Below are 144,179 nucleotides of genomic sequence, written 5' to 3' on the forward strand. Positions count from 1 at the left end.
GGTGATATAAACCAACCATTCATATTAGTAGCTTGACTATTATTACAAAATGACTAGAGAATCAAACCAGGTGTACATTTGACTAATGTTGAAAGTTATAGAATTTTATACAAAAGGATCCACATTTAGGAAAAATGGGATACATGATAATAAAACACATCGATTAAATGGACTTGATACATGAAAAGATAGGGATAATTTGCTCTTGTTAATCCCTGGACAAACTGAACCTGAATGGCTTCGTGTGAAAAAAAATTGAAACCTTAGCAAAAGCACTGGCCATAGGTGGAGACCATCAAGAGGAGAGTCTCCAAGCTCCAAGGCAAGGAAGAAGTCATCCTCCAAGGCCTCAACCATAAGATTTGGTGGGGTATTAACAGCCATAATCTAGGAGGCAGTAGGAGAGGTGCAAAGCAAAGAACAAGTTGGGGAGACACTCGACAAATCACCTTTCTGTGAGCAAGAACAATCCAATGAGAGGACGGTAAGTGAGGAAGGAGAGCACGCGGAATAGTTTAGCCAAGGAAGGGCTAAGAAGTAGAAGGAGAAGACTCCCCAAAAGAAGGCGGAAGAAGAGAGAAGTAAGAAAGAAAAAGTTAACTTCCTCAAGGCACAAAAGGAGTCCAAGAAGGCCAATGAGGAGAGAAAGAGAAAGGAAAATGAAAAGGCTGAGGAGCTTAGAAGGAGAGAAGATGAGGACATGGCTAGGGCCATCCACATGTCAGCAGAGTAGGCCTCTAGGGAGGAGGAGTTAGCTGCCATGAGCCCTTTTAGAGAAAAAGGCCTAGGAACTAGTGCCCAAGTGCCGAACATCATGCCACCCCCAGTTGTAGAAGGCAAGGACAAGGGCTTGCTTCACCTAGTCTCCCTCGCTTTCCTGCCAACTACCCCAGTTACCATAACCACCCAAAGCACTATGCCCAAGGTAGATGCTAACAATCTCATGGCATGGGTACCGTTCTGTTGAGATGACAAGCTCAACACATACGGACATTGATGATGGACCGCCTGGTTAGATGGGTCCACACGTCTACACTTAGCACGTCGGTGGTCATTATGACTCTCACATGGCCACTGACTCATTACTTATTATATTCAGGTTGTTACACCTATTTACAGCTGGCATAGTTATAGCGCCAGTCGACTAGTGTAGTCGGTTATGCATTGTTTGACTTAGTAGGCCACTTTCCTTTTATGTTGTATCTTATCTATACTTTGTATACATTGTAAAGTGTGTGGAAGAAGAAGAAGAAATTAGCAAGAAAACGTTTTGGCCTCCATCTCTCTTCTTGTCTCTTGAGTGAGCTTCTCCTTGTGCATTCTGTGTGTGTTCGGCGCAACATCTTGAGCAATCCCCTCCACCACGCGATTCTTGACACGTTCTTGGTGGACAAGGCACAAGAGACACCCCTGGATGTAAGCATAGGAACCCCAATGACTAGAACCAGGAAATCAGTGGCTGTGGACGTCGGAGTCGAGACAAGACCCCAAGAGGAAAAAGATAGAGGCCTCCACCACTTTCATCCCCACTGATGTGTTGCCTTCTATAGGCTACGACGAACACATAAAAGAGCTTCTCTCACAACTAGAGAAAGGAAAGGAGGATAAGAAGATAGTAGTAGTCGAGTTGGAGGCTAAGAAGGAGACACTAGCAGCCTACCGACTCAAGAAAACATGCCAAGTAGCAGGCTACTAAAAAGAGATAAGTGAGCTATTTGTAGAACTCAAGGTGAAAGGAGGAGAACAAGATAAATTGCAAAAAGGACTTGAAGAAGAGCATCAAGAGCAGATCGGCCTACACAACAATAGTACAAACTCCTCATAGTGCAGAATGAAGAACTAATAAGGAAAATGGACAAAATCTAAGAAGCCATGGATTGGCTTGTAGCAAAAGAAGCAATGAAATCTCTAGAAGGAGAGGAGCATAAAAAACAAATGGATGAAATCACAGGTAATTTGATGATGGAAATGGAAGAGCAAGGGAGATTGGAGAGAGAGATTGAATACTTGAAGAAGGAGAAGCAAACAATAATAGAAAAGTGGAAAGAGCAGGAACTAACCATAGTGGCCCTAGTGTAAAGACAAAATGAAAGCTTAAAATAGATGAAACAAAAAGCTAACGAATGGGTGAGGAAGAGTGAGAGAAGAGTGAAAGACCTGGCAAGCCGCCTAGCCCTTGCGAAGGGAAATGAGTGTTAGAAGAGAGCAGGGCAAAGGCTGCACAGACAAGACTAGAATCCCAACAAGTGCCTTTCTCAACACTATATTGGATATCACAAAGTCAAAAGAGTAGGTGGCTGTTGAGTCACTCAAGAAAAAGCTGGAGATCATCTGCAGAGCCATAAGGCATGGGGTGTGTGCTCAACCACAAGGAGAAGGGACCATCACAAGCCGACAATATCAAAGTGATTATTTGCTAAGGGCAAGGCTAACGGTCGAAGATGTGGACCTACTAGGCTTCAATGAAGGAGAACCACAAGAGCCCAGAAGCAAAGCTAAAATGCAAAGGCCACTTCCAGAAGTAGGACTAGAATTTGAAATGGGACAGCTAGATGAGGAACTAGTACTGCAATCTCCCTCTTTACGAGACTAGAAACGTAGCAAGAGGTGGACACACACAACCGAGAGAAAAGTAGAACTCAGGAAGAAAAGGGTGAGGATGTTGGAGAAGGCAAGGAGAAGATTAAAAGCCCAACCAATAATAGCCTCGAAAGCACCCATCCCACCATGAGAAAATTGGTTCCGAGTGGGTTGGAATGTGGAGGTCATAGTGTGGGAGCAAAAAGAAAACAGGCGCCAACCCTTCGACTTCACTTTTGAATTCCCCTCCACCCTATGGAGAGTGCTATTGACCATAGTGGTGGAGGAGGTGATAAGCATGGGAGAAAGGCATGACAATAGGTCGAACCAAGAGAGGGAGAAGAATCAAACACAATGGGGAATGGAAGCACCCGATTACTAGGAAAACAAAGTCATGGAGGTGCCTAGGATAGTCAAAGGCTACAAGTCCCAACCAAAGTGGAGAAGGAGAATCTGGGACAGCAACATGGACACATGGATGTTGTTTTGCAACACACTATCCTTCGAGAGAAATAACCCCACATATAAGCCATATCTGAGAAGGGTAGGGATGGACTTCAACCTTGACATCCACGACATATATGATTCATCAAAGATATACAATGTAAATGCCACCAAGCCGGAGGACGCCCTAACCTTATCCAAGAATTACCTATGGGACTCAATTTCCCATTTTCTCAATGAGTTCACTTTTGTTCCATATCCCGACTTTATCACTACTTCTAATTATCTTAGATAACTTAGGGTACTACTTAGATAGGATCCTACACCACACAAGTACCACCTCCCCCCTATTTTTTGATCTCAATGCTGGCATAGATAGTTGTGCCATGGCCAGGTTGATGATGAGAGCTACTCTCTTACCATCTTTTTGCATGGCCCTCTTAGAAGACATGAATGATAGCCACTTCACTAGGTGCAACCACCCATTTTTGTCCACAACTCCTCTCCAAGTTAGAATGAACCTAATGGGATATATGCAAGGAAAGGCCTTCCTTAATAAGTCCCTTAGACCCCCAACTTATTCTGATAACCATGATGACTAAGATTAGTTCTTTGTTTCTCCAAAGAAAAAAAAGGAGAAAATAAAAGAAAAGAGTAAGGAAAAAGAGAAAAAAAATCACAAGAGAAAGTAGGAAACTCACTACATGAGCATCACAGCCACTGCACCTAGGGGTCCTCAAGTTAGGTGCGCCTGGTGGCATCGATCGAATGGCTCCATCCCTAATCCCCTAGCCCTTTTTTGATTCCCCACTTCATGCTTAGGGCACATCAAGGGGAGGACATACCTAGGGAGGTCACACTTGCTAATAGACCTGTCCCCCTAAGCTTCACTCAAAGCACCACCCTTATGCATGAATAGGTCCTCAAGTCTGGTACAACCTAGGCTTTTGCCTATGGTTCTCGATCAAGCTCCCAATCCCACTAGCACAAGAACATTACACCGCACGGTAAGGTAGACACACCCCCTACGTAGTAGCGTCCTTTTCTTTTCCTTTTAGGTAAAGACAAAGGTGACCAACCACCAACCTTGGAGGCCCCCTCATCCACTCGGCATACCCTTGGCCTCCACCACCTCAATCATTCGATAAGCTTCTTTTTCATGGCCAATCCCCACAAAGGCCCCATCATCGACCCAAGAGACCACCCTTCAACTCATCGAGCCCTTATCAACAAAGAACTGCAAGTTCCATGGGACTGGCACTCGACTAAGAGGGGGGTAATGTTAACCCCAATACATGACGAGAAAAAAGAAAAGAAAAAATAAATCCAACAAAATTTCGAAATGCAGACCCAATGAAGTCAACAAGAAAAGAAAATGCAAAAGGTGAAAAAGCAATCTTAGAAAAATGCAAAAGACGGAAGGCACAAGTTTAAATGAAATACACCCCTAAAATTTTGTAAAAGAGTACCATGCTCCCTTCTGTGCAAATTGTAAAATCTAGACGGGCATAAGTGAAGGGATAAGGTAAATAAAAGGGAATAGGAAAAGAGGACCTTAGCAAGACACTCAGTCATGTAAAAAAGGGGATGGGTTTCCAAAGGATTTAGGGCTTGTATATAAACTCAAAAGGTGAATGAGAAGATCGTTCTTGGTGTGTGGCAAAAGTAGCTCTATTCTTCTTCTCTTCTCCTCCTCTTGCTTGTGCTTGTGCTTGAGAGAGGGAGTGTGAGAGTGTGAGGGAGTGAGAGTGTGAGAGTGAGGGACTGGGATGGAGAAGCTCTCCATCGTCCCCTCTCTTCTTCTTCTTCTTCTTCTTCTTCTTCTTCTTCTTCTTCTTCTTCTTCTTCTTCTTCTTCTTCTCTTCTCTTCTCTTGTCTCATGCGTGTGCAGCTATGGTGGATGGAGCTTGATCTCTATAGGGTTGAGCTTGCTTGAACTCACATCACAGATTGTGGAGCTACTGGAGTACTTGAGGGAGGAGGCTACTCATTTTGGCATCAAGGTAAGGTCACTACACTCGTAGGTTCGGAGGCACGTCAAATTAGGTGAGAGATAGTCATTCGCACTTGCTTGAAATGCTTAAAACAATAAGCGGTCTGTGAGTCGTGGTGGTTGAGTGTGAGCTTCCACTTCATTTTAGTTCTATTGCCGGGACCAACGGATTCAAGCTTGAGCACTTCTACGCTTCAAATCGAGCATCAAAGTAGGGTTTCATCCCTGAATCAATGCTTGATGTAGGTATGAGATTTAGGAGTTTAATCTTCAAATCATGTAAGTACTTTGAGTTTTTAATGATTAGGCAAGTAGGATAAATAATTTTAATACTTGAGGTTTTATTTTTGTTGCATTTAGAGTAGGATAGGACCAAGAGATTGAAGAGAATGGCTTTAGGGTTGCTACTGTAAACAGGCCCAAAATAGGAAAAAAAGGGGTCAAAATCCATTGACAAGGCAAGAGCACGAATGGGGAAACATTGAGCACTAGAACAAGGGGTTAAAACCCAAGGAAGAGGGTTGAAGGCTTAGTTTCAATCTCAATAGAGAGAGAGAGAGAGAGAGAGAGAGCTTGACAGAGAAGAGAGAGTTCTAGGGCAAAGCATAGATCGATCATTGCGCATGAGTGTTTTCTAGCAGCATCAAGTATATATAAACCTTGCCCCTTGTCTATTCTTGCATTTTGGAAGTTTGTGTGACGTGGCATGCCTAGAGACATTGCCATCAAATCGATTTTCGCCTCATTTGAAACCACTGCGTGCCTGACAAGGTCCAATTCCAAGAATCAGACTCAGACATCTGATTTTTTATAATCTTACGGTCCGATTTTGATCAAAATCGAGACCCAACTCATTTGATCGGACATGTGTGGCTCGTCCAATTCAGACAATCTAACAATCACATAATTCGATCTTTGACAATTGGACAATGGATAATTGAACCTCTCAAAATCAGACATGTTAGAATCACACAATTGGACCAACTAAAATCGGATCATTGACAATTAGATGGATCGAAAGTCGTAGACACTTGAACCTCTCAAAATCAGACATGTTAAAATTGCACAATTGGACCAACCGAAATCGCGGATAGTCCAATTCTGATAATTAGACGGCTGCAAATTAGACATTGCGAATTGGACCAAAAAATCTGATGGAAAAATTTGCTAGAACCAGCACATCCTGGGTTAGTAGAGCACCTATTATAGTAGGAAAATCTTTCGACGGCCTTCTAGACACATCTGATGGCTCATAGAGCCTCTTGACTATGGAAAGTGTAACTTGACGATCTAACACCTAGCAAACCCCTTAGCTGTCCACCCATTTAGAGCCCCAAGTTGACCCACAGACCCCGATTACTCCTTGACCAAGCTAAGAGATGCAATAGAGGCCCTAGAGAATCCATAAGAGCGATCGGCAAATTGCGCTTAGAGCCATATTTGGAAAAAAAAAATGGGGGGAGAGCGAGGGCTACATTCATCATCCTGCATTCACACCCCACATTGTTTGTCACCTAGGAGGTGCACTTGAAAGCTGAAAACCTAATTTTGCATTGTGCATGAAAAGATCACTATGCACACATTGAGTGGATGTAAGTTGCGGGCTGGTTGTAATAAAAAGAAACACACTCAGATATAACAAGTGGAATGAATCCACTAATTGGAGACGACCCTCAGACTTAGACAAACGATTGAGAACCCTAGCCAGACCCTAAGAGATAACCAACACAAAATGCCAGAGGCATCGGCGGACTAACATCATTGGAGGCACAATGCTGACCTTAATTAACCTCATTGATAGCTTGGTGGAGCAAGAAGCCACAACCATCCAGCTCCAACCACGAGAATGAAGAGCTCAACTTGGGAGATTTCCTAGTTGACATCCAACAGGTGGTGAACAAATATGACTTACAAACTAGGATGATGGACCACCATGGTAGGCCATTAGAAGACATCATAGTAGAACTCAAGGAGGAGAGGAGATTAGCACGACAAGTACTATAGAAGATAGTAGCTTATAACCACGAGCAATGAACTAGGAAGTTGCAACAAGACATTGAGATGCGAGAAGTTCATCAAGAGGTTCTCTGAGGCTGGGTATTTTGACAATCTCATAGTTAGGTTGATGAACGTCAAGCAAAAGGACAAGAAGGATGTCAAGGATTATGTTACCCACATGTGGAGTCTCTTTAAGAGAATCTTGAGTAATGAATGACCCACTAAGAGAGTAGTGTCTACAATCTTTGTAACTGGAATTTGTAGCAGCAAGGAACTCTACAAGGCCTTGGTGGGCAGTTGGCGAGAGATACGCTAGCTAGGGTCTTTGAAGAGGCCATAGGAGTGGACAACCAGCTCAAAGAGAGAAGCTCTAGAAACTCAAACCAAGACAATACTAACTCCGGATCCTAAAAGAGAACCATGACATCTAGCAAATGGTCAGTTCTAGGCATCCAAGATAAATAGAAAAGTGCTGACCAAAGCCAAGAGCTAGTAGAGATGAAGATGGATCTAGCAAGGCTGCAAGAGATAGTGAGGAGATCTACATACCCACATGTCCAGTGCATGCATTGCTGCAGAAATCACCTCCTAGTAGAATGTCAAGACCCTAGGTCCCAACCTTGCACCAATTGTGGTAGGTTTGGCCATAATGCTATGCATTCTAGGCTACCAAGGAGGCTTCCATACGCGCAATCATACAACCAACCATACCTAGGGAATAGGCCACCAAACTTTGAAGGGGGAGCCCCATTGGCTCTTCCAACGCCTAATGACATGAAACCAGTCATCCCTAGAATGGAGATTAATCACACATGTATCCCTAGGCCACCTTGAACTTTTATAACCCACCCATCGAGCGATGCTCTAGTCCATTACGTGGAGGAACCAATTGATGAGGAGGCATACGTGAACCATTATGTCTTATATGACAAAGAGGGTAACCCCATCCTCATGGACTATCGGCTAGTGCCCGTGACGGCATTAGGCAGAGGTAGGGGTAGAGGCCTAAGAGAGTAGAACCAAGAGACAATCTAATGTCGATCACCTAGGATACATTTCTTTGAGCTACCTTGAGAGGGAGAAAGCCAATAGAGAGAAGGCTGATCTCAAATGTCTAGAGTGTAGAATCACCCATTTTTTTGCCAATTTCCCTAGAAGGAAACCATCCTCTACTTTAGAAATCATGCCATCAGTGCCATTGGGGCTTTTTGGAGTTGAAACACTCGATGGAGGGGCTATGTCCATCCTGTTGCATGTTATGACCTAAGCACAGCAAGCCGGCATATCACTGTGCCACGGCCTAGTAACCTAGATGCAACCTCAATAGGAAAAAAGAGCCATAGGTGAAGGAAGAAGAGAACTAAGGCAAAGATCACACTTAAGACAAAGAGCGCCATGACACTACCTATAGGAAAAACAGTCACAGATGTAGAGTAGAAACATCTGCCTTGAAGACTACGGTAAAAGGAAGTGCTAAGGTTGGGGAGTGCCCCAACCCAAAGTGCCGGTTTGAAGCCATAGATAAGGTCAAGGAGTAGGTGAGAGAAGCCCAAGAGCACTAAGTGGACATAGAGCCCATATTAGAAGATGAAATCGATGAGCTCTCTAGTGTGAGAACACCAGACTTGCAAACTTTACTAAAGTCAAGAGATGCATATGTACCACGAGTAGCACCACATAGGCAAAGCCTAGGTGCCATGGGCCAACAAACTAGCCAATACCATTGGCCAAGAAGCATGGAATTAGGAGGAAAGTAGGCAATTGGCAACCTTCTTACGATGCTAGTGTCAACTCGTGTGACTTTGTGCTTAGGAGACCTGCTTAGGCAACACCCAATGCTATAGCAAGAGTTGAAGCAGTGGGGAGAACGAGCAAGGGACACTTGACATGCATAATCTCAATGCAGTGAGTCAAATACTGAGCTTGATGTTGCACTTAGTATCCAAGTCCTTACATGTTAATGCCTTCTAGGAAGGCACTGAGATGCTTGTAGTCTTGCTTGTCTTGGCGCTAGGAGACACTATGAGGAAAGGAATAGTAGATATTGGGGCAGGAGTCAGTGTGCTTAGCCACACAATGCTCTAGGCTTGGAGTAACCGGCCTTCTGAGAATGCTAGATTCAATGTCAGACTGGTCAATGGGATGAAAATTAAGCCATTCATGGTATTGAAGAATTGGCCATTGAAAATTAAGCCATTCAGGGCGTTGAAATTTAATTTCATTGTCATGAAGGGGGTAGATTGTGATAACTTGCTAGGTCAACCTTGGAGGCAGAATGCATGAGTCATACCTGGGGCAATGGTTTGTTCTTCTTGAGCAATCAAACGAAAGACATAAGGGTAAAGATGGATACCTAGAAGACCACGCAAGTCAATTTGGATACCATCTCCACCATGTTGAAGGGTGATGCTCAAGTTGGGAAATCTTACGGGCCGCTAACAAAGTATATCCCTTGCTCTGAGGATGAGCAGGATTTGATGCACATGCTAGCCACAATTGATCTACCATTCTCTCAAAAAATGAGGAGGAATATGAGCAAGCCACTAAGGCATCCGATAAGCCCACAAATGAGCCCTTAGTACCTTTATGCATGATGGCTAAAAGCCCTTGCAGCCAGCCCACCCCTATCACGTTTCATGTCCCCCGAACAACAAACGAGAGCTCCACGATATCTTAGAGTACTTAATAGATAAGCTAGGAGGCAACCCAACCACTAATCTTAAACCCCTCAAGGGTCTCATGGACAAACCCAAGTGGCAATGGACCAATGTACAGGATCTAAACCTGATGTACAATTGGGGCTTGGTCACGGATGAGAACAAAGAGGAGTGTAGAAGCCTAGAAGATGACAAGTAGTCGGATTAGGATAGTTCAAATGATGGTACGAGGATTGTTGTTCCTTCAGTTGAAGAGATTGAGGAAGAGATTGACATGATAGAGTATGATACTGATGAATATGAGATTGAGTAGATACAAGTAGAGTCCAAGCCACAGAAAGAGAGCACCTTTATAATTGAGAGAGGAATCATGTGAATGGAGTGTGATCTCACATGGTTGGAGCACACATAAGCGATCGACTACGAACGAGTAGGGCTCACCCAACCTAGTGCCACACCAAAAACTCCCTCTTCAAGTGCCTTAACTATAAGACAGTCAATGTTGAGAGGCACAAATATTCGCTATTGTACACTGAGCACATGCTCAAGAGAGTGGCTAACAAAGAAGCATATAGTTCCTTAGATGGCTTCTTAGTAGCATATAGTTCCTTAGATGGCTTCTTAGGCTACAATCAGGTGCAAGTCCACTCTGATGACAAGAATAAGACCGCATTCGCTACCGAATGGGGCATCTTTGCCTACATAGTCATGCCTTTTGGGCTAACAAATGCACTAGCCATGTTTCGATAGTTCATGTGTAGCATCTTCAAGGACATGCTTAGGAGAGAGTTAGAAGTGTTTATTGACAATCTGTGTGTTCACTCAAGTTGGAGGAAACACTTAGAAAAAATTCATGTAGTCTTTGAACAATGTAGATTATATCGTCTCTCATTGAAACCCCTTAAGTGCCAATTCTGGGTGAAACATGGCTGCATCCTAGGGCACGTGGTGTCCAAGAATGGCATTGTCATATTGACTTCTCAAAAATCAAGGTTTGATCTTCCACTACCAACCAACTACAAGGGAGTTCAATGCTTCCTAGGACATATGATACTATCGGTGATTCATGTTGAATTATGCATTAATTTCTAGACCACTCTACAAAATTCTAATAATATTCAAATGGACCGAGGAATGCCAACACGTGTACAAAGAGTTGAAAAAGGCTCTAACAACTGCACCCATTCTATGAGCCCAAGACTGGACCATTACCTTGCACGTACATATTGATTCCTCAAAGTTTGCCGTGGGAGCTATTTTGTGTTAACTTGGAGAGTACAACTTTGACTATCATGTGAGTTTTGCTAGGAGACAGCTCATGGATACTGAGATGAACTATTCCACAACTGAGAGAGAGGGTTTGTCCATGGTCTTTGCCTTAAAGAAATTCTGACATTATCTTCTGGGCAATGCCTTTCACCTTCTTTGTTGTCACATATCCCGCATACCCACGCGAGAAGCCGCTGGACAGGGTATAGTAGACAACTTACCAGATGTGTCAAGAATCGTGTTGTGGGGGGACTCGCTTGAGCTGCTACACCAAACACACACTGTATACAAAAGAGGAAGCTCACTTAAGAACGTAAGAAGAGAGATGGAGGCCAAAACGTTTTCTTGCTGATTTTTTCTTCTTCATCCACACCTATACAATGTACACAAAGTATAAATAAGATACAACGTAAAGGAAAGTGACCTTCTAAGTCAAACAGTGCATAACCGACTACACTAATCGATTGGCACTATATCTTTGACAACTATAGGTAGGTGTAACAACCTAAATATAATAAGTGATAAGTGAGTGGCCATGTGAGTGTCATAATGACCACCAATGTACTAAGTGTAGATGTGCGGACCCATCTAGCCAAGCGGTCCATCATCAATGTCCGCACGTGTTGAGCTTGCGATCTCAACAAGATGTGCATATTTTTAACATGTCTAGTGAAATGGACCTATTTAGAGCCGACTTGACGCCATACTTGTGAGAAGATGACATAGTCCAAGTACTAGAGCATGGACTATCCAAAAGACCTATCGAGAAGGCCCGGCCAACATAGGCTACTTATCCTCAAGATACAACCCTATCAGTTGATAGCCGGTCAACTCTATAGGTTAGGATAAGATGGATTACTACAATGATGTGTGTGCGAACATGACATGCATGACATAATTATGGAGGCACATGATGGAATCGTGGGAGGAAAATTTAGCAGAGATATGACAACATGCAAGGTGCTACAATCACAACTGCGGTGGCCCAAGTTTTTTCATAATGCAACACAATTTGTGAAGCACTATGATGCATGCCAAGGGACCAAAGTCTTGGTTTGCAAGGAAAAGATGGAGCTCACCCCAATCATCGCAAGATAGCCATTCAAAAAATGGGGGATTGACTTCATTGGGCCCGTTAGTCTTACAGCACAATACTCGCAAGCAAAGTACATAATAGTTGCCACAGACTACCTCACAAAGTTGGTAGAAGCACGAGCCACGAGGAAAAATGATGATCAAAATCTCTTGAAGGAGCAAGTAATATAACAATTCGGCTACCCCATTGAACTAGTCAATGATCAAGGCACGCAGTTCATCAATGAAGTGATTTCCCACCTCTTGTCTACCTTCCCAATAATCCATAGGAAATCTTCACCCTACTACCCTGAAGCTAATGGCTAGGCTGAGTCCTTAAATAAGATCTTAGAGAATGTGGTGACCAAGGTAGTCTCTGCTTCTCGCAACGACTAGGACAATGAGCTGATGGCACCTTTATGGGCCCATCGAACAACCTATAAAATGGATGTGGGGAAAACTCCCTTTAAGCTGACCTATGTAATTGAAGTCGTTCTACCAGTAGAATTCTTTGTCCCTAGCCTAAGAGTGGCTATCCAAGAGAGATGGGATGGAAAGGAGGAATGGACGGAATGCCTGGTCGAGCCAGAATGCCTGTCAAAGACTCAACTTCTAACAACCCATGTGCTGATATGCAAAAATGCATGACGTAAGAGTTGGTTTGACAAGCATGTCAAGAAACAAGACTTCTTTCACAGTCCATGCCATCAGTCGACGAACTGGCAATGTTGTGCTCGAAACCCTAGAAGGAAAGGGCATAGGCTTCTTCAATGATAGCTGCATAAAGAAGTATTACCCTCCGACACATCCATCGCACGAGCCTCTGATGCTAGAGCCCCCTATGAACATATGAGTTGCCATGATCACATAGATTGAGAATGAAGATGAGGAACTAGTAGTGCCTTCTTATCTACACATAATAGTCACTACCCCACAAACACATACCTTTGATGCCTTGATCGATGATGGAGCCAATTTTAATATCTCACTATCATTGGACTTGAATTCATCAACCACAACTACAATCCACAAATGCAAAACTCAGCCCATTTGGGAGTCAATCGTATGCATTTTTGGGAAAGTGCAAAGTCATAGTCTCTATCGAGTTAGAGAGCATATCCATGGTTTTTTATGTGTTGCCAAACACAAACAATGTTGGTAGGGAAACACTGTTAGGACGTGTATTTAAGAAGCAAACACATTGCAATATCGATTATGAATCATAGTGCATTCACCTTTCCATCGGCAATGTACGCATAGTGGCAACTTTCAACAAGGGCAGCGCAACCACACCAGAGTCCACAAAGCCATCGATAAAGAAGCCTACAACCAAATCTAAGGAGGGGGTTTGTGACTTGTCACAACCCTCAATGCTAGCGCGTGATTGAGAGTGCAATCAAAGCCAATGAGCCCAAATTCAAATGGGTACCTAAACAACTAGACCGCTACCTAGAAATTTGCAGACATGCTCCCGCAATGTTTGAAACTCATACTCAAGACCTAGGAAGAAAAAAAGGCACTATAGGCATTGACGCACGGTCAAGCCACGATGGGTTCCCAAAACCCTATTACAAGCACAAGGCTATTATGAGGGCAATAATACATGGATGTGGATGCCTAAAGCCAAGATTGCCAAGGCACTACTCAAGTGCAACCCTCAAACTTGTCTAAGCAGGCCAACACTATGCTTGCAAAGCCTTAAGTTGAAGCCACAAATGACTCAAGTTGTGAAGCCCATAGAGACCAAACCAACTATGCCTGCAAAGCCTCAACAAGTCTATCAACTGAACACGCAGCTTGCTACCTCTAAATTGCCTCAATCTAGCACTGCTAGCATTTCAAGAGCCTCACAAGCATCTAGCAGCACAATGACAAAATTGGAAACCATGCCCATTGCCCAAGAATCGGAACTAACCCTTCCAACTCTATAGAAGCTACAACCATCTACTAAACTCTCGAGCCCATTCAAAACCCAACCTCCTACACCGGCCACCGTAAACCTTCTTACGAGCAGCAATCTATCCTTACCTTGGCTTTAGACGTAGCTGAGAATACGAGGGATGACTTGGTCACTTGCATTCGACGCTTAGATGCCACGTTCACCATGCTTGCTAAAAGCTATGACCGATTAGCCTTAGGTCTTTTAGATGAGCCTTTAGCACTAAAGTGTGCATGCTACCTTGCTCCTGGGAGGAATCTGAATTTGTATTTGTTAAGACTCCCATAGTAGCTGAAGAGTTAATCGACAATAAAATCTCTCGCGAGCAAGCATGCAATTGATGACTCATCACATCTTATGACACGTGCATGATCTCTGCCACCACGACCCAGGAAATTGAAGCGTTAAAGGCTCTAATCAACACCAAGTCTACATTCCTGCATAAATGGTATGCTCTCCGACTCCAATGGGAACAGTAGGGTTGCTGCCTCTCATGACCAACATCGAGCAAAGATGTGCAATTCAAACATCTGACTTATGTGGCTCCTACCTCATTCAGAGTCTTAGCCATCACTCGTTGTGTGACTTTAGATGACCATGAGCTTGTGCCCATCCCTATCTATACCGCATCTTGACCGAGCAGGAATTACATATTACTAACCGAGTCACCTTTGGTGACATTTTAATGGATATCCTAACCTACATAACATGCCTTGACATTTGACCTTTTGACATGGATTGCCACGCCTACTTGGAATACAACCCAAAATTCTACACTTGGCTTATGTAGAAGTAACACACTGTGAATGCACATTGATTCCCCTTAACCCATCACCCTCTAATCTTAGGAAGGATTCTTCTCATTTCCAAGGGGGGAGGGGATAAGGTGGAAAAACATGCTTTAAGAAAAATTTCATGGATTTTTATTGGATTCTACAGATTGCTGAAGAAAAATTCTCTTTTTATACTTAAGCATTTCATGTTCCTATAAGCGCACAATCATTCTCTACTCATCTTCTTGTAAGGAATCATCTTAAGAAAACTAATGGTGAGCTGTGGTGTTATGACAAGAACCCACAATGGCAGGTCCGGAGAAAAGAAACAAACTTCCATTCTTAGAAGAGGAATAAGAAAAGTACAAGTTGTCAATAGAGACAAGGGCCTTCAACTAGTTTAGGTTCATCCATGTCCTGAATTTGGAGGATGTAGCCATGGAAGAACAGGCCATGAAATAGATAGTGAAGCAATGCAATCTACATAAGTATTTGGAGAAAGTCAAGCAAGCTGTGGATTATGAAAAGTGCATTGAATCTCTTCGAATCTTCAATAGGGACCACAACACTATAACTATGCAATAAGAAGAGGAAACCCACTAAAGGTGGAGGTTGAGCTAAGCGTGAGTTGGTGGAGAGAGTGTTGGGCCTAGCCAACAAGGCTGAGAGATTGCCAAGAAGGGATGTGTATAATATGCAAGGAATGGAGAAGATTATATTCCACACCAATGATGTCACCGACCTTGCGGACATCCCAAATCCCAAAGTCCAGCTGCAAGTGAAGATGGTGCATGCCTTGTTCTCCAATCATAGGTACAATGCACTAATGAGCCAGATCAACGTACCTATGATGGAAAGCATTATAGCCAAATCCCTGGATGAAGTGAACATGAATGGCTTAGTGCAAAAAACCATCGAAACCTCAGCATGAGCACTAGCCACCATAGGTGGAAAACTAGCGGAGGAGAGTCTCTGGCCTCCAAGGCAAGGAAGAAGCCATCCTCCAAGGCCTCAACCATAGGATTTGGTGGGGTATTGAGACAACCATAATCCACGAAGCAGTAGGAGAGGTGTGAAGCAAAGAACAAGTTGGGGAGACACCTCTAATCGGTCACCTTTTAGTGAGCAAGAAAAATCGAGTGAGAGGATGGTGGGTGAGGAAGGAGAGCATGAGGTACAATCTAGCCAATGAGGGGCTAAGAAGCAAAAGGAAAAGACTCCTCAAAAGAAGGTGGAAGAAGAGAGAAGGAAGAAGGAAAAATATAACTTCCTCACGGCACAAAAGGAGTCCAACAAGGCCGAAGAGGAGGGAAAGACAAAGGTAGATGAAAAGGCTGAGAAGCTTAGAAGGAGAGAAGATGAGGACATGGATAGGGCCATCCGCATGTCAGTAGAGCAGCTCTCCACGGGGGAGGAGTTAGTTGCCATTAGCCCTTTTAGAGAAGAAGGGCCATAAACTAGTGCCCAAGTGTGCAAACATCATGCCAACCCCGGTGCAAAAGATGCCAGGGTAAGGGCTTGCTTCACCCAATCTCCCCCACTTTGGTGCCGACCACCCCAGCTACCACAACCACCCAAAGCACTATGCCCAAGGTACACGCCAACAATCTCATGGCCTAGGTGCAGTTCCTCTGGTGGATAGGCCATATGAGATAACCCAAGATATAAGCATAGGAACCCCATTGTGACTGGAACCAAGAGATTAGTGGTTGTGGATGTCGAGTCAAGATAAGACCCCAAGAGGCAAGATATAGAGGCCTCCACCACTTCCAACCCCACGAATGTGCTACCTTCTATAGGTTATGGTGGTGAATACATCAAACAACTTCTCTCGCAACTAGATAAAGCAAAGGAGGATAAGAAGATAGCAATAACCGAGTTGGAGGCTACGAAGGAGACACTAGCAGCCTACCAACCCAAGAAAACACGCCAAGTGGTGGGCTACTAGAAAGAGATAAGTGAGCCAAAAGTAGAGCTCAAGGTGAAAGAACGAGAAGAAGATAAGTAGTGAAAAGGACTTGAAGAAGAGCATCAAGAATAGATCGTCCTACACACAATGACAATACAAACTCCTCATAGTGCAGAATGAAGAAATGACATGGCGAATGGACAAAATCCAAGAAGCCATGGATATACTTGCAGCAAAAGAAGCAACAAAAGCTCTAGAAGGAGAGGAGCATAAAAAATAGATCGATGAAATGATAGGTAGACTGATCATGGAAATGGAAGAGCAAGGTAGATTAGAGAGAGAGAGATCAAATACTTGAAGAAGAAGAAGAAGAGAAAATAACAAAAAAGTGGAAAGATCACGAATTGACCATAGTGGTCCTAGTGCAAAGACGAAATGAAATCTTAGAGGAGATGAAACAAAAAGCCGATGAATGGGTGAGGAAGAGTGAGAGAAGAGTGAAAGACATGGCGAGCTGATTGGCCCTTGTTGAGGAAAATGAGTGTTAGAAGAGAGCAGGGCAAAGGCTTCATAGACAAGACTAGAAGCCCAACTAGTGCCTTCCTCAGCACCATATTGGATATCACAAAGTCAAAAGAGTAGGTGGTTGTTGAGTCACTCAAAGCTAGAGATCATGTACAGAGCCATAAGGCATGGGGTGTGTGCTCAACCGCAAGGAGAAGGGACCATCACAAGGCCGACAAGATCAAAGTGATTATTTGCTAAGGGCAAGGCTAATGATCAAAGATGTGGACCTACTAGGCTTCAAGTAAGGAGAACCACAAGAGCCCATGAGGGAAGCTGAAAAAGCAACAAGAGGTGGACACCACTACCGAGAGAAAAGCAGAACTCAAGAAGAAAAGGGTGAGGATGTTGGAGCTGGTAAGGAGAAGATTAAAAGCCCAACAAATATGTGGAACCAAGAGAGGGAGAAGAATCCAACACAATGGGCAATGGCAGCACCCGATTATTGGGAAAACAAAGTCATGGAGGTGCTTAGGATAGTCAAAGGCTACAAGGCCCAACCAAAGTGGAGAAGGAGAATCTGGGACAGCAACATGGACACCTAGATGTTGTTTTGCAACACACTACCCTTCGAGAGAAATAACCCCACATATAAGCCATATCTGAGAAGGGTAGGGGTGGACTTCAACCCTGACATCCACGATAGATATGATTTCTCGAAGGTATACAAGGTAAATGCCACCAAGCTGGAGGACGCCTTGACCTTCTCTGAGAATGACCTATGGGACTCAATCGCCCATTTTCTCAATGAGTTCACTACTTTACCTAGATCCCGCCTTTATCATTACTTGTAATTATCTTAGATTACTTAGGGTACTACTTAGACATGATCCTACACTATAGGAGTACCACCTCCCGCCCCTATTTTTTATCTCAATGCCGACATAGATAGTTGTGCCATGGCTAGGTTGATGATGCGAGCTACTATCTCACCATCTTTTTGCATGGCCTTGTTAGAGGACACGAATGATAGCTACTTCATTAGGTGCAACAATCCATTTTTGTCCACAACTCTCCAAGTTAGAATTGTTAGAATATCAAACTCTCGTTACTCTTTAGTCAATCTAGCTAGATACAGCTATACACATGTGTGACATTCAATAAGTCAATGTACTCAGTGACTTAACCACAGTTAGTCTTGGTTAGTCATACCTATCTATGTAAGTCTCTTTCAGTTAGTATGATGAAAGAATAATGGAATAAGAACAACAATGAGTTGAGGCTCATCTTCCGCTCCTCCACTCTGTCTCTCCCCCTCTCTTCCAACATGGTATTAGAGCATGAGCGCCTGAAGCCTGAAGGCTTGGCAGTGGCCATTTGACATCAAGACATCATATTTGAAGAAAACGTCATCAATGGAGACTATGCTTGCAGCCCATTCTTTTGCAAAAGCTATATCTTGCTACATAAATGGTTTTTGGAGAAACGGCCCATGACTCTTGACCGTTTCAACATGATCTACAACTTTACAAAAGAAATTTTTTTCAAAGTCCTCACAGATTTTGAGATATTCATCATAGACCTGTGCAGACTAGTTGTTTACTACAATAAACAGTAGGTGATTCCAGGGCAGTGGTGGCTTTCATCCTTACAATGTATATACCCTTATTATAATGCATTTGAGCATGATATTGGAGTGTTAAATGCTCAGTTTTGGAGCTTATTTGCATGCTGGAAATAGTGAAATGGTTGTCGTCTTGAATCCGGAAACAATATTCCTATAGGGTTGAAGTATCTATGATGCTTATTTCCTAGTGACAAATGCTTGGATCATACCACTTGAGTGGTGGATGCTTTTTGGGATATTGTGAGTGCTGAAAGTCCAAATTTTGGACTGATTTGTTGCTGGCTATACCAGGGTATTGATTGGTTATTGTCTACAGGAAGGATACCTATTATCTTCACTTGACATACATCCAATATATTCTGATAAGTCGGACATGTATCAACTTCTGCATAGAGTGAAAACTAAATGAGATGTTTTGGGACTATTTTGAGGTCTGAATATTCTTGTTTTAACAGAGAAAATACTGCTAGTTATAGCAGTGGGTTGGCTATATTTAGTATACAATACAAACATTGATACTTGTATGGACATAGTTTGTTGCTGAGATGTTTTGCCACTACCATAGAATGTTTTGAACTTATTTGAGCTTGGTTTATGCTCAGTTGACTATGTTTTTTCATTGTTGGAATACAGTTTACAGCAAACAGGTTGTCAAGAAAACTGTCCTAAATTGCAAGAAACTATCTTGAATAGCAAGAAACTGATCTTGAACTGTAGGAAAAGAAGTCATACACTTACAAGTTGTATACATCATTGAATACCTAAGCTGCAACTATGGAAAATGCTCAAGGCACTGACAATATCACTCAAATTGTGGGAGAAAAGCTGGACAATAAAAATTTTGCTTTATGAAAGTTCTGTATGAAGAATTTTTTGGTTGGCAAAGGTTATTGGGACATGTACAGGTGATGAGGCTAAACCTGAAATACATTAAAAGAATCCGACAAATGATTAGAAAAGGGATCATAAGCTATGGACTGAGAGAGCATGCAAGGTGTTACATTGGTTATTCTTATGTATATAATATGCTATGGTTATACAGATTAGTGGATGCAGTTCTTCAAAGGATGCATGGGACATACTCATGAAGAATTATAAAAATGTAACACATGCAAGAAAGATTCAGCTAAAGCAACAGTTCAATAACATGTCTAGAAATGGTAGAAGCATTCATGTCTACACTACAGAGATCAAGAACATAGTGGATCAGCTTGCCTCCATTGGATCTTTAGTGTTTGAGGATGATATGATCGCAGTGACATTGAATGGACTTAGCAAAGAGTATAAAGTATTTGATATGTCTATTTCTGTGAGAGCTAAATCCTCTGATTGGGATGAGCTGATTGCTTTGCGGCTGCACGAAGTTAAGCTTGGGTTGAATAGAGGTTCTAGTATGTCTCAAAGTAGAGACATTGTTCTTTACTCTGGCCAGCCTGGTAGAGGCGGAAGAGGCTGTGGCTCTTTTCAAGGTTGAGGAGACACTCGAAATGCTTATGGATAGCATCAGCAGAATGCCTGGCATGGCACAAATACACAGGACTAGCGTGGATCTGGCAGCTTTAGAGGCAGGGGAAGATCACCCCATGATGGTAGAGGTAGTGGATCTGGTTCATGGCAATCAAATGATCAGTCAAACAGAGATAAGAACTATCATTACTGCGACAGATATGGACACATTGCAAAGGATCGTTACAAGAAGCAAGGACATATAAAGGCAAAAGGCAAATAACATGGGCACTATGCATCTTGTAGCGATGCTCATGATGAGCAGGTTGACAAATTGTTTACCATGTAGCATGTATCTAAGAATGCATCTAAGAAAAATAAACATGAGAGATGGTTCATTGATTCAAGGGCTTCAAATCATATGACACCCCATGGAGAATGGTTTGATGAGATGGTTGTAGGTTCACATGGTTATGTGTGTACTAGGGATGACACCCAACATGACATTCAGCACACAGGAATTGTTCCGTTGTTGATGCATGATGGCAAGGAAAAAACCCTACATGATGTACTACATGTACCTACAATAACTAATAATCTTTTGTCATTTGGACAGATGGTAGAACAGAATTTGCACGTGAGATGGCAGAATGTTTACTCTTGATGCATCAACTCCAAAATTGAAAGCAACCATGTTTGCACATGATGATGGTGCTATACGGGATGTTGAGATATGGCATAAGTGGATTGGCCATGTGAATTGTCAAGAATCGCGTGGTGGGGGGACTTGCTCAAGATGCTGCGCCGAACACACACAGAATGCACAAGGAGAAGCTCACTCAAGAGACAAGAAGAGAGATGGAGGCCAAAACGTTTTCTTGCTGGTTTTTTCTTCTTCTTCCATACACTTTACAATGTACACAAAGTATAGATAAGATACAACATAAAGGAAAGTGGCCTACTAAGTCAAACAATGCATAACTGACTACACTAGTCGACGGGCGCTATAACTATGCCAGCTGCTGTAAATAGGTGTAACAACTTGAATATAATAAGTAATGAGTCAGTGGCCATGTGAGAGTCATCATGACCACCGACATGCTAAGTGTAGAAGTGTGGACCCATCTAACTAGGCGGTCCATCATCAATGTCCGCATGTGTTGAGCTTTTCATCTCAACACTCCCCCTAAAGCTCAACTGCATCTCTGCAACTCCAAGTAAGCTTCGACACGTTTGAAGCTTCTCTGTACCAATGCCTTCGTGAAGATGTCAGCTATCTAATCCTGTGTGCTGACATGCACCGAGTCAATTTCACCTGCTAGTACCTTCTCTCTCACAAAGTGGTAGTGTATCTCAATATGTTTTGTCCTGGCATGGAACACAGGGTTCCTAGCCAATTGTATACTGCTCATGTTGTCACAATAAATGACAACTGGACCTTCCACCTGCACATCCAAATCAACCATTAACTTTTTTAGCCATACTACCTCACATGCTACAACAGCAGCACCTCTATACTCAGCCTTTATACTGGACAAAGCAACTGTAGATTGCTTTTTGCTGCTCCAAGCAACTACTACACTACCAAGAGAGAACATGTATCCGCTGGTAGATCTTCTATCAGACATACCACCAACCCAATCTGCATCTGTGTATCCAAACACATGTACATCTGTACTTACCTCATAGAAAAGTCCATAATGTAATGTAGACTTCACATATCCTTAATATGCGTCTGCATCCAAATGTGGCTTTCTAGGTACTTGCATAAATTGACTCACAAGACCAACAGGGTAGCTCAAGGCTGGCCTTGTAATGGTCATGTAGATCAAGCTCCCCACTATGCTCCTGAACATAGTAGGGTCTTCTATCTCATCCCCAACATCAGCACTCAACTTTACATTCTGCTCCAACGGGATTGAAAGTGGTTTGCATGCTGTCATACCATACTTGGACAACATATCCAAGCCATACTGTCTTTGGGACAGCTATATACCATTATCACATCTAATCACCTCAATGCCAAGGAAGTACCTTAGCTCACCTAAATCCTTCATCTCAAACTTCTTCTTCAAAAAGTCCTTGACTTCAACAATCCCGCTATCATTATCACCTTCAATAATCAGGTCATCCAGATAGATGACTATGATGACCAAACCTGCATCTCCCTTTCTCACATAAAGTGAGTGATCAGCATCAGAAACATAAAAGCCAATATTGACAAGATACTCATTGATCTTGTCAGACCATGCTCTAGGTGCTTGCTTGAGCCCATAGAGCGCCTTCTTCAACCTGCACACATATGTGGGATGCTTTAAATCTTCATAACATGCTGGCTGATCCATATACACTTCTTCCTGCAAATCACCATGCAAGAAGGCATTCTTCACATCCATTTGCTGCAACCTCCAACCTTTCGTTGCTGCCAAAGCAATCACACATCTTACAGTTGCCATCCTAGCAACTGGACTGAAGGTTTCATCATAATCTATGCCATATGTCTGGGCATAGCCTTTTGCAACCACCCTAGCTTTGTACCTACTAATAGAACCATCTGCATTGTGCTTAATCTTATAAACCCACTTACATCCAATAGCTTTCTTGCCCTTCGACAATGATACTAGATCCCAAGTCTTATTGGCCTCTAATGCAGCCATCTCCTCATCCATTGCTGCATCCCAATGAGCATGACCAACAGCCTCCTCAAAACATGTGGGCTCAACATCCTCAACTAGTTTCACCATATAAGCATAATGGTGAGCTGCATAACCTTCGAAACCAAATCTTTTAACAGGGTATCTGACCCTGCTAGATCTGCATACCACCGGATCACTCTATGGAGCCTTTACATTACTATGAGCTCTATGTACACCGGGTGTCCTGAGAGAAGGAATACCAAGCTCATCATCCAAGCTCATCATACCAAGCTCATCATCCAAGCTCTCTGAGCCACTGGAGTCTCCATCAAGAACTGCATCAATGCCATCTGACACTTTATTCTTTCCTTTGTCTTTACCTATAGTGCTACTAGATGCACCTGAAGATGTGGAGATACTCCTTAGTCTCCCAGACCAAGGACTACTAGATGATGTCTTTGGTCCACTAAGAGTCCGTGATTCTTGCTTTTCAACCTGCACATGAGTGTCATGATCATCATCATCGTCCAATGCATCACCACTAGATGCATACCAACTACTCATTTCATCAAAGATGACATCCCTGCTCACTCTGAACTTACATGTGACAGGGTTATAACAGCGATACCCTTTCTGCTCTAAAGAGTATCCAATAAAGACACACTTTTCAGTCTTTGGATCCAGTTTCTTCCGCAACTCATCTGGCACATGAACATACGCAATGCAGCCAAACACTTTCAAGTGTGAGACATCAGGCTTCTTGCCAGTAAAGCATTCTTCAGGAGTCATACCATGAACTATAGGTGTGGGAGTTCTGTTCATAATATAAACAGCAGTATGAACAGCCTCAGACCAAAAATGCTTAGGCAGATTCTTTTCAGCCATCAAGGCACGTGCAACTTCTGCAATATGCCTGTTTTTCATTTCTGCAACCCCATTTTGCTGTGGGGTATACCTGCACATATGAACTATCTCTTTATCCCATGAGACCTCAGAAAATCACTGAACTCATTCGAGAGGTACTCTCCCCCTCCATCTGACCTCAAGCACTTTACTTTCAAGCCTGTTTCTCTTTCAACTGCAGCCTTGAAAGTTCTAAAGTGCTCAAATGCTTCACTCTTTTCCTTCATAAAATATACCCACAGCTTTCTAGAATAATCATCAATGAATGTGACAAAGTATGAACTGCCTACAAGAGATACATTTTGTGTAGGCCCCCAAATGTCTGTATGCACAACATCAAGGATATTTCTGCTTACATCTCTGTCATGTGAAAAGGGTTGTCTTTCCTGCTTACCAAACTGACATGCTTCGCATATCTTATGAAATTTTGCAACTCTAAATGTAGGCAAACCTGTAACCAACCCTTTGGAGTGCATTAATTTCAGCCTTTGTACATTTGCATGTCCAATACGTTTGTGCCAAATTTCAATATCTGCAACAACACCTTTTCCTTTAGCATATATAGTAGCATTCATAGTAGAAATTCGAGCATCCAGAGTAAACATATGTCCAACTCTACTTCCCTTTGCTACCAACCCGCACTTGTCATTGAAGTATTCTACAAAGCAGTCCTTTGTATTAAATTTGACTTGCAGCCCTTACTCTACCATTTGACCGACTGACACCAAGTTCTTTGTAATAGATGGCACATATAATACATCTGAAAGACTCTTTATCTTACCATCATGCAAGGACAAGGTAACTTTTCCAATGTGTGAAATTGGGTGGCATGAATCATCACCCGTCTGCACATAACCTGCATTTTGCAAATCCTGCATCTCTCCAAACCATTCTGCATGGCTGGTCATATGATTGGATGCGCCTAAATCAACATACCAAATATCATCATGTGTTCCCTTTCCTATAACAGCATTCAACATATGCTGCATAACAAACAGACGTTCATTTTTGTCTTTATTCTGTCGTGAAGACAATGCATAGTTTCCTTGCTGCAATTTACCATTGTGAATATCATCTTTCTTAGCATAACATTGGGCTGCAATATGACCTATATAGTGACACACAATACCAGAGTTGTTAGGACCTCTATTCTTCCATCCACTTCTTCCTCTAAATCTCCCCCTGCCTCTAAAGTTACCACGACCTTCTGAAACCTGCATATCGCCAAATTGCTGATTCAATTTGTTTTGCTGGTTGTCACTACCACGTCCTGTACCACGGCCTCTTGAAGAGAACCTGCCACACCCCCTTCTGAACTGAAGTAGAAAGCTTGGACCTGTTCACCACTTCTTTCAGATGTCTCACTCTGCATGTTGATCTCTTCAGTGATCATAAGAGAGACCAACTCATCGAAATCTGGAAATGGCTTTCTGACATATACGGAAGTTACAAAAGACTTCCAAGCCTTTTCATTGTTAAGTCCACCCAAGGTAGATGACACCAAATCATCATCATCGGGCATTGCATCAATCGCTGCCAATGCATCTGCAATGCTCCTTACCTTCAGTGCATACTCATTGATAGACATCTTCCCTTTCTTTAATGTATTCAACTCTTGCTTGAGTTGAATCTTTTGTGCTTTTGTATTTACGAAAAACATACTTTCAAGTATGGTCCAAGTTACATATGAATTCTCTGCATTTCTAATATGTCCCAGCATATTATTGTCAATTACTACAGACAGCCAATACATGACCTTCTTGTCTTTTGCATTCCATTCCTTCCGTGCCTTTGTCTCTTCTGCAGTTGGAGGATTGCTCACCTCCAGCTCCTTTTCTTCACCTGAAACAAACTCGTAGAGGCCTTTTCCAATAAGGAAGTTCATAATACGAAACTTCCATGAAGGGTAGTTGTTCTTGTCGAGCTTCTCAATGATGGGGCTTCCACTGTTCTCTGCCATTATCACAAAACTAATACCAAACAGCAAGCAAATCTTCTACAACCCTCGACCTGTAGTGCACAGCAATATACCAGACAGCCTTTTTCATTGTCTACTCAGCAATACATGCAATCTGCAACCTGTTTGCAAATAAACCTTATGTTTGCTTCCTGCAAACACCTCAAGAATTACAGATTCGCAATCTGTAACCTACGCACCCACTTTCGGTCAAAACATCCGAAATCACAGTGTACCCTGAAACTGCAGTCCGCAACCTTGCAGCTCTAAAACCGGGCCTGAACCGGCCTCAGATGCCCAAAATAATTGCGGGCAAGCCCTAAATGCCTTATCTACAGAATATACAGTGCTCTTCGCGCATACCAAATCTCACTGCAATCTGATATTTTTGCTCTGCCCTACTTCCGGTGCCTCCACAGGCACTATCCAAGAGAAAGAGTGGAAGGATGGGAGAGCTTATTACCCGTGACTTGCTTGCTCGAACCTTGCTTCTTCTCCTTCACTTCAGCCTTCGAAGTCAGCCTCTCTTAGTGGCACGGCTCTGATACCATGTCAAGAATCGCATGGTGGGGGGACTTGCTCAAGATGCTGCGCCGAACACACACAAAATGCACAAGGAGAAGCTCACTCAAGAGACAAGAAGAGAGATGGAGGCCAAAACGTTTTCTTGCTAGTTTTTTCTTCTTCTTCCATATACTTTACAATGTACACAAAGTATAGATAAGATACAACATAAAGGAAAGTGGCCTACTAAGTCAAACAATGCATAACTGACTACACTAGTCGACTGGCGCTATAACTATGCCAGTTGTAAATAGGTGTAACAACCTGAATATAATAAGTAATGAGTCAGTGGCCATGTGAGAGTCATAAAGACCACCGACATGCTAAGTGTAGACGTGTGGACCCATCTAACCAGGCGGTCCATCATCAATGTCCGCATGTGTTGAGCTTGTCATCTCAACATGAATGTACAAAAGCTGAAATCTATGTAGCAATAAGGAGATTGTGCTTGGATTGCCTAAGTTCAAGTATCATGACTTTGGACATGTATGTGATGCATGTTAGTTTGGAAAGCAAGCACGGTTTTCATTTATGAGACATGTCAGAATAACTCACGACCCTTGTAGTTGGTACATTCATATGTATGGGGTCTATCTCATAATGCTTTGTTTGGTGGTCCTCGTTATTATGCATCCTTCATTGATGATTTTAGCAGATATACTTGGTTTTACATACTGAAACATAAGGATGATCTGTTTGATGCATTCAAGGACTTCAAGAAGCATGCTGAAAATGAGCTGAGCTGTAAAATTTCATATCTTAGATCACATGGAGGTGGAGAATATGTCTCTAATTACTTTGACAAGTACCTTGCTAAACATGGGATCAGAAGACAGCTAACTTGCAGCTATACCCCACAACAAAATGGTGTAGCAGAAAGGAAAAATAGGGTACTGATGGAATCAGTAATAGCTATGTTGAATGAGAAGAGTTTGTCAAATGGTTATTGGGCTGAAGCAATAGTGAGTACTGTCTATATGCTGAATAGAACCCCTACATCAGGGATTCATGATGTAACTCCATATGAGAGGTTGTATGGTCATAAGCCTGACATTTCACACTTGAAGGTATTTTTTTAAAATACACGGGATCTAGAGCATGACTATGGTGGCTTGTAAGCATAGACTAAACTCATGATGACGTTGATTGAAGACCACAACTATTACACAAGTGAATTAGGTTCCAAGATGGAAGCTTGGACTCATAAACACAAACTTGTGTACGACTGACAAGTACAAGACTCACACTAACTGATAAAGAAAAGCATCATCATGTATTCATTTATCTATCAAAAGTGGTAGTCAAGTACAATGCTTTATGGTTGTTGGATGGGTACAGTTTTCCCTTTCTGTGCATATGGGATTCCTACAGTCTGCATGTCTTCATCCCAAACTGCCTCATACAAAGAGGCTACATTAGGTGTGATTGCTAATATCAACACCCCTCCTCAATCATAACCAGAAAGTACAAAGTGTGTAGAGGCTTTAGTGAAAGTAAAACCTGCAAAGTGTGGGCACACCATAAACATGTCAAAACACCAAAGGCTGTCGCAGAAAAGGCTAAGTGTGGGTATCACAAACATGATGGTCATCTAGAGGCTGTAGCAGGGGCCTTACAAAGGCTGTAGTACAAGGCTACATGAGGAGTTTACAAGCTTATGATAAAGACATTTGGGCTAGGCAATACAAGGCTAAAAACTTCAGTAAAAAATAGGATAAAGGACCGTGAGGCCCTTGCGGTTTTTAGCATTTCTTTTGACATAGATCTTCGATTCATTGCAGTTCTTCTTGTCTAACTTCCTGTACTTGTACTTCACTTTGTTTTCCACTTCAAAGTCTTCATGATTTTTTTGCTTCTTCTTCTTATTCTTTTTCTCTTTGATCTTTTGGTCCTCTTGATCTGCTTCTTCATTGACTTTTCTTGCACCAATTGTATGAGTCTTTATGTCCATATCCCCCTCAAGCAAAGGTATCATCATCTTTAAGGCAGCGGAAATGACTTCAAAATCTTCAAATAAATTCATCGATTGCTCTTCAAAACAAGTAAATCCATCCATCCTACAAGCAGAATAAACAAGTCTTCCATGCAGTTGAATTGAGCAACAAGAGTAATGTTACTTTCATGAGAAGCATCTTCATAAAAGACTTGATTTTGGTCATTCCCATGATGGAAATCAACTTCAAATGACTGAGAATAACCAGCAATGAGTTGATCTGAGATATGTGTCAAAAGACATAAGCAATGACAGTGAAGTATGAAAAGATACTAGTTTGAAATTTGATGTTTGTTGCTTGAGTTTGGTGTTGTCCACAGACACAGTTATGGCAACAACTCTAAAAAGAGGCAATGATGAAGCTCTAATTGCCCAATCTCAATGATTGAGGTGCCAAGGAGGAGCTGTGGAAGTACAGAAACACTTCTCCAGAAGGAAGTTTAGAGAGATTTGGCCTGTGGAGAGAGATATGAAAGCTTCAAGCTGACAAGGTGTTGTTGGCTATGGCTGCCATGGAAGCTTCATTGAAGGCAAGAATGTAAATGAAGTTGGAGATAGGGTCGAGTACTCAAACTAAGCTAAGCAGAGATGGAAAGGAGTGAAAGGAGAGTTGGTCCATGCTCAGCTAAGCTCTGATACCATGTTAAAATACGCGGGATCTAGAGCATGGCTATGGCGACTTGTAAGCATAGACTAAACTTATGATTACATTGACTGAAGACCACAATTGTTACACAAGTGAATTAGGTCCCAAGACGGAAGCTTGGACTCATAAACACAATCTTGTGTACGACTGACAAGTACAAGACTGACACTTACTGATAAAGAAAAACATCATCATGTATTCATTCATCTATCAAAAGTGGTAGTCAAGTACAATGATTTATAGTTGTTGGATGGATACAGTTTTCCCTTTCTATGCATATGGGATTCCTGCAGCCTGCATGTCTTCATCATCCCAAATTGCCTCATACAAAGAGGCTACATTAGGTGTGATTGCTAGTATATCAACATATTTGGCAGCATTGCATATGTGCATGTTCCTGATGAAAAGAGGAAGAAATTTGATCCTAAAGCTGTCAAGAGTATGTTCCTTGGTTATGCACAAGACCGGAAAGCTTACAAGTGTTTTGTACCGTCTACACGAGACATTGATTAGCAAAGATGTTTTTGATGAGCTGGCATCATGGTATGGTAATCTTGTTGCAGTGGCTACTAATGGATCAGCCAGCACTAGCAATGCTGAAAATACATCTATAGTGAGTACATCTATGAGTGGTCCTACAGGTGATGGGTCATCTACAGTAAGTCCTTGGTCAGGATGCTTGCGAAGTCGTACTCCTACATCCACTGACACGGATATGTCAGTGAGGGGGAGATTGGATAAGGGAAAAGAAAAGATTCTTGAGGATGTGACAGGTCCACTTACAGCAGCAGGTTATGAGTCATCTAACAGCGATAGTTTGGATAGTGAGTTGGGCATTGCGTCCATTATGACGCCTGGAGTAAGGCAGAGTCATTATGTACCACCTCATGAGAGGCAAGCTCAATGTGAGCCACAGTTACGGAGATCTAAGAGAGTCAGGAAACTAGTTGATAGGTTTACATACACTGGTTATTCAGCCCGCCATTATGCATATATGGCTAGTGTGACAGGTTACAAAGAACTTACAAAGTTTGATGATGTAGTTACAATGATAACTGGTGTGCTGCCATGGATGAGGAGTATGCAACCTTGGCTGAAAATGAGACATGGGAATTGGTTGAGTTTCCTGAAGGCAAAGTCCCCATTGTCTGCAAATGGGTGTACAAGGTTAAGTGCAAGTCAGATGGTTTGTTAGAACACTATAAGGCTAGGCTGGTTGCAGAAGGGCATGCGCAGCAGTATGGCCTTGACTATGAGGAGACTTTCAGTCTGGTGGCTAAAATGGCAACAGTCAGAACTGTCATTGCTTTGGCAGCATGCAAAGGCTGGAAATTATGGCAACTGGACGTCAAGAATGCTTTCTTGAATGGTGATTTGGTTGAGGAAGTATATATGGAGCAGCCTGAAGGCTATGTTCACCCGAACTTTCCTACATATGTATGTGAGCTGAAAAAGGCTTTATATGGACTGAAATAGGCACCTAGAGCATGGAATGCTCGGATCAGTAGTTATTTACAGCAACATGGATTGAGATTGGGTGATGCAGATCACAGTCTGTTTACAAAGAAGACAGATCATGGATATGTGTTTCTAGTGGTTTATGTAGATGATCTTATCATCATTGGAGATGATGAAGAGGGCATTGCTGGAATTAAATCATGTTTACAGGCTGAATTCAGAGTCAAAGACCTTGGTGAACTAAATTATTTTCTTGGGATTGAGGTAGTCTCTATGCCTCAAGGTATATGGCTGCTATAGAAGCAGTATGCTCATGACATATTACAAAAGTATGGTATGGCTGAATGCAAGCTTATGGAGACACCTCTTGATCAGAATGTCAAACTGCAAATTGATGTTGGAAATGACATAGAGAATGTGACCATGTATCGACAGATGGTGGGCTGCTTGATATACTTGACTATCCGTCCTGACTTACGTTATGCAGTGGTGCTGATTAGTCAGTTCATGCAGAAGCCTCACAAACCACATTTAGATGCAATCAGGAGGATCATGAGATATGTAAAGGGTACTACATGTTATGGTTGTTTTATGCATATGGAAAATCTCTTGACTTGACAGGGTTTACTGATGCTGATTGGGCTAGTTGTGCCTATGACAAGAGGTCAACCAATGGTTATGCATTTGGATTGGGCAACAGTATGATTAGTTGGTAGAGTAAGAAACAGCCTACTGTTGCATTGTCTAATATAGAAGTTGAGTACAGAGGAGCTACCTTAGCGGCTTGCGAAGCAGTTTGTTTGATGAAACTGCTGAAAGACTTGGGAATACAGCTGGAAAACAGAATGAGATTGCATTGTGATAACCTCGGTACTGTTATGTTGGCTAGCAATCTTTTCTACCATGCTAGGTCCAAACACATTGAGGTTCACTACCATTTCATCAGAGAAATGGTTCTTACAAGGCAGATTGACTTGATTTATGTGAAGACTGAAGACCAAGTAGCAGATATATTTACCAAGTCTCTTGGTAAAGAAAAGTTTATATACTTCAGACAACTACTTGGAGTTTATCATATGGTTTGAGCTTGAGGGGAGTGTTAGAATATCAAGCTCCTGTTACTCTTCAGTCAATCTATCTTTATGTGTGTGACTGACATTAGCTGGATACACCTGTACACATGTGCGACATTCAATAAGTCGGTGTAGCCAGTGACTTAACCACAGTTAGTCTTGGTTAGTTATACCTATTTGTGTAAGTCTCTTTCAGTTAGTATGATGGAAGAATAATGAAAGAAGAACAACGATGAGGTGAGGCTTACCTTCCGCTCCACTCTATCTCTCTCCCTCTCTTCCAACAAGAATGAACCTAAAGGGATATATGAAGGGAAAGCCTTCCTTAACAAGTCCCTTAGGCCCCCAGTTTCTTTTCACGACCATGATGATGAAGATTAGTTCTTCGTTCCCTCCAAAAAAAATTATAAAATAAAAATAATAAAAGAAAGAGTAAGATAACATAGAAAAAAAATCACAATAGAAAGTAGAAAAATCACTACATGAGCACCAGAGTTACTGCACCTAGGGGTCCTCAAGTTAGGTGCACTAGGTGGCCTTGATTAGCTGGCTCTGTCCCTGACCCCCTAGCCCCTTTTTGATTCCCCACTTCACGCTTAGGGCACATGAAGGGCAAGACATACCTAGGTTGGTCACACTTGCCTATGGTTAGACATGTCTCCCGTAAGCTTCACCCATAGCACCACCCTTATCCACCAATTGGGTCCTCAAGAGTGGTAAAACACCTAGGCTTGCTTGTGGTTCTTCACCTGTGGTTCATGACCCAGCTCCCAGTTTCACTAGCACCATCACATTACACCGCACAGTAAGGTAGACACACCCCCTAGGAGGTGCACTTTTCTTTTCCTTTCAGATAAAGATGAAGGTGATTAACCACCGACCTCGAAGCCCCCTTATCCACTCGGCATACCCTCAGCCTCTACCACCCCAATCATTCGATAAGATTCTCTTTCATGGCAATCCCGAGAAGGCCCTATCATTGACCCAAGCGATCACCCTTCAACTTATTGAGCCCTTATCAAACAAATAATCACAAGTGCTATGGGACTGGCACTTGACTAAGAGGGGGGTGATGTTAACTCTAGTATAGGACAAGAAAAAAGAAAAGAAAAGATAAATCCAACAAACTTTCGAAATACAGACCCAATGAAGTCAACAAGAAGGAGAAAAGGAAAAAGGCACAAAAGCAATCTTAGAAAAAATGCAAAAGACGTAAGGCTCAAGTTTAAATAAAAGACAACCCTAAAATTTTGTAAAAGAGCACTATGCTCCCTCCTATGCAAATAATAAAATCTAGACGGACATAGGTGAAGGGATAAGGTAAATAGAAGGGAATAGGAATAGATAACCTTAGCAAGATGCCTAGTCATGTAAAAAAGGGGATGGGTATCCAAAGGATTTAGGGCTTGTATACAAACTCAAAAAGTGAATGAGAAACTCATTCTTGGTGTGTAGCAAAAGTAGCTCTCTTCTTCTCTTCTCCTCGTCTTGCTTATGTTTGTGTTTGAGAGGGGGAGTGTGAGAGTGTGAGGAAATGAGTGTGTAAGAGTGAGGGACTGGAGTGGAGAAGCTCTCCATCGTCTCCTCTCTTCTTCTTCTTCTCTTCTCTTCTCTTGTCTCACACACACATGGCTATGGTAGATGGAGCTTGATGGTAGAGGGTTGAGTTTGCTTGAGCTCGCATCATGGATCGTGGAGCTACCAGAGTGCTTGAGGGAGAAGGCTACTCATTCGGGCATCAAGGTAAGCTCACTACACTCGTAGGTTCGAAGGCATGTTGGCTAGGTGAGAGATAGCCATTAGAGCTTGCTTGAAACAATAAGTGGTTCGTGGATCTTGGCGGTCGAGTGCGATCTTCCACTTCACATGTACAAATGTTTTTATGTATGGTTTCTTAGCTTCCAATCCAACTAACAAGCACAAATTATATAAGCCCATATAAGTAATACCTCCTATTCAAGCACTCAATTTTAAGTAATACCTCAAGCATTGAAATCAAGTAGCTCCAACAAACAACATAGGCACCAATTCAAGTACATATAGCATACAGTTGATTTCAATAACCACCACTAAAAGACACATCTTAATCATAATTTGTCCCAAATATTTTCTTATGGAGAATGCATATGTGTAGATAAGAATAAGTGGAGAATGATGTAGCTCTTGGGAATAAATCATATGTTCTCAACTGTATGGTGAAAGCTCTATGATCACCATCATCATTGTTTGTGATCATTGACAATCCTGTTGGGTAGCAACTCTTGACTAGTTTTCTCGTACACCATCTCTATACAATCATTTGTGATCATTTTTAGTCCCTTTGGGTGGTGACTCTTGACCAACCTCTCATCCATCCATCCATCATCTCTAGTATAGTCAGTCCTACTTGGAAGGTTAGTGTTACATTCTTGCAACTGTTGCTTTTTAGTCCTATTGCATTTCACATGGTTAATCTAACATGTGAGCTCCCATTATTGTTTCATTTTGGCCAACCCCATTCACCTCTTTTATTATCATCTTCATAGTTTCGGTATAGTAGCTATTTTATTAGTTATAAAAAATTTCATAGCTCTTAATATAATAATGGTAGCTTTTGTCAATTCCTAGTGCTTCTTATATTGATGCATTACCATGTGCCTTGGAATGGCATTAACTTTAAAGAGTGGTATATAAAATGACGCTCCATTCACTAGTGAGCGAAACTACCATTTATGGCTCATGGATTACCCGATGTGATCTAGAACTTCTTTTTGCATCCCCCCACCTTTGTTTGGGTAGCTTGTTTACATGCTCATTGCTCTCCTTCTCCAAGGTATACATGAGTCATTGTTGATAGTAAAAGGATGTTGCTTACCATCTCCATTGTTCTTTGTCTTGCAATTGGTGGATGCTTATACATACTAGAGCATTTTGATTGTCAATTGTCCACCATGCCGAAAGTAAAGGATGACTTCATCAAAGCTCTTCTATAGCAACTCAAGAATGTAATTAGATGGTCTACATTCCCTGCTGAGATTTTTTACAGTGAATCAAAGATGGAAAGTTTCCATGGCTTTTGAATTGCATGGGTGTAACTAATTGTATGCATATCAGAATGGAAAGCTGGCTAGCAAATAAATTGGCAACTAACTAGTATGACAAAAAACATAGCGACTCCATGACACAATCTAGGGTATAGTTGATGCAAGGGTATGATTTCTATGTGTTTGTAGCTTTTCCGTGTCTATTAGATTACAAAAGAGTTCTTTAAAATAGCTAATCAATTGCTTAAACAACTAATTGATTACTTAATGGTCCCTCCTCTTGCAATAGAGATTACAACATTTGGAGATGGTGGCTTCTACCATCTAAAATGGTTTTCAATTCCTTTTTCAAGAACCATGCACTACATCACTATCACAATACAACTTTTAACTATCTTTCCTTCGCATGGTGATGGAGCAAGCTTTTGCTTAGTTGAAGAATGCATGGCAAACTATGGATGGAGTGATAAAGAACCATGACGTTTGTAAGCTCTTAAAAATTATAGTTGTGTGTTGCATGCTTCACAACATCCTTATGGATCATGAAATGCAAGTTAAAAATGAGGTGAACCAAACTAGCTACTTATCATGATAAGCTTCTACAAAAGGCAAACCCACTAAATGCAATGAACATTGAAACAACGACCATGTGCCTTGCTAAGATAAACAAAACCCACACATTTTTCTTTGAATAACATGTAGTTTTATTGTTTAATTGTGCAACCTTTGAATGTAATCATTCTATATGCTCGGTTTGGTACATTAATCCATATGTATTCTTACTAAATGGAACCACCGTATCCTGGTCTCTAATCTTATTGTACTTCTTAGAAAGGTTTTGTCCCACTTTGTCCCGCCGACATTGTAGGGGACTTATTCACCATCTCAACTTTGCATAAGATGAGGCCCTTTGCCATCTCTCACCCAATGATAGGAAGTGATTTTTGCCCCTAGCCTCAATAATCTCCTTGTCAATTTGAAGCTTCACATTTGCAAGGACACAAAAATTCCAAATAGACCAATGACTTCTCGATGTACTAGACTCACTATCTACGAACTTTTGCATTTGTGATTTTAAGTTACTTTACTTCGTTGACTTTCTTCAAGTATTGGCATTCCCTTTTGTGGAACCTCTAGCATGTTGTTTCAAGGGAGGCTTTGGTGGAGCTACATCCATAGTAGGCTCAGCAATGTCTTCATCAAGCACATCATGCAATGGGCTATCATCATTGCTATCCTTGGATTAAAACACATCCTCTAGTATGTATATCTCAATAAGAGAAGATAGTATGGGTACTTGAGATGCATCAAACAACTCGAATGGGTTATTGAATGGAGTTATGGATGAACCACATGGCATTGGTACATTGATATTATGGGCAATGGTTGGCAAGATGGTTGATTGGTAGGTAGACACAAAAGTGGACACTAGTCTATGGAGACTATAAAGCGGAGGCCCAAGGGGAAAGTGGATGCTGGAGGCACAATGATGAAAAGAAAGTAGTTGCAACATTGTGCAAATGGACACTTGCAAAATAAATGGTCATCAAAAGGGATAAGGATGGTCCAAAATTAGAGCAAAAGCTAATGTTAGTGTGTGGGAGAAGGCATGAGATAAAGACGATGATGAAAAAGGTAGGGGAATTTGCAGCAAGTGTGCTTTTTTTTAATAAAACTCAACACATTTGTGTGTTTGGGTAGGTTGCTATAAGGGTTATTTCGTTCTTATCATGTGTGAATGTTAATCAAACAAATAATAAAGATATAAACAACATAGATGCTATAGAGTGTAATTATTCATTGCATAGCCACAAATTTTGGATCACACAGCTTGATAATTGTATCAATGTCACGTACTCGACATCATAAGCATGCATCTGCACCACAATTGCTTGTAGCAATAACTAGTACGAGAAACCATAAAACCAAGTTTTCTCGTACATAAATGCAACTTGAAAGATGTGAATGCATCATGAACACAAACACTCACTAAAAAAATGCTAGGAATTGCTAATATTATTAGCTTAGGTCAACAAATGTAAAATGTAATGTAACATAAGCTATCATTGAAACAATTTAAATATTGGAATAAACATAAACTAGATTTGAAAGAATTCACAGCTTTGAAAATCTACATTAACACATGGTCTATAAATAAAAGCGTTAGTCAAAATAATGTATCAAAACATCAAACAAAATGAAATGAATTTAGTACATTTCAATGTTATTGTTAACACTATCTAACACCAATATTTACATTTACACTTAACATTAACATTAGATTCTAGCAAAACATTCACATTATCATTATAAAATCAACTAGAATTCAAAACATTTTCTTTAATTGAAATTGAAAAATAAACAATACATAATAAACATAATCATATACCTTGTGAGGGTGGCTATCGAGGAATTATTAGAAAGGTCGGTGAAGGCTTTTGACCTCTCTATGAGGTGGCAGTGGCTAGAACCGTTTGGCAACCAAGCAAAGGATGGCAATGGTTAGGGCAAAGGGGCCAATAAAGTGATGGCAATGGCTAGGATAAAGGGACCAATAAAGTGATGGCCTCCCAAAAGCAATTGAATGACAATTTTTGCAAACAAAATCCAACATTTTTAGCTACTCAACATTATGATACAAATTTTTTCATGATATATACAAGCTTATTGTGAGTCAAAGAATTGGGCCATGTAAAATTTTTTATATATTTTTTTTTAACTCTCATTTGGCCTCTTGTTGTCACTCTTTTGTGAACCCCTCATTTTATAACTAGGGATACGTGACATCCAAATGCCCTATATATATATATATATATATATATATACATATATATATATATATATATATATATATATGGTTGGACTATTATAAAACATACGTAGCTCATTTGGAAAAACAAGTTATAATGGAGGATTGTTAGATGACACTCTATTAGCCCCTTTACCCTACACTATGGAGTAGTGGGAGGAGGCTGGAGTAATCATCGTAGCTACTATCATTATCAATCTAATTATTCCAAAGAAAACAGCCTCAAATCACCATGTTCAGATCATTACTAGGTTTGGAACTCTCACACCCATGGAAGTTAACCCACCATTGAGCTACAACCCCATTGGTATATCTCAAAAGAGAACAAAAATCACATTACAAGAAAAAGATCATTACTAGAGGTGGCGACAGAAGCTGACAACGGATGGTGGCACTGATGTTGGAGCCTTGGTGCTGCAATGAAGCTGGGGGACATGTATATACTGGCATGATTTAAGAATCCTGCCATCAGATAAATTCCAGGCCTGGTGAAACTGAAATTGCTGTACATAAATGTCTGCAGGTCAGAACCTTGCCACTATCTGATAATCTCATCCGACACATGCACAGCCTCAATGGATCCATCCATCTCAAGATCACCATCATGAACCTTGCACTGGTTCCCGTCAATATACAAGGCCCCTGGATCATGGGCTACAGGTAATTCTAATAATTTCATCCAAAACATGTCAAAACTTAAATGGACCCATCCCTCTCAAAAAAATGCAACCATTATGCATCTTGCACTGCTGATAGTCAATATACAAGGCCATTTGGAACGTCTCTACTTCTATTCTTGCACTGCTGATAGTCACTGTTCAAGACCCCTCAGAAAATGCTCTAGTAGCATCCGATAACTTCATCTGAGACATGCAAAGCTCAAATGGATTCGTCCCATCTCAAAATGTGAACCATCAGGGACCTTGCACTGCTGATAGTCAATATCGATCATGTTTTCTGCCTGGCCTGCTCTAACAAAGGCATAAGCTGCTTTTTCTCTGCTAATAGTCTGAGAAAGTTAAACAGGAAAGGACCATAATTATGTTTACGCCGAATGTTCTCAGTTTTCCATTTCTTAAACTTCTCCTCCTCGAGTGAAATTTTTTGTGTGACATCCGCAATCTCTGACTCCACCTCATTCAGAAAATTCCTCAACTGCCCAACTGATGCAGGACCATAATCAACCTCCATCCTATCTTCATTTTTAGAATGAGCAATTCCCAAACGCTCCATAAGTTGAGCCCTTTGTGTCTTCAGCGTGTCCAAATCCTCATTGTAGATCTCCTTCCTGTTCTTTATGATAGCCATCAGATTGAACCTAATTTCACTTTTTGAGTACTTTTCTATCCTTTCCTGAATAACTGGCTGCACCATCTTCAACCAGCCTTTACTGTCAGCACTGCAGTCTCCACACTCTCCAAGTCTTATAGGGCCTTCCTTCAATCCATCCAGTTCATATAATGCGCCATTCACAGGTAAATAGCTAATAAAATGATACACATGATCATCCTTGCCTGTTATTTTCTGCTCATCTGGAACTAAAAGTTCAGGCCTAGCAAAGCTGTTATGAGCTGTACGTATCACTTCATTGTTGTGGATTGCAAGACCTTTAAGCTCAGGTGGAAAATCCCTTGTAAACTCTCTGAGCATGGAAAGTTCTGGGCCAATATCGAGTTCTGGTCTGTTCATGAGAATGGAAAGTATGGCTTGTGTTGCACAAGCATTGTTGATAACCTGCATTCCAATGAGCCATGCAGCATCCAGTTTAGTACAACAAAAACAAGATCACTCCACAGTTTATGTGCCCAACAATAAATAGAAATGTGTCTGTCTTTTTCTTTTCAAAAACCTTCATGAATCAATAGAGTGGAAGTTAAGGTGGTGGATGGCATCAACCTGACTGGCAAAAAACAAATTTGGATCATACTCCTTGAGTACAGGGCGATCATCTTTCTCCCCAGGTCGCCATTTGAACAAGAAGATGAACCCATATACAGGCCTGCATACATAGCCATAGTACTAGAGCTACTCCCAGATAAGGCACCATTCAGAGAACATCAGAGACAACTCCATACTTACCTTAATAAATTTAGGGATTCCAAATCCAGACTGTATAGCTCTTCAACCTGTAGAAAACGTTTACACAAACTGATACAACTGAAGAGATACAAAATGACCTGTCGCCTGAAACATACCTATAGCATTATTAAATAGCAAATTCTTTCATTTCAATGTGAGTTTTTTCCTGTTAGCAAACATTCCAAAGGAACATCCAACAAATAATTATGCAATGTAAGGTTATGTTAGACCAGTTTTCAAGTGTGGGCTAATCCTTAAAGACAGGCCTAAGCATATCATGCTTGTTGTCAGTTAAACAAGCCCAACTAACCAGCCACAAGCCACAGCATCATGAGATGTTGTAACGTGTGTTGGGAATAAAGGCCTCATGCCTTTTAAATGTGAACACACCCTTAGCACTTGTACTTACACATATATATCTATCTAAAAACCTAAAGGTACTCTCTCGTCATTGTACCTAAAAACGTGCTCACTCTCTACTCTGCTCTCTCTCTCTCTCTATCTCACACTACGCGTAGGACATTGTCTCGATCTCCGTGCCTAACCGGTCCCTACAAACTGGTATCAGAGCATAAGGTGCTGCAGATGATCAGCAGGCTAAGGCAGAAGACCAGCGTGGTGACAAGATAGCTCAAAGGCGAGCAGGAGAGTCACAGGCGTGAGCTGCAGGCATCGTGTTGCCAGCCATAGGTAACAGGGCCAGCCTCCAGCGAGGAGAGTGTGGCGGACTGGCAACCAGCTGACAGGCGTCTCCAGCAGACGTGACGTGTGGGTAGCGGGAGCAGCAATCGACTGGAGCAGGTGTGGACCAAGCCCACGACAGGCAGCAGTTGACGAACACCAGCTGACGCGCAGCAAACCGGCATCTCCAATGGGGCGGGACCAGCAGGCGGCAACTTGGCACGCACGAAAGGTCACAGACCTGAACAGCCCCTTGACCCGCAATTTTCCTCCTCTTGTTTTTTCCAAAAACATTTACTTTTGCCTCCTCTCCTCCGGGTGTTTGCGCGCGCAAGCACAGTGTGCAGATCTGTGCAAAATTGAGCTAGAAATTTGGGGCTTCTCCCGAATTTGGGGATCTCAACACAGAATTAGACTATCTGACTCAAAAATTGCAAAGTCTGTGCACATTTGCTTGGGAATTTTGAGGCTTTTCACATTTTAGTGAAATTCTTTCAATTTCACTAAAATTAGCGCACGCAAGACTTGGAAAATTTGGGGATTTGTCCAGATTTGGTGCAAGCAAGATGCAACAGTGATATCTATCTCAGAAATTGCAGGAATTTGTGACATTTTGTCCCCGACATTTGGGGCTTTTAATGTACATGCGCAAATTGGGCTGAAATTTACCCAATTTCTCGACATTGATGCACATTGGACCCCGTGCAATTTGGGGCTTTTGCAGTTTGGGCAAAATTTGTGCAGCATTTGGTCATTTTATGTACATGTAGGTTGAATTCCACACAATTTGGACATCAACACTTGGTAAAATTTGGGGATTTTGCTGAAATTTCTCTATTTTGGCACACCTGGCCTGTCCTATGCATGACAGAGGAAATGCATATGTGTGCTTGATGCTTTGAGCATAAAATTTTGGAGCTTTTTGACCCTTCGTGTTAAATTTTATGCCCGTGGGTACATGTACAACAGAAATTGCAGTTGAAATTTTGGGATTCCTCATGTAACGTGATGCATACGCCCTTGCAATAGCTGTAATCAGTTGGATAATGCTGTAGCACTTGGTTTGGTACTTCTGAAAATTAATTACAGATCTGAAATCTGTGCTTCTACGTGGTCATTCATTGCTGATTGGTACTTGTTTGTACCTTGGTCACTTGGGTGACAGTTTTGGACCTACATTTGCTAGTTTTTTTGTCACATTTGGGCTGAAAATCATGGCTGGCAGCAATGACAGCAGTAATCTGATGCACATAAAGAAGCTTGAAGGCACATAATTTTGCAATTTTGGCAAAAGCAGTGCTACAATATCTTGTTACAAAAGAAGCAGGCAAAGCCGATCAAAACCAAAAGGGCAAAGCCCGCAGACATGGATCAGGACGATTGGGATGAGTTAAATGAGCTTGCACGCTCAACCATAGAGCAATTGATTTTTTATGCCTTGCTCTTCAACATTGAAGGTTTGGATTCTGCATATGCTATATGGACTAGACTGGAAGAACTGTATGCAAAAAAGAGTGCTACAAGCAAAGTGTATTGGCTGAAAAAGCTTATGGATTTGCGTATGAAAGAGGGTATAGCAATATCTACTCACTTGAGTGAGTTTAACTCCATTTTCAGGCAGCTGGTTGCCTTGAAGTTCATGATTGATGAGGAATTTAAGGCTACTTTCTTGCTTTGCACTCTACCAGAGAGTTGGGATACATTCAGGACTGCTATGAGCAATTCTAATGTGATCCTTTTGTATGCTGATGTAGAGAGTGCTCTACTTATGGAAGAGATCAATCGGCAGAACAATGCATCCAGTAAGTCTTCCAGTGCTTTGCATACTAGGGGCAGATCACAGCAAAAGGAAAAATATGATGGCAAGGGACACAGTAAATCATGTGGCAAAGATGTAGAATGCCATCATTGTGGCAGGAAGGATCACTTTAAACGTGACTGCTACAAAGAGAAGAAAGAGAAAGAAAAAGGCAAGAAGACAAATGATAGCAAGGAAGAGAAGAAGGACAGTCAACCTAAGAAGAGCAGTATAAAAATTGAAGAGGTGAATGTAGTCACTCATGACAGTGATAGTGGGAGTGATGTACTCTTTGTCTATTCACACTTTGGTGCACATGATTACTTGCAGATACAGATGATGACATGCATACCTGGATTCTTGATTCAGGTGCTTCCTTTCATGTCACTCCTCATCGTGAGTGGTTTTCCGCCTATACAGGGGGTCGACATGGTGTTGTCCATCTTGGGGACAACTATGCATGTGAGATTGCAGGTATTTGCAGTGTGCAGTTACAGTTTCAGTATGGCTCTATCTTTACACTTCAGTATATACGGGATGTACCTCAGCTCAAGAAGAGCTTGATTAGCACAGGGCAGCTAGATGATGATGGTTCATACCACCTTTGGTGATGGAAAATGGAAGATCTGTAAGGGATCTAGGGTTATTGCTAGAGGTTGCAAGAGTAATACTTTGTATCCACTTCATGTATCTAGTGTACGTGACCATGCTGTTGCCGTAACCAAGCAGCCAAGCGTTTCTTTGTGGCATGGCCGGTTGGGACACATGAGTCAAACAGGAATGAAAGTGCTTTCTTGTTTGGGTTACTTGCCTTGTCTTTGTTATGCTAATTTTGAGCATTGTGATCATTGTATTTATGGCAAACATGTACAAATGTCTCACAAAAAGTCTCTTTCTTTGAAATCTTCTCCTCTAGAGTTAGTACATTCAGATGTATGTCAAATGCCAGGATTATCTTTAGGGGGAAAGAAATATTTTGTCACCTTTGTCGATGATGCTACACGAAAGGTATGGATTTATCCCATTCGTAGCAAGGATGAAGTGCTTGATAAGTTTAAAAATTTCTTGGCATTGGCTGAAAATCAAATAGATAAGACACTTAAGTGTCTTCACTCTGACAATGGTGGGGAATATGTGTCCAAGGCCTTTCAGGCATTTTGTGACAGCAAAGGGATAAAGAGGAAGCTCACTGCTCCTCATAATCCGCCCCAAAATGGAAATGCAAAGCATATGAATCAAACCATACAGGATAAGGTCCGTACGATGTTGTCTCATGCTACATTACCCCATGGTTTTTGGGCAGAGGCTGCTATGACAACTGATTAATAGGTCACCAACCATGTCTTTTGGGGGGAGGGGGGGGGGAGTTCCCCAAGAAGCGTGGTCAGGCAAGCCATCTTCATATGCTCATCTAAAAGCGTTTGGCTATGAGGCTTTTGTGCACATTCGTAAAGAAAAACGCAGCAAACTTGAGCCAAAGTCCTGTAATTGCATTTTCCTAGGATATAGTGACGAGGGTGAAATGGGGTATAGATTGTGGGATCCCGAGAAACGGAAAGTAGTACACAACAATGACATTATCTTCCGGGAAGATCACATGCACAAACAGCCCGAAGAGATTGAGGAGTTCCGTAGGGTTGTATTCCGGGAAGAAATACCTTTTGGACAGCAAAATGTGCCCGCTGTACAGCAGCAAATACCTGCTGTAAATAAACCTATAAATCCAGGAAATGATGCTGGAAATGATCAGCCAGCTATTGCCCATGAAAATGAGCCATTACATGTACAGAAACAACCAGGACAACAAGCTGTTAATGCTGATTTGCAGGCTGAAATGCAAGGACAGCATGCTGAAAATGGAAATTTGCAGGAACAGCCAGCAAACAATGACCATTGGGTTAGGAGATCGTCTAGGGCTACTAGACAACCAGACAGATTTGTTCCTAGTGCAATTAATGTGGCTGATTATGTCATGTTGACAGACTGTGGTGAATCATCTTGCTTCAAGAAAGCAATGGACAGACAGGACAGCAAGAAATGGTATAAAGCCATGTTGTCAAAGATGGAATCTCTTGAAAAAAATGGCACTTGGGACTTGATGCACTTGCCTAAAGGGCAAAAAACCCTTCCATGCAAATGGGTTTACAAGATGAAGGTCACTTCTAGTTCCTCACCAAAGTACAAAGCAAGATTGATTGCAAAAGGATACAAGCACGAGCATGGAATTGACTTTGATGAGATTTTATCTCCTGTAGTCAAGATGACTACATTGAGAACCATTTTGGGCCTGGTTACAGTTGAGGATATGGAGCTCATACAGATGGATGTAAAGACTGTGTTTTTACATGGTGATCTACATGAAGACATATATATGCACCAGCCTCAAGGGTTTGTTGAACAAGGGAAGAAAAAAATGGTATGTAAACTCAAAAGGAGTTTGTATGGGCTGAAACAAGCACCAAGAGAATGGTATCATAAGTTTGATTCATTCATGCACTCCCAAGGCTTTTATAGAAGTCAAGTGGATCGCTGCTTGTACACCAAGAAGACAGCAGATGGCAGCCTAATTATCTTGGTTTTGTATATTCATGACATACTGATTGCTGGCAGGGATACTCATGCCTTGGATTCATTGAAGTAAAGTCTTCACGGGAGCTTTGACATGAAGGACCTTGGTGATGCAAATCACATTCTTGGCATGCGAATACTCAGAGATAGATCGAAAGGCTTACTCTATCTATCTCAACAAGAGTATATCTCCAAAGTTTTACAATGTTTCAATATGGAGGGGGGGAAAACAATTGGGGTTCCATTGCCTCCATATGTGAAACTTGGTGCAGAGGACTGTCCTACGTCTGATGATAAGAAGGCTGAAATGGCCAAGATACCATATGCTTCAGCTGTTGGCAATTTGATGTATACTATGGTTGCTACACGTCCTGACGTTTCCTTTGCAGTGGGAGTGGTTAGCAGATACATGGCAACCCCTGGCAAGAAGCATTGGGATGCAGTGAAAAGTATTATGAGATACCTCAAAGGCACAAAGGAGTTGTGCATCTGCTTTGGAAAGCAAAAGGCATCTGTTGTTGGCTTTACGGATGCAGACTATGCTGGTCATGCGGACTGTAGGAAATCCACTTTTGGGTATGTGTTTACTTTCACAGGAAAAGCAGTCTCTTGGATCTCCAGGCTACAAAAGTGTGTTGCACTGTCTACTACAGAGGCAGAGTATGTGGCTGCCACTGAGACATGCAAGGAGGCTTTATGGCTTTCACATCTGGTGGGAAAGCTTGGCATCATGGAGTTACCTGTTCTCCATTGTGATAGTCGGAGTGCTATCATGCTAGCACAGAATCCTATCTTTCATGCAAAGACAAAGCACATATAGGTGAAGTACCACTTCATTAGAGATGTACTTGACAGCAAGAGCATTGAGCTTGTCAAAGTGCATACATATGATAACCCTGCAAACCTTCTCACGAAGGGTCTTCCAACAGAGCGGTTTACTCATTGCCGACAGATGATGGGAGTTGGATATATATATGTATTTCAGCTTTGTACATTCCTAGACTTAGCTGATTCTTTTCTCCTCTTAAGGCACATTGCCTTTAGATGGGAGGTTGTTGGGAATAAAGGCTTCGTGTCTTTACACCCTTAGCACTTGTACTTACACATATATATCTATCTAAAAAACTAAAGGTACACTCTCGTCATTGTACCTAAAAACGTGCTCACTCTCTACTCTACTCTCTCTCACTCTCTCTCTGTGTCTCACACTACGCGTAGAACAATCAATCGCAATCTCTGTGCCTAACCGATCCTTACAACGTGCCTGTCTATCAGCTGTCCAAGCACATTTTTAGCGGTCCATCGAGATACAAATCTTAGCAACGTTGCCTGGCACTCCCATGGAATGTTACGAGGTTTGTCGCCTAGGGTTTCCCAAGTCCGCCTCGCAACGCAACGTTCGCGGCCAAACCCACTGGGATAGACCTGAAATTTGGGTTCCTAGTGGTCAAGGTCTCCTGACAGCATTCTAGCGTCGGGTCTTTGACATTCTACTTTACGCAGAGATACCCAAGCCAAAGCAAACCCATGCCGCACTTGCTTCAAAGAGAATGGGAAATGAGAGGGATGCGCCGCTCAACCTCTCTACCCTAGGGCATAGTCCCATTCCGGTCCCCTAAAACAGCATGAATCGGGGTTCTAACCCAACAATTACCAAGGGTCGGTCGTCGGTAAAACCTTGTGAGAAGCCTCTCAATTCCCTGGGACCGCCCTGCCATAGGACAGACTTGTCAGGGGTTCCATCTACCCGCTTCCTTCAATAGGCGTTCTTTAGTTATTTAATTAGGTCCTACTGCATTTATGTGTGACATTTAAAATCAACTTCCTTAATTTAAGCCTTTTAGGGAAGAGGGTTCATTCGTGTAATTTATAGCACAGACAGGAATACACAACAAGCAGTCCTTTTGACAAACAAATTCAAACAAATTCCTTAACTTATCTTCAAGTTTATCTTTGTCTCCTACCCATACAGGAGAAATTATATGTCCCTTCTGCCCTACAGAAGTAGCTGGTCCAAATCACATGGCACCACATATTCCATCCTTATCTAGAATAGGATCTTCCAATGCCACAGACATTGGGGCCACGAAGGTCTTCAACTCCATTCCGGACTTGGCAAGGGGTGTCCAGAGCTCCACCCGACCCATAAGCTAGCTAGGAGTGAAGCATTATTTCCATGGTCGGCCTTTCCACCACTTGACCTTCGGCCCGTGAATCGAGCAATACCCTTTTCGAGTTAGTCCACAGTGTGATTATGGAGGTGATCCACCCATGCAAAAAACATTTCCTTAATTAAATCATTTAAGAGTCAAGCACAATCAAGGCAATCAGCCTAATATCATCTTCCGGACCAACAAATCCTCAAGTTATGTATCACAATCTTTCACCAGCTGGGCATTCCTTCCAAACAACAACAGGATCAACAGAGATGTCAATAAGAACAAGAACAAGAGTGTTCAAGTTCACGGATCAAGATGCCACCAAGAGTGCTTGCAATTGATCATGCCTGTTTGAGCATATGTCCTGGATTGGGCAGCAAGGTCTCTTCAAGGATTCCGAGCACATGGGAGAGCAGGATTTTGCTCAGGGCTGGAATGCAATGTGGATTCATTGTCAGCAGCTTTTACACTTGCTACACACCCATATTACTCCTGTAATATTTAAAGTTGAGGATAGTTTCCACTTTTGGCCTTTCTCATCTTTCTTTGAGTTGTGCATTTAGGAGACTAGTGTTTTACTAATGTAATGCATTGGTGATATCACATGTGCCACCTTTCAGATCACTTCCTTACGTAAGCTTCTTTTGGCATGGAGATTTAACAGGATGAGCATAGGACCTCTCTCTCCCAGCAAAGGTATTGCCTTGAGATCCTTTCCATTTATGGCATGACCAAGTGCATCCCTGTTTCTACTCTCATGGATCCCAATATCAAGCTCATACTCTGAGATTTGGTACTGATTGATGCTCGCCACAGATACCAGCAATTGGTGAAGTCCCTTCTTTACCTAGCCAACACCAAGCCGAACGTTTCCTTCTCAATCAGCATTTTGAGTCAGTTCTTCACCTCTCCTCAGTCAACTCAATGGCAAGCCAGTAGAACATGCTTTGCTATCTCAGAGGTGCCACAAAGACACTACTTTGAAGGGCTATTCAGACTCAAACTGGGACAGCAACATCAACACCGAGGGATCACAACCACAATGCACATGCAGATTACTGCTTCATCCTAGAAACATGATTTCATTTATTGGTCGAGACTGAAGCAACCCATATTGCAAGATTTTCAGCAAAGTCCTGCTTCAACACTCCTTCGGAGTGTTTGTATCTTCATCCACTTGTCTCACAATTAGGACACGTACAAGAGCAGCCCAGCATCTTTTTCTCTGACAGTCCATTCACAAACCAATAACGTCAGGTTCATAACATCTTGCCAGTAGATCAAGCAAGCAACACTTAGACATCAGGACAATGTACTGGACATTTTTTAGCAACACTTAAGCTCTTGACAGCCTTGGAAAGCTAGCATATATAGCTAGAGTTGGACTACCATGATTTCCCTTCTTCATTTGAGAGAGAAGCATCATTTGTCCCCTCATTCATAGGAGTGGATTCTTGTTCCCCGATATGTCACTAAGAGGGGGTGTTACAAGAATTTCTCTCTAGCTCCATTTCAGGTTTTTAAAGGGTTTTTTCATGGTCATTTCATGGGACACTTTTTGCTCATCTTACCCAGAACTGGTCTGACTAATTTCCAGTTTCCTGGTCAGCCAGATTTATGGCTGCTATTTATTAATGGTAGCCTGCATGTCCAATGAGTTCATTCCCAGTTTCCATTCTGCAGTTGCAGTTTTGTTTCTGCTACCTCCATCTGTTCGTGCATATTTTTGGTGTTCATTTCCCTGGATCTCTATTTTCATCAATCCTCATGAAATCATTCTCTCTTTAATCTGCCGACTAAGTGTTCACAACATATAATTGGGCATATTCAGTTAAGCCATTCTTACAGTACTGGTGGTGGCAAGTTTCTAAGGCCCAATTTCATACTAAAACTGCATTAGTGTGTATGGGGTGTGCACATCATCTGATTGGATTTGGACCTTACATCAGTTTAAAGTGCAATTATGACGTGCATATGCGAATGTCCTTAATGTTGATTACAGTTGTGTACACAAGTGAGCAGCACGTGGATTGTTCATGCCTAATGTGACCAGCCACTCCATTGAAGGGAGAGGATAGGCAATGTTGTATGCCCATTGCCTGCTGTTGCACACCAAGTTTGCAGCCTGTAGGCACTGCACTTTTTCTGTGCCTTCAGCATGTGAAATCAGACCAGCACCATCCTAGTCTTCCCTCATTAACACATATTAGCTCCTGCCCATCACGTCACGAACACTGCCCTGCGTCACGCCTCTGCTGCCATCGCGCACCCACCCAGCGCTTCCATCACTCTCCCCAGGTCCCCCCCTCTCCTTCCTCAGTATTCGCCCCCTCAGCATTCGCCTTCCTCAGCATTCGTCTTCCATCTCTTTACAGCAGGTGCTGTTAGAAATCAAGCTCACCGTCAGTGTGTCTTCATCTATGACCGACATTTATGACAGCTAGTGTGTACAGCTGTCTACATGTGACTACATTAAATAAGTCGGGTTAGTAGTCAGTCAGTGACCTGACTAGAGTTAGTCAGTCTAGTCTACATTTACACTAGGTCACTTTATCTTGTAGTGTGTGTGTGCTTTTCAATTTTGAGTGTGTGGAAATGAAGGAATGAGCTTGAGAGCCTGAAGGCTCATGGATATGGAGTCTTTCCCTTTCTCTCTCTCTACTCTTTGAACATGGTATCAGAGCTTCATCCATGAGGCTGTGGGAGAATGGGCATGACAACTTGCAGCGCAAAGGAGATGGAAGTAAGGAATGAGGAAGAAGCTGGACACTTGCAAATGAAGCCATAGTCAAAGGAAGGAATCAGCGTGGACTGCCTTCTGAAAATCGTGGACTGCCTCCTGAAAATCAGCAACCTGTGTCTGAAAATCGTGGACTGCCTCCTGAAAAACAGCAACCTGTATCTGAAAATCTGCGCCTGCTGATTTGAATGGACAGCAACCTGTATCTGAAAATCTACGCCTGCTGATCTAAGTGGACAGCAACCTGTCAATCTTCAGTGGGGCACCTGGACAAGGTTCATAGAGCATGTATGCTCACTGTTGAAGGTATTTGAAGTGTGCAAGGAGTAAATGCTTGTGTGGGAGCTCTGTTATGAGCTGGAGTGACAGACACAGACCTGTAATCATTTCTGAACTGCTGTAAACATGAATGGACAGCATGCATTCAGTCATTACTGACACACAGGAGCCTTGTACTACACTCAGAAGGCATCTTTGGAGCACAAGAATGTGTCAAAGCATGTATACATTGGATCAAATGTCTTGGAGCTGAGATCTCTTGCTCAGAATACTCAGATCTGAAAATCAATGACAGGCTGAAAACTGTCATACACAGTCAATGACAGAATACTCAGATCTGAAAATCAATGACGGGCTGAAAACTGTCATACACAGTCAATGACAGAATACTCAGATCTGAAAATCAATGACAGGCTGAAAACTGTCATACACAGTCAATGACAAGTACTGTGCATTACTGAAGCAATACAGGTCAACTTGGGGATTCCATCATCTATATGAACTGGCCTATACATGCTGAATGCATGGAGAATTGAAGCAAGTAATGAGCATCATTGAAAACTGAATTTTGAAGCTGAAATAAATGCAGTTACACTGTCCTGGATAATTACAAACAGCTCATGAGGTTTATGCCATTGGTCAATGAAGACAGATTGTCTATGCCTACTCAGATGCTCATGTATTGAACTTGCCACTATAAAGTAAGTGTATGACATGGTCAAAAGACATTTTGGAGCTGCTTGGAGCTTGGTATGCTGAATTCCGGTTGACTGCAACCTGAAACTAAATTTGTTGACACACTCAGTTTTGGACTTGAAATTGCTGCTGGTTACTCACAGTTTACAGTTTTCAGACTGCTTGTATGTACCCTGGCAGTGAGGTTACATAAGCTTAAGCTGAAGCAAACACATAGCTTATGTATTGACAGTTATATCTACAGTTGAGACCACTTGTTTGAGGGTTGTTTTGGGGTGTCAGTGGGCTGAAATACCCTGGTTTTTTTCTGCAATTTAGTATGATTGTTGTTGCTTTGAATGGCTTAGGCAAAGAGTACAAAGCTTTTGACACTTCCATTTTTGTCAGAGAAGAGCCCCCTAGCTGGGAAGAGCTAGTTGCTTTGTTGCTGCATGAGGAAGTCAAACTTGGTTTGAATATAGGTTCTAGTGCATCTTAGAGTAGAGACACTGTGTTGTACTCTAGCCAGCGTGGCAGAGGATCTAGAGGTCGTGGTTCATTTCGAGGTCGTGGTGACACTCGTAATACTTATGGACAGCAGCAGCAGCAGAGTAATTGGCATGGTGCAAATACACAAGGCCAGCGAGGATCTGGTGGTTTTAGAGGCAGGGGGGAGATCATCCCGAGGTACAGGTGGTGGTTCTGGTTCATGGGAGTCGTCTGATCAGTCCAACAGGGACAAGGACTGCCATTATTGTGGCTGGTATGGGCATATTGCAAAGGATTGTTACAAGAAGCAAGGAGATATGAAGACAAAGGGCAGACAGCATGGGCACTATGCATCTTCCAGTGGTGCTCATGATGAGAAAGTTAATAGACTCTTTGCCATGCAGCATGTATCTAAAAATGCATCGAGACATGATAGAGATGACAGATGGTACATTGACTCTGGAGCGTCAAACCACATGACCCCGCATGGAGAGTGGTTTGATGAGATGGTTGCAGGTACACATGGTTATGTATGTACTGGGGATGATACCCAACATGACATAAAGCATAAAGGGATTGTTCCATTGATGATGCCTGATGGCAAGAAGAAAGGCCTGCATGATGTCTTACATGTACCGACAAATGCAAGCATCAAACCGTGGAAAATGAATATCTGGGAGACAAATCTGATCAAGAACTAACACAATCGTCCATGGAAGCCATGTTCAACACCCCTTCTAAGAACACACGATACAAGACGTATGGCCGTAGGGTCCGCGTGATTGGACCGTCTCCCCAACATCTGACAGGCATGGAAAGACCTCACGCACCATGAATGAAAAGAAATACGAAGAAATTCATCTCATGATTCGCTCTGTACTACAAATTATGAGACAAGAATTGGAGAGAGAAATACGAGAGCAGGTCAAAGCCGAACTGATAGTAAATCAGAGGGCAGAAATGCAAGACGTGCAAATAAAGATTAGGAATGACTTACAGGCACAAATGCTGTCCGAAATGCACACGCTGAAAATTGAAATGTTGAAAGTGGTAGATGCCTACAAATCTGAAATCTTAGAACTAGAGAAAGAATTGAATACATTTAAGAAAAAAGAAATGAACGTGCAAGAAGAACTACAAAAAGAGAAAGAGGCTTTGAAGCATGTGAAAGGGAGGTTTGCTCATGGGCAGAAGTGGCAAAGACAACACAGAAGCAGATAGAAGAAGCCAGCCCATGGATTGAGGTAGTAAAAAAGAATGAGGGAACATCCGTGAACAAGATTGAAGTAATGAATGCTACCTTGGAAGAAGAGACTAGGAGACGGGCTAGGGTTTTACACGTACGGGTAGTAGGATGGGAGGAGAAGAGCAGCCCACAGGAAGACGTTAAGACACTTGCTAACAAAATTGGGGCTTCAGACGTACCTATCGTCAGTGCTTGGAGAGTGGGGAAAGAGGACTCTAAGTCCAAGGCTCTAATTCTTCGCTTTGGGGACATAGAGAAAAAAAAGGCCTTCCTCTCCAAGAGGGGAGCCCTCAAGGGTGAGAAGATTTATTTGGATGAGGACCTTACCCTAGCACAAATAGCGCATCATAGAGAACACATACCCAAGGTATTGGAGGCTCGCAAAGAGGGAAAGGGGGCTGTTTATAGGGATGGACGAGTCATCATCACTGACAAAAGGACTTCGTGATAGTACGAGACCTATGAGACACTTCGGATGTCAATATGGAACTGTAATGGAGCCCTACGCTTGGATGCTGGTTACTTTGAAGATAGCTTCCGAAACATAGATATAGCAATGTACACAAATGCTACTTTCCTCCTGCAAATTCTACCTATGCCACACGTGATGGATCTCCCTTTGATGTACTTTATGAGGATATCATGAGATATGCTAGCACTGGGGAATATTATTAATAGGTGATTTCAATGCACGCACTGGAGATAGACATAGTGACTTTTATATGCATGATAATGCCATGTTCAAAGAGATCGACATAGATGAAATAGGCCTATGCAGGAAAGCCCAAGATAAAGAAGTGAGTACCTATGGGACACACCTATTGACTTTGGGAAGCGCACACAGACTAGCCATCTTTAATGGTCTGCCACAATGGCCAAGATCTGACAATTTGACATGCTCGAATCACAAAGGAGGGGCAAGTACTGTGGACTACTTGATGGGCTCACCAGCATTGATACCAGACATCCAAAACTTTAAGGTATCTAAGAGACCAATTGGCATAGCAGCAGATCATGCTATTTTGACATTCATGCTCTCTTATGTACATATGAAACATGAAACACCATGCCTCCCTAGACATCCCAAATACTACTTTACAGAAGACACCTCACACATCTACAGTGGTTCTCTGCAGACCAGTTTACATGATTTGGATTCGAGTAGATCGTTGCAAGAATGTACAAGGGATTTAGCAGAGGCCATACATGGATCAGCCATGTATGCATTCCCACACACCTCGCCCCAAGGTAGACCCACACGATCTACTACTCCCCAAAATAGCTGGTATGATGATGAGTGTAGAGTCATCCGAGCTCGCTTACAAAGAGAAGTGGAGCTAGGCACTCAGACACATCGCCAAGCAAAGGCGTTCTTCAAACGCCTTGTGTGAAAGAAGAAATGAGACTACTTAGTGAAAGTTGAAGCAGAGATATATCAACTACTTTTGGGGCGGAATAGCAAGAGTGCATGGAAGATGTTTCATGAAAGACAGCCCCCCATATTGATTACATCACCAGATGCTTGGCTTGACTATGGGAAACAACTGTATGACCTGCCAGGACAGCCACCTATGCAGCCCCCACAAGCTTGTAGGCCAACACAATGGTCTTTCTTCACATGGAAAATGATTAGAGATGCAATTTATAGATTACAAAATGGGAGGGCACAGGATGAGGATGGACTAGTAGTAGAACATTTCTCACATGCTTGTGACATATTAGTACCCATATTAGCACATATGTTCAATAGAGCAGTATGTGAAGGTTTCCCTATGAGTTGGTCAAACAATACTATAATCCCGCTATTTAAAAGTGGTGATCCCCTGATTCCTAGCAACTACAGGACTATCATGATCGGTCATGCTTTGGCCTAGATATGCAGATCTATATTGGAGCATGAACTCAGTGAATGGGCTGAAATGCAAGGCAAGAGAGCACAAGGACAGGCAGGTTTCAGACGAGGATATACCACGCTGGACCACATTCTCACACTTAGAGCCATTATTGAGGAGGGTCGAGCCCAAGACAAGAGGATCTATTGTTGCTTTGTAGACTTTCGCAAAGCTTTTGATACAGTGCCTCGTACACGCATCATGTAGAGATTGCAGGACATTGGAGCACCAGAGGGTATACGATGGAGTGTCTATGCATTATATGAGGCAATGACAGGTCATGTATGAGCACTTGGGGGGCTATCAGAGAGGATTGACAGTACCATAGGAGTGAAACAAGGATGCCCACTTTCACCCACATTATTTGGTCTATACATAGATGAAGTGTCTGATTACATAGACCGAGGAGGAGGAGCTAGAGCCAGCCTGGCAAGGGTGCTGATACCGATATTACTGTATGCAGATGATATTGTTCTCATTTCAGACTCACCGGAGGGATTACAGTACCATCTAGACGCTTTGCACATCTTCTCTAGAGACAAAGACCTCACAGTGAACCTTGGGAAAACCAAAACCATGGTTTTCAATACTTTAGCAGCATGGGTGACTAGATCTATGTACCAGTTTACATTTGGGAGAGACATACTGGAGCATGTGAGAGAATATGTCTATTTGGAAGTCACCTTCTCTGGCCCACATTTTTCGTTGAGAGGGGCATCAAAGGCACATCTGGCACATGGATACGCAGCACTAGGGGGACTCGAGAGTCAATGTGCTCACATACAGTTCCAGGAGCCCCGCACCAAACTCTGGTTGCTTGACACCCTAGTCATACCTACATTACTATATGGAGCAAAGGTATGGGGTTGCAGCTTGTACCACAGGCGTCTTAGCCCACTCACTGATCAGATTGGAGTAGAGAGAGATTATTATGATGGTTGGGATAGCATGGAAAGGCCATTGATCATGATGATAGCATGCATGATTAGGAGTGAGCCCTCCACCCCACATCCCATTGTCAGAGCAGAGCTAGGGGCAACACCTATAGTTATGGAGGCACTCTTCAAGGCAGTGACCTTTTGCCACAGACTATGGGAACTTCCACGCCATAGATACTCTAGATTGGCATTAACCTCATCTAGACAACTAGCAGCAGAAGGCGAGAAGAACTATTGATTTTCACAGATGGCTATTTGGATGAGCCTACATGGTTTGGATATTGACCGTCTTCCACCTTTGGATTATAGCCTTGACTGCCCTACACTTTCTCTTAGCCGATCAGAGCTGAACCAAGTGATCAAAGCTGATATCTTGAGGATTGAGACAGCAAGGACATGGATCCATCCACCATTCCCTCTAGGATCGAGGATGGAGTTCTACAAGTCATTTATTTTCTCTCTGATGATGGTTTCACTATTCAGCCAGCATATATAGACACCCATCTCTCCCATAGCGTATGGGTTGTTGCTATTGGACAGATTCGCACCTCCTCACATAGGCTTCAGATGGAGACAGGCAAATGGACAAATACCCTAGCAGAGGATAGGACTTGCCAGCTTTGTGGTCGAGAGCCTGAAACGGAGGAGCACTACATATGCAGATGCACAGTATACTATGACATACAAGGACGGTACCATTGCCTCTTCCGTGATGGATTTGGACCTCTTCGTCGTGTCATGGAGTACGAGGACCAAAGATGCCTAGGTCTTTTCCTCCTGGAGCTTGAGAGGCACCGAACTGCACTACTACAAGACAGGAGGCCAGCTCATCCAGAAGGACACACACAGAGAGCAGTGACAGACTTCTACAGATCTGACCCTACTGACACTACCAACCTAGCAGAGACAGAGCCACCCCGCCAGACACCTTACAGGCCACGCCGTGGAGTCGCATTGGATAGAGCCATTTCCCTTCGTCCGAGCACGACGACCCCGTCTACTAGGACCACGTCTGAGAAGGCCACACCATAGTTGGATCAGAGCCATTATCACGAGACACCAAAGACTCACCACCAGGCATATCAGTGAAGCAGCTAGGGACCACATCATAGCTGAGATCATGTGCAGATCTTGAGATCAACTACAGCCCATAGTCTCCACCACACTTTTTGTACATGGCTCTATCAGATCTGGTTCTCCTTTCCTTTCCTTTTCTTTTCTATCGATGGAATAACACTACACATGGTTCAACCCTAGTATAGTCCCACCGTATAGTTATTTTCAGTATTGTTTCATAGGCCACCCACTTATTTGTAATGTTATCTTTACCTTACTAATGAGATGACATTAGACATGGATGTACCTTGGATTTTGTCTCTTAGGCCACATTGGCCTTATGTAGACGTTAATATATCTTTCTTTCTTTCTTTCTTTCTTTATAATCTATGCCCTTCTTCTATATATAGCCTTTTGCTACCAACCGTGCTTTGTGCCTGTCAATGGTACCATCGGCCTTGCGTTTGAGTTTAAGAAAAGAACCCATTTTGTACCAATGGCCTTTTTGCCAAGTGGTAAGTCCACAAGATCCCATGTAGAGTTAGTGGCAATAGAGTCTAACTCATCCTGCATGGCCTACATCCAGTGTACATCTTGCTGAGCTTCGTTCAAGGAAGCAGGCTCATCATCATTCAACAATGAGCTCATAAATACATGCTCATTACAATCATCTACTTCCGTAAAATCAGCCAAATGGGCTCCCTCTACATCATGTGCTGCATGTCTAGCAGCCCTTCTAGTGCATTGAGCTAAAGGAGCATCCATTTTAATCTCTTGGAGAGTTTGTAACAACCATCTCAAGACTATTTTTGCTGCATTTACAGCAGCCCTTTCATGCTGTATTGCATCTTCCACAGCATGTGGCAAACCATCATCAATACCCTGCTAATCAAGCAGATATGGTGCAGCAACAGCTTGTTGTATTAAGTCTGTTCGGCCATTTACACTAGGCACGAACTCCAAAGAAAGTGTTGGGTGTAAAGCCCCTTTCAGTGTAAACTCCCATTCATCCCGTGTGTATAAACTTATGGGTGTGAACACACCCTTTACTTGTACCCTAACATATAAATACATTTTTATTTTTTGTGTACCGTGCAACACACTGGTACACTCACATTCGGTTTTCTCAACTCTGAACTCTATCCTTTCTCATTCCAATCTTGCACTCCATAGCACTCATGCTCAACAAATTGGTATCACAGCATTGATTACAGCATTCGCACTTCCCAAGAGAGTGCAAGGTTGCGGAACAGGTAGTAGTCAACAAGTGTGTCAGGTTGCAGGACTGATGACAGCAGTCCACAGCAGGCAGCACTCAACACGTGAGACAGGGCAGTCAGCATGCAACAAACGGAGTTGGGGTGAAGGTGACCAGCATAGGTCGCGTGCAGCACTCAGGCTAGCAAGCAACCAGGTTCCGACCCAGGGCGACGGGGCTGACCAATACGGCGGCCAAGTAGACTACGTGTGACAGGCCAACAGGGCCAAGCGAAGGTCGACGGCAACATCATCTGCGATCAAACCAACATCATGCACAAGGTCGATGGCGACAGGACTGTGACTGCAAACACCACAGGTCTGTAAGCATGAGCAGATGGGCAACCAATCTATAGTTCGTGTTTGTGGGTGATGTAGGCTTAGATATCCTCCTTGTCCTATTGGACTAACATTCATCAACTTGACAATGAGGTTGTTAGAGTATCCCAACTCAGAGAATCTCTTTATCAAGAGACTCTTGAGGTTATTGAAGTCATTGCGTTCGGCATTGTCTAGACTAGTGTACTATGCCTATCCTTTGTCTCCTAGGCAAAGTCCGAAATCTTGTGCGCATTGAGTAAGGTCCAAGAGGCCATTAGCCTCGCATGCTTGCTCAAACTGCTCCACAAAGCTATACGGGTCATTGTCGGGGTGATACTTGTTGAGTTACTTAGCAATCACATATATCTTGGTTTGGCTTCTAGAATTCGGGGTGATTCCTATAGTCCTGCTAGCAACAAAGTTGCCAGGGCTACTTCGCTTTGCTTTGTGGCCGCTGCTTTGTGGCCATGTTGTCTAAGAGTCGCTTCATGAGAAGCTTGCTTAGCGTAAGATCAACCTCTAGGGCTCTCTCCCTCTTAGCACTTGGTCCAATCCTAATTCAATTGGCAAGCGGTAAGATGTATTGGACTTCACACATTTCTATGTCTTGTCTCACCTTTTGAGCTCGTTTCTCTTAGTCATAGGTGGCTATGCTTAGCAATGCTTTCCTTGCCAACCTTCTCTCTTCCTCTAGATTGGCTATGATATTCTCGGCTAGTCTACCACGATACTCCATTTTGGTTTGCAGGTCATACCAGGTCATCAGTTGTTGTTCGATGTTGACTGGGAATTCTCCAAATCTCATGCTGGTCATACATAATAGGACAATTTGACCCAAGAGAAATTGCACACATTGGCTCCAAAAATTTTGGGGTTTGTTCTCATATCAGTGAAATTTTGCTTAGCTGAGTCAAATTTGTTGACATTGGTACACATTTTGACCTGAGAATTTTGGGGCTATTGCAAGATTTTGGAAAATTTCACTAATTTTTCCCATTTTATGCTCTCGGGTTCAGCAATCGGTGCAAATTGGTCAATAAACTTTTGGGGCTTTTGCCGAAATTTGAGAATTTTGGCAAAAATGATGTTTGAAATGTACATTGGGAATATTACTGATGCAATCTTGGTGCTATAAGCAGTGAGATTTATCTTCCACTTGTGAGATTTTGAAGAAATTGCAAAGAATCCTGCTTTCTTTTGCGTATCAGAAGTACTTGGTCACATATGTATGCAGTACATATGTTGGGCAGCTCCCATTGAGTTGATGTATTGCTGAATAGTCATGTTGCAACAGTCTTAGTGATTACTTGTAGATCTGGGATTGTTCCAGATATACTTTAGGTGATACTGCTGAAGTGGGAGTCACCTGGCAGTGATGTATGCTTTGAGTATATGCTGAAATTTCAGTTATATTGCTGAAAGTCATCCGTTCTACTGCTGTACGTGTACTTGGACTGAACCTTGCTCTCATTGACTGAAAATTTGGGCTGATATCAGTTGAATATTCAGCTCATTGTTTGCTGCCATAAATTTCAGTATTGATCTTTGAGTACATTGCTGAAAAACGGCTGAAAATGCTCCAAGCAGCAGTGACACTAAATCCCTTCTTGAAATCAAGAGGTTTGATGGCACTGATTTCGACTTGTGGAAGGACAGGATGCAAGGCATTTTGTTTCTCAAGGATTGTGATGATGCTCTTTTGGAAGTGCAGCCTGCAGCTGTGATAGATGAGGATTGGGCTAGACTCAATAAGAAGGCCATTGCATACATTAAAATGGTTGTATCTCATGATGTACTTACAAAAATTAAGTGTCTTGATATTGCTTATGCCATATGGAAAAAGTTGATGGACACTTTGTTAGCAGAGTATTTGTCAGCTCATGTGTGAGTCTGAGCTTGATCTGGGCTGGGTATTTTTATTAGGTATTTTAGGTATTTTCTAGTGTGGCATTTTATGCCAGTGGAGCATTTTATGCACCAGTCGGCCAGCATTAATGCTGTCCGACCAGCATTATTGCTCCCCACTTTTTCAGCCTATTTATACTCAGTGCTCCTCCTCAGTCGGTATCATCATCTTCACCATCTGCAGACTCTGTGGAGAGAGGAGCCAGAGCCAGTGCCAGTGCCCACGCAGCCAGTGACTCACTGTTGTATGCGACTATCTCGTGTTCAGATATTTGGATTCCATTTCCCGTGCATACATCTGAGTTCTTATCTGTATCATGTTCTTTTCTTTTCTCTTTTTGTCTTGTGTTTCAGCAGTTTATTTCAGCACATGTTTATGCTTCCACCGCTGCTCCACTTCTAATGTGGTATCAGTTTTCAGGATCTGTGTTTCTGCTGTGTTTTATTGCTGATTTCAGGACTGTTTTGTACCCCTGCTAATCAGACGACTGCTGTCGCAGCCAGGCGACCTGTTTTGGGGCTGTTTTCAGCCTGCGTTTTTTGCAGTTTTGCCATCGCCTGCTGCCTACGCACCCTCTACTGCCTGCGTTTTTCATCTGCAGCTGCTGGCGATAGTTTTCTACCTGTTTTTCTCCAGTTTACAGTCTGCGTTTTGCTGATTCAGCATCTCTCATGGCTGGGTGACTGTTAATTCAGGCCGTTTTTGCTGTTTTTGGCAGTTTCTAACTGATTTTTTGACTTTCTGCAGCAGATTTTGTCTTCTATTGATCAGATTTTGGTTTATATTGCATGTGAACTCTCATTTTCTGCCGTCTGTGCTTGTGTTTTGGCTGTGTTTCCTCTCTACATTCCATCTCTTCTCTACTTCTCTTCTTATCCTCTCCATATGGCTCCTCCGTGCACTTCCCCTGATGATAAGTTACATGGACCTGATTATCTCATGTGGAGTGCTGTCATGAAAGCTTGGTTTGTGCAGAAGCGGTTATGGTACATCGTCTGTGGAGCTATTGCTCGACCTCTCCGTCCTTTTCCTCTTCCTGAAGACTTTGATGAGGACAACCATGAGGAAGCGGTCTTACCGGCGGTTACCTCCTGTAGGACCTCTCCTGAAGTATGGCAGAAGTTGCAGCAGATGTATGAGGCACCTTCCACCATGCGGGCAATCACACTTTATGGCCAGCTCCAACAGATGAAGTTTGAGCCGAAAGATACTATTCAGCCTTTTCTTCTTCGTGTTACGCAGGTACAGGACCAGCTTCGGCACATACAATCTGCTCTTCCCGAGGCGCATCTCGTCGGGACGGTCCTCTACAAGCTCCCCCCGGAGTTTGATGGAGTGGCCAATGCTTTGCGGGCGCAAACATCATCGACTCCTGTCAGTTTTACACATATGACCTCGATGCTTCTTGAGCATGAGACATCCTTGAGATTACAGGGGCGGCTTCCGGCACATTATGGAGGCGAGGCTTATGTAGCTTTAGAGAGGGGTGACGGGAAGAAAAAGTCGAAAGCCCAGTGTTACCACTGTGGCAAGAAGGGACATTTGCAGAAGGACTGCAAGAAGTTAGCGGCTTCCAGGAAGAAGGAGCAGAAGAAGAAGCGGGATGTTGACTCTACCGATGAGTCCTCTCCTTCATCAGACTCCGACTCAGATCCTCCGACCAAGGTGAAGTCCAAGGCGCGGAAGGGATCCTCTTCTTCGGATCGCGGAAAGGGCTTGGTGGCCCCTTCCTCGGCTGCTTTCTAGTGGTGGTGATGAGGTCATCCCTCACGACTCTCTTGTGCCAGAGAGGAAGAGTGAGCGGGTGTTCAGATGGGGCAGCCGCGCCTCATCTATACTTTTATACAGGTGCACAGGTTCCAGAGAGGGACGTCCCTGACGCATCGACTTCAATCTGGCAGAATCAAATCCTGGAGCTGGGATTGACATCCAGGTTCATGATGAGCTGGTTATCTGACAGAGAGCGGGAGGCTTTCGTCTGGAGCTCACATGAGGGGACACTTTGGTGGTCTAGCCAAAGGCGGGGAATCCATGGTCACCTATGTTCAGGGGCATTTTTGACAGGATGGTCTTGTATGCTACTGCGAGACATTGGTAACGGACACAGAGACATGCTATGATCTTCTCTATTTTCAGGTGTTTGGTACGATCGATATCGGCATCAGGTTCTCTCCGAGGCACCTTGGTGGTGGCTTGATCACCCACTGCTTGGGTATCCATGGTTCTACTTGGTGGTTCTATGTTGTATAGTTTCCGATCCCTTTTCATTATCCTATTGTATTGTATTAGATCACCCATGATCTGAGAGAGGGTATTAGCAGAGTATTTGTCAGCTCATGTGTGAGTCTGAGCTTGATCTAGGCTGGGTATTTTTATTAGGTATTTTAGGTATTTTCTAGTGTGGCATTTTATGCCAGTGGACCATTTTATGCACCAGTCGGCCAGCATTAATGCTGTCCGACCAGCATTATTGCTCCCCACTTTTTCAGCCTATTTATACTCAGTGCTCCTCCTCAGTCAGTATCATCATCTTCACCATCTGCAGACTCTGTGGGGAGAGAAGCCAGAGCCAGTGCCAGTGCCCACGCAACCAGTGACTCACTGTTGTATGCGACTGTCTCGTGTTCAGATATTTGGTTTCCATTTCCCGTGCATACATCTGAGTTCTCATCTGTATCGTGTTCTTTTCTTTTCTATTTTTGTCTTGTGTTTCAGCAGTTTATTTCAGCACATGTTTATGCTTCCACCGCTGCTCCACTTCTGACACACTTATGAAAATACAACTCCAATAAATCAAGTGCATCTCATGCGCAAGCTTGTAAACATGGAGTTGGATGAGTCTAAGCCAACATCGGAGCATTTGAGTGCTTTCACAGGGATTTTGAGCGAATTGCAGGACTCTGGTTTGCAACCCTTCAATGATAAATTGAAGGCCATTTTCTTGTTGATGACTTTGCCCGATAGCTAGAAGTCTTTGGTTGTTTCGTCAAGCAACAACCCTGCTTTAACCTTCGATGGTGTTAAGGGCTCTATTCTCAATGAGGAGATTAGAAGAAAGTCCAATGGAGAAAGCAATGGTTCAGCCTATCATCTTAGAGGCAGGCCAAAAAATAGGGGTAATGCAAGAAACAAAGGCAAAAGCAGGAGTAAAAGCAAGGGCAAACAGTAGGATGTCACTTGCTATAATGTGGAGGTATAGGGCATAAAAAGCCCGATTGTTGCTACTACAAGAAAGAGTAAGAAAGAAAGAAACAGCAAGGAAAGAAAAAGAAGGATGACAAGAAAGATGATGACAGCTCTCCCTCAAAAGAAGTTGCAAAGGCAAATGTTGCATCTAGTATGGTCATTGAAGAGCTCTCTAACACTGGAGAGATACTTGTTGCAACCTCATGTAATGATATAGATATTATGGCAACAGCAGGTGATATACATATCACTAAAAAGGAGGTAATTGATGCCTTACTTTCAGCTCATGATGGGCTGTCTCAATCATGGATAGTGGACAGCGGTGCCTCTTTTCATGCTACTCCCTCTTTGGAGTCATTTTTCGAATACATTGCAGGTTTCCTAGGCAAGGTTTACTTGGATAACAATTATGCTTGTAAAATAGAGGGTGTAGGTACTATTCACTTGGTCCTTGAAAATGGCCAAGAGTTGATTTAGCATGATGTCAGATATGTACCTAGCATAAAGAAGAATCTACTATCAGTTTCGTGAGCAAGTTTGCAAGATTCTGGTCAGTTGAGATCTTGACAAGGTCAACAGACTTGTCCTCAACGACCCCATGAACGAAGTGATATCTCACCTCACTGTGTTTTGTCTTCGCATGGAAGACCGGATTCTTGGCTAACTGGATAACACTCATAGAATTCGAATGCAGGGTAGGGATAGCATCTGCAATACCAAGGTCAACAACCAAAAGACCCAACCAAATGGCCTCCTTGCAAGCCTCAGTGGCTACAAAATACTCAGCCTCTGTAGTAGAAAGGGCCGTGCATTTCTGCACCCTGGACATCCATGAAATAGCACCTCCAGCAAAAGTGAGCACATAGCCAGAGGTGGACTTCCAACTATCTACATGTCCTGCATAGTCAAAGTTAGTGTATCCCGCGACTCCTATGCCCCGGCTGCCATAAAATATACACATATCAGCAATGCCCTTTAGGTACCTCATGATACCCTTCATGGCATCCCAATGCCTCTTGCCAGGTGTAGCCATATAACGTGCCACAACACCAATTGCAAAAGAAATATCTAGACGGGTGGCTATCATGGCATACATAAGACTGTCCATTGTAGATACATAGGGAATCTTGGCCATCTCGGCCCTCTGCTCATATGTCCGCAGACAATCGGCCTGTTATACCTTCACATGAGAAGGCAATGGACAACCAATAGGCTTTACATCCTGCATACGGAAGCATTCAAGGACTTTATGAACGCACTCTCTCTGCGATAGATAGAGTAGTTCTTGATGCCTATCATGCAGAATGCTCATACCATGAGTATGAGAGGCATGTCCCAGATCTTTCATCTCAAAGCTCTTCTTGAGCTAAGCCTTAAGAGCATCTAGCTCATCATAAGCTTTCCCTACCAAAAGCATGTCATTCACATAGAGTACCAAAATTAATAAAGATCAATCACGAGCTTTCTTCGTGTACAAGCACGGATCCATAGCACTATGGTTGTAGCCCTGTAACTGCAACCAATCTGGCTTTGTATGCCGGCTTGGGGTGTCCAAGGGTACTTTTCAACTTGTACACCCACTTACAAGGCAAAGCCCTCTTGCCACTAAGCAAGGAAACCAAATCCGACGTACGATTCTTATGCAACGAGTCAATCTCAGACTGCATAGCCCTCTCCCAGGAGTGATTGTCACCCTTGCGCATAGCCTCATCATAGGTGAGAGGCTCTCTTGCACCTATAACCAAGACATAATTTATGGAGGGCTCATAGCAGTTAGAAGGTCGTCTATCTCTAGTAGAATGTCTCAATGCAGGCTGTACTACCTGTCCAATATCCTATATTGTTTGAATAAAAGAAACCCTAATTTTACACGTCTCACTTTTATATGTTCAAAGTGTCTCAAGTGTCTTCAAGACTATATGTTTTGGAATAAATTTGTTGAAAGATACATTTAAAAGCCTTAGAAATTCACTAAGAAACTTATACAAACCAAGGTCAAGCGGCCTAGAAAACACTGTCATATCATAAGGACCTGGCACACCTAGCACCTAGGCAACACACATTAGGCTAACATCACCTAAGGACATTTAGGATAATAGTGCAGAACCACAATAATCATTTCCACATGTAACCAGCCTTCCTCCTCGGATAGGGCGGTAAATCCTTGATTACAACTTAATTACAGCAACAAACAATAAATGCAAATCTGAAAATACAAATTACCTACTGATCTTGGAATATGCACATCCGATTGGCCCCAAAATTGGCGGCCCTTTCGGTATTTCTTTAGCTTTATTGAAGAAGAAGTTGATTTACAATGGAATTCTCCCAATCCCCTTCGCAATCCAAACTCCCCTTGCTGTCCTTGCTGTCCAAAGTGACCAACAAGTCTTCAATCTATTTTGCCCCTTGATTCTGGCACTTCATTGGCCTTTACCCACTTCATGGACGATGGAAATGCCCCAAATTCAATGGCTGGCTAGTCCTCCGCTTGAATTTAGCTTAAATACACCTTCAGCCTTGAAAAATCCAAGTCTTGGAGCTTCCAATTTCTGGCACGCTTCTTGAGGCTGCTACTAAACCCTAATTTCTACTGAAATTAGCATTTACAGTAGAGAAATCTACAATTTCTCAACCTCCAAGGGTCCAAATGTTGAGATCTTCGAAGCAAGGCTGTGAAATGCTTGGGAGATGAGAGAGAAAGCTATAGAGAGGGAAAATTCAAAGTTTCTTCGTGAACAACTGAAGAAAATCTATCATTTACTACTCCTGCCCTGTCCCAACAGCTTCTAGATGCAAAGAACTGAAAAAAATCAGTCATTTATTGTTGCTGCCCTATCTCAACAACCTATAGATGCTGTCACCTGCTGTTGATTGGTCTTCTCCTACCCCTGCCTGTCTAAGAAGGTCCTCCAATGGCTCCAAATCAAACCAACAACATCTCCTCCTCCTCTCTTACAGGAAGGCTGAATCCACAAAAAATGCCTCTCTCTCGCCTCTAAAGACGTCTTTCAATCTTGCATGGGCATTTTTTACAAGTGGCAACCTTCCCAAATGGTTTTTCCAGCATTATCCATAATTAAATATTAATTTTCAGTCTTTAAATACTGAAAATTAATGTAATAATTATTTCGATGCCCTAAAAAACAAACTGACTGGCCAATAATTAAATTGGCTAGGCAACTTCCATTCCTGAGTGTCTCTGCACTATCTTTGACCATCAGATTGGCGTTAGGTACCATTAAACACCGCTTCTCTAGTGTCACCAACTAACACTTATGGCATGAATGACCCAGGCCAACAACTAGCACCAGATACCACCAAGTACTTGTGTGGCATAACTTATAGCAACTTTTTTCTTTGACATCACGTGATTTTCTCGGGTCCCGGGCTCGTAAATTTTACTCTAATCCCCACCTCACATGTGCAACATTTACTTAACTATGTGATTAAAAATTAATCCACATGTTAAGTGAGGTTTCAAAAATATATAACCTCATGACAGCCCTCCCCCTTGAAATCCTTGCAATCGTCCTCGATTGCACTGCCAAATGCATCAAAAGCAAAGTACTATACTTGAATTTTCCATAGGGCATCATAGTCAACACAACATTGCGCACTGTTGTTCAACTATTCCATATGCCCAACACATACTGAAAATTACCAGCCAACATAACATAAAATAAGACTCACAAAGAATCTCAAAAACATTGCCATATTATCATGCGACATGTCCATTTCTCATGAGCTCAACTCATCTCGCAAAACCAAACCATAGCATAGCATGACCAAGCATAAAGCATGGCTAAAACATCAATGGCATCATAACATATGTTGTTGTCCATGGAACTAGATGTAATTCATTGAAAATTGAGCATAATCTGATCATAAACTGATCACTTGCTGATCTGAGAACTCATCACAAACTGATGCAAATGTGACCGCAAACTGATCACAAACTCATTGCAAAAACTAACTAGTAACCAATGCAAAAATTGATGCAAAACTGATCCAAAAAGTGACCATAAACGGTTCTCAAGTTGATAAAAAACTGAGTTGAATACCATTGAATATTAATGATCATATGCTGAAAACCAACATTCAATAATCAGCCCCTGATGATCATTAACCGATCCTACACCAAGCATAACCAATGCCATACCAATCATAGCTGATTACACACCAAGCATAACGGATGGAAATGTACAGTTTCAGAGCTGCAGTAAAAACCATACCGATCTGCATTCCAAACATAGTGACTAGTACACTGAATAGTGATCCCCTGGCAAACATATTGTTCAGCTACAGTACCTTGAATGTATGCTAAACACATTCAAGATCCACTACTTCTAGAGCTGTCCATTACTGAGAAGCGGAGGTGCTAGCTCCCTCACAAGCATTAGATAATACTCTGGACCTCTACTCTGTTGAACCTGATTGAGCCCAAACTAAAGTCGGCTCTAACTAGAAAGCATCAAGGTAAAGCTGCAACAACTGAGGATGGTCTGCCTAAAAGGTGAGAAGGATCGAAGCTTGCTTGGAAGAGCTATGGCAGGAGAGCAAGAGCAAGAAAGAGAGAGACACAAAATGGGAACTCCTATAGTCATAGTGTGTGACCAGGCCTTTCTTTATTCAAACTGTCACTAAAAGAATAAAGAATAAAGTAACGGTGACGGGTGCGCACCACTTGTAGTATGCAGTGGCAGGTACTATCAGTGTAGTAATACACAAGCGGCTAGATAGAGGCGCCTTTACCCCCAACAACCTCCCACTTAAAGGCAAATCTACCTCAGTGAGGAGTGAAAGAAAAAAGAAAATACAGTACAATGTACGCATATACAACAAGATGAGGAAAAACGTCATCTCATCCAATGCCCATCAACCTCCTGAGGAAAGCAAAGCACTCAGTAGTTGTTGGGATAAAGGCCTGGTTTTAACCCCCCCGTGTATAGTATACGCACATTGTACATGTGAATGCACCCTTTACATACCCTAAGTATAAATACATTTTATTCTTTGTGTACCAACACATTGTTGGTACACTCTTATCGATTTGTACTTTCACTCTGCTCACACTCTCTCTCCAGCCGTCACACTCTCACGCTCACTCCTACTTGACTCCCATCTCTCTCAGCTGTGCTCTTCGCTCAACAACTGCTCAACAACTGGTATCAGAGCCCAAGATTCTACACGCCTTCGGGGACGAAGGTGCAGCTGACGTGTTGTGGACCAATTGTATTTTCATGTCGTGGACCAATCGAATGTGACTAGCAGATGGACGACTGGACATTCAGTCATGTTTTCGTGTCGTGGACCAGACGTGTTTTTTGTGTCGTGGACCACTCCAACACGACTAGCAGGCGGGCAACTGGGCGTAGCGAAAAGCGAGCACACGACGACTGACCGACGGACGAAACCAACAGCAAACGCCAATCGCGTCAGTCACGCGACGGTTAACGACGCCCTGTCGGTTTTTCTAAAAATCAAAAATTCCTTTAATTTTTCAATTACTTGCCTTGGTGGGTGTTTACACACAAGAGGCACAAATCTCAGATCTGTGAAGATTTGAGCCAAAAATTTGGGGCTTTTCCAAGATTTGATATCGTTCATGCCTGTCAGTGATTTTCGAGTCAGACATTGTAGACATTGCGAGTGGTGACCTCAATTAAATTGGGAATTTTGCCAAATTTGTCAGAATTTTGCTCTTCTGAGTAAAATTTCCTAGCATTGGGTCCGAAATTTGGGGCTTTTCATGTATTTGCAAAGTTTTGCTCAACAGGTCAGATTGGCTAACATTTATGCAATTTTGGACTTGAAATTTTGGGGATTTACGCAGAATTTGGTAAATTTCTGTATTTTTGCCCGTATGGTGGCTAGTTCATGTACAAACAGCAGAGATTTACTTTTGGTTAAGAAGAACAGCAATGTATTTTGCTGGTTCAGCTTGGGCTTCTGTAGTTTAGTACATTTACTCTTGTGTTTGTGATAAAATGGCTATAACCTCTTCCAGTTCAGACATCAAGAGTTTGATGGAAATCACACAGTTTGATTGGTCATGGCTTTGACATTTGGAAAGACCGTATGCAGGGCATTTTGTTCCTAAAAGATTGTGAGGATGCTTTGCAAGAAGATAAACCAGCACTAATGTCTAATGCAGATTGGGCCAGAGTGAATAAAAAAGCTATGGCTTACATAAAGATGGGTGTCACTGATGACATTCTAACAGACATTAAGGGTTTAGATACAGGTTATGCAATATGGGAGAATCTAAAAACTACTTATGAGACCACCACACCTGTTAATCAAGTGCATTTAATGCGTAAGTTGGTGAATATGCGACTGGATGAGTCAAAGCCTGCAGCTAAGCACTTCAGTGTATTTACAAGGATTTTAAATCAGCTCAAAGATGCAAATTTGAACTTTGATGATAAGTTCATGGCGATCTTTTTTATCATAACATTGCTTGACTCTTGGGAGACCTTGGTAGTTTCACTCAGCAATAATCCCAATCTCTCATATGATGGGATAAGGTATATCTTAAATGAAGAAATTAGACGTATGTCTAGTGGAGAAGGCAGCAACTCAACTTACAATGTAAGAGGCAGGGCTGAAAAGAAAAATGCAAATGCAAGACACAGAAACAAGAGCAAGAGCAAAGGAAAGGATAAGAGTGACATTACTTGCTATCATTGTGGTCAGAAGGGCCACAAGAAACCTGATTGCAAGTATTACAAGAAGGAACAAGAGAGAAAGAAGAATGTAGGAGATAAAAAGAAGAAGGAAGAAAAGACAGATGCATCGGAGACAACCAAAGGCAAAGAAAAGGCCAATGTGGCCTCTAGTATGGTCATAGAGAAGCTTTCAGATACAAAGGCTGATGTATTATATGCACCTGATTATGATGCCCTTATATGTCACATGCAAGATATGCAGATTACCAAGGCTGATGTGATTGATACACTCTTTTCAGTTGATGATGGTGTCACTCAGACTTGGATTGTAGACTCTGGTGCCTCTTTTCATGTAACTCCTTGCTTGGAGTGTTTTGCTATGTTCAATGCAGGCAGTTATGGAAAGGTGTATCTTGGAAATAACCATGCTTGCAGCATTGATGGGATTGGCACTGTACACTTGTCTTTAGACAATGGTTAAGAGCTTGTGTTAAAAGATGTCAAATATGTGCCTGGCATTAAAAAGAGTTTACTATCTATTGGTCAACTTGACTTGCATGGCTACACCACACTGTTTGGTGGTGGTTTGTGGAAAGTGAAAAAAGGGTTCCATGTTGATTGCAAAAGGAACCAAGAAGGGCACTTTGTATTATTCGCACTATAAAGCCTTGAATGGCAAGTTTCTTGCAGTTGCTGAAATTTCCAGCCACTTGGAGTTATGGCATAAGAGATTAGGCCATATGAGCCAAAAAGGAATTGATGTCCTTACCTCTCTGAAGAGGGTTGATGGAAAAGGCTCTAGACTTGATTTTTGTAATGAGTGTCAATTTGAAAAGCAAATAAAAATTTCATTTTACTATGGTGTCTCTCGTAAGTCCAATGTCTTGGACTTAGCGCATCCTGATGTATGTAGTATACCCATAAAATCGTTGGGTGGTGCTGCATATTTTGTCTCCTTTATTGATGACTATTCCAAGAAGATTTGGGTGTACTTACTGAAAAGAAAAGTGAAGTGTTTGCTGTTTTTAAAACTTTTCATGCATTTGTGACCACTCAGACAGGTAGAAAGTTGAAATGCTTGAGAACTAATAATGGGGATGAGTTCACATCGACTGAATTCAAGTCCTTTTGTGACTTGCATGGTATTAAGAGGGAGCTTACAGCCCCTTACAGCCCTTCTTCAAATGGAGTAGCTGAAAGATATAATAGGACTTTATGTGAAAGAGTGCGGTGCATGCTGTCCACTGCTAATCTCCCTCATGCATTTTGGGGAGAGGCACTCAAAACCGCAGTTCACATTTGCAACTGCTCTCCAAATAGGACCTTAAATAATGGCATCCCTGAGAAGGTTTGGTCTGGCAAATCGACCTCATATAACCATTTACACATATTTGGCTGTGATGCTTTTGTGCCTGTTAAAGATGAGCTGAGGAACAAACTTGACCCAAAGTCCACTAAAGGCATTTTCATGAGCTATGGTGATGAGGGTGAATTTGGCTACAAAGTGTGGTTACCTCAGTCCAAGAAAATTATTCACAGTTGTAGTGTTGTGTTTAATGAGGCAAAATTGCTGAAAGGCACTTTAGCCTCTAATGAAGATCTGAAAAAGGTGAAGTTTCAGAGTTTGAGCCTCATGGTGCTGTACCACAGGCTGAAACTGATGATCAGTCGGTTATTTTTTAGCCAAACGATGATGGACAGCAAATAGAAGCACAAGGAGGTCATGGACAGCAAGATAGGCTTGCTGATTATAAAAATGTAGGTGCTGGAAATGAAAATGAAGGTGTTGTACAGCATGAACAGCATGCTGAAAATGGCTTATAGCAGCCAATAAATGCTGAAAATAATATACCTCCAGATGTAAACCCAATTCCTAAAAATGTTGATCATTGGGTACGTAGGTCTACACGCATAAGAAGGCAACCACATAGGTTTGACCCCTCCTTGCATTATGTGATGCTTACAGATGAGGGTGAGCCTCTTACATGCAAAGAGGCCAAGTCATGTGAGTTCAGCAGTAAGTGGGAGCTAGCTATGCAGGAAGAGATTAAATCTCTATATGCAAATGATACTTGGGATCTTGTGTCATTGCCTAAGGAAAGGAAGCCACTTCCAAACAAATGGGTGTACAAAGTAAAGACAGTTAATGGGAAACCCAAGTACAAGGCAAGACTGGTTACCAAAGGGTATGCACAGAAGGAAGGGATTAACTTCCAAGAGGTCTTCTCACCTGTTGTGAAGATGACCACTCTACGGGTGCTTTTTGCTCTTACTATTGTATTGGACTTAGAGTTGTATCAAATGGATGTAAAAACAGCTTTCTTGCATGGTGACATTGATGAGAAAATCTACATGAAACAGCTTGAGGGCTTTGTAGTTCCTGGAAAAGAGCAGATGGTATATAAGCTAAAACGCAGCCTGTATGGGCTGAAGCAAGCACCACGGCAATGGTACAAAATGTTTGGCACTTTTATGCTATCTCATGAGCTTACACACAGCCATGCAAATCATTGCTTGTACATGAAAAAGGATATAGATGGCAGCCCCATCATACTTGTTTTGTATGTGGATGATATATTGCTAGCTGGGAAAAGAAAGACTAGCTTGGAAAAATCAGTTGAAATCAGCTTTCTCCATGAAAGATTTGGGAAATGCAGAGCATATTTTGGGCATGAGGATTCATAGAGATAGAATGCAGAAATTGTTGTTTTTATCTCAAGACAAGTACATTGGAAAGGTACTGGACAGATTTAACATGGCTGAAGCTAAGCTTTTTGGGGTACCCTTACCTCCTTATCTCAAGCTTAGCAAAGCCAAAAGCCCAAAAGATGACATGGAAGCAAATGCTATAAAGGGAGTTCCTTATGCATCAGCTTGTGGCTCTCTTATATATGCTATGGTTGCTACTCGTCCAGACATTGCTCATGCAATGGGAGTTGTTAGCAAGTTTATGTCAAATCCTGGCAAAGCACATTGGGAGGCCGTCAAGTGTATTCTTTGATACCTTAAGGATACAAAAAGAAAAAGTATTTGCTATGGGCAGGGTGCACTTAGTTTGTAGGGTTATTGTGATGCAGACATGGCAGGTGACTTCGACACTCATAGGTCCACCAGCAAGTATGTCTTTACAATTGCTGGTGGGGTTGTTTCTTGGTGTTCTAGGTTGCAGAACATTGTTGCACTGAGTACCACTAAAGCTGAATACATATCAGCTATTGAAGCTTCTAAGAAAGCAGACTTGCAAATGATCTCGGCATGTCTATGGATACTGCAGTTTTGGGATGTGATAGCCAAAGTGCTATGTATCTGGCTAAGAATGCCATGTATCATTCACGCACAAAGCATATAGATGTGCAATATCACTTCATCAGACAGATTCTGGAAGATGGTCAAATCACATTGACCAAAATTAAAACACAAGATAACCTTGCAGATGTTCTCACTAAAAGTCTAAGCAAAGCTCAGCACGAGCATTGCATTCAACTAGTGGGAGTTGGTTAGCCAGAGGTTCACATTGGACCTTTAAGTGGGAGGTTGTTGGGATAAAGACCCGGTTTTAACTCCCCGTATATAATACACGCACATTGTACATTTTATTCTTTGTGTGCCAACACATTGTTGGTACACTCTTATCAATTTGTACTTTCACTCTACTCACACACTCTCTCCAGCCGTCACACTCTCACGCTCACTCCTACTTGACTCCCATCTCTCTCAGCTATGCTCTTCACTCAACAACTGCTCAACAATAGTAAGGCTTTTCGTGAGCAAATCTACACGATTTTTGTCAGTGGAGATCTTGACAAGGTCAACAAACCTGTCCTCCACGACCCCACTTATGAAGTAATATCTCACCTCAATGTGTTTTGTCTTCGCATGGAAGACCGGATTCTTGGCTAATTAAATAGCACTCATAGAATCCGAATGCAGCATAGGTATAGCATCAATCCCAAGGCCATGAACCAAACGGCCTAACCATATGGCCTCCTTGCAAGCCTCAGTGGCTACAACATACTCGGCCTCAATGGTAGAGAGAGCCACACTTCTAAACCCTGGACATCCAAGAGACAGCACCTCCAACATAGGTGAATACATAGCCTGAAGTGGATTTCCTACTATCTACAGATCCTGCATAATCGGAGTCTGTGTACCTCACAACTCCTGTATCCTAGCTACCATAGCAAATACACATATCTGATGTGCCCTTCAGGTACCTCATGATACCCTTCACGGCATCCCAATGTTTCCTTCCAGGTGTAGCCATATAGCATGCCACAACAGCAACTACAAAGGCAATATCTGGACGAGTGGCTATCATGGCATACATCAAACTGCCCATGGCTGATGCATAAGGGATCTTGGCTATCTCGGCCCTCTGCTCATCTATCTACGGACAATCGGCCTGTGATACCTTCACATAAGAAGGCAATGGACAGCCAATAAGCTTCACGTTCTACATGCGGAAACGCTCAAGGACTTTATGAATGTACTCCCTCTGTGAGAGGTAGAGTAGTCCCCGATGTCTGTCGCACTTAATGCGCATACCAAGAATGTGAGAGGCCTGTCCCAAATCCTTCATCTCAAAGCTCTTCTTCAGTTGAGATTTAAGAGCATCCAGCTCATCATGAGCTTTCCCTGCTATCAACATATCATCCACATAAAATACCAAAATAAGCAATGAGCCATCACGGGTTTTCTTCGTGTAAAGACAAGAATCCATAGCACTCCTTGTGTAGCCCTGTGACAGCATAAAGGCATCAAGCTTATGATACTACTCTCTAGGTGCCTCCTTCAAGCCATACAAGCTCTTTTTCAACTTACACACTAGGTGCTCCCTATCAGGTTCTACAAAGCCCTTAGGCTGCTCCATGTAAATTTCATCATTCAAATCCCCATATAAAAATGTAGTCTTAACATCCATCTGGTATAAATCCAAGTCAAGCTGCACAACTAAGACCAAAACCAAGCGTAGAGTGGTCATCTTGACCACAAGAGAAAAAACTTGACCAAAGTCAACTCCATGCTCCTGTTTAAAACCCTTAGCAACAAGTCTTGCTTTAGCAACAAGTCCTGTTTAAAACCCTGGTAATTTTCAGCTTGTACAACCATTTGCACGGCAAAGCCTTCTTGCCCTTGGGCAATGTAATCAAATCCCAAGTCATATTCTTATGCAGGGAGTCAATCTCAGACCGCATAGCCCTCTCCCAAGAGTGATTGTCACCCCTGCGCATAGCCTCATCATAGATGAGAGACTCTCTTGCATCTGTAACCAAGACATAATGCATCGAGGGCTCAAATCTATCAAGCAAATGTCTATCTCTAGTAGACCGTCTCACTGCAGGCTCTGTTGTATGTCCAGCATCCTATCCAATACCCTAGCCATGTGTACCAACTGCTGCTGCAGGCTGTCCAACTCGCTATGCAGGAGCACGTGCTCCTGGAATATAACCCTGCGTATATCTACTATCTTCTCAGGCTGCCCATACATCTTATCTTCATGGAAAACTACATCATGTCTGCAAATAACTTTCCGCGCCTTCGGATCCCAAAGGCGGTAACCCATCTCGTCTGTATCTCCATAGCCAAGGAAAATGCATTTGACACTCTTAGGGTCCAGCTTACTATGCTTGTCCTTGGGCACATGGCAGAATGCCTCACATCCAAAGATACATAGATGCACATAAGACAGAGATTTACCAATCCATACCTCCTCTGCGACCCAGAAATCCAAACCACTGGAAGGTGATCTATTTATGATATGCACAGTTGTACTAACTGCCTCAACCCAAAAGCTATGTGGTAGGCCTGCATGGCTAAGCATACTATGTGCATGCTCCTAGATGGTTCTATTCATCCCCTCAACCAAACCATTCTAGGATGGGGTATAGGGAGCGGTCAATTGACGCTTAATACCCCTCTCGTCACACAGCTGCTTAAAGGCACGTGACACATATTCGCCCCCATTGTCAGTCCTGAGGCATTTCAGCCTATGCTCAATCTGGTTCTTAACCAATACAAGCCATCTCTGAAACACAGCCAAGACATCGGATTTAAGCTTAATAGGATAAGCCCAGACTTTATGCGAAAAATCGTCAATAAACATGACAAAATACTTTGCACCACCTATAGAATGATACGGCATGGGCCCACAAACATCCGAATATACCAATGCCAAGGGCTTACTCATGCGTATCCTACTAGACTTCTTATGCGTATTCCTAGTCTGTTTGCCATAAAGACAATGCTCACATGAATCAAAACATGCATAGTCAAGGGGCTGTAAGTACTACAAACCAAAAAGCATTTTCATTTCCTTCAAAGACAGTAGTTGCCTCCGTACGACATATGGAACAATCTGTACAAAACGATTCGTACGATACCGTATGGTACGAATTCGTACGTTAAAAAATGCCTATTTGGGCCACCTGGCCTGTGCATCCTCATTCCGCGTTCCCTGCACCCCCGTGTCCCATGTTTCCCGTGTTTCCTACACTATTGCACTTTTTGGGAGGGTGGAAAGCCTTTGACACCTCATCCCACTCCTTTTCCAAATTCCAGCCATGCAAAAGGTGCTCCTCTTTGGATTCCTTCCACCTTGCAGCCCTCACTTTGGATTCCTTCTAGCTTGCAACACTCTCTTTGACCATTGACCCCTCTCTCTTTGACTATTTAAACTTTGACTGTTCTCTCATCTACAAAAAGTACTCCTCTCCTCCATGCTTCCACACCAATTCAGCAAGCACTTACAAGTTACCATTCTCATCTTCCTCTCTTGGATCTTGATTCTTGAATGGACTTGTGATTTGTCATTCTCGAATCTCACCTCCCATCCCCTCTTTCCCGCACCCTATCGAAGCATTTGCCATTCTCACATCTCATCTCCCATCCCCTCTATCCCACACCCTATCAAAGCATTTGCCATTCTCATCTCCCATTCCCTCTCTCTCACTCTTGCTCTTTCAACTTTACCCCAACCCTCGGGCCTCTGGAGTCTCCCTCCCTTTCAACTTTCAAGACTCAAGTTTCAAGAGTCGAGACTCAAGCATCTCTCTCTCTCTCTCTCTCTCTCTCTCTCTCTCTCTCTCTCTCTCTCTCTCTCTCGGACATCTTTATTCATCATCGGCACCATGACTTGTGAGAAGCACGAGGCCTTCAATTTGCATGCGATCCATGTGGAGAGGGACACAAAGAATTCCAACTCCCACCATTGGACATGCAAGTATTGTGGCAAAAGCGCTATACAACTGGTGCAACTCGACTTCTCCAATATATTTTCAAGACGGGGGGGCAAGTTGCTCCATGCAAGGAGATCTCTCAAAATATTACGGAGGAGATTCTCGCTAAGATGAGAGGGGGATCCACAAGAAGAGAAGGAAGTGGCTTATTGGCACCTCCTATGCCTACTAACGAGGAAGCATTCAATGTGGGCATATCTTCAACCGATGCGGGAGAGACCTCTACCATTCCTGGTGGGGGCTCTACATCCACAGCCGGCTCCGGTAAAAGACAAAGAGAGGAGACTCATGCGGCGCCAGAGAGACAATCCTCTCTCTCTCTCAAGCTCCCAGCCATGTGCGTGGATCGGTTGCCTTTCTTAGAGAAAGGTAATGACTTGCATACATTGAAATTGCACGCACGGTGATTGAGTGCAATCTTGCATTCAATGTCCTAAAGCAAGAGTAATGGAAGAAGATGGTAAAAGCCATTGCCAATGTCGATCCCTGTGAAGGATGGACTAGTATCACATACAACAACATGAGGACGAGAAATATTGATCAAGAGAAGGAGAGGATTGATAGAGCCCTTGATCCTATTTGAACCGCATGGATAAAATATGGTTGCTCCATTCTCACTGACGAATGGAGTGATTGTAATAAACGGGGCATCATCAACATACTCGTCTCATGTCCACTCGGCACTTACTTTTTGCGAGCCATAGATACCGGCAAGAGGAAGAGAAAAACGACGGCCACATTCATCTACCACCACATTCAACAAGCTATCATTGAGGTATACATTGCCATTTGCGTTTTAAATTTGTTTCACTTTCTTTCATTATGATAATATCATGATTCATAATTGAAATTTAATTTATACATAACTTGTAATTTGTGAATTGTGGACCGTGGTTGTAGGTGGGTCCCTCAAATGTGGTGCAAGTTGTTACCGACAATGCATCGAATTGTCGGCGCATGGGCCATTTGCTTGAGGCCGAGTTCCCTACGATTGTGTGGACTCCATGTACAAGTCATTGTTTGGACTTGCTCATGGAGGACATTGGGAAGCTCAAGTGGGTGAAGAGGATGGTCTGCAAAGCTACATCAATTGTCACATTCTTCACAGTAAAGGTAAAGATACTTGCGATGTATCGTGAGCAGAGCACACTGGAGTTGAAGAAGCCTTCTTCAACTCACTTTGCTTACATGTGGTTATTGCTAGAGCGCCTTTATGAGATGCGGTCCGCCTTGCACCAGACAGTGGTGTCCACTCTATGAAATGAGTGAGATGAGCATGAGACAAAGAAGGCCAAAGCCATGCAGCGCTTGTGCCTTAATGAGCAGTTTTGGCAAAAAATCCGTGCCGTTGTCATTGTCGTGACTCCCTTTTATAGGGTGTTACGTATGAGTGATTGCGAGGGATCCACCATGGGCCTTCTCATTCACTTTTTTAGAGCGGCATTAGCGGAGGCATATGCTTGTACAGTGATCACAAAGACCCAACGTGCACGTGTTTTAGAGATAGCAGAGAGGAGATGGGCATGGATGCATAAGCCCATCCACGATTTTGCCGCATTGGTATATCCGGCCTACAAGTCACCAGCGGTCATAAATGATAGAGAGTTCCGTTCAAACCAGCTTGCTTATTTGACTCGTGTGGTCCTTGTTGATGACCACAATGCAGTGCTAGAGGAGCTAGGATGCTATGTAGATCAAAGAGGGCATGTGGCTTTTGCTTCTCCCACTTGTTGGAGGAGAGAGTCACTTGTGAAGCCTTTATTTTGGTGGCAAAACTTTGGATACGCACTAGAGATCCTTCAACCCTTAGTCATGAGGGTCCTTGCCCAGGATTGCTCTTCGGATGCATGTGAGAGAAACTGGAGTGCCTATTCTCTCATTCACATAAAGATTCGCAATCGGCTTAGCACACGACAATTAGAGCGGCTAGTCTATTGCCGCACTAACTTACGCATGATGAGGGCTATGATGAGCATGGGTAGTCTGAAGCAGGTAAAGTTTAAACACTTAACCATAACATTTAAAATTTGTTGTTTTAACTTTTAAACTTTGAACTTTGAAGTTTAAACTTTATACTTTACAATTTAGACTTTAGCATTTACAATGATTAATCTTACGTGCATCACTGCATTGTGTAGGTAAATGTTGATACATTCAAGTTGACGGGCAATACTCTTTCAAGTATACATAAGGAGGTGGACGAGGAGGAGGAGACGATTTTTGCAGAGCTCTATAGAGAGCTTATAGCAGCAGATACTCATGACACTCGCACTCACCGTGCTCGTGGGCGAGGAGTTCGAGTAGGTCGCAGCAAAGGCATAGTCATTTGACACCCTCCATCATCGAGGAGGGGTGGTTCGAGTGGCTTGCAAACATATGTAAGGCAAGGCTCTAGTAGCTCACATCCTGTGCCTCATGATGACATTCCCCCTTGCCTACACAGCTATCACCTAGGGAGCCACCATTTGATGATGATGGTAACCTCATTAATGAGGATGAGTATGAGTATGAGTATGTCCCATCATCGGATGCCAAGGAGTCATCTTCAGACTCTCTTGATGAGCACTCAAATGGTTCTAATGATGATGATGATGATGATGATAGTAATACCTCATCATAGATTCATTATTCATATGACATAGGTCTCTCTTTTTTTTTGTATCAGATATACTAGACTATAGTTGTATCGCATGTTTTGCGTAGCCCATGCGACCGCAATGGTCACCCTCATGTATTCATCTTATTCTATAATGAAATGGCCATTTCCACTTTAAACATATATTCTATGATCTATCATTTAATGATTTATGGTTTTTGTTATTTAAAAAATCATCTTTTTTTTTGTACTAATATCGTACCTTACCTTACAAACTCATAAGATACCAATTAGTACCATATTTTATCGTATTGTACCGTATCATATCTTTCATACCTAACAACTATGTCAAAGACATGGCTCAAACGGGCATATGCCAAAGAGATACATATTGGATGGAACCCACATACAAAGCATGGTCAACAGAGGATCAATCAGCTACAAGAGGATAGAAGCTGTCAGCCTTGGCACCTCTAGCAAGCACAAGTCTGCCACGCGTGATTTTCCAAGCAGAATCCCCAAATGATACATGAAACCTAGCATCATCAAGCTGCCTTGCAGACATAAGACTGCGTATAAGTGCAGGTACATGACGTGCATCCTGTAATAGAAAAGTACTACCATTAGAGAACTGCAGCCATACATCCCCAATGCCAATAATAGCAAGTGACCTGCCATTACCCAAGCGAACTAAACCAGAGACAATGCGGTAAGAGTGAAACCACTCACAGCATGGTGTAACATGAAATAAAGCACCCGAATCCAAAAGCCAGCACTGCGCATACATAGAGTGAACCTCAGTCAATTGCGTAGCATCACAAAAACTAGCTGCAAGTATATACTCCCCATCGGAGTCTTTGGTCTGCATGATATTTATCTCCTCAATTTTCACACTGGATTTCGCAGGCACAATGCTACGATTAGAGGACTTTTCTTGTACTTTGTATTTTCCCTTCTCTTTACACTTCTCGTTGTGCAACTCATGACATTGTGGGCATATATGACCCTTTTTGCCGCAATGGTGACATGTCACATTAACATTTCTCCCACGAGACTTACTGCATGACTTGCCACGCGATTTAGACCTAGACTTCTACGAGTCTCTGCCACGGCCATTCCCACGGTCATTCTTTCCATTACCATCTCTGCCTGTAACAATCAAAACGTGTGACACACCAGAGGCATCCAAGTTATTATGGTTGATCTCTTCCTACAAAAGAGCACTTTTTACATCAGGCAAGTTCAAAGTAATATCACAAGCACATAAGGCAGTGAGGAATACATCCCATGACTCACTCAGAGACCCAAGAAAAAACAATGGAGTAACCTCATCATTGAAAGTAATCCCCTATGAAGTCAAGTTCTTGAGAATAGCATGGAACTGGCTCAAATGAGCAGACATCGTCACATTCTTCTTCATGCATAGGTCCATAAGCTGCTTTAGTCAATACATCTGACTTGCTCGACTTTTCTTGTCATAGAGGTTCTTAATCTTATTCCAAAGCTGCCGAGCACTCTGCGCTTCCTCAACCACATTGTAATGCACCTGTTCAGTGAGAGACAAGATGAGGGTGAACTTTTTCATAACTCATCAAGCTCCATCCATTCGTCATCAATCATAGTTTCAGGCTGCTCTCCACTCAACCTTAGTGGCTTTATCTGCAATTTCTGCACCAATACCTGCCAAACTTGGCTCTTCCAATAGGCATAATTCGTACCATCAAGCTTAGTGATGTTGAAGATAGCACTGTCAATGGAAAAACATGCCAGACTAAAGTCCAAAACAATACAGACAGTTCAAAACTGCTTGTTGTTTTCTGCTGTAAACAGCCAAAATACCACCAAAAACCAAGGCAAAATGACCACGAACTAATAGCTAATGATGCTGCCCACCAAGTACCATAAAAGATACATAAAATCAAGATGAATCAGCATGAAAAATAAATCACAGTCCATGCATAACTGCTTGCTGTAATAAATTACAGCCAGGTACAATGAGAGCAAACTGTAGGCAAAATAAATGCACCAGATCAACCACTGATTGTCAAAGCATAACCAACATCAAGCGGGCATAAATCAGCATGTGACAATCATACGGACATCAAGCAAACACCCAAGCATGTCAAATGAATCTATTAGTAAGTTGGCACACCCCCTGTGCAAGTGCAAAGTGTACACAACACTAGCAAGACCTGACACAAATAGGTGTATGCTCAAGGAGTGCAAAGCCCAAATTAGCCCAAATACATCTCTGAGAACCACAACATATCAACCATATAACATCCAAGTAAAAATCCCAGTCTCAAGTATCCGAATGTTCAAGTAGTATAAATCCACCTACTCTATGTCTGTCAAGCGTATCAAGACGCTCCCAATGGCACAAAAGCTGTAAATGTCAAGCAAGAAAGCTCGAACAAAGCATGTAAGAGTGCACCAGTGACAAGTGTCCAAGATCAAGCATCAATCAGACATACTAAGCATGTAGGCCTCCATACATAGCATACATAGGCATCAAGTACATCCAAAATGTAACTCTGGCAAGCCAAGAAATAGCCAAAGTAAGCATCAGAGGAAATCAAATGCCAAGCCAAAGCAAGGCTCAGTAGCATCCAACTCCAGACAATGTAACGGGCATGTGGTAGTAGCATAGGCTAAGTATGTCAAGACTGGTCAAACATAAGCAAAGTACATGCCATAAGTACATTAAAGATGGAGATCCAAATGCTATGCGAAGCAAGCTCGAGCTCAACCAATGATCCAAGAGCAAATCCAAGCTCTATGTCGATCCATGAGAGTCACTACATCAATGTATACATCCAAGACATAGCCCGAATCCAATAGACATATCCAAGCATAAGCAAATGAGCTTCAGCCTGGCTGTGTACAGCAGTGATTCATTGCTGAAAACTGTGATTTTTCAGCCCAAAGATCAGGCCAAAATCATGGCAAAACAATAGCATGACATCCACCAAGCATATGTAGGCAAATGGGCATCAAATCATGTGTAAGTGAGCTCCAATGAACCTGTAAAAGCTTGTTCCAGTCTTGAACAGCAGGTCTGTTGTACATTCCAGCAAGAATGAGCTCAATCCAATGCCACAAACCAAGCAGTAAGCATCAATGATCACCAAACATGAGTGCCAAGCTTGAATAAGTGCCAAATGAAGAAGGTAATGACCAAAACCAAGCTGTATAGCTGCTGAATATGCAGTCCAGGCCTGCATGAAACAGGCGCAACCTGACGCTGATTGTATGGACCTGCTGATCACATCTTGGTGCTGAATCAGGGTGGTAGAAGGCTTCAATGGTTGCCAGGGAAGGCTCACATCAAGCCTTGTGTGCCCCACAAAGGCCTATGTCAAGATATGGAGCCAGCAAGATACGATGGTGCTGCCCCCTTCTTCTTCTCAAACCTGTAGACCTGTCACCAGCATGAAACCCTAAAGAAGATGAATGAATACCTTTGTTGGAATGCCCTGAGAGTGCCAAAGGGGCCGGGAAGGTGCTCGGGAAGCCGGGGAGTGACGGGAGCTCGAGAGAGTCGGCTATGGCTGCCGGGAAGGAGACCCATTGAGTATAGGGATTCGATAGGAAGTTAAAGACGCCATGAACCAAGTCGGAATGCTCAAGCAACCATTGCTCTAATACCAGTTGAAAGGTGAGAAGGATCGAAGCTTGCTTGGAAGAGCTATGGCGGGAGAGCAAGAGCAAGCAAGAAAGAGACACAAAATGGAAACTCCTACAGTCACAATGTGTAACGGGGCCTTCCTTTATTCAAACTATCACTAAAAGAATAAAGAATAAAGTGACAGTGACGGGCGCCCGCCACCTGCAATGTGCAATGGCGGGTACTGTTAGTGTAGCAATACATGGGCGGCTGGGCGGAGGCACCTTTACCCCCAACATTGCCAAGTCATCCTCCTCCATCCATTTGGTATCCATTGGTGAATAATTCTAAAACTTCACCAAGTACCTTGTGAAACCCTTACCCCTGATCTTCCTCTCTTTTTGTGACAAAATCTGCTCTAGTACTAGTATTTCATCGAGCTCTTCAACCTCTGGCTGAATTTCAGCAGACATATCCTCTGGCACATCACCATGAAAAGGCCTCGACAAACTGACATGAAAAGCATTGCGTATCCGCCAATGTGGAGGTAATTTCAACCCATATGCCGCATTGTTAATCTTCTCCATTGGCTGTTGCATACCATAGGGATTTGTGCCATACATTCCCATATGCAGTGCCTATTCAACCATAGCATGAAAAAAATGGTACCACCACCAAAGTATCCTTGCTATCCCATGCTTGCATATGCATAATTGCCTTGCGGCCCATGTTCCCATGGATTGGCACTACCAAGTTGACCATGCATTTGCATTTGTTACCCCAGGGATACCAACTGTTTGTGCTCATCAGGCATTTTGGGCTCTTCTAAAGAAAACTTAGGCATTTCCTTCGGTACTTGTAGCTGTCCCGAAGCTGTAGAAGGTGTCTTCTTCTCTTTGCCTTTGTTGTCCTTCTTTGGGGAATTCAAGAATCGAGTAAACTGGGGATCCTTTGCCAATTCAGCAAAAAGATTTGCTACTGTACACATTCGATCCTTGAAGCTATCATCAAATTCTTCAGCCCCTGCTGGTCATTAGCCTCTTTATGCATTGAAGTGCCAACATTTGGGTCATTTCCCACATTTTCAGTATGCTATCCATGCTGGGAACCATGCCCAACATCAATCATTGCATTTCCCCCTTCACCACGTGATTGACCAAGGAGTGATGCATCCTCTCCACTTGATCCCGTATCACCATGTGAAGACATGCTTGCTGTAATTCACTGCTGAGAACAATTTCAGCAATAATGCAATAGTCCCAAGTTGCAATCAAGTACCAGGGGCCCACCAATTCAAAGGATTTGATGGTATCCCGGCAGCGGAACCACGTAACCAGCCTTCCTCCTCGGACACAGTGGTAAATCCCTGATTACAACTTAATTACAGCAACAAACAATAAATGCAAAATCTGAAAATACAAATTTACCTACTGATCTTGGACAATGCACACCCAATTGGCCCCAAAATTGGTGCCCCTTTCGGTGTTTCTTTAGTTTTATTGAAAAAGAAGTTGATTTACAATGGGATTCTTCCGATCCCTTCGCAATCCAAACTCCCCTTACTGTCCAAAGTGACCAATAAGACTTCAATCTATTTTGCCCCTTAATTCCGGCACTTGATTGGCCTTCACCCACTTCATGGACGATGGAAATGCCCCAAATTCAATGGTTCGCTAGTCGTCCACCTGAATTTAGCTGAAATTCACCTTCAGCCCTGAAAAATCCAAGTCTTGGAGCTTCCAATTTCTTGCACGCTTCTCGAGGCTGCTACTAAACCCTAATTTATGCTGTAAATTAAGGCTTACAGCAAAGAAATCTACAATTTCTCAGCCTCCAAGGGTCCAAATGCTGAGATCTTCGGAGCAACACTGTGAAATGGTTGGGAGATGAGAGAGAAAGCTGTAGAGAGAGAAAATTCAGAGTTTCTTCGTGAAAAACTGAAGAAAATCAGTCATTTACTACTGCTGCCCTGTCTCAACAATTTGTAGATGCTATCACACCTGCTGTTGATTGGTCTTCTCCTGCCCCTGGTTGCCTCAGAAGGTCCTCCAATGGCTGCAAATCAGACCAGCAACATCTCCTCCCTCTCTTTTGCAGGCTGAATCCACTAAAAATACCTCTCTCTAGTCTCTAAAGACGTTTTTCAATCTTGCAAGGGCATTTTTGACAAGTGACAACCTTCCCAAATGGTTTTTCCAACATTATCCATAATAAAATATTAATTTTCAGTCTTTAAATACTGAAAATTAATGTAATAAATATTTCGGTGCCTTGAAAAATAATCAGACTGGCCAATAATTAAATTGGCTAGGCAACTTCCATTCCCGAGTGTCTCTGCGCCATCTTTGACCATCAGATTGGCATTAGCTACCATTAAATGCCACTTCTCTAGTGTCACCAACTAACATTTATGACCAAATGAATGACCTAGGCCAACAACTGGCACTAGATACCACCACGTACCTGTGCGGCATAACTTATAGCAACTTTTGCCTTTGACATCCCGTGATTTTCTCGAGATGCGTGCTCGTAAATTTTAGTCTAACCCCAGTTACATCTCACATGTGCAACGTTTACTTAACTATGTGATTAAAAATTAATCCACATGTTAAGTGAGGTTTCAAAAATATATATCCTCATGACACCACACCTAGGAATCACACACAACAAGTTGAGGGGAAAAATCATCCAGGCTACCACCAAGAGCTAAAGTCCAATCACTACAAGAAGGACCCAGTGAGAGAGAAGTTATTGACTAAGTTATCGATAGTACCAAGCTGAATTTACATCATTCCAGAGATTCATAAAAACAAAAATACATACAAGAAACTGAGAAGAAATACCCTTAATACAAAAACACAAATAACGCCATACAACAAAGCACAGACTAATAGAAAAACACAATTAGGGTTACGGTAACTCAAAGACAATGAACACAGAGAATGAATGAAATGATATGACTATTGAATATACAATGCTCATGTAGCAAAACACTACGTAGTGAATGAATGCTATACCTCAAATTCCTATATCTCAAGGATCAAGGCAGAGGTAATGAGCTAGAGTGTGTCGTACTCTGAACAGATCCCAAATCGCAACAAGGCAATCTTCAGATGTTGAACACTAGCAAACGCAACCAAGAAAGATTGGATCTGATGCATACAATGGTGCAGAAGAGAAAAAGACTAAAAACGCAGGAAAAACCAACAGCAACAGTCAACATGCTGAAATCAGCTCCAAACAGTATGTGGTAGGCTGGAAATAGGCACCAAACTATTGTAGACAACAATGGCCAACTAGGACCGCGATGTCCTCCGTGTCCAAGATGTGGGCAGCAAGCTGATATACCTAAAATTTGCAAAAACAAGATTAGGGCTGAATGGAGGGCAGCATACCTATTTATAGAAAGTTTGGGTCTCCCAAATGGATTTGTGCTTATGGGATACAGACACTCTCTAGAAACGCATTTCTTTTTAAATAAACAAGAGTTTTTCCTTAATTAAGCATGTTTTGGGACCGTTTAAGTGAAGCTAATGCATTTTTAGCTCAACAAAAACCACATAAGAACTTTAATTTGCAAGAAGAGGATCATCTAGCTTTTCAAAACCTAAGACCCAGTTGATGTGCCTCATAGAGGACTAGGCCATAGGTCTACAAGTCCTAAAATCTTCGAAGTCAACAGTAAAGAGAAACCTTCCCATCCATCTATCCATTGACATTATGATTAAGCTAAAAACTCAAGAGCTAGGCCACAACTAGCAGACCGGATGGAGATAGACACATTCACAAAGATTGACCTTAGATACATTGAGTATGGCATCACTTATATGTATCATAACTGTGTAACATGCAAGGCATCCAGTAGTACCCTCACACGGTCTATAGAGCCTAACATCCAAAAGGTCAAAGCCACCAACATTGACCCGAAATATGAAGAGCTAATACCTACTGCATATCTTAGGATCAAACTAATTGCTAAGCAAGAGCTCATCATTGACGCTCTCATTAACAAAGGTTTTGATTACAACATCATGGCTTATGATGTATGGATTGTGATTGGTCAATCTGAATTAGTCCCGGCAAATGCAATCATCAAATCTTATGAAGAATCATCTTATTCCCTCCTACAATGATGCAAGATTCTTCAGACTATAGAGACTGAAAGCCTACCCATTTTTTTCTATGTGCTTTCAAACCGAGAAGATATGGGCAAGGAAGTCCTACTTGGAAGACCTTTTAAGCATGGAACTAAGTGCAATATAGACTATGTGGCACATTGCATACAGTTGAACCTACCAACTATCCAAATTATCGTTGCTTTCAACAAAGGGAACCTTGTCTCTTCTTCAGAGAGGGGTAAGTAACCTATCTTAGAGTCAAACCACACACATAGGGTAGAAGGCTAAAGAGTTCTAAAGGAATTCCTCTAAGGCACAAGCCGCCCAGATAGAGCCACTTAGTAGGAATCCTCCTGAAATCAAAGAAAAGACCAAAGTTGTTGCGAATACTACCACAGCTTCTCAAGTTGATCGAAATAGAAATGCATCCAAAAGAAATAGAAAACCTAGGGCATATATAATTGGAAGCATTGCTGGAGAGCTAGCACAAAGCCGTGATGGGTTCCCAAACCGTTGCTACGTGCTCAGCCCAAGGTCCCCAAGAGAAAGAGAAAGAGAAGTTGATGAACTTTAGCAAAATTGCAATTCCTCAAGTCCATTCTTGTAGAAATGGTTTTCTCATCGGCTTGAGATTGCTTACAATAGCAGTTGTCTTATGACAATGGGTAAGCAATGTCGTATAGTCAATATGCTTCAATATGATCCAATCTACTATGAGACTACTTCCTTGCGTTCTATCATCTTGGCTCGGCATTTGGACTTGCCACAAAAGTTGAAATACCACCCATTGCTTGATAAGATTCTAACTGAAGAGGAGTTACACATTGCCAGTCGCTTTTTGCAGGACCATTCTTGCTTGATGATCTGATTACTTACATTTGTGGACTAGCTAGAAAACCAATTGTCTTGGATATTTTTGCTGAGTACAATCCAAATTTCTCTGACTGGTGGATCCCAAAAACTGCAAAATACTGACCCTTGTATATAACTAACCTTTTTTCCCATTGTATATATTTTTCTTTTGTTACATTCACAAGAGCCAAAGACCCTCTGACTTTTGAAACAATGCTATATCTTCTATGGGGACAAGATTAAGATATGAGATCACAGCTTTTGCTCACGACACAATGGTGAAATGCAAAAAAATGTTTTTTGTAATTCTTTATATCTATCGACTTTGCATCTAGTACATGGTATTCTCAAGATTTCACCAAGTGAATGCAGGCTTATAATCGGTGACAAAGATTCCAAGATATGGCAACATCATGACAACTAGATCATCTGAGAGACTCACAAAGACAAAGACATCTAAGCACCATCAATACCGACATCCCAATTTCATCATCCATTACATCCCTTGACTACAACATACAATGGTCATCTACTTCTTGAGGGAAATTCATGCTTACTTCATCAATACTACCAAATCTTCATCACCTAGTACTAGTTTTTCTTCACCAACACTGTATCACCAATAAGACAAGGTGCTTTCAAGGTTCAAGGCTCAATCTCCCATTTCCATGTGTATACTCTGGTGCACAACTCCATTGTTTGAGCCAAGTCTACTATTCTCAATCAGCCTTTCAATCTCTCATACTTCCACTTTGATTTTGTAAGGCTGCTAGCCCAAGCTCAGTCTTCCATTTCCATGTGTACACTCTGGTGCACAACTCCATTCTTTGAGCCAAGTCTACTATTCTCAGTCAGCCTTTCAATCTCTCATACTTCCACTTTGATTTTGTAAGGCTACCAGCCCACTTATTTGATATTATATTATTCCAAAAGGAGTTTTTTTTTGTGTGTGTGTGTAGATACAAAAAGAGAAATGCAGGAAGGGAAAAAAAAAGACAAGTGAGAAAAAAAGGAAAGGAAAATTATACGTGCACTATACGGCACCTAGGGGTCCTCAAGTTGAATGCATCCAGTGGTTGGCTTCATCTCTAATCCCCTAGCCCCTTTCTCATTTTCCCCCACATTTACCCAAGGCACATCAAGGTCAGGACATACCTAAGGAGTCTCAGCTCGCCTTGGTTAGACCTATCTCCCTAAGTCATTTGCACTTTATCCATTCCACTTCATTTATCCTAGTGCTACTCACTCGACTTCAAAGCAAGAAGGAAAAGTTACTTCACATAAAAAGGGACCAGCTTCATCCACTCCCCTTTGTAATGATTCCACGGAGACCTATGTGCTTTAAGAGCATATTGGGTTGGACTCCATCTTTTGTCCATCTCCCCAACGATGTCTTTCCGATAACTTCATTCCCTCAACAACAACGACACTTTTTTTCATTGTCTCCAATGTAAGATTCCTTTATCAGGCTTCATTAAGCAAAGAATCCTTGGAGTCGTCTAATGAATCCTTGGAGTCGTCTCCTAACTACGTATTAAACTATGTATGCACATCCACTCACATAATATTTGCATCATAACCTATTCACGATTTCGGATGCTCAAGTATGGGACAACACTTCAGCCTTGCTTGAAGATCAACCCATCTCCCAATTCCACCTACACGTACACAATTCACCATACACGTAAGTAGACACATCCCTTAGGGAGAGCACAACTTGCCTTATAGGACTTTCATTGATGATCATTTGAAGGACTGCAGACCCATCAATATCGGTGGCCTCTACATCTTCATCCTTCCATGCCTCATTTCTCTTCTTCTACTGTGCCATCAATGCTTCTTCATGTAGATATCATCTTCCATCAGTTACCACATCTTTTTGGACGTCCTCTACAGCATCTGTATGATCATCATCTTCTTTAGTACCAATTCTTCACATTAGTAAGCATATCACTCTCATCAACCACAATTCTTCATCAGCAGTCTTTATTTCTCTCCATCAAGACTACTTCATCAAGACTGTTCCTAGCATTCCACATCTACCATTGACATTAGTACCATGGAACTAGCACTTATCTTAGAGTGGAATAATGTTAATAGTATTTTGTAAAGGCTAAACTCAAAGAAAGTCAAAGCACAAGTGCTAGACTTATTTAATAGTGGATTATTATTTTTTAAGCACTTCAATGATTATTTCTTTTAGGCACTTACACTATTTTTTGTACTTCATGGACATTAGATTATCATGAATGTATTATTTTGTAAGAGCCAAGCTCACTCCTATGTACATCGTATTTATCTCCCACATTGTATTTATCACACCTGCAAGTGTTGCATGGGTTTCGCACATGTATTTGTAATTGGATTGTTTAGACTAAGGTACAAGCATGCAATGAGGATTGACTGACCTAAATTCCATAAAGGGGATAGGACGCCCAAAAGAAGGCACAAATCCTAATTCACAGTGGTGGAAACCCTAAAACGCAGTAGGGCACAAACCCTAACCCTAAAACAGTGCTTCATCCTAGAGAGGTGACCTAGCCCTAACCCTAATTTGTGTCTATATAAGAGTAGGAGGTCTCAGTTGTATTGACCCTTCTAGTGTATCCATGATACGAAAGCTCTATCCATGCAACTATTGAAGCTTTCTATTCTATCATCTTGCTCCCATTGTTGAAAGTGAATGATAGAGAGTGAGTGAGGGAAGTGAAGCTCTTCGTCATCTTCTTTCTCTTCTTATTCTTCTCTACTAGCTTCTCGACTTGTTGGTGTGCTTGGAGGTGGATGCGAAGGAGAGACGTCATTGAATCATGTTTCTTGGGTCATGATGGAACCATCTTCAAAACTTCAAGCTTTTGGACTACAACACGAGAAGGCAAGTTGGTGAGTTCACTACATCTTAAAGCTAGTCTTGTGATCTTGCTTTCTTGGTTTGGAGAGAAGAATACTTAGTTAGTTAGAGCGGAATGTTGACACACAAGGTGAGAGATTGTTGCCGAAGTGAGTTGTAGCTTCTAAAACAATAGAAGTCCTCCAAAGTCCCGACTGTTGGTGCCTTTGGCTCAACATGCATTGTGTAACAAATGCTACCAAGAATGATCTAAAGTCTCGACTCAACACAAGTAACAGAAACTCGTATTCCACGCACAAAAACTTGGGAATGGCCTCAATTCGAAATCTCCCCCAAGTCACAATGATGGTTAAGCCGGGTGAATAAATGTCAGTTTGGGGAAACTCCAAAATAACTTCCCCACTAGGATAGCATTTTTTTCAAAATAACACTATTTGAGACTCTTCCCAAATGGCACTAGATTGGGAAAATGAGGGCTTGACTTAAATTTAGTGTCAAATTGGTGTAAATGTCAAGTCTTAGGGAGTTACAAACTGAAACTCAACTTATGCAGTTCCCTCAGGGCCGTCAAAGTGGCCCAAGTCCAAATCAAGTAGCAAATAAAGTATTGTAATTGACACTTAATTTGTAGAATGAAGAGGCATTTTTTATAAAACATACATGGCTGAAAAATAGGCTTGCCCTAAATTGCCAAAAGTACCAAGACAATCTATTATGAAGGCAGTGTTCCTCTTGAGTCTCAAACATGTTAAATTAACCGAGGTGGTCTCATCAGCCAACTACTAAAGCATTAAAAGTAAGAAAAGACCAACTATCTAGCTTCTCTAGGAGGGAAAAAAGATCAACATTCATTGCATCGACTCTCTTGCTATAAATTTCTCATGATCCACCTATAAAATCTTTAACCTGGCAGGTGTATTTAATATACAGCAAGTACGCCTACAATTCAAGGCCAATCTCAAGTTTTATTCTATCATAAAACAAAAGGCAAAAATTTTCAATTTCTTTATGAAGCAACTAGATGATACACTTCAATAGAGTGTAAGTGACAAGAAATGTCTTAGTTGCACCTGAACTCCCTTAACTTGCATTTCTTGGATAAGCTCTGTAAAAACTCCTACAAAATGCCATAGTGACAACAAAAAGCTAATAACTCCACAATTCAAAACATTGATCTTTTGGGGTAGAAAAAATATGGGTGATTTTTTTAATTAAAATAAAAATATTTCAGTAAGAGATATCAAATAAACAAACTTCAGAGTCTGAAAATAAACAAAAAAGTGCACATATAATAACTAATGACAGGATTCTTTCCATTGAAGTGTCAAGAAGAGGTGGACACTTTCAGAGGATACCATTACAAACTGGTACAATTAAAACGAACTTCGTGACTTTTTTGCTCTAAAGCAGCACAGTTGTATCATAATATAACAAAATAAGCCTTAGCATGCCCAAACAATTTCCAGTGGACCTCTTGTATCAGAGGTAAAAGGTATATAAGGCATGCCAAACTTGCTCAACATCTTAAAAGGTGTATGCTATTATCCATGCATCAAATGTATGATTGCAGTACTAAGTGGTTAACTTTTAAGTCTTTAATTAGGAGTGTAGTATCTGGTTTTGTCATGCTAATGAATTGAGAGGTCCCCAAAATTGATGGTAAAATGTAAAAAAACGAGTTTGAATTGTTGTGGCAAGTTCTTTGATTTGTATACCAATGGTAGATGTTTTGAGAATATTCTAGACTTGTGGAAAGAAAAGTTTATGAATGATCAATAAAGGGTGAAAAGGAGGAATCTAAAGACAAAAGTAAGATAAAAATGCCTTGGAGAGGATGTCTAAGGGAGACATGCCACTTGATAATGACAAAAGAATCCTACTGTTGTAGGATTCCCTTGATGAGGCACATTGCTCTACATGAAAACAGAATGTGTCAAGTTTACAGGAATGTCACAGTAATGGTCCTCTAAGAATACAAGTGATGTATTGATTAAAAGAAGGCATTATTGTCTTGGGTTACGTAATGATACAACCACTCTCCACCACATGAAGAAACCACAAAGAAAAAGAGAAGTTAGAAGAGGCCAATGGCACAGCAAAAGCAAAGAAATTGGACATGGAAGCCACTAAAGATAAGAACTGGTGAGAAGAAGCATGAGCCATCAATGATTTAATCAAAGGCATGTAAAATCATTTTTCCCAATTATATTGTCTTGAAAATCATGGCAACAATTATTTGTAAAATCTAATCATGGCCAAAATTATTTGTAAAATCTACGTATCAACTCTCTTCCATGCAGATTGTAAGATCCACAAGAATACCACAAAGGTCAAGATGTTGGGTTTGGTGCAAAGCTCCTTAGTAAAATAGACACTCAATCATGAGAGCGAGAGAGGGAGAGAGATTGTAATTCTAGATTAGCATAGCATTCCATGTCAAAAGGACGGATGCATACTTGAGTGATGTAGGTGAGAGCATTCGTGAGGAAGTCACTAGAGTCTATTTGACTCACAATGCATGACTCCTCCTCAGTCAGAATTCGATCTAAATACGGGTGGGCCAAGAGGTGCTCTTCTAGGGGTCGGTTACGAATGATGGTCAACACCCTATAGGAGGTTGGAGCTACATACGTGGGGTCATACTCCGAGGTTCTGATGGCACGGCGTTGCTCAGTGTTAGTCATGATTTGGTAGCCCTCTTGCTCCCATTGAAGTTGGAGAGCATACCATTTCCTCAAGAAAGAGGAGTCGTTGTCAGCAAGCTGCTCTTCAACTTCTCAATTTCCTGGCCAATGGCAAGGACTATGCTCTTGTCATAAGTCGTAATGAGACATTATCACTAATAGTGGAGCTGCAAGCGCACAATCTCTTAAGGTACTAAAGTAGCACTAGCAAGAGGGTAGTGACAAGGGGGGAAAACCTTCCTAGCACGAACTTTGTGTCAAAAGATGACGTACCAGCGAGACAGTAGGGTTTGCAGGGAGGAACACGGAGTGAACTCGGCAAACATGAAGAAGAGAAGAGAAGAGAGAAGAAACTCTGATGAATGGAATGATGAAGATCTGAATCATGGAGTGAATGTGATACAAGGGAACAAGGGTGCCGTAGCATAAGGAAGATGATAAAGACTACCACGAACCACGAACCGCAATGTCCTCATAAAGGGGTGTGAGGGTAGTGGTGGAGAGGCTAGAGAGAAGAGGTGACGGACTGAATGAATCAACCATAAGGAATGAATGAGAGAGTGGCCTATAAATAGGCACAGTCAATCTAGGATGGCGCCTCCTTTTTGGGGCTGCAAAACCCTAAACGCAAAACGCAAAAACACAAAAACACAAACTACGGGTGAAGTGTGAAGGGTTTCTCAACACCCCCTCTAAAGCCTAAAAAGGGAAACAAGAGAAGAGTGAGGTGGAGATGCAATGCTCATGCAACAGGTGCCACTTGGACAATGTCCCTCGTGGGAAAATTGTTCGCTTGCCCAAGTGCCCTAGTACAAAGATGATGAAAACATGCAATGCATAGAAGGAATGTCTAACTTTGTGTGGTGCCGAGAACCATAAGGATATACCCGTTTTGATCCCGGGAGGTGGCTCCATGTTAACCAAGTGACCAAGGCAAGAAGATGCAAAGGACCCCTAAGATCCAAGATTTCCACCAAAAAGAGAACCTGCAGTAAAGACCAGTAGACAGAGTGAACTGGAGAACCCAAAACTCAACCTCGGGAGAGCAGCCACTAGCTCCATGCATCCATGCGGGAAGGAATACGAAGGCCTCGTCACCAAGTCGCGGCTGAGCCTCCAAGGTCCCGATCTAGGTGGTACCTAAAGATCCTTGGTATCAATAGAAGAGATGATTGGTCGAAGACAACCACCCTAAGAAAGTAGAGGATGGGTAAAGAACTTCACGTGGAGTAGGTTTCCCCTCTGAGGTGGGAGGTGGAAGGGCCCCCGCTGAAGGTGAAGAAGTAGATGATCCCTCTGAGGGCAAAGAAATAACATCCCTCTCTGAATCCCCCTTTGAAGTAGATAGGGAATCCAAAAACTCATGGATCACGGACTCCGAAATGTCTAATGACGAAGGAAGTGCGGCCCGGTCGTGTTAAAGAAGATATCTAGGGTGCCGAAGAGCTCCCAGAAGTAGCCTCTCGAACTTGAGTAGTTGAGGGTGAGGAAGGGTGGGGCTCAGAATGAGCAAGAGGTGGGCAACAGTCGTTGCCTCTCAATAGAGCGGACTAGGTAGCTGAAGAAGAGGAAGAAGTCGAGCAGCCACTCTCTCTCGAAGAAGCGGACTGACGAGGAGACGGTATCAAACAATCACTGTCTCTCAATGGAGCGGACTGTAGATCCGTAGGTCGTGGAAGCCAATGTACCTAAAAATAAGTGGGAGAAGACTGCCGCTGGCATTGCGACAATCTCCAGGAGGTCGTAGCACCAATCGATCCTCCATGTGCTCGAAAGGACTTAGTACGCATCGGATGTGTCTTAGTGCCTTGAGCATAGTACTTTGATAGCCAATGTAGAACGATCTCTGTGGCCCAGAAAGGAGAGGTAGCACAAGGAGTGCCTGGTGGAAGACACATATACTCCGGGGGGGGTGGGAAGCAAGGGTCGAAGTCGGCAAGCATCGGTGGTGTGTCCGGTGATCCCACAGTAGGAGCACCTAGTAGTCTGGATATCTGTTGGTAAAGAAGCCGTGGATACCAGTGTGCCTTGATGAAGAAGGAAGAGGTCAGCCACCATGAACCACGAACCGCAATGGCTGCCTCAAGGAGTGTGAGGGCAATGTGAAGCACGAACCGCAATGTCTGCCTCAGGGAGTGGAAGGGCAGTGGAAGGGCTGGAAGTGAGCTGCCAGTGGGAGAAAGATGTGACCAGCAGTAAGAGACTGAAACCTACAAAAACGATATGTTGATGCAACGGAAGAAGAAGAGAAGTGGATGCCGAACCCGCCACCGGTCTTTGCCTTCATTGGAGTGGAGGATCTTCGCTGCTAGATAGGAAGATCTAGCTCTGATACCATGTCAAAAGATGACGTACCAGCGAGATAGTAGGTTTTGCGGGGAGGAACACAGAGTGAACTCGACAAACATGGAGAAGAGAAGAGAAGAGAGAAGAAACTCTGATGAATGGAATGATGAAGATCTGAATCATGGAGTGAATGTGATACAAGGGAACAAGGGTGCCATAGCACAAGGAAGATGATGAAGACAGCCACAAACCACGAACCGCAATGTCCTTGTGAAGGGGTGTGAGGGTAGTGGAGAGGCTGGAGAGAAGAGGTGACGGACTGAATGAATCAACCGTAAGGAACGAATGAGAGAGTGGCCTATAAATAGGCACAGTCATTCTAGGATGCCCTTTTTTGGGGCTACAATCCCTAAACGCAAAACGCAAAGACGCAAAAACACAAAAACACAAACTGCGGGTGAAGTGTGAAGGGTTTCTCAACACTTTGAAGGTGAAGTGTCTGTGCAGCAAGAGATAGTTCACACCAGAATGACCAAGAGGAACACAAGTGTAACAAACCACCTTGGAGTGAATGAGGTGAATGTATATAGGGAGGGTTGTCAGAGTGCAGCGGTGCGGAAGCGTAGGACTGAGAGAGAGAGAACGCAGAGAGAAAAGGGAGAAAAAGAGACAGTGTACAATGAAGATCTGCTGTATAAAGAATGCTGAATACAAAGATATACACGGGCGCAGTGCGCTGGACTGTGTGTCTCCACCTCGACGATGCGACCTGCTGTCCACCTCGAAGTCTGCTGCAGTCTGCACTGTCTGCTGTCTGAAATCTGCGAACAGAGACAGAAATCTGCACGGCACCGGTCTGTAATCTGCGACAGAGAAGAGTGTGTAGACTGCTGGAAACGTCGGCAATAAATAGGCGAAAAACCACCTAGAACGGGGCGCCAAAATAGGGCGCAGCCTGGAATAAATCTGCAGCAGGCAGTCGGACTGCCACGTCAGTCGGACTGCCACGTGGCAGTCCGACTGCTGCTGGTCCGACTGCAGCAGTCCGACTGGACTGCACCAGGCTGAAACCTGCCTGGCTGTGATCTCTCTAACACCCCCTCTCAGAGCCTGGGCAGGGCAGAAGCCTGAGGGATCTGGAATGTTGCCGAAGTAGAGCCTGAGGAAGCGCCTTCGTAAACAAATCCGCAAGATTGTCCTCCGTCTTGCAATACTCCACAGTGATGGTCTCATCCAGAAGCTTTTCTCGGATGAAGTGGTACTGGATCTCAATGTGCTTCGTCCGGGCATGAAAAACAGGATTTCTTGCCAAGGCAATGCAACTCTCATTGTCACATCGCAGCAATGTAGGACGAGTCTGGGGGCACCCAAGCTCCTCCAACAATCTCCGAAGCCACACAACCTCGCATGTGGTGGAAGATGCGGCCCGATACTCCGCCTCAGTAGACGAAAGGGCTACCGTGGGCTGCTTCTTGCTACTCCATGAAATAACACCTACACCCAAAGTAAAGCAGTAACCTGTTGTAGACCGCCTGTGGTCCACGTCACCGGCCCAATCCGAGTCGCTCCAACCTGCAAGTACAAGATCTGACCCATCTGTCCCTGCGGGGTAATGAATCCCCAAATCAGACGTCCCCCTCAGATACCGAAGTATCCTCTGAGCAGCCTGCCAATGCACCGTCTTAGGTTCACTCATGAACCCTGCCAAGAGCCCAACAGCAAAACATAGATCAACCCTAGTGTTGAGAAGCCAAATCAAAGACCCTATCAACTGTCGATAGCGGGAAGCATCCGCCAAAGGAGAAGCTGAATGGGAAGTGGCCTTCCAGTTCGGATCCATAGGAGTAGAGAGGGCCCGACAATCTTCCATCTCAAAAGTCACCAAGAGCTCCTGTACATATCTCTGTTGGGAGAGAAAGATCCCCCTCTGAGACTGATAAATCTCATGGCCTAAAAAGAAATGGAGTAGCCCTAAATCCGTCATCTCGAACGTCCGATGTAAAGCTGACTTTGTCTCCTGGACCTGCTGTGCATCATCACCTGTGACAATCAAATCATCAACATATAATACAAACAGCACACAACCATCCTCGGAACTGTGAACATACAGCTGCGGATCGGCCTTGGACCGCCGATATCCCAACTGAGTCTGGAGGAACGAATCAATCTTCTCGTTCCAAGCTCACGGGGCCTGCTTGAGACCATACAGGGCCTTCTTCAACCTGTAGACTTTCCCATCTGAAGAACCAAAGCCAGGAGGCTGCTCAACGTAGATCTCCTCCTTCAAATCACCATTCAGGAAGGCCGACTTCACATCCAGCTGATAAACAGGCCATCTCCTATGGCCAGCCAAAGCAAGAACAGCTCTAATGGTTGCCATACGAGCTGTAGGGGCAAAGGTGTCATGACAGTCAATCCCTGGGCGCTGGGCAAAACCCTTAGCAACAAGGCGAGCCTTGTGCTTATCCAAAGTACCATCACTGAGATATTTGGTCTTGAAGACCCACTTGACTCCAATCACCTTCTTCTTCGGGGGGCGTGGCACAAGTGACCAAGTGCCATTCCTCTCAATAGCCTCCAACTCAGCTTCCATAGCTTTCTTCCATGGGGCGGACTGTAAAGCCTCCTTCACGGAGGTGGGCTCTCGATCCTGCATAACTCGGGACATCAAACAATAATTGGAGCAAACAAGCTCCGAAGAATGCGCCTGGTGCCTCCGTGACCGCCGCGGACCATCCTGCGGTCCCCACTCCTCAGGAACCCCCTCGATCCCTGAATCACGGAGTGTGTCACGGGCCCAGCGAGGAGGAGGCCGAACCTCCCCTCGTCGTTCTCCATCAGTAGAAGACTCTGGAATGTCCACCGGTGGTAACTCCTCAGAAGGATCCGGTGGAACAGTAGACTCTGTGTCAGAAACAGAATCATAATCAAACGGCACAGGCTCCAGTGGAACTGTAGAAGGAGCCAAACTCTCCCCTGGATCTCCAAGAACGGGATGCTCCTCACCCGTTGAAGAAGCCGGAACCTCCACAAACCGCACATCACGGCTAGTATATACATCCCGCTTGACGGGATCATACAGTCGGTAGCCTTGGGACTGGGAGCTGTAGCCAACAAATACCTGTTTTCGGGAAGCCGCTTCAAATTTGTCACGGTGAGCCTTGGGAATGTGAACATAGGCATCACACCCAAAGACCCGAAAGTAAGAAACATCTGGCTTCGTCCCAAAATAAGCCTCAAATGGAGTCATCCCTTCCACGGCTGAAGTAGGGGATCGATTAAGGATGTGGACTGCAGTAGCCACAGCCTCGGCCCACAGAACCTGAGGGGTCTGTCGGTGCTCCATCATGGTGCGCGCCATCTCGATCACACTGCGGTTCTTCCGTTCTAGAATACCATTTTCTTGAGGAGTATTGGTATTGGCAAACTCCTGGTGAATTCCTCTATCTGCACAAAACTGAGCAAATTCATTAGACACAAATTCACCTCCCTTGTCGGATCGCAAGGTCTTCAACTTCCGGCCTGATCGGTTCTCCTCAAAGAGAAGCCAATCCTTGAAGTGCGAGAAAACTTCTGACTTTAGTGCCAAAAAGTAGGCCCATGTCATCCTGCTGTAGTCATCCACGATCAGCATGAAGTACGAGCTCCCACGCAGGGACTCATTCCTCATAGGGCCACATAGATCCGTAGATACTAGCTCCATCGGTGAAGTAGACCGCCGCGAAGCTGTGTGGGGAATGGCATCCCGATGCTGCTTCCCCCGTATGCAGGAGACACATGGCTGCTGGCTCACCACTATATCCGGCAACCCTCAAACAAGCTGTCCACGTGACGCCTTCCAAAGATAGTCATAGTTCAGGTGACCAAACCGAGCATGCCATAACTCAGACTGTGACTGTGAGGTAAGAAGAAGAGAAGAGAGGGCAGTGGAAGACTTCAGTTTGTAAATGCCGTTCTCCTCATATCCAGAGGATAGAACCTTCCTCGATTCACGATCAAGGACTCGCACAGTAGAACTGTCAAATTCCACCAAAAGACCAAGGGAGCAAATCTTATGAACTGAAAGGAGATGGTACCCCAATCCTGGTACATGCAAAACCTCTGAGGTATGGGTGCCACCTCGTCCATCCGGAATAAGCTGCATGTTACCCCGACCTGCAATAGAAACTGAAGAGCTGTCTCCAATGAGAACCTGCCCACGCGAAGGTCGCAGCTGGGCAACACCATCTGATGAAGGAGTCATGTGCCGTGAGGCACCACTATCAATAATCCACTCTCGAGATTGGGGAGCCGCCATCGCAGCATCAGAAGCATTCGGTGAAGCGTCCTCAATGACAACTAAATGTAGAAATGCAGCTGATGAGGGTGCAGCCACCACTCCAGAATCCTTGGTTTCCTTCTTCTTGGTGTCCTTCGAGTCTTTGTCAGGGCAATCCTTCTTCCAATGGCCAGTCTTTCCACAAATATGGCATGTGGAGTCTTTGTCCTTGTCCTTCTTGGACTTGTTATCCCTCTTCTTCTTCTTTTGGTCCTTCCCCTTCTTCTGAGAGGCTTGACCTGTCAACGCCTCCGTCTTGGAAGCATTCTGTCCCTTTAACTGTTCCTCTTGGTCCAGGACCATAGGAACCAACTCTTCCCACCGAAGAGTAGACTCTCGCCCCGAAGCAATAAGGGCAGAGTAAAATGTACCGAATCGTGGCGGCAACTGGGACAAGAGTGTAATCGCCATGTCTTCGGAGGAAATTGGCTTCCCCGCATTCTGAACCTGCATCTGTAGCTGCCTTAGCTTGTTAATGTATTCCCTTAGCGAAGAAGACTTATTGACGGACAAGGTCCGCATCTGTACCTCCAAAGAAACCCTCTTCATCAGGGTCATCCGATTGTACATTTGATCAAGCTCCAGCCATATCTCACGAGCCACCGTCAAGTGCTCGATGTGAGCGATCACGGCTGTAGTGCATGATAGAAAGAGAAAGGATCGAATCCTGGCATTCAGTTTGTCCCAGTGAGACTGGGCCCTGGACAACTCCGCACGAGCATCGGAAGAGAGTTTGGACTCATCTCTTACCAAAGGCCGGTCAATATCTTCCTGTACCAACTCCGCCAAATCATAGGACTCTAGGATGGCCAACATCATAACGCGCCAAATGCGGTAGTTGTCGCCGTCGAGCTTCTGATCTGTAGGAAGAGCCGGTAGGACAGGCACCTTCCGGTCCATTATCGCCTGGAACTCCAAGTCCATCTCTGTAGACATCTTCACCTGCAATGCCTTCTCAAACGCAAAAGCAGCCCCCTCTGACTGGGTAAACTCAGCCTGCTAAGGCTCTTCCGCGTCCCGAAGCTTCTTCACCCGCCAGAGGCGATGAAAAAGCAAAACCTGCACTTTTAGGTTGAAAACTCAAACTTTCTCCGCATAAAACAGCAGTAAACAGCAGCAAATCCACCACCTGTACTCCTTTCCTATGCGCCCACACTCGTTTCAGCCTTGTTCCAAGGCGCAGCCCTCCTGTCTGCCCTTAAACGCAAAAAACGCAAATTTGTGTCGCAATGGAAACTCCTCTTCAGGTTGATTCTGCCCTCAGTCAGCCCTCAAACACTGCTCTGATACCATGTCAGAGTGCAGCGGTGCGGAAGCGTAGGACTGAGAGAGAGAGAACGCAGAGAGAAAAGGGAGAAAAAGAGACAGTGTACAATGAAGATCTGCTGTATAAAGAATGCTGAATACAAAGATATACACGGGCGCAGTGCGCTGGACTGCGTGTCTCCACCTCGACGATGCGACCTGCTGTCCACCTCGAAGTCTGCTGCAGTCTGCACTGTCTGCTGTCTGAAATCTGCGAACAGAGACAGAAATCTGCACGGCACCGGTCTGTAATCTGCGACTGAGAAGAGTGTGTAGACTGCTGGAAACGTCGGCAATAAATAGGCGAAAAACCACCTAGAACGGGGCGCCAAAATAGGGCGCAGCCTGGAATAAATCTGCAGCAGGCAGTCGGACTGCCATGTGGCAGTCCGACTGCTGCTAGTCCGACTGCAGCAGTCCGACTGGACTGCACCAGGCTGAAACCTGCCTGGCTGTGATCTCTCTAACAAGGGTATGGTGGATTAATCCCCAAATGGTTGTGAGCCTAACGCCTTGCAAAATACTTCAACCTTTCTCCGTAAAGAGTCTTTGTAAACACATCTACTAAGTTGTCCTTTGTAGGGACATTAACCAAGTTAATCTCTCCACATGGAACGTTTCCCTGACATAGCAATAATGCACCTCAATGTATTTTGTGCCAACATGAAACACTAGATCCCTCACAACTACAATAGTGCTCTTGACTACTAGTATAGACGGGAGTGGGTCCCACACAAACCCTATATTCACCTTCACAGTTAAAGGTGGCCACCATTATCTATTTTTTGTTGAGCCAAGACATACGAGAATCCATTAGTAGTCATGTGTGTCATGTACAGTCATCTTAGGTCTCCTACCTATGAGCCTCAATCGAAATCAAATGAGGACTTCCAGAGCTCTGACATTGAGATTGTATATCAATTTATGTGTCTTAGACATTTCCGATGGAGATGGCACCAATGCATTTCTGTTTTGACATAGTGACCACGCCAGTTTTAGGATGCCCTAACCAAATCAACCATAATTTGGGCCTTTGAGTAGCTCGGCCAGTTTCTTGGGCTTTTGGCTATGAAAAGCCAGCCCACACTTCATGGTTCAGTCATTCCATATGATCATCTTCTCAACCAGCCTCTGTCATCATCATCTTCACCTCCTACCTCCATTTGACACCCACACTAACACCTAAAGCTGCCAGTTGGGGCTGACAGCCATTGTGTCACTCAATCTCATTCACCTGCGTTTTTCAGTGTGGAGATCTTCTCTTCCCGAGCATCATCGTCTCCAACTTGCCGTCGGCATCCTAGCCTCTGGCGACAGTCTACATCATTGAGCGTCAATGATTTCATCCCTCGTCCATCATACGGACTGTTGGGACATGCATTTTTGTAACTGCCCAGAGGACTGCATTTTGCTCCCTTCACTATGCAGATTTTCCATAGGTACTGCCGCTTGATTCAGATAGGACAATGCAATTATCTTTTGAGCTTCAACTCCATTGTATCAACTTTTCTTCTCATAGCATGATTTAGTGCATCATCACCGTATTCTTCCTATGTTTCTAAGTTTCTCTTCTCTCTTAGTGTTGCCGTACACATAGTGTGTTACTCGCCACAAACCCTATTGTCTCTTTGCATTCACTTATTTTGACATGGTATTAGAGCATACCTATTATTTCTAACATGGTAGAAAAGCGTAGGAGCTCAAAGAGCTAAAGACCCAATTCATTAGAGAAGGCAAAGACAAGTTGCAGGTTCTGCATCATCTACTGATTTTCCCCTTCATTTTCATTGCATTCCCAGGAGACAAAGATACCCTTCTCTTCCTCTCCCACCCATCCACCCTTTTACAAGTTGACACTTAAGTGCTATGACTTCTACCCAGGCTAACGAACAGATCACTAGGTGCTCCTCTTTTCAACATCATCGAAACCCCCACCAATGCTTGCCGCCATGGACCTTTGCTCCCAACCCCGCCAAAGTGTTTATGCATCTACCCCTCGATAGTCATTGTGCCACCTCTCCCTTCTGGGCCACAGAGTTTATTTTGCACCAGCTTTCAGATTTTTATGCTCAAGGCAATAAGACACATCCGATGCACACTAAGCCCTTTCGAGCCCCAGGAGGATCAGCTGGTACCACGGCCTCCTCGTATCCATTGTTAGCCGGGTGTTAAGACCTGGTGTAGCCATTACTTAAAGCAATTTTCTAATTTTTGTACTCTTCGAGCATTCCTTCTTCTCCGGATCAATTTCAATTTTTTTTTATTTTTAGCTTCAGCAATATGCAGCGATGGCAAGCAATTGGCACATGGGCCAAAAGGAAAAAGAAAAAGAAAACTTGGCCAGCCATCTTATGCATTTAAATCTTTTCCAAAATTTCTCTTCAATTTCTACTAAAAAAACTAGCGATTTTTTTTTTTACAACAAAGATTTGCGACCCCCGAAATGTGCCATGCAGGTTGCTTCTACTTCTTCTAGGGTTTCTAGAATGCCACCTCAACAACCCGCGGTTTTGCAATCCGCTCCCCCGAGAGTGATTATTGGATACCATCCCCTCGACAGTCCGCTCCTTCGAGAGACAATGATTGTTCGATACCTTCCTTTACTTCGGCTCCGTCATCCGCTCCACTATGAGAGTGATTGTTGCCTACCCTTGGCTCAGCATAGGCCTCCCTTTTTCCCACCCTCGACTACTTAGGTTCGAGAGGCCACCTCTAGGAGTTCTTTAACCTCTTTGATACCCCAGATACCTTCTTCAACACAACTAGCCGCACTTCCTTCGTCATCAAATGATTTGGAGTCCATGATCCATGAGCTTTTAGATTCCCTCTCTCTTGAGAGGGGAATTCAGAGGGGGATTTACTCTTTTTGCCCTCTGAGAGAGCTCCTACTTTTTCAGCTTCAAAGGGGGGCCCTCTCCCACCACCCTCAGAGGGGATACCTACTCATCATGAAAGTCATCACCCATCATTTACTCTTCTAGGATGGCTGTCTTCGGGCAGTCATTTATCCTATTAATATCCAAGATCTTCAGAGACTGCCTACATCATGGCCTTGAAGGTTTAGCCACAACTTGGTGACAAGACCTTCGAATTTTCTCCAGTATGGAGTTACGAAGCCTGTGGCTTCTCTCCCGAAGTGGAGTCAGGTTCTACAATTCATCCCGTCTACTACTCCTTACTACAAGTTACCTTTCAGGTGGAAATCTTAGATCTCCGAGATTCTCTTCTTCTTCATCATCTCTATCTTTGCTCCTATTTCTTCATCTCTTTTTGGGCCTAAGAGGGAGTCTTGTGAAACAACTTCTTTAGTTTACACGCTTTATCCTCCGCCATCAGATAACCTTCACTTCTCTTGCCAATCCCTTCCACTACCCTCACACCCCTTCAGGAGGACATTGTGGTTCGTGGCTCGTGGCTGCCCTTCACCATTCCTCTTTTGCTTCAAGCGCCCTGTTCTAGTATTAGGCCTTGTGTTTGGAGCATCTTCCACCTGGCGCACCACCATCATCTACTTGGCATTAGCATCCTTCTCCTTCAAGCTCCACCTTCACCTATGTTTTTCAATGTGGAGATCTTCTCCTTGCCTAGCATCATCGTCTCCATCTTGCCCATCAGAATCCTAACCTCTAGTGAAAGTCTACATCATTGAGTGTCAATGATTTCATACCTCATCCATCATAGGGATTGTTCGGACCTGTGTTTTTGTAACCTGGCTCCTCCTCCATCACCTCGCATCACTTGTCTATCACAGGGGCTACTGGGACCTGCGTTTTTGTAGCTTGGCTCCTCCTCCATCACATGACGTCACTCATCTATCACAAAGGTTGTTGGGACCTGCGTTTTTGTAGCCCGGCTCATCCTCCATCATCTGGCGTCATCATTATCCACCTGGTGTCAACATCTGGGTTGCTCTCCCTGCGTTTGACAGCTTCAACATTCTGGGATTTGCATTTTGCTACCCAAGTCACTCCCTGGCATCAGAGGATTGCAATTTGCTCCCTTGATAGCTAGCAATCATCTTCCACATCTCCGATGGCATCAAAGGACTACAGACCGCTCCCTCAATAGCTATCTTTCACATTCCAATGATTACTTCAATAGCCCACTGCCCTACCCAGGTCACTCCCTGGCATCAGAGGATTGCAATTTGCTCCCTTGATAGCTAGCAATCATCTTCCACATCTCCGATGGCATCAAAGGACTACAGACCGCTCCCTCAATAGCTATCTTTCACATTCCAATGATTACTTCAATAGCCCACTGCCCAGAGGACTGCGTTTCGCTCCCTTCACTGTGCAGATTTTCTACAAGCACTGCCGCCGGATTCCCAAACTAGGAACGGCCATGGAACCACTAGTAGGGAACGGGCTGGAACGGGACAAGGAGTGGGGGCTGGAGCGTTCCGCTAGCGTTTCACAGGTTTAATCCTCCCGAAACGTGTTAATCCGTTCCTAAGTGCCAAAACGGGCATTCCCTGTTTCTATGCATTTATGGTGTAGCTAACAATATGTTTGCTAAGAGATCACTATTCAGTGTCCTAGGCATCAGAGTGAAGCAATGCGGAAGCAAATGACTGTGACAAAGAGTGAACAGAGAGAGAAGAGAGAGAGAGAAAGAGACAGTGAAACGCAGAAAATCTGCAGTGAAAAATGCTGTATAAGGATGCAGAATTATACACGGGTGCAGAGAAAATATATGTGTATGTCTCCACCTCAAGGATCTCAATCTCCGTCAACCCCGAGAGCAATCTTCGCAATCAACAGACTAAAACCTATCAGAGACAATGTGTAGACTGCTGAAAACTCAGCCTATTTATAGATTGTAAATAAATCAATAAATGATCAGCATTAAATGCAGCCGACTGCAATCGGACTATCCGACTGCTGCCACGTGGCACTGCTAACGTGACCGCGTCCAAGAAATGACTCTCAACACCCCCCCTCAAATCATGGATAAGGCAACAGATGGACTCCGGAGGGATCTAGAGTGTCGGTGAAGTAAAGCCTAGGGAAGTGCCTTCGTAAATAAATCTGCAAGATTGTCTTTGGTCTTACAATATTCCACATCAATGGTCTCATCCAGAAGCTTCTCCCTGATGAAGTGATACTGGATCTCTATGTGCTTCGTCCGGGCATGGAAGACGGGATTTCATGCTAAGGCAATGTAACTCTCATTGTTGCACCGCAAGATAGTAGGACAAGTCTGGGGGCAGCCAAGCTCCTCCAACAACCACCAAAGCCACACTGTCTCACATGTGGTAGAAGACACAGCCCGATACTCTACCTCAGTTGAAGATAGGGCTACCGTGGGTTGCTTCTTGCTACTCCAAGAGATAGCACCAGCACCCAAGGTAAAACAATAGCCTGTAGTAGACTACCATTGATCCACATCGCCAACCCAATCTGAATCACTCCAACCTGCAAGAACAAGATCAAAAGCACCTATACCTGCTAGATAGGAAATCCCGAGGTCAGAGGTCCCCCTCAAAAACTGAAGTATCCTCTGAGCAGCATGCCAATGCACCTACTAAGGTGCACTCATGAACCCAGCCAAAAGACGTACAGCAAAACATAGATCAACTCGTGTGTTGAGGAGCCAAATCAATGATCCAATCAGTTGACGTAGCGTAGCGGGTAGCATCCGCCAAAGGAGAATCTGCGTGTGAAGTGGCCTTCCATTTCAGATCCATAAGAGTAGAAATGGACCGACAATCCTCCATCTCAAAAGTCACCAAGAGCTCCTATACATATCTCTGCTGAGAGATGAAAATCCCCCTCTGAGACTGATAAATCTCGTGGCCCGAAAAGAAATGGAGAAGTCCTAAATCCCTCATCTCGAACTTTTGATGTAGGGCTGCCTTCGTCTCTTCGACCTTTTGGGCATGATCACCTGTAACAATCAAGTCATCAACATACAAAACAAACAATACACAACCACCCTCAGAAGTGCGCACATAAAGCTATGGATTGGCCCTAGAGCGTCGATATCCCAACTTGGCCTAGAGAAACGAATCAATCTTCTCGTTCCAAGCACGTGGAGCCTGCTTCAAGCCATACAAGGCCTTCTTCAACCTGTAGACCTTCCCATCTGCTGAGGAACCAAAGCCTAGAGGCTTCTCTACATAGATCTCCTTCTTCAAATCACCATTTAAGAAGGCCGACTTCACATCCAACTAAAAGACAAGCCATCTCCTATGACTAGCCAAGGCAAGAACAGCACGAATTGTCGCCATGCGAGCAGTGGGGGCAAAAGCATCATGAAAATCAACACCTGGGCACTGTGCAAAACCTTAAGCAACAAGGCAAGCCTTATGCTTGTCCAAAGAGCCATCACTATGGTACTTGGTCTTGAAGACCCATTTGACACCAATCACCTTCTTATGAGAGGGACGAGGCACAAGGTACCAAGTGCCATTCCGCTCAATAGCCTCCAGCTCCGCTTCCATCACTTTCCGCCAATGATCAAACTGTAAAGCCTCCTTCACTGATGTAGGCTCTCTATCCTGCATAACACGGAACATCAAACAGTAGTTAGAACAAACAAGCTCCATAGTATGTGCCTAGTGCCGCCGTGACCTCCATGGTCCATCCTGTGGTTGCCACTCCTCAGGGACCTCCTCAATCCCTGAATCTCGGAGCGCATCACAGGCGCAACTAGGAGGAGGCCGAATCTTGCCTCCGGTGCTCGCCATCTACTGAAGTTTTTGAAAGGTCCACCATCAATAGAGGACCAATCGGTGAATCCGATGCCTGGGTAGTAGGCTCCTTATCTGAAGAAGAGACCTCAAGAGACAAACTCGAGAGAAACAATTGCTAGGGCCCATCTATCACCGGATCTCCAAGTACAGGGTGATCCTCACCCCCCTCTGGGGTTGGAACCTCCACGAATCGAACATCATGGCTTGTGTAGACATCCCGCTTAACAGGATCATACAAGCGGTAGCCTTGAGATTGCGAGCTATAGCCCACAAACACCTGTCTTCTGGAAGCCGCTTCAAACTCGTCACACTATGTCTTCGGGATGTGAACACAAACATCACACCCAAAACCCCGAAATAAGAAACATCGGACTTTGATCCAAAGTACGCCTCAAAAGGAGTCATACCAACAACAGCGGAAGTAGGAGAACGATTAAGGATGTGAACTGAAGTAGCCACAGCCTCAGCCTAGAGACACTAAGGTGCCGCTGTTGTAGTAGGGGAACGATTAAGGATGTGAACTGAAGTAGCCACAGCCTCAGCCTAGAGACACTAAGGTGCCTGACAATGCTCCATCATAGTACGGGCCATCTCGATCACACTGCAATTCTTCTGCTCCAAAATGCCATTCTCCTAAGGGGTGTTTGTATTGGCAAACTCTTGGTGTATGCCACGATCTACACAAAACCGAGCAAACTCATTAGAAACAAATTCTCCACCCTTATCCAATCGTAGGTCTTCAGCTGCCGCCTCAATCGGTTCTCCTCAAAGAGCAACCAATCCTTGAAGTTGAAGAAAGCCTCCGACTTCAGCTTTAAGAAATAGACCCATGTCATCCTGCTGTAATCATCTACAATGAGCATGAAATGCAAACTCCCTCGAAGGGATTCCATCCTCATCGGTCCACAAATATCGGTGGAAACAAGCTCCAAGGGTGCTGAAGACCGCCTTGAAGCCTTGCTGGGAACAACATCACAAGTCTGCTTCCCACGGATGCAGGATACACAAGGCTACTGACTCACCACAATATCTAGCAAACCTCAAACAAACTGGTCCTTAGACACCTTTCGAAGGTATTCATAATTGAGGAGACCAAACCGAGCACGCCAAAGCTCTGATTGAGTTTGGCAGGTAAGAAGAAGAGAAGTCAAGGCAGAAGAAGACCGCAACTTGTAGACTCCATTCTCCTCATAACCTGAAGAAAGAACCGCTCTCGATCCTCGATCAAGAATCCAAAAAGAATCCACATCAAATTTGACCAAGAGATCAAGGGCACAAATCTTATGCACTGCGAGAAGATGATACCCCGAAGCCGGCACATAAAGTATCTTAGAAGCATGGGCACCACCACGCCCATCTAGAATAAGATACATGTTGCCCCGTCCCTGAATAGAAATAGATGAACTATCGCTAATAAGAATCTGACCATGAGAAGGCCGCAAATGAGTAACACTTGCTGAAAAAGGGGTCATATGCCTAGAGACACCACTGTCAACAATCCACTCCTGAGTAAATGGGGCCATCAACGCAACATCAGAAATCGGAAGAGTCAAATCCTCAGCCATCTCCAAATGGAGGAAAGCAGCTAATGAGGGAGCAGCCACCGCTCCGGAATCCTTTGAAGATTTCTCCTTCTTCTCCTTGTCGGGGCAACCCTTCTTCCAGTGACCTATTTTACCACAAATGTGACAAGAAGACTCCTTGTCTTTGTCCTTCTTAGATTTGTCGTCCTTCTTCTTTTGGTCCTTCCCCTTCTTCTGAGAGGTTTGACCAACCAAAGCTTCAAATTTTGAAGCATTGGTTCCTTTCAGTTGCTCCTCTTGGTCCAAGACCATAGGAACCAACTCTTCCCACCGAAGAGTCTCAGACCGCCCTAAAGCAATCAAGGAATAATAAAAACCACTGAAGCGAGGCGGTAACTGTGAAAGAAGAGTTATCGCCATGTCTTCAGAAGTGATCACCTTTCCTGTGTTTTGAACCTGCATCCGAAGCTGCCTTAGCTTGTTGATATGCTCCCACATGGATGATGACTTGTTGACACTCATAGTCCTCATTTGCACTTTCAAAGAAACGCGCTTCATGACAGTCATCCGATTATACATTCGATCCAACTCCATCCATATCTCCCTAGCCACTGTCATATGCTCTATGTGAGAGATAACAGTTGTAGTACATGAGAGATAAAAACGAGCAAATGCATGCATTGAGTTTATCCCAATGTGCCTGAGCCTTTGCCAACTCCGCCTTCTCATTGGAAAAGAGTCTCGACTCATCTTGCAAAGAAGAACGATTGATAGCCTCCGTAACAAGTTCCACCAAATCATAGGACTCCAATATGACAAGCATCATGACCCGCCAAATGCGGTAGTTCTCACCATTGAGCTTTTGATCTGAAGGAAGAGTCGGTAGGATGGCGGGCACCTTCCGGTCCATGATTGCCTGAAACTCTGTCTCGGCCTCATAAGACATCTTTACCTACAATGCCTCCACAAAACACAAAAAGCAGCCCCCTCTGACTATGAAAATACAGCCTGCTAGGGCTGAGGTTCGCTCGTCCCGTTCCTTCTTCACCCACCGAAGGTGATGAAAAGGTAAAATCTACACTTGAAGGCCAAAAACGCAGCCTTCTTCCTTCTCTAACAGCAAAAACACGCCCACGCTCGCCTCAACCTTGTTTTGATGCACAGCCCACCTGCTCGCACTTGAACGCTGAAAACTCAACCTTGTGTTGCGCTGAAAACTCCTCTTCAAATAGTCCTTCAATGCTCTAATACCATATCAGAGTGAAGCAATGTGGAAGCAAATGACCATGACAAAGAGTGAACAGAGAGCGAAGAGAGAGAGACAGAGAAAGAGACAGTGAGACGCAGAAAATCTATAGTGAAGAATGTTGTATAAGGATGCACAATTATACACGGGTGAAAAGAAAATATCTACGAATGTCTCCACCTTGAGGATCTTGATAAACTAATCTTGATGAAGAGATGTGGCGGTTAATGGTATTTAACGCTAATCTGACAATCAAAAATGACACAGGGACACTTGGGAGATGAACTGGCCTAGCCAATTTAATTACTAGATGGTTAGGTTATATTTCTAGGCACAAAAATAGTTATTATTTTAATTTTCAGAACCTAAATTCTGAAAATTAATTTAATGGGCTGAATAATGCTAGAATTCAATTTGCAACGCTACCACTTGACAAAACTTGCCCATGCAAGTTTGAAAAAGTTGACTTAGGGATGGAGGGAGAAGAAAATCTCATTTTTGCATTTTGGAGCTATTGGAAAGAGAGGTTGGGCTATTGCTGCCTACTTTTTGGGGTCATTTCTCAGCCACCATTGGAGACCATTTTCCAACTTTGCTCCAGGTTTTACAGCAATCTAGCCATTGGAGGTGGAGATTTTGGGCAAATCCCTGCTATAAACCCTAATTTATAGCAGAAATCAAGGTTTAGCAGAGCTACCTCAGGAAGCATACCACACATTCAAAACTCCAAGACCTAAATTATTCAAGTTTGAAGGTAATTTTCAATTGAAATTAGATTGTCCGAAGTAGATGAAGGCATTTCCACTCTTCTCGAAGTGGGTAAAGGCCAATTGATTGTCCAAATCAAGGGGCAAATTAAATTGAAGACTTACTGGCCATGTTGGACAACAAGGGGAGTTTGGATTGCGAAGGGGATTGGAAGAATCCAATTGTAAATCAACTTCTACTTCAATAAAGCTAAAGAAATACCCAAAGGGGCACCAATTATGGGGCCAACCAAGTATCCATTGTCCAAAGATTAGTGGTTAATTTGTATTTTTTAGTTTTGCAATAAATGCTTCGTGCTGTAATTAAGTTGTAATCAGGGAATTACCACCCATCCACTAAAGGAAGACTGGTTTCAGTACATCACTATTTGAGTTGAACATACGACATTTGTGACAATTGGTAACCTATCTTCTTCATTTGAGCTAGGCCCAATGTAAGATTCGTACATCTTTGAGTCATATGAATCAAAACCCTCCCGGTGTTTCTCCTTTTGGTGTGCAAGATCCAGATGGTTTTCAGTATGTAAACTTCAATAGAGGGGACTCTCAAAGCAAAAATCCTTCATCAAGTATATCTTGTCAGAAGTAGTGCAGCAATGGAAGCGTAAACATATGTTGTAATAAACTGCTAAAACACAAGACAAAAGGGAAAGGGAAAGAAAAAACACAATACAAATGAGAACTCAGATGTATACCCGGAAAATGGAATCTATATATCAGACACGAGACTGTCACATACAACAGTGAGTCACTGGCTGCGCGGGCACCAGCACCGGCTCCTCTCTCCACGGGACCTTCAGGTGGTGAACTGACTAACTTAGGAGGAGAAGCCCAGAAAATATAGGCATGAATAATGCGATAAAATATGTCAAGTCGGCTAGCATTTAATGCTGACCGACTGGCAGCAATAAATGCCACAAAGCATAAAATGCTACACAATAAAAATGCCTAAAATATCTACATAATGTGCCCGGCCCACAATACATGCTTAAACTCACGCATGAGTTGACATACTCTGCTAACACCCTCTCTCACATCATGGGTGATCTGATACAATACAATGATACAATGATAAATAACTCATCATAGTCCATACAACACAGAACCACCAAGTAGAACCATGGATAACCAGCCAGTGGGTGATCAAGCCACCACCAAGGTGCCTCGGAGAGAACCTGATGTCGATGTCGTTCGTACAAGCTCCTGAAGATAGAGAAGATCATAGCAGCTCTCAATGTCTATCAACAATGCCTCTGATATAGCACACGTGACCATCCTGTCACCAATGCCCCAACGCATAAATGACCATGGATCCCCCTCCTTTGGCCAGACCGCCAAAATGTCCCCTCATGTGAGCACCAGACGAAAGCCACCAGCCCTCCCCATCAAATAACCAACCAACCCATCATGAACCTGGATGTCAATCTTAGCTCTAGGATTTGTACCTATCAAACTTCGATCGATGCATCAAGGATGTCCTGCTCTAGATCCTGTACATCTGTATAGAAATATAGATGAGGCACGGTTGCCCCATCTCACCATCCTCTCGCACTCCCTCTCTGGCACTGGAGAGTCCTGAGGGATGACCTCATCACCACCACTAGAAAGCAGTTAAGGAAGGGGCCACCAAGCCCTTCCCACAATCTGAAGAAAAGGATCCCTTCCGCGCGTTGGCCGGAGGATCAGAGTTAGAATTTGAGGCAAATGATGACTCGTTGGAGGAGTCCGCATCCCGCTTCGTCTTTTGCTCCTTTTTCTTCCTGGAATACGCTAACTCTTTGCAGTCCTTCCGCAAATGGCACTTCTTGCCACAGTGGTAACACTAGGCCTTTGACTTCTTTGTCTTTGAACCCCTCTTTGAAGCTACAAGAGCCTCACCTAAACCTCCATAATGTGACGGAAGCCGCCCCTGTAATCGCAAAGTCGCCTCATACTCAAGCAGCATCGAGGACATATGAAGAAAACTGACAGGAGTCGTAGATGTCAGTGCCCGTAAAGCATTGGTCATTCTATCAAACTTCTAAGAAAGCATATAGGGTACTGTACCAACAAGATGTGCCTTTGATAGGGCAGACTGCATAGTCCGAAGCTAGTCCTGGGTCTGGGTAACTCGAAGGAGGAATGATTGGATTGTATCTTTGGTTTCAAACTTCAGTTGCACAAATCCTGAGCTCTGATACCATATTAGAAGTGGTACAACAATGGAAGCGTAAATATATGTTATAATAAACTGCTGAAACACAAGACAAAAGAGAAAGGGAAAGAAAAAACACAATACACATAATAACTCAAATGTATGCTCGGGAAATGGAATCCATATATCAAACACGAGACTGTCGCATACAACAGTGAGTCATTGGCTGCATGGGCAATGGCACTGGCTCCTCTCTCCACAGGACCTCCCGAGTGGTGAACTCGCTAATTGAGGAGGAGGAGCCCAGAATATATAGGCATGAATAATGCCATAAAATATTCAAGTCGGTCAGCATTAAATACTAGTCGACTGGCAACAATAAATGCCACAAAGCATAAAATGCTACACAATAAAAATGCCTAAAATATCTCTACATAATGTCCCCAGCCCATAATACATGCTCAAACTCACACATGAGCTGATATACTCTACTAACATATCTACCTTCTAGTTCATTTAAGCATATAAACCAATCTTCTCAAATCCCTTCAATCCCTCCCTCTTCTGATCCACACCTCGATTTCCTCTCTTCTTTATTCCAAAACCTCAGATTGCACTCCCCTTCCGCATCCAACATGCTAAAAGTTGGATCCTCCATCTCCACTCCTAGCACTTTCTCTTTCTCCACACCATATTCCACCTACCCACAAGTGAGTACTTCTTTTTACCCTAGGACGACTATGATAGGCATCCCCCTCGCTACTCCCAATCACTCATCTCCCCATTTATCAAACTTCCAAATGCCAGGATTTCTATTTTTTTAACGCTGGGACGGTTGTGATGGGCATCCCCCTCGCTACTCTCAATCACTCATCTCCCCATTCATCAAACCTCCAAACACAGGGATTTCTATCCTTTGCTTATGGTTCATCCTCGCACACTCCATGGGTCACTCCTACATGGAGATTTCCATCTTCTACTCCACCTATTGCTATCTCTCCTCCATGGGCTACTCATGCAGTCACCATACCCATGTCTAGCCAATCCATACCCCCATTTGGATAAACTATGCACACTCCCCATATGCATGGCTAGCACTCTGGGATTACTTCTCACATATACTCCACTCCTTCACCTTACCCACCCTACCCACCTTCCGCATCCTATAACAATACCACTCTTATTACTACACCCAAGAATGCCTTCACCAATAAGACTCGTTTCAACGTCGAAATTTACCACTTGGTCAAACTTCATGCAACAAGTGCTTAAATCTTAGGACCTTTGGGACCTAGTAGTTGGTCTTGAGCCTATGCCAAACCCTCGATTGGCTCACCCAAAGCACATCCGTTAATGGAGAGCCTGTAATGCCACAGCCAATGTTGGGCTTATCTAGGGGTTGCTTCATTACAGAATTTTCTTCTCACATCTAAGCATTGGAGTCATCTCATTGACCACTATGCAGCACAAGATTACACTTAATATATAAATCACAACTTTAAGCTTTAGGAGTTTTCCATTAAGAAAGAGAATGATCTGAAAATCAAGTTGGCCAAATATCAGCAACTACTCACTGAGTTTGCTAATACTAGCTCACCAAAGTCGAGCAATGATCAAGTTACGTTCTTCTTAAACAAGCTATCTAAAAAATATGTCCACTTTATTCGGCACATTACCTCGTTGCCACAATTGCCGACCTTCTATGAGTTTGAGTGTCAGTTATTGCGTTACGCAAGGTTGCACAATCAAATCCATAAGAAGTCCTCCACATACTCTTGTTCAAAGAGGGATTTGGTTGTCTCATTCTTCACTAGGGAAAACCCGAGGTGGCAAGAACTCTCAAGATGTAAACCCAAGCCAAAACAAGGGTGACACCCCTTTCTCCCACAAAAACAAGAAAACAAAACCCATCTGGCAACAACTCCCTAAGAAAAATATATTTTGCACACATTATTAGAGATCGAGTCATATGAACAAGGAGTGTCATACCAAGGTCTAGGGTCTTCCTCCTAAGAAACCTTAGTAGACTATTGCTACTATCTCCACTCTTGCTGAACAATCCAATGGGACTACGGCACTACACCTCCCACTACTACCCCATTTGCTCCTTCTGCCCCCGTGGCCTATTAGACATGTGACATACGGACTGTCTCAACATCCTATATCTTTCAATATTCCTAAAGATTTAGCTGATTGGTCTACCAGCTCCTTACCCATAGCACTCTTTTCATCCATTTCTAAATCATCCTTTGCATCTCCGTCTCGAACTCCTTCTCCACCACATCAAGCGTTTCATTGGTAGAGACCTCTACTACTGATGGAAGCACACAATGGTGGCCACATCCTTAGTCTTTCCTTCTTCAGTCATCTCGCTACTAACGCTTGTTTTACAGATTCGAATCTCTTCTATAGGGTTTTTGCACCAATCCTTCTTGAGCCGGAGACATGAAATGTATATCGTTCCTTTCATGGTTTCATCCTCCTAGAATATTTGCTCTTCTACCACCATGGAGGCTTCCCCTCCTAAGGTGGATTATGCAGCATCTCTCTTAATCCTATCATGGCAATGACTTCTTTCTTGCTCTTCCAGTCGGGATGCTTCATCCTTCTCTTTATTTATCACTACGGTTCTCGACACCACACAAAGACCAATACCAACCTCCTCTTCCTTCTTCGGCCTCGATATCTAGAGTTGAGACAAGGTTCCTATCCTTTCATGGTATTCTGCAAGATTCGGCACTTGTCTTCAATATTGGCCTATCTCTCTATTGTACCTTCTTCTTTTTGCATTGCATGATTTCATCATCTTTATAAAGGGTGCTTGGGTAAGTAAATAATTTCTCCACGAGGGACATTGTCCAAGAGGCACCCACTACATGCACATTCTCATGATGAAGCATTACTCTATGCATCTCATTGTGCAAAGCACACCTAGGTAGATCACGAGTTATCTCCACTGATGTTTCTTCACCATCTTACCACCACATCACCATACTTCATCACCCTTTCCCTCGACATCAATGCCCGATGGTTCTTCACCACCTTACCACCACATCACCATACTTCATCACTCTTCTTTCCCTCGACATTGATGCCCTAAAGTGGTTGGGTTAGCTTCTTTATTTTGTGATGTGTTGAATCTAACCATTCCTTTTCATTCTCCCCACACGGCACTTCTATTTGAAAGGCCACAAACCATACCTATTCTCCACCCACAAAAAAAAAAATTTAAAAGTAGTAAAATGGAAAATATTTGTCACATAAACGCTACCAAGTACATACGCCATGTGCATCATTCATGATTGACTTTTTGCACAGCCAAAGAAAGTTGTAGCAAATGTCCATGTAGCAATGGCATCACTCAAGGAAAGTGAACGTATCGTGTATGAATGCGTAGGACTAAATTCCACAATGTCATGAAACCTATCACAATAAGTTTATGACATTCTATGCAGAAAAAGGGGCTCTTTGCCCTTGTTTTTTCTATAGTGTTCAACAATAGGAGCTTTTGCGCTAGAGACAATGCGGCGCACCTAGCTAGGTATTCAATCCCTCCCTTTCATAAGGTCATGATGTTGTTGCAATTCACCATTTGGGAATTACAGTGGGAATTTCTCTATAACTTCTTCTGTAATATTCAACACCGTAACTTAGACATCACATTACAAGCTCAGGGTCCAACTCGGGCACAAAATCCTTTACACCCAATCCAATTGTGTACAGCTTGTCCAAAAAACTGCATCCCAAACAATCCAGCTCATCGTCTATAATGCTACACGCAGGTAATTCGACTCGATAACGCATGGTTGGGACTCAAAATCAAATCTTCTAACGTTCATATGTGATGAGCACAAGGCTCAAGAAGATGTAAGGGGCGAAGAATAAAAGAAGAGCAAGAACCTACCAGGGTCGGATTCGATGGTACACCAAGACATCGTGACTCGCTCGCTCTGTAAGTGTGCTCTCCTCCGTTTTGAGTTTTATTCTGCGAATAACGAATATCCACAAAAAGAATCACGAAGGCCGGCGGTCACACACGGCCCCAAAAAAGAACAACGAAGGCCCGGTTAGAGGCCTAAACACACCCCCCGACCAAAAAAAAAGGACCTTGTGATGACGTGTCTATGATTCGATGGGACCCGTACTTTTAACGGCTGCGATAGAGTTGGGTATGGGAGACTCCTCGTCCAAATTCCATATCGAGTTGAAAGGTGATTAAAACTTTTATCGAAAAGTTGACAGCCGAGTCCGATTGAAAGGTGACAAAACTTTTCATTAAAAAGATGACTTCAATTGTCAAGAGTAGACATTTCATCAATCATCCCACATTCTCCAAGCGTAACCAATGGGCCAGCCACACTTTTGCAACAACTTTGCTTCTACCTAGCATATGAGTGTTTCTGTGGATACTCTTCACGTTGCCTCAATCATCTACGGCAATGTGTAACCAACCTTAAAATTTTTACTTAAATCTTTGAAAAGCTTTTGGGAACTTGAAAATCCCCCCAAAAAAAGCAACATGATGCCAACTTTATTTCAACTGAAAGGCAGCCAAGAGCTTGAGACTATCATCTATATACTAATTTTTTGACGAAAAATATCCAAAAGCGTTTGGGAGCTTAAAAATCTACACATGCCAATACAAAATCATAAGTTGGCCAAAATTATAGCAACTTCATTCAAAGTCAAGGAGCAACGATAACTTGACATGTTGGTAATAGAGACTATTCATACATAAAAAGTGACATGGTCAAGAAACAAGGGCATCTAATTTGAAATTCTGTCTTAATCCATTGGTACTTGCATAAAAATATAAAGGAGTTAGTCAAGCACGTGATTTTTCACTGTCTCAACTCAACCTTTAAAGAAAAGCCATTATAAGTTTAAAATTTGCTTCATGTACATACAGTGCTTGATTCAAAGGCTAAAAAATGTATTTTCATTGGATACTCTTTAGAGTAAAAAGGGTATCGTTATTATAACCCTATTACATATGAGTTTAGAGTGAGCATGGATGTTATTTTTTATGAGATGATTAGTTGGTATATATCTAGTGGTGATGCATTAGATGATGATGATAATGATAGTCATGTGTAGAAAGAAAAGCAAGAATCATGGAGCCTTAGTGAACCAAAAACATCATCTAGTACTAGATTTACAATTAGCCATTGGTCTGGGAGACTAAGGAGTAATCCCACATCTTCAAATGCATCTATTAGTGTTATATATAAAGACAAAGGAAAGAAGAAAGTGTCAAATGGTAATGATGTATCTACTAGTTGTTTGGGGTTTGATGGGGATTCCCATGGTTCAGAGAGCTTGGATGATGAGCTTGTTGTTCATTTTGTCAGGACGCTAGGTATACAAAGAGCATATGGTACTGTAAAGGCTCCATTGAGTGATCCAATGGTACGCATGGTGCGCAGATCGGACGCAGAATGCTCACGTAGTGAATCCCGGAAGGTCCCCAAGAACAATGAACTCTACCTTTTTGCACAAAAAACAATGTAAAAGCATGCACAACAAGAGGCAAGAGACAAATTGGGTTCAATCTCCCCCCATGCCTTGTGTGAGCGCTTCACAAAGCATGTATTTTATGTATATTTCAATCTTCATGCTCAATAATAGCCCAATTTACAAAAATATGACAAGCTTTTAGCTTTTGAGTTTGCTTTCTACAAAAATAAGAAAATAAAGCTAATGGACGGTGCCCATAGAGTCTGGCACGCCCAATCTCAATGCCCAAATAGAAATAACATATCCATGTGCATAGGCGCATACAAAATAATAATCAATACTCAATGTCTCAATAGACATAACAAAATATAGGCGTGGCGCCTATCAAAATATAATCCAAAGGTTGAATACTCGCTAGACTCCAATGCTTTCCTCTGCCACTGCTGCTATCTTTACATATCAACTAAAGCATTCACAATCGTTAGTGAAATAATACAATTAAACCGACAAAAGTGAATACCTAGCAGTCTTCAGCTACATAAATAAATCAACTGGTTAGAAATAAATCCTAACCTTAATTTATTACGAGTGCGCACTCTAAACTCATAAACGTTTATTAATTTAATATGCATTTTGCGGAATCACCCGCTATGGAATCACCCACGTACACACTAAATTAATGAAACGCCCGAAAAGGACAGGCGTCCCCATCAACTTCTCGCACAAAGAATCCTCTTTGTGTATGAGCCCCGGTCATCTAAGTTTACGGAATCCACCGTAAAACCTCACAGAATCCACCGTGGCACGGAATCTACCGTGGAATATGCCTCCTGGCATCATACCCCCGGGGTGGGATAGCAATTGACCTCAATTGCTATTAGCTCAATGTGGAGCTAACAGAGTGGGGAAAGCATTTAAGTCTCTAGCGTGCATCCATTGTGCTTCTTTTACAGGATGGTTCTTAAATTTTACTAGATATCTAGAATACCTTCGGCCAGTTCTAGTGGTCATGTAGTCAGTTTCTATGATGGCTTTTGGTTCAAGTATTTCAGTCTCTTCCTCTAATAAAGGTGGATTTTCATAAACAGGGTGGATAGGTAATTGGCCTCTAAATGGTCTCAATAAACTAATATGAAATGTATTATGAATTTTCCAATGAGATGGCAATTCTAACTTGAATGCATTATCATTAATCTTATGAATAATTCTAAATGGTCCATAGAATCTAGGAGCTAATTTAACAACTGGATGTCTATCTACACTTTGCAGTCTACACTTTTCTATTCTAAGCCAAACATAATCATCAACTTTGAAATCCATGGCTTGTCTTTTCTTGTTGGCTTGTTTAGTATATGATTGTTGGGCTTTAGCAATCATATCCTTAACCTCATCAAAAATACTATTATGCATAGTAGCAATATCATCAGCACTCTGAATTCTATTAGATAAAGATGCAACAGGTGTAGATAATCTATATCCATAAATGACTTCAAAAGGTGCTTTCTTTGTAGATGTGTGCGGTGTATTGTTATATGCAAACTGTAATAAATGCAAATGAGTATCCCATGTCTGAGGTTTAGAGATCGTATATGCACGTAAAAGATCTAAAATGGTGCTATTTGTGGCTTCTGTTTGTCCATTTGTTTCTGGATGAAATGCAGATGAGAAATCAATCTTTGTGCCTAGATTTGCAAACAGTGTTATCCAAAATTTATTACAAAATCTAGAATCACGATCTGAAATAATCACTTTTGGCAATCCATGGTTAGTAAAAACAGTTTTCAAAAATAACTGTGCTGCTTGTGATGTTGTTAAAGTTTTCTTACATGCAATGAAATATGCTTGCTTACTAAATCTATCTACAATTGTCCAAATCATGTCATGGTTAGATTTAGTATTTGGTAAACCAGTAATGAAATCCATAGAAATATGTTCCCAAGGTTTAGATGGAATAGACAAAGGCATTAATAATCCATACTGTTTACCATGATGTCTCTTTATTCTTTGACAAATCAAACATTCAGAAACGAAATTAGATACATCTGCATCCATATGCGGCCAATAAAAATCTTCAGTTAACATGCGTAATGTAGATATGATACCTCTATGACCTTGATATGGGGGACAATGAATTTCATTCAAAACAAAAGATCGGAATGGAATAGTAACACACAATCTCTTTTCAAAAAACATAAATCCATCATTATATGACAATGAATCAACAGGAATGAAATTATTTTGAACTAATTTTTGCCAATCAGAATGAAAAGTAATATCCTGGTGATATGTATCTTTCATAGCAATCAAAGAATCAAAAGATATGATAGAAATATTATGAATTGCAGGTCTTCTACTCAATGCATCAGCAACTACATTTTCTTTTCCAGGTTAGTATTGAATAATAGGATGAAAGCTTTGAATGAAGGAAGCCCATTTGATATGACGGTCGGAAATTTGGGGTTGGCTAAGTAGATGTCTAATGCTTTGCTGGTCGGTCTTTATCATGAATTCTGAACCCATTAAATAGTGCTTCCACTGTTTTAATGCTTGTACAACTGCTAATAGTTCTTTGTCATAAGTGGAATATTTGAGCTCAGAGGGTTTCAATTTAGAACTAGAATATGCTATTGGATGATTGTCTTGCATTAGTACGGCTCCTATTCTTGATCCGCTAGCATCGGTCACAACTAGAAAGAATGGTCTGTTAAAGTCAGGCAATTGTAGAACAGGGGCATTGGTTAATGCACGTTTCAGTAAATCAAAGGATTTCTGCTGAGTTTCAGTCCATTGATAAACAATTCCTTTCTTAAGAAGTTTGGTTAATGGTAAAGCAAGTAATGAGAAATTACGTACAAACTTCCTATAGAAACTAGCAAGACCAAGGAATGAGCGTAATTCATGTACATTTTTAGGAACAGGCCAATGCAATATTGCATCAATTTTCTTAGGATCAACTTTAATTCCTTCTTTTGATACAATATGACCTAAATATTCTATTTCTGTCTTAAAGAATTCACTCTTTTTAGGATTTGCAAACAATTGATTTTCTTTCAGTAATTGAAAAACTAATGATAAATGCTCATAATGCTATTTTTCACTTTGACTAAACACCAAAATATCATCAAAGAAAACAATCACACAATACTGATATTTCAAAAAGATACGGTTCATCATTCTACTGAAGGTGGCAGGTACATTAGTCAATCCGAATGGCATGACTAAGAATTCGTAATGGCCAAACTGTGTTCTGAATGCAGTCTTAAATATGTCAGTTCTATCTAGCCTCACCTGATGATATCCAGACTTAAGGTCAATTTTACTAAATATAGAAGATCCTTGTAGTTTGTCCATAAGGTCATCAACTCTAGGTATAGGATACCTATTCTTTACAGTGATCTTATTTAATGCTCGGTAGTCAATACACATACGATAGGTATTATTCTTTTTCTTGACTAAGAGTATAGGTGCACCGAATGGAGAACTGCTAGGTCGAATTAAGCCTCTATTTAGTAATTCTTCAACTTGACTCTGGATTTCTTTTTGCTCTATTTGATTGTGCCTATATGGTGCTTTGCAAGGTGGTTGTGTGCCAGGGATTAAATCAATCTTATGGTCTTCTGAACGTGAAGGAGGTAAACCTGGTGGTAGGTCTTTTGCAAAACAGTCCTTAAAATATGCAAGAAATTCATTATGCCTAGGGTGCATATGATTTTCCTTTGCGTGCAATTCATTCACCCAAATGAGATATGATTTAGTATTCTTGCATAGTGCACGTTTTGCTTGAGTATGCGAAAGCAGTGGAAAAATATTAGATGCATGCATACCATATAATGTAATAGATTTTCCTTGAAAATTAATATTCATTGTGTGCGTAGAATAATCTATATTTGGATTATGCTGGTGTCTCCAAGGCATTCCTAAAATAATGTCGCTTGACTGTAATGGGACAACTAAGAAATTTCTTCTTTCAATATATGAACCAATTTGAATTTCTAAATCTTGTACTTCTTGTGTGCCATTGTACCTAGTGCCTAAAAATGCAGCTTTTATGCGATAATGCGTAGGTATTGTATGTAATTTCAATTCCTTTACCAATTTTGCTGAAATAAAGTCATGAGTACTACCGTCATCATGCAAAATAGTTCTTTCCTTTCCATGCACCAAACATTTCATAGTCAACAATGAATGTGGAGTAGGCATACCTGGTATAGTGTCGGAAGTAGTAGTAGGATCATCCTCATCTTCAGTGAAATCTGGCATATCCTCATGCTCGTCTTTGTCCATGGCTCCAAGGTAGTTGATATGTGCTGGTGGCTTCTTTGAATGACAATTTGCTGCGAGATGCCCTGGCTGGTGACACTTATAGCATACTATTAGCTTGGCTTTGGTTACATTATTTGCAATGGCTGGAAGTCTGGGTACATTTGGATTTGCTTGTGGAATAGGCTTAGGATTTGGATTGACAGTGGATGGTAATGCAGGTGGTTTAGGCCAATTCTTGCGGAAAGATGGTGATGAGAAACGACATGGATTAAACCTTCTAAAATTGGAATTGAATTGTTTAGATCCATAATTACCATTGGCTTGGAATTGCTATGGTCGTCTGTCTCTTCTGCGTAACTTATCTTCAGTGTCGTGAGCTAATGAGATGGCGTCTTCAAGGGTAGCAGGCTTGAACATGTTCACTTCAGCGTAGTAATGTCCAAGAAGTCCAGACATATACTTCCGCTTATGTGTCGTCTCTGGTACATCTTCAAGCATGCGTAGCTGTAGGAGTGCATTCCAAAAACGCTCTGTATACTGTGGAATAGGCTCACGATCCCGTTGTTGAAGTAAATCCCATTGCTTGATAGCCTTCTCATGAAATTGCGGTGGAAGGAAATTCTGCATGAACTTCTTCTTGAAATCTTCCCAAGTAGCAGGACATTCTATGCTCTTGCGTACTACAGTCCACCAAAGTGATGCTCTGTCTATCAGATGATTAGTAACACACTTGATTTTATCTTTTTCTGGATAAGTTTCCTCATGGAAATAGTCATCAAATTGGCTAATGAATGATAAAACAGTCTTTCCTTCTCGTATGCCATTGAAAGTGCGAAATTTGAAACTTCGTTTACTTATCTTGGATTCCTTGCGAATGGTTTGTGCTTCAAGAGTGGCGTCGATGGTACGTCGAATCAAATCTTCAGCTTGAGGTTCTTCTTTATCGGTGGACGCTCTTTGTAGTTTTGTCAATTGCGCTTGCAATGCTTGCCTAGCCCTTCGCTCTTCTTCCAATTGCAGCATGATTAGATCCAGCTTTTGTTCCATGGTAGGCTCAGGTAAGTCGTCTTCAGCCATAGGATCATCCATATGTGGGGTAGTCATCCTGTAAAACTCAATAAACCTTTCTCACTCAAAATCAGGTTAGCGGGATGAGCGTAGCTCAAATTTGGGGTTACAAGGCTATGTATTTTTGGGTATTTCTTTGTCTATTTTCAGAAAATCTGCAATATTTTTATCTTCGTTTACTGAAAGTACTTTAACGAACTTGTAGATAGGTAGAACACCTTGCCACGAACAACTTTCCAGTTCAGAGTTTTTGCATAGGAACAAGCCTTCTATGAGTTTTAAGCACTAGTTAGTTCTGACTCCAGTTGACTAGTCTGACTTGCAGAGTTGCAGACTTAGCATACTTGCAGAGTTACAGACTTTCAGAACTTAGGCCGACTTGATGAACTTGCAGGACTTGATTCCACTTGACTTGCAAAACTTGACTTCAGAAGTGCGGGACCCGGAGTTGCTGAACTTGATTGCCTTAACTGACTTGCAAAAAGCTTAATGGTTTAAGCTTAGTAGCTTAAGCTTATGGTAGGGGAGGAATCGTGTTAAAACGGTGCAAATCGTGGAGGACATGGGCAGCGGTTTGCTGACGTCGTGATAATTGCGGGCATCTTCAAATATCTCGTTGACGAGTTTTGTGAAACTCCTTCAATTCCTAAAGCCTTTAAGCTTGAAGACTAAGATTTTTGAACAAAAAGATATGAGCTTCTTACTGTTTATCCACGACTTGTTTATGGAGATGAGGGAGTGGTCCTCCATCTACAGAGCCTGGTCCTTCACGATCTGAGAGTAGAAACAGGGGTTCTTGATCGCCAGAAGTCTGCCTGTATCGACGGTTCGCGACGAGATTGACTGTAGAGCCCGATCGTTCCTGGAGCTCTGCCTTCGCCCGAGATTGGTAGCGATTGGAAGCTCTTGATCTCAGCTCCGCTTTGATACCACAGGTGCGCAGATCGGACGCAGAATGCTCACGTAGTGAATCCCGAAAGGTTCCCAAGAACAATGAACTCTACCTTTTTGCACAAAAAACAATGTAAAAGCATGCACGACAAGAGGCAAGAGACAAATTGGGTTCAATCTCCCCCTATGCCTTGTGTGAGCGCTTCACAAAGCATGTATTTTATGTATATTTCAATCTTCATGCTCAATAATAGCCCAATTTACAAAAATATGACAAGCTTTTAGCTTTTGAGTTTGCTTTCTACAAAAATAGGAAAATAAAGCTAATGGACGGTGCCCATAGAGTTTGGCACGCCCAATCTCAATGTCCAAATAGAAATAACATATCCGTGCGCATAGGCACATACAAAATAATAATCAATAATCAATGTCTCAATAGACATAACAAAATATAGGCGTGGCGCCTATCAAAATATAATCCAAAGGTCGAATACTCGCTAGACTCCAATGCTTTCCTCTGCCACTGCTGCTATGTCTACACATCAACTGAAGCATTCACAATCGTTAGTGAAATAATACAATTAAACCGACAAAAGTGAATACCTAGCAGTCTTCAGCTACATAAATAAATCAACTGGTTAGAAATAAATCCTAACCTTAATTTATTACGAGTGCGCACTCTAAACTCATAAACGTTTATTAATTTAATATGTATTTTGCGGAATCACCCGCTATGGAATCACCCACGTACACACTAAATTAATGAAACGCCCGAAAAGGACAGGCGTCCCCATCAACTTCTCGCACAAAGAATCCTCTTTGTGTATGAGCCCCGGTCATCTAAGTTTACGAAATCCACCGTAAAACCTCACGGAATCCACCGTGGCACGGAATCTACCGTGGAATATGCCTCCTAGCATCAACGCATGCCCAGTGGTATCAGATACCTTCTTAAAAGATTTGGTTTTGAAGGTCACACAACTCACCATTATGCTTATATGGTTAAGGTGGTTGAGGATGTTGAGCCCACTTGTTTCGAGGATATTGTTGTTCATGCTCTAGCATGTAGCAATGGATAAGAAGATGGTTGCATTAGAAGTCAACAAGACTTATAATCTAGTACCATTGCCTAAGGGGAAGAAAGCTATTGGTTGTAAGTGGATCTATAAAATTAAGCATAATACAGATGGTTTTGTTAGTAGATATAAGGCTAGGCTAGTTGCAAAAGGCTATGCTCAAATATATGGCATAGATTATAAAGAGACATTCAGTCCAGTTGCTAGGATGACAATTATTAGATGTGTGATTGCTTTGGCATCGGCCAAAGGTTTGGAGTTTATGGTTAGCAAATGGATATAAAGAATTTCCTTCTTATATGGTGAATTGCAAGAAGAGGTGTATATGGAGCAGTCAGTAGATTATGAGAATTTAGAGTACCCCACATATGTGTGTAGGTTAAAGAAAAAGCTCTATGGGTTAAAGCAAGCTCTTACACCTCGAGTGTGGTTTGACAAGATCGAAGAGTATATTGTCAACATTGTTTTTATGTTTTTGATATTGATCACTTGCTTTATGTGAGAAAGGGAGATGCAAGTTTGTTCCTCATAGCCATCTATGTAAATGACTTGATTATTACACGTGACTGTGACTGTGGGATTGCTGAAGTCAAGGACCTTTTGAAAAATATGTTTGAGATGAAGGATTTGGGTGACTCGAGGTACTTTATTGGTATTGAGGTGATTAGATGTGATGACGATATGTGGCTGTCCCAAAGGCAGTATGGCTTAGATGTGTTATCCAAGTATGGTATGATAGCGTGTAAGCCTCTTTTAGCACCATTGGAACAAAATGTAAATTTGAATACTGATGTTGGGGATGAGATAGAAGACCCTACTATGTTTAGGAGGATAGTAGGGAGTTTCATTTACATGATTATCATAAAGCTACTTGAGCTTTGTTGTTGGCCTTATTAGTCAATTTATGCAAATGTCTAGAAATCCTCATTTAGATGTAGTTAGATGCATATATGAGGTATGTGAAGTCCACTTTGCATTATGGAATTTTTTATAAGGCAAGTAAGGATATACATGTGTTTGGATACACATATGCAGATTAGGCTAGTAGCATGTCTAATAGAATATCTACCTATAAATTTACGTTTTCCCTTGATAGTGCAATAGTTAAATGGACCAAGAAAAAAAACCTGTAGTTGCTTTTTTTAGTATAGAGGCTGTTGAGTACAGAGATACTGTTATGGCAGCATGTGAGGTAGTATGGCTGCATAAATTATTGGCTGACTTGGATGTGCAAGTAGGTGGTCTTGTTGCCATTCATTGTGACAACATGAGTACAATTGGCTAAGATCCCTATCTTCCATGCTAAGACAAAACACATTGAAGTGCATTACCACTTTGTGAGAGAGAAGTTACAATTGGCTAGGAACATGAGTACAATTAGCTAGGAACCATGTGTTCCATGCTAGGATAAAATATATTGAAGTGCATTACCACTTGTGAGAGAGAAGGTACTCATATGTGAGATCAACTTGATACATGTTAGTACACAAGACCAAATGTCTGACATCTTCACACAAGGCATTGGGTGGAGAGAAGCTTTGAAAGTTTTGAAGCTTACATGGAGTTGTAGAGATGCAATTGAACTTGAGGGGAAGTGTTGAGATGGCAAGATCAACACATGCGAACATTGATGATGGACCACCCGGTTAGATGGGTCTACATGTCTACACTTAGCACGTCGGTGGTTATTATGACTCTTACATTACCACTAGCTTATCACTTATTAAATTTGGTTTGTTACACCTATCTACATCTAATATAGTTATAGCACCAGTTGATTAGTATAGTTTGTTGTGCATTGTTTTACATAGTAGGTCACTTTCCTTTATGTTGTATCTTATTTATACTTTGCGTACATTGAAAAGTGTGTAAAAGAAGAAGAAAAAGAAACCAACAAAAAAATGTTTTGGCCTCCATCTCTCTTTGTGTGTTGTTGAATGAGCTTCTCCTTGTGTTTATTGTGTGTGTTTGGTGCAAAAATTGGAATAAATCCCCCCATTGGTGTAACAACTTGAGTGAAGTCCCCCCACCATGTGATTCATGAAAATCTTAACATTTACAAGGTGCCTAATGCAATCTATTGCATCTTGCTTAACATGGAAATAGATATTGATGAACATAATCTTGGTGATGCTTACATTGCAATCAATAAGGTTGTTGTTACAATGTACTTAGACTAGCTTCATGGCACATATGAATGAGAACTACTTCATTCTTATTGATTTGTACATAAGCATTTGAATTGCTCCAACTTGCGCAATGCAATTATTTCCTTTAGGCCTAGACTCCCTCTATGAATCTATCCATGTTCTTCACAAAGCCAGTCTCTCATACATTTGAAGTCCAATTTTGAAATGTGTATATGCAACAATAAGTTTTGTCTTCTAACATTTGTGTACATCCAAAACTTGATCCCATTGAGTATCTCCATTCAAAACTTGAAGCTAAGTAGTTATGAATTTTGTAACTAAGTACACTTGTCCCATTTAACACAAGTTATGAAATTTAACATCTTCATGTGAAACCATAAATAAGTTTTTCTACACTTGAAACTAAAAGGTATTGATTGCATTCTTACAACACTAATAACTTCATGAGATATACTTTCATTTGAAACAACTTATAACTTTGAACATCATGACATGAGTCTCTCAAGAACTGTCCTATTTATACATGAAACTAAATTATATGCTCAATGGCTACAAATTTCCAAATGTTTTGACATTTATAATAATTAGAGAATCAAACATGTTCATCTTAAAGGATATAATGTGATAACAAGATAACATGAAAAGTGGAGAACCAAACACGTTCTTCTCAATGATAGAATGTCATAATATAAGAAAGAGCCAAACATATCCTTTTGAAGGATACAATGCCATAATAAGCTACATGGAAAAACCAAGCACATTAGTCACATCAACTAGACTATAGAATTCTAGTCATTTGCTCCAATGCATATTGCACACCTTGCCCTTGTTCCATGATGGCTTGGTGTGAGCCATTCCTACATGGTGATGACCTCTTGACTTGTACCCTCTACTTCTACTCATGTTATTCTTGAACTCATTCCATGGACTCAATTATATTCTTGCTAATGTCATGGGAATCATTTTTTATTAGTTTCATCATTCTCTCTTGGCAAGCCCTTTTCTTTATGGTGTACTTAACATTAGTGGTTGCACTACCATTGCTAGTCATTGTATTAGCTAGCACTAAAGTTACTTTCTCCTTTTTATTGCTATTAAGAGTCCCCTACAATTGAGCATTTAATGACAAATGTTCACCTCTATTGTTTTAATTCTTCAAAAATTTTAGGTGTTTTAAAGCTATAAAACCATTCTATAGACATATACCAATCTCCCATGAAGAAGAATTGGGACCAGTGCTCACCAATACAACTTTTGCAAACCTTTCATGAATGATGTTGAATAAGTCGCCTTCAGATGTTTTGGTAGCCCTTTTTCCTTTTGCTCTACAACTCCATTTGTGCCCACTTTGTACACCCTAAAGAAAGCCCCTTATCCTGATCATAAATCTTCTTGTATTTTGGGAAATACTTTTCCCACTTGTCATGACACTACATTGGTGTCTTTTGAACTCCACCTTTTGTGCACCATTTGGTAATTCACTTCCACCATCATTGAGAGAGAGAGAGAGAGAGAGAGAGAGAGAGAGAGAGAGAGAGAGAGAGAGAGAGAGAGAGAGAGAGAGAGAGAGAGAGAGAGAGAGAGAGAGAGAGAGAGAGAGAGAGAGAGAGAGAGAGAGAGAGAGAGAGAGAGAGTTATATTAACGTCTACGAAAGGCCAAGTTGGCCTATGAGACCAAAACGTTACATACAAAATGTTTGGGAAACTTTCTAGGTCCTAGTAAAGCTACCATCTAATGCTATGATAAACTAATTGAGTAGGTACAAAATGGTATATAGATTGGGTACAATTCATATGTGTTCCAAGTAGAGTGTGGAACTGCTCATTGAGCTTGGTCATCCTAAAATGTCCCACATGGGTCTATCTAACATCAAGAGGTTGAATTAGTGGGGCATGGCCCTTTGGTGGCAGTGTAGTATCCCTTGCATCCTCGACATGTGCCTCCTATGGGGGTGGGCCCGGTTGGGCTTAAGCTTCCACCACCTCCTTGCCAAGCCTTCTCTTTGCATTGGCTAGCACTACAAATTGCTCTAGTCTCCAACAATTGTTGCTATCACTAGATGCTTCCAACTCTACTAATTTCTTTTGTCTTGCTTTATCGCTTCCAACTTTTAAGCTTATAGTTAATGTTAAGAGAGGTGGAAGCTTTTGTTGTTGAAGTGTGTACTATTAGAGGATTACTAGTGAGAGTTATTCATTGTGGAGCTTCTTTTGTGGGGTGAATAGAGGAGGTGGTTGTCCTTGTGGTGTGATTATTGTGGGAGGTGGTGCTTGTGATATTGAGGTTGGAAAGGTAGCATTATAAATTATTGAAAAACATCAAATTGTGCAGGAGCAAGGAGTGGAACAAATTGCTTGAAGAAGAAATTAGAGAACTCTACTTCATGCAATCCATGGGGAGGGTTTTGGGAAAATTGGGCTACTTAAGACCAAGCCACATCTTCATTGTGATCTTGCTCCTTATCAATTGCATTGGTGAGGAGATCATAGTATTTCAATGTTGTAAATTACAAAGAATTGTAGCTTTTCCCCATAATTACAAAATCCCTAAAGATTTGAACCATTACACAAACTGTATCATGATAAGATGTAAAGTCACAAAAATCATTTAAAGATTGATTGCCATAATTAAAACCCTAATAATATGCAAATCATAAGCCATAGAAAACTTTATAGCCCTAAAGAATTGCACCATTTGAACCATGATTAAATTGTAGTGTATCAAATAAGGCATAGGGAGATGGAAATAATGTAAAGTCTGATGACTTAAACCCTCTTAAAAATATATATATATGTACAAAGTACTAAGGAGATGTACACTCTAAACTGTAGTTAAAGACAACCATTACCCCCATGGAACTATCAAGGTAGAGCAATAATAATTATCAATCAAAGATGGGAAACTTACTCGTACCATACAAGATATGTAGACCACACTAGTTTAATGGCTTGCAAAGCTACTGGCTACTTGCAAATCCTCTTTAGTTAGAATCTTAACAATCAATGGGTGATATTGCAATAGTGATGCCATGTTCAAATTCCAAGCAAGGATGATAGACTGCAATGAAGTGGTCCTATAGTAAGTTGGGTCATATTGAAGAGCGTTGATTGTACATCATTGCCCAACCATTGTCACGAGGCAACTACCATTGTGAGTAAGCTTAAGTTGACGAGAAAACCACTTCTATAAGAATGGGATTGAGGAATGGCAACTCTGCTCAAGTTGATCAAGTGCTGATCGACCTGTGATTTTGGTCACAAAAGCATAAAAATGAATAAGTCGACATTGCTCCTAAGGGAGGGTCTTAGTATATTCAGCTTGAACTAAGAGGTTTTTGTAGAAGAGGTATTTTCACTCTTCCCAAGTGGGATACCATTTGGAAGCAACTTGAATTGATGCAACTTTTGCATCAAGAACAATTGATTGGTCATGGTGGAAACAATGATGTATTCTTTATGTTGGCTATTGATGACAAGTTGGATGGAATCAACTATCCATTGTGGGCTTATATGATGTGCCATGTATTGGTTGCAAAGGGGCTTTAATAACATTGTACATGGAATTGAAAGAGGTCTTCATAGTGTTAAGTAATAGAAATAGGTGATGTTGAGGTTGCTGAAGGTTTAGATTTTGCTCTAGTTGATACTAGAGCACCACTACCATCTACTCCTAAGCAGATATGTTGGGATGGTAGAGATGAAAAGGCTCGTGTATTTATTGCATTGTTTGTTAAAGATACCATGATCTCACATATTTGATTCATTTAAGACACCTAAGGATACTTGGGATACTCTTGCATCGTTGTATCAAGGAAGAAATGAGGCTTGTGTTTTTTACTTGTGTAAGTAGTTAAAAAGTGAACACGTCAATAAAGGTGACTCTGTGTACAATTTTTTGACAAGGATCAAAGATCTTAAGGAGAAATGATTGTTATAGATGAGATTTTTCAAGGTAGTTCACTCATGCAAATTGTCCTTAATGGTCTTCTTAAATCTTATTATAGACTCGTACATATATACCCTTGCACCCACCCACATTCTAGTCCATGCAATAGGTACACAATCCATAAGGAGCAACACGTCACTACACCACATGCATGCACACAATCTCATTCACGTAAGAAAGTCAAAGAAGGCACAACCAACAATGAAAACATGAAGGGCACTCATATAAAAAGAGAAACAATATGAAACTAAACAAACTAAAAGGGATGAATGAGACACTAGGAAATTCCCAACTAGAAACCCACTCAAACCATTGAACTCGAATCTAAGAACACTTAACTTATTGGTTAAATCATTGTAAGAAGTTGCAAATTAAGGTGCTAATATAAAAAACAAATTGATCAAAAATGGAAAGTCTATTTGCAAATTAAGGTGTTGATATCACACATAGATTGATTAAAGGAAATCCTATTTACACATAGTACACATAATGTTGGGGGTAAAGGCACCTATGCCTACCTGTATATTCACTAGCATGATGAAACCTACACACCTATACACTGTAGGTGGTGGGCGTCCATCACTTCATTCTTTATTCTTTTAGTGACATTTGAATAAGGGAAGGCTAGTTATACATTGTGACTATTGGAGTTCCCACATCTTGAGTCTCTCTCTCTTGCTCTCTTGCTCCATCCACCATCGCTTAGAGCATTGGTTCAAGGAGCTTCCCCATCATTCACTTCAACTTGGGACAAAGCTTCAGCTTGAAGGTTCCATGGTAGTTCAACCCTCTTCTTCCCAAGGTATGAATCTTGCGCTTGCTTCTTCTGTGCTTGCTCCTGCGTATTGAGGCCTATTCCAAGGGTTCAAGAGACTTTGTATTTCATTGTTAAGGGCTCATTAGTAGCTAAGAAAACTAGTAGGACTTGAGCCCATTCAATGTGTTTTATGCCTATTTGCAGCTCTCTGTCCTTGGCACTCCTATAGAAATTGACACCTCGTGTGGCTCCTCTAGTGCTTGAACAAGCTTTGGCAACTCTCTTAGCATTGTTGGGGACATATTGGAGCATCCTTTACAAGTGTGTACCTTAGCCATTGTCTGCACATTTAGGATGGTCTATTGCAATACAAACAAGGATAGCCACTACTTCATTTTTTGAGCTACATTAATGCTCATACATCTATGCATTGATGTTGGAATGCTTGATACATATCTTTAGGTGCTTCTTGGATATGTTTGAGCTTGTTTTTCTCAGTTTGAAGCAAGGTTCTTTGCTATATACACAGTGGGCAGCAAACATTTAACTTGAAAGACTTGTGTATTGAAGGCTTACATGCTTCTTGGGTATGACATATGCTTATGTGAATACTTGGCAAGCATTGATGTATGGGCTTGGACATGTCTATGGTGACATTTGAGGCTCTATTTTGATCTACGTTGGATGCTTTGGCACTTTGGTTTTATGCTTTAGTTACTTTCGTCATTGACATTATGGGCTTACATGCTTCTTATGTATGACATATGCTTATGCGAATACTTGGCATTCCATCATTGATGTAACATACCCACCTTTATTACGTGATGAGTAACATTTTAGTAGTTGCCCAGAGTTTACCTTCTAGCCATCACCATCAGTACTTAAACCAGAATGATCGGATTTTGTCTCGAATTTTGTCCGACTCTATAACCCTAGGTCTACCCCACAGGGAAAGCATCCTGTCGTTACCATGGAGGATTGACATGAAGTTTCCTAATTGACCTAACAGTCACCTATCAACAACTAGCTCACATCTGGAGGTGTCCTTCGAGAGGCTTCTTGTCCGAGAGGAGTGACTGCCATTACCCTTGGTTCATGGAGTACAACACTTTTCTCCAGTAGCAGACTAAGGATTTATGAAATCCCTCGCAGCAGTGCTTTGGCATAGTTGCTGTACCTTTCCCCTAAAATAACTTAAAGTTTGGGTTTTGAGACCAAACCCTAGGTAAGTCAGTGAATCAGCCCTTCTTAGATTTTCTTCCTAGCGTTTGTTTTTGGGGAAACCTCTTGGCTAACCGAGACCACCTTGCTATAGGATTGGATCCATCCACCCGCTTCCCTCTATGGAAGTTCTTAGCTATCTAATTACCTACCACATTACGTGAAACATATAAAAACAGCTTCATTAATTAAAAAGAATCCTTTTATACACAGTTGTTCATTTGCGTAACTTACTCACGGACATACAATTAGAATAAAACAAATTCATTGATTATGTTTCATAATGTGTGTTCTCCTGCTTGTATAGGAGAAAAATTACAATTTCCCATGTTGCCTCATCTAGTGCATCTGTACGTCACCAATATCAAATCCACCTATAGCTAGCATTTTTAGATATCCCAAGTAGAACTTGGGCCATACATGGGACCAAGTAGTTCCTAGGTGCATAAAGGATTTACTAGCCAGAGCCCCCTTGGCACCTTATCCACCTCCTACTTAATACGATCCCTACTGGGAGACCTCTCGCCATCGAAGTTGGTCCATGCTTCTGCGGTGGTAAAAACATCCCCCCTTGGTAAGGAGACTCAACACCTATCCTTGGGGGAGGTATAGGACTCCTCAATTTATATCTATTCCAATACTTAATTCAATCAGGATCTAATCTAGAAAATCACAAACAATAATGATGTCTTCAAGCAGTTATGACTTCAATCAATCATGCAACTTTCAAGTGATGATTAATCTAGTAGCAATCAATACTTGAATTTCACATAATGAACTCTTCCCCTTGGAATTTAACTAAGGGTATCTAGATTTTGGGGTCTCTAACTTCCCAGTTTAAGGTTTATTCTTATAGCCAGGTTTCTTGGTCTTAAGTTAGTTTTTTTAACTTAAAGATATTTTCGGTCTTAAAGTATTCTATTAAAGCTTCTAGATTAAACTATATCCTTGACTAATTTCTTCGAGGTTCATTCTTAATAAATGTGTCTTGAAAAATTCCTCATGATTTCTATTGAGTTCTAGAATTTTCTAGTTTTCCTAACAATTTTTAGTCTATAAGATATTCTAATAATTTACCAAGTGAATACTCTAAGATTGTAGTATTTCTTAAGAGACTTATCTTATTTCTATTGAATTCATATAGAAACTTTTAGAAAAAAAAACATGTGGTATCGAAATTGGTAAAGGGTTGTTATTCACACTCGTGACTCCGTTAGTGACTCCCATGTTCGCAACTCCAATTGTTACTTCCACATTAGTAGGGAAGGTGGCGACCAAGGCATAGACCTTAGCATCTTGGTCTTGGCATGCTTGGCAATGAGCTATGAAGGCTTCGTTGGCACCATTGGCTACATGTGAGAAGCTCCCACTAGCTTGTAGGAAAATCTTCCCAAGAGGTCACCCGTCCCGGCAGTGTCGTCACCCAAGTGCACTTAACTGCCAAGTGACTATCCACTAGGTTAGTTCTTTTTGTTGTTCTATACTACAAACATAGTTTTAATAAGCTAGTCTTGGGAGGGTCTCCCAAGTCTTTCTTCCATGAACTGGCATATAATACCTCATTAATAATAATAATTATCTTCATAATGAGAGTCAGTTTCATAATGAGAGCTAGTTTTTAAATGTGCAACATAAATCAATTTTCTTTGGAATGTATATACATGTTAAAATAAACTAAGTAATGGAGACATTACAATTGACATTATGGACTTGAAGATTCCATTAGGTTTTATGCCTTGGGCTCTATGCTTGATGTATATGTGATTTCAAATGGCCATGTACTTGATGTTTTGAGCTTGCATTCCTCATTTGGCATTCAATTTTGTTCCAATGAGGTTCCAGTGGAAGTCACTCAAGCTACTTGGATATTTTGCATTTGAGCAAAGTTTTGGGTTCATGCAATTGAGCTTACTACAATGAGATCGTGGGACTTGGTGAAGTTATATCTATGCCCTCTAGATGCTACTTGGATGCAGTTGTTACTTAGTGGGATGATTTGATTCATGCTTTGAGGCGGCACCTATCTTTGTTAGGCTTGTTGTCTATGATGTATTCACCCTGCTTGGCTATGTATTGAGCCTCTTTACACTTGCTCAGCCAATTGTTTATCTAGTAGTTCTCTTTCGTTATCTTTGAGACCTACTATATACATGACAATTATGCCTATTGAATGTATCCCAGTCTAACACATTGAGTTTGACATTCTTGGTATTGGTTGCATGCTCAGTGTGAGTGACTACTACTAGTGGTTTATACATATCCCACTTTTTGCAGGATATACTTGGCAGGTCTATGCATCCATTATGAGGGTAGATGCTTTGACTTAACTATCATTTATTGGTAGTTAGTGGGACAACCCTACTCTTTGCTCATTTCCTCTTTTTAGACACTTTCTTAGCCTCAAATTTTGCCCATTTTGTTGTCATTTACATCAACTTGTTTATCTTGGATTGTGCTTTTATTTATTGCATTATGGATGGTGGATCAAATGACAATGCTATCTTTGACATTGACAAGTTGGATTGCACAAACTATAGCTATTAGAAGGTACAAATTTAGTAGGTTCTAGTGCAAAAATTGCAAATTAAGCCATTGACACATGAGGGTTTAAAGCCCAAATTCTTTGAGACACAAGATTGGATTGAATTAGATGAGTTATGTAAATTTATGATCATTTTCTCACTCTCTAAGCAATATTTCTATAATGTTGTCTCTAAAGGGTAGACTATATGGGAGTCATGGGATAATATTCATAATGTCCATGATAAGTAGAGCCTTGCTTCTCACATGTACTGGCTCAAGAAACTCATGGACCTTCTTATGAAGGAGGGGACCTCCATGTTTGCCCAATTAAATGAGTTTCATTCTATTTTTAGTCACTTGTCTTTGTAGGGGATTGACTTTAAGGATAATCTTTCCCCTTTTTCTTGTTGGTTAAATTGCTTGGGTCATGAGACATATTCCATATTATTATGTGTGCAAACATGCCTAATGGTGGGCTGAAATCTTAGGATGTAGAGGGTGCACTCCTGAACAAAGAGCATAACAGAAAGAATGTAGATGCTAGGAATGGTAATGAAACTCTAGAGAGACTCTCATCAATCTTGTTCTCAATCACGTGGACAGTCTTACAGTAAGTCCTTAGATGTAAATCCATACTGACTTATCACTATTGTGGGAAGTAGCGTCATATTTGGCCACAATGCCCATAAAATATGTGATAACAAGTGCAAGGAAAAGGGAAAGGGCCAAGCATAGGAAAAGAATGATGATTGCAACATTGTTCTTAGATAATCCAGCATCGAGATTGAAGAGATTAATGTCATGCAAATTAATTATGATGATGACTACATACTTGCAACCTCTTCTGTTGATGTTTTGCAGTTGATTGATGCCTCGTCCACTTATGCTCAATGTTGGCTGATTGACTCAGGGGCTTCATTTCATATTACACCTCATTGAGTGGTTCCACTCTTATTACAGCATGACAAGATCTATTAGATTGGATAATAACTTGGCATTGGATATTATTGGTATTGGCAATATTCACTTGTAGTTTGCATCAAGTAGTATGTTTACTTTGTGTGATGTACACCATGATTCGGCTATGACTAAAAGCATACTTTCTATTCGATAGTTAGATGATGTAGATTATGTTGTATATTTTGGTGATTCCTCATGGAAGATTACCAGTGGGAGTCTTGGCATGAGGTGCCAAGTCAGACACTCTTTATCCCTTACTTGTATTTGGGTCTATCGACCATATTCTAGTAATGACTCCAGTACTACATATATCGTTATGGCATTGTCACCTTGGACATATGCCATTAAAGGGAATAAAAATGCTTACTCATTTGTAATATCTTCTGTCCCTTGACTATAAATGTTTTGATTTTTGTGTTCGTTGTCTTTATAGCAGGTAGATACATAGTTTACATAAGAACTTTGACATTGTGTGCATGGGTGAGTCTCTAGCTCTTGTTCATTTTGATATTTGTGGACCTATGCTCTACAAGTCAATAGGTGGTGTGAAGTATTTTGTTACTTTCATTTTTTATGATAACTCATATAAGGTCTAAGTATACCTGATAAAGTAGAGATCGAAAGCTACAGTTTAGCATTGGCTATTTTTATTCAGAACCAATCTAGGTATAGGTTGAGATGCTTATGGTTTGACAACGGAGAAGAATATGTATCTAAAGCCATTGAGCAATTTTGTGATGAGAGGGGTATTAAGTATTAGTTGATTGCCCCATATATCCCACTTGAGAATGGTACAAATAAGCACATGAATAAGATAGTTCAGGTGAAGGTAGAATTCCGCATGAGAACACAAGCAAGTAAAAGCAATGGAGGAGTGAGCTATGGCGGATAGAGCAAGAGAGCAAGAGAGAGAGAGAGACTCAAGATGTGGAAACTCTAATAGTCACAATGTGTGATTGACCTTCCTTTATTCAATTGTCACTAAAAGAATAAAGAATAAAGTGACAATGATGGGTGCTTTCCACCTATAGTGTACATGTGTGCGGGTCCGCTACCTATAGGTACATGTATGTGGATATTATCAATGTAGTAATACATGGGCAGTATATGCATAGGTGCCTTTACCCCCAATAACCTCCCATTTAAAGGCCAATGTGACAAGAAAAAAGTGATAAAATACAAATGTACATAAAGTATAATAAGATGAGAAAAGACGTAATCTCATTCAATGCTTATCGACTTCCTAAAGTAGACAAAATGGTTTGCTAAGAGACTTTTAATGAGTAGACATATAGGATTTTGGTTAGTTGAGATCTTGACAAGCTCGATGGACTAGTCCTCAATGTAGACATGTAGGATTTTGGTTATTGAGATCTTGACAAGCTCGATGGACTAGTCCTCAATGACCTCCTTTGATAAAGTGGCTACAACATACTCTACCTCTGCAGTGGATGGGGCCATGCATTTTTTCTCCTAGGACATCCAAGAAACAACACCTCCAGCAAAGATGAAGACATAGCCAGAGGTGGGACTTCTTACTATCAGCATGTCTTGTTTAATCAAAGTCGTTGTATCCCATGACTCTTGTATCCTAGCCACCATAACAGATACACATATCTATACTGCCCTCAAGCTACTGCATGATACCCTTCATGATATCCCAATGCCACATGTTAGGTGTAGCCATATAGTGTGCCACAACTCCCATTGCAAACGCTATGTCAAGACGAGTGGTTATCATGACATACATCAAACTAGCCAACTACGGATGCATGATGAATCTTGGCCATCTTGGCCTTTTTCTCATCAGACTATGGGCAATTGGCATGACTAACCTTTAAATGAGAAGGTAAAGGACAATCAATGGGCTTAATATCCTACATATGAAACCACTCAAAGACTGTCTAGTTGTATGTCTTTTGTGATAAGTAAAGGAGCTCCTTAGAGTGATTGCACATAGTACATATCCTAAGAATATGAGAGGCCTTCCCATGTCTTTCATCTCAAAGCTCTTCTTAAGCTAAATTTTCAAGGTATCTAGCTCATCATGAGCACTCCCAGCAATCAACATATCATGCACACAGAGTACCCAAACCATCAGGCTTTCATTGTGAGTCTTCTTCATGTATAAACATAGATTCATATCATTGCATGTATATCCCTGTGAATGCATGAAAGCATTGAACTTATGGTACTATTTCCTAGGTACCTAGTTAAGACTATAAAGGCTCTTTCTCAACTTGCACACTAGGTGCTCCTTTCCTTTTTCCTCAAAGCCCTTAGGTTGCTACATATAAATCTTATTATGCAAGTCTCCATGTAAGAAAGCCATCTTGACATGCATTTGATAGAGATCTAGATTTAGCTGCACAACCAATGCCAAAACCAAGTGTAGGATAGTCATCTTGACTATAGGAGACAAGACTTCATCAAAGTCAACACCATGCTCCTCCTTGAAACCCTTCGTAACCAATCTAGCCTTATAGATTGGCTTGGGTTGTCTAGGGGTACTTTATAACTTGTACATCCATTTGCATGGCAAAGCACACTTTCCACTAGGCAAACAAACCAAATCCCATGTTTGATTTTTCTGCAAGCGAGTCATACTTTGACTACATGGCCCTTTCCCAAGAGTAACTATCACCTCTACACATGGCCTCATTATAGGTGAGAGGCTCACAAGCATTTGTTACCACAACATAATCCATAGAGGGTGCAAATCAATTAGACCGATGTTTATCTCTAGCAAACTATCACAAAAGAGGCTATGGGATATGTACATCCTGTCTAACATCATGGTCTTGGGCCACTAGAGCATTAGCTACTGCAAGCTATTGAGGTAGTTGTATAGTAATAGGAGGCTTCTCCTGAAATATCACCCTATATGCTTCAATAACCTACTTAGACTGCTTATGTATTTTTCTCATAATGGAAAACATCATCATGGATATGGATGACTTGTGGTTCCCATAGGAGATAGCCCATCTCACCTGCATCGCCATGACCAAGAAAGATGCATTTCATGGACTTAGGATCTAGCTTATTGCACTTGTCCTTAGGAACATGGCAGAAAGCCTTATAACCAAAGACATAAATGAGCATATGATGGAGGTTTTCTAGACTATATCTCCTCTACAACTTGATAATCAAGAGTAGTGCATGGGGATTGATTAATAAAATGCACGACACTAGTAATTGCATGAGCCCAAAAGTGCTACAGTAAGCCTTCCTAGCTAAGCATATTACAGACTATTAGACTACGTGGCTCTTGATTTTTCCTATTCATATGCTCAATCCACCATACCATTTTGAGGTGGGGTGTGTGTGGCGGTCAATTGATGCTTAGTACCCCTCTCATCACGAAATTGCTCTAAGGATTTAGATATATACTCTCCCCCACTGTTAAATTGTAGGCAATTTAGCCTATTCCTAGATTGATTTTCAACAAAAGCAAGCCAATACTGAAAGGTAGCCAAAATTTCTAACTTCTACTTAATGGAGTATGCATAGACCTTGTGTGAGTAATCATCAATGAAAGTAACGGAATACTTCATACCATCTAAAGATTGGAAGGATACAGGTCCATAAACATCAGAATGAAGAAGAGCCAGAGGCTTATCCATGCATGTAATGCCAAACTTCTTATGCAAATTGTGAGTTTGCCTACCATAAAGACAATGATCATAGGAATCAAAATACTTATAGTAGTCAAGGGGCGGAAGATACTACAAATGAGTGAGCATTTTCATTCCTTTTAATGAAATGTGCCCAAGGTGATGATGCCATAATGATAGATATGGTATTGGAGCCCATTGCTAAAACATGGTAGATGGACCCAAATATAAGTAAAGGACAAAGAGTGCCAGAATTGGCATCTTATGCCAATATAATATTCCCATAGGTAAAATTCCATGAGGAATCACTAAACCATTCAACATAACTATATTATCCAATTGTTTAGCCAAATTTAGGCTTTTAATCAAAGCCGGAACATGGGGTACATTATGCATACGAGTAAACCCTAGAAGAGTAAACTCAAGATGAGTAAGTGCAAAATAGGATCAATCCTCGAGATCACCACCCTCAAGGATCTCATTGATCAAGTGATTGACCTAGTCAACCAAGAGATCCTAGATTCCAAACCTAACACACATGGACGAGGCCACATTTCTAGACTCTCTTCATGAGATGTTAGAGAGTCCTTGGACAACTACCAACAAGCGGCACACTTTGCTTCTGCTAGAATCTCCACGATAGACTTAGAGGGAAAACTCATGGCCTTTAAAGATCAAGGAACTAGTACTTTGAGCAAGATCCTCAAACACACAATGGACACAAAGTAAGAACTTTTAAACATGAAATTCAAAGTGGATGGGATCAAGAATGTGTTGTTGAATGCAGGAACATCTGGATCAACCATTGACACCCTAACAGAAATTCTTCAATGTAGGCTCTTTGATCACATAGATCTACTCACTGTAGAAGCGCATATAGTACAAACATTGTGATCGAGATGGGTAACACACTTGCCCAATGTGAGACCAAGCCAAGGTACCCCAAGTGGCCAAGCAAATTGACAAGTATCATGATGGAGATGATCCATATAGCTTCATAGAGCAATTTGAGCAAGTGTATGAGGCTAATAACCTTATAGTAGGTAATGCCATGTAGGCTCAAGCTTTTGGGTTCTCTATGGGCAAAAATGGTTGTACTTGGTTTACTAGCCGTGAAAAGGCTTCCTTCATAGCTCTTAATACTCTCTTCATTAAGAGATTTGTAGAGGAAGATTATGGGGAAAATTTAAATGTTTAGCTCATGAACATAGAAAAACAAGATGAAGAGACATGTGAGACTATGTGTCTAGGTTGAGAGGACTCTAAAAGAGAGTCCCACTAGTCAAGAAACCACTACCAAAGTAGTCATGAAGGCTTTCATTAAGGGTATTCATGATAAAAGGATCTATGAGGCACTGTCTAGCAATTCCATGCTAGATGGAACAAATCTCAATAGAGCATTAGATGAAGCAATCTACATAGAAGACCTACACAAGGAGAGAACTCGCGATAAGAAAAGAAAAGGCCTAGAATATGACTCCTAATCTAGTAGAGGAAAACTTGAGACAAGCAACACCCAAACTCAAAATCTCATGGCAGACGTAATGAAACAATAGCAAGAGCTCTTGAGAATCATAAACTTATTTGGGAAAATTTGACCATACTGATAAAATCTCAATGTATACATTGTGGTGGTGATTACTTATACCTTCTAAATGCTATTGACAAAGCAGGACTTGCACAAATTATGGGTGGTTTGGTCATGATGCATCTACATGTAGAGCCCCTAGGCGGCTTCCCTATACTACACCATATGCTAGTCATGGGCTCCCATATCCAAGACCCTGGCAAACGGCTCTTCCTACTCCTCTCGATTAGAGACCTATAACTCCTCAAGCTGATACTAACCCATTTGGTATCCCACGGCTCTTGAGCTTGATCATAACTCACCTAGCTAGTGATGCCCCAGTCCACTTTGTTGAAGAGCTTGTTAAGGATGATGATTATACCAATCCATATGTCTCATTTGACAACAAAGAAAATGTGGTGCTCATGGACTACAGATTAGTCCTAATCATGATGCTAGGATGTGGTCAAGGGGATGGCGTACTGCAACCTCATGAGACCCTTGCCTGCTAGGACTTGTGGCTAACCCGATCACATCTCCACATGGTGCCCCTAGAAGCAAGAACACCCGAAGGAGAATGAAACTGACCAAAGGTGTTCTGAATGTGGAATCACTCACATCTATCTCGACTCTTTGAAGTGGAAAGCTAGCTCCATCAAAGCTATAGTCCCCATTGTGCCATTGACTCTCTTCACAATAGAAATAGTAAAAGATAAGGATGTGATTCCCATTTCTATTGATGCCATTACTCAAGCACAAGCTAACAAAAAGATAGAGTCAGTATCCTTGGCCCATCTTTGGCTACTAGCTCTGTCATTGGCTACTAGCTTTGTCATTGGAAAGAAGAATACAAAGAAGAAAGCTAAGCGTGTTGCTCTCAAGCTCAAGAGTGACGGGGAGATTTTTGTTCCCATAGTTGCTTGGAGTGCTAAGCAAGCTACATCTACTCCACACACTGAAATGGCTGCCTCAACCAAAGTAGGTGAATACCCTAACCCTAAGCATTAGTGAAGTGAAGAACTAGGTGGAAGAGGCTCAAGTTGAAACAAGGGTTGAAGAAGTCAAGGACAATTTGCAACCACACGACATTGATAGTACATTTCCCTTGGCCTCAAAAATTGGACCTAACACCTTTGAAAGACATGTTAATGAACTTGAAGCACAACTCCTTGCCCAAGATAAGGAAAGGAAGTTATAGTACGAAGAAGTAGACCCTTGGCTTTTAGCTGTCTTAACCTCTATGAGTGTCTC

At 42.2% G+C, this 144,179-nt stretch overlaps 2 protein-coding genes across 2 annotated transcripts; one reads left to right on the plus strand and one right to left on the minus strand.

Moving 5' to 3' along the window:
• Window positions 1-37,611: 37,611 nt before the first annotated feature.
• LOC148028610 (ubiquitin carboxyl-terminal hydrolase 2-like) lies at window positions 37,612-117,472 on the minus strand. The gene is made up of 5 exons (XM_087688885.1): window positions 117,340-117,472; window positions 91,546-91,592; window positions 39,355-39,401; window positions 39,172-39,274; window positions 37,612-39,009 (listed from the first exon to the last, which is right to left on the minus strand). Exons 1-5 carry the CDS (start codon window positions 117,368-117,370, stop codon window positions 38,224-38,226), a joined length of 1,014 nt encoding a protein of 337 aa, XP_087545011.1. The 5' UTR covers window positions 117,371-117,472; the 3' UTR covers window positions 37,612-38,223.
• LOC148028611 (uncharacterized) lies at window positions 77,409-78,497 on the plus strand. Its single transcript, XM_087688738.1, has one exon. The coding sequence runs from the start codon at window positions 77,751-77,753 to the stop codon at window positions 78,495-78,497; it is 747 nt and encodes a 248-aa protein (XP_087544864.1). The 5' UTR covers window positions 77,409-77,750.
• Window positions 117,473-144,179: the final 26,707 nt, after the last annotated feature.

The sequence above is a fragment of the Lygodium microphyllum genome, chromosome 11 (genome assembly GCF_053477565.2).
Source record: "Lygodium microphyllum isolate KBCC chromosome 11, Lygodium_microphyllum_v1.1.10, whole genome shotgun sequence".
In the NCBI taxonomy this organism is placed as follows: Eukaryota; Viridiplantae; Streptophyta; class Polypodiopsida; order Schizaeales; family Lygodiaceae; genus Lygodium; species Lygodium microphyllum.

What these genes read in the sequence shown, in the direction of transcription:
- LOC148028611 (XM_087688738.1), top strand. Translation starts at nt 77,751, where the DNA reads ATGCAGCGCTTGTGCCTTAATGAGCAGTTTTGGCAAAAAATCCGTGCC.
- LOC148028610 (XM_087688885.1), bottom strand. Translation starts at nt 117,370, where the DNA reads ATGTCTTGGTGTACCATCGAATCCGACCCTG. An exon ending in TACCATCGAATCCGACCCTG is followed by an intron (nt 91,593 to 117,339) that starts GTAGGTTCTTGC and finishes GGCATTTTGTAG; the next exon opens with GAGTTTTTACAGAGCTTATC. An exon ending in ATTTGTTTTTTGCCAGTCAG is followed by an intron (nt 39,010 to 39,171) that starts GTTGATGCCATC and finishes ATTGGAATGCAG; the next exon opens with GTTATCAACAATGCTTGTGC.